The sequence below is a fragment of the Hesperophylax consimilis genome, chromosome 5, assembly GCF_061612785.1.
Source record: "Hesperophylax consimilis isolate HC1 chromosome 5, BYU_Hcon_1.0, whole genome shotgun sequence".
In the NCBI taxonomy this organism is placed as follows: domain Eukaryota; kingdom Metazoa; phylum Arthropoda; class Insecta; order Trichoptera; family Limnephilidae; genus Hesperophylax; species Hesperophylax consimilis.
In genome coordinates, this window is record NC_142840.1 from 13049430 (window position 1) to 13172674 (window position 123245).

A 123245-nucleotide genomic window follows, 5' to 3' on the forward strand; every position below is an offset into this window, starting at 1 on the left:
TTTTTAGCTTAAAATCTATGCGTCAAAAAACCATTTTCAAACGAAATTGTTTTTCTGTAGGCATCCAAAAAAGGTAATTGACAAAACGAATTGCTACACCAATGTATCTAATTGCTTATTATTACAAATATTGGCTGTGTGGAATCAATATATTTTTTTTTAACACTGGAACTAATTCAATGTTAAATTCTGTGTTAATAGCAAATATTCAGCAAAATAATATTCTTCGGTTGAAATTTAACATTTTTTGCCAAAGTAGCTATTTCATTAATTCTAATACAGATATTGGCTGTTGGTAATGAATGTTTTTGATTGCTAAAAATCTCACTCTAATATGAAATTTTGTGTAAACAGCCAATAAAATAATACAGAATATAATATATTTTTGTGTAATGTTTTCATCACATTGTGGCAACATTAATGATATTATAAGTGTGCCTAAAGAGGTAGGTACATATAATTTACCGCGGACTTCACTGTGAATATAAAATTGGCAAATGGAAATTATTGGCAAATGTAAATATTTCGCATGGAAATTTTCGCAAGCGATCAAATGTAGGTCTCGCTGATTGAATTCCCTTCCTAGGCGGGGAACAATATAATAATGTTTGATTCTGCAAATTCATCAAGCAATGGTTACTAAACAATATATCGCCATAAGGAGTGCAAACTATCGAGCAGGGGAGACCCGGGCAAAATGAGTAGGCCGGGCAAAGTGAATAGGCCGGGCAAAGTGAATAGGCCGGGCAAAGTGAATAGGCCGGGCAAAGTGAATAGGCCGGGCAAAGTGAATAGCTCGGGAAGATTGAATTTCAGAATTAGATGTGATGAAGATTGATGCTGTTTCAATAAACAACTCGAGGTCTAATGGAATCAGTCTGCTGCAGACTGCCGAGGTAGTTGAAGTTGCTTAATAATAATGTCTTTTGTGTGATGTTTTATGAAAAAAAAGCGATAAGTTGACGAACAATCTGCTTGAATCTTCCTAAATACGTACAAAAATAATTGAATACTTGTATAGTTAACCAGCGAATATCATTTTCACAGAACAGATCATTTTGTGGCAACGTGTTGTCGTAATTTGTTGCGTGATACAGTTGTTTTCCTAGAAATGAATGTATGATTTTTGTTATCAATTGTTACTTTAATTGACACGCCTCCTCGAAGCTACCTATGAGGTATATAAATACATGTTTTTAATATTCATATTGATGATAAAAATGTGAAAGTGTCCGCTAGAGCCCCTACCTAAAATATTGCTTCGTAATTGAAGAATTATCTTCACAACGTTCATGGGACAAACATGCTGGAAGATAAATTTGCCCTGTGCAGACCAACAAACAGTAAAAAGCCATGCTTCTTCCGATCTTTCGAATGCGAAATGATATTGCACTTTCTTTTTGATAATTTTGTTCTTACCTATATTTTTGGTTTCGGTGTTAATTTTAAGGTTCACACGCCCTGTCTAGACAATACTCGTTCGATGAAAAATGGATGGATTCGAATTCGAAAATTCGTAGGATTAATATTTACGAAATGAAAAAAAAGTACACTAGAGAGAACTTCGGAATATATATTATAATTTAATGAGCAGGGAGGAACGCCCGACATTTTATTCAGAAATCAATAGTGGCATACGTAATAAAAATAAAAGCAAAATTTTTTCTTATTATAATTACGTTTATGAAAATAATGACCAAACCAAGGTTTGATAATGCCTTCATAGGGGGAACAGCTATCAAACTTAATAATAATTACTCATCGGAACTTGTATATTAAGTACGCTGTTTTTATAAATTGAATACATAAAAGAAATTCGATAAAATAATCTTATTTTCTTTACTAAATTAATATTTACTTACTCGCTTTGTCCGGGTCTTCCCTCCTGTAAATAAATCGGCAGTACTTTTAACACGCGGTCTGTTCCATCACGTGATTCAACTAAAATCAATCATTTTTATTATTTTATTACAATTCAGCCTTCGGTAAATAAAGCGTCTTGCGGGGAAAATTAATTTCAATGAATTAATCGAGGTACTGTAGAAGTGGTCGCACGATTGGAAATTTATGGTAACTATCTATTTTTGTGTTCTTGCTCTAGTTACTATGAAAGTCCTTGTATATGATCAAGGATCATAAAATAAATTATCTACGCAATGCATGAAGGGGAGTGAATTAATTTATTAATTTGAGTATCTGCCAATTTATTTTTGCATTGGGTATTACATGCCGCTTAGGTACGTAGGTACCATATATATCCATGCATCCTGTTATACTTATATACTAATAAAGTGTGTAATAAAGTTTTAATTTTCTTTTAAAAGCCTAATAGGGCTTTAATAAAAAATAAATAAATAAAAGGATAGATGCGATGTAATAATAAGTCGTGGTGTAGTCCAAAAAAACTTCCTTATATAAATTTCATTCCCTCCCCCCCCCCCCTCTTCTCTCTTCCCTTTAGGGTCGAATCATCCCTTAGGATCGAACCGCCCATGTGAATACTATAATTACGCCACTGTACGTACCCACTCAATGTGTTTTCGGATTATTTCTAGCCGTGTTATTTATCAGAGAATAATATTATCAAACATAACAATTTCGGTTGTCTGTGCCGTGCACTTCAATTTGCTTTGAAATTAAGTAAAAATTTCAAAATTGGAACCGTTTGTGTGAAGAATTAATACTAGCAATAGAGTAGGTACCTACCAATATTTTAATATTTTAACAGAAAATTATATATTAAATCAAATAAACCATAAAAGTACTCCTCTAGCAGCTGACCGGGCTAACCGGACGGTCACAACGCCACTGGCATCGCTTCGAAACCATTATCTGCAATCTGCATGCAAATAATAGATTTCTAATGGATACCAACATTTTTTCGAAAGGTTGTCCATTCCTTCGCTAAATTTCTTCGTGAAATCCAATAATTCTCCCCCATCATTAGAGCAGTTTAAATTGTTAATATATGATCTATGTAGGTTATTTGAGTGAATACTTATGCCAATTGACTGCCTTTCATAACTGAGTTCTTCCTGCAACGATGGCTTCTCAATAAGGTGAATGATATGAACCTGCAATGATGCAATGCAATGGTCAACAGCCAGCAAAACAACTGAAGTCTGGGGCACAAAGGTCAGGGAAAGGTGGATAATGGCTAAAAGTTTTGCTGTCTAGAGTTCGGATTTCGGGTAATTATTACGTATTCGTAGGTCACGAGTCACTTGCATGGTGTTTTTTTAGCTGCAATTTTCTCGCAAAATCGGTGCATAAATAAAATTAAAATAGACATTAGTTAATTTTATTTCATAAAGGTGTGAGAGCCCTATTTTATATTACTGGCGCAGACCCGCGACAATTGCAGGATATTATAATGATTGCAGGGTTGAAAATTATTGCACATTGGCCATAAATATTCAAATTATGTTACCTAAAAATCATGAAATCTGACTTTTCTTGTCAAATTTCATCCTAAGAAATATAAACAAAATAAATGCACATTCACATATAGACACAATATATTTTTTTAGTTTTATTATATTATATTAAAGGTAGTTACTTAATCTTGTGAATTATTTACAGTCAGTTCCAAGTTTGAAAATGACACTGAAATTCAAAACAAATCCAAGTCCATAGAACCAGAGTAAAAAAAGAATATAATATACAGTTTCATCATTGTTGTAACTCAGGGGTCATCATTTAGTGATAGTTTACTTAGAACATTTATTTGGTGACAGATTACAATGAGCTCGGGTGAATTTATTAGCTGGCGGTAGTAATGATTCTGGGCCTCGACCCTGGGTTTGCAATCGTATTTATCTAAGTCTCAATCCCTGGATTATCGACAGCTATGTGCCGTCTATGGGTAACCTCTTTAACTACTGTCTAGGGATCACAATCATGATAATGTATTGGGTAGCAAAATCGTAAAGTGGTCAATAAAAATAGTGCTTTAACGCCTGTGTATGGTCAAAATCAATAGCACGATATTAAACATTCAAAACCACTTTAAAAAGAGATAAAATATGCAAGTCAATGTGAAAGGTCTCAAAGGAGGATGCAAGTTTATTATTTAAAATAATATCTTTAACATTAATAAGCCTTTGTAATTCTTTAATAAGTATAAGTTTCAAATGTTCATTATGTATTGCTAATTTTAATTATGTATCAAAATGTACTGTACCTCATAATGTAATACAATGCAATAGCTAACCTTTTATAATAAAAAGAACCAAAATGTTGTCGAGCCTCTCGTGAGTTTTTCAAAGTTTTATCTATGGACATTGGACATTATTCGAAAACTTTCGCCATTATTTGTCATGAGCTCGCTTTAACTCTTCAACTGACGTTTCGTTTTCCATAAAAATTGCAACTTTTTTTCAATTAAATTTCTAATCAGTCTAATTTATTTTGAGGTGGGATCAATTACCATTTTATATCAGGACGCTATCACAGCAATGACATGGATCTTCCAAACGATAATGTTTCCATCAAGACGGAACCAGGGTACCGGGAAGAAGACGCGGGTGGAATGTCGCATACGGAAATAGATTTCTGCCTTCCGGGTGTAAAGAAAGAATGTTTTCAGTATGCAGAGAGTGTTCAGTCAACTAGTGGTATTCCTGTCATCATCGAGGCAGTACCGGGACTCCAAGAAGAAGACGGAGGGAGAATTGCTTATGCGGAAATTGACATAAACTTCCCTGATATTAAAAAGGAATGCATGGAACACCTTGAAAAAATTACCCAGACAGCAGACTTAATAACTGACCCGAAGACGCGTCCAAGGGTAAAACAATTATCGTGTTCCCATTGTAACCACTCCTGCTCTTGCAAGTCAGCGTTAAAAATACACTTGCGCATACATAATGGAGAAAAACCTTATTTATGTTCTTTCTGCGGCTATGCATGTACACAAAAGGGAAATTTGAAAATCCATAAGTTGACTCACAGCAGGGTCAAACCATTTTCATGTTTTGACTGCAACTTTTCGTGTTCACAAAAAGGAAATTTAAAAAGTCACAACCTTACTCACAGTCGAGAAAAACCTTTCTCATGTTCCGAATGCGACTATTCGTGTTCTCAGAAAGGAAGTTTAAAAATCCACATGCGGAGTCATTTAAGATTTAAACCATTCTCATGTTCCTATTGTAAATACTCATGTTCACAACAATTTACCTTAACAAAACACATGTGGACTCATTCACGGGATGACCCTGCTGGTAACTAGTGACCTGCCAGTCTAAAGGAGTGTTTCACAGAAATTCACATGTAACGTCGTCATCGTATAGTCAATCGGCGCAAATTTTGTTTTGTTTTTTTTTTTTTTTTTTTTAATTTGATCAACGAAAAGGCATAATGTGGTGTATGGGTGACTTGAGTGAGAAGAACAAACTTTGAAATTTCCAGCGATATCGATGAAGAACTTTCAGAGATTTATATTATGAAATAACGAACATTAAAATTTTTATGTATATATGTATATATTTTTTTATTATTTTTTTATTGATACATTACTCTACAGTACTTCACATTTCAATTCAGCAACGTTGGCCTCACTGGGTTGTTCACCCGTGCTGAGGCCCCCATTTTAAAATATACGAATTTATACATTTAAACAAAAAACGACATTAAAGTAAAGATAAATTTAAATCAAAAATAAAGATTAGAAATCAAAATCCAATTCTCACACCAAAATAAAAACATTAGAAGAGAATGGAAATCGGCACTTACAATGTGCTTGTGCGTGCCGCTTGCCTTATTCATTTTTTTGTGTTGCGTGTATATGTTTTATTCTCTTATGTTATAGAATTTTGGAAATATTGTCTTTTTTGTTCTTTAATCCATTTTTTTATTTTGTGTTTGAATTTATTTTTATTTTCCTCAATTTTTGTTTCAAGTGGAAGACTGTTGAATGCTTTAATAGCGTGGTATTTATGGTGTCTTTGTCATATATAGATAGATTGTTCGTTCCCTAGAACAATGGACGATGTAAGAGTTAAAAAATATATATTTTTTAAATTGACAATTGATATTTTTTTAATCTACCGTAAATTTAAAAAAAATGTTAATTGTGATTTATTAGTTTATGACATAATTATAACACTTATGAATTCCTCGGGTTTAATTTTAGCTTATTTATTATAAAAACACTCTTAAAGTTATTATATAAGGTACCGCCCGAGTACCACTTATTGAATAACCAACACCTCTGCCATAGGTCACCCCAAATGGTTCACTATGTTTGATGACTTAGCAGGGGTGCCCGGTTTCATGGGGTGAGGTTTGTTAAGGTCTTGACGATGGACCAACTACAAAATAATGTTTACGAGCCCTGCACTGTTAGATCGCCGCGCGTGATCCGTGATCCGAATCTAGGCTAAACATCTCAATCCTAGAAGGGAAGGTAAAACCTAGAAGTGTAATGTTTACCAACCTGAAATAAAACCCATGTCACCGATTAACACCTTGAGACCTTTCGATTCCTACGCATCAGACAGCCCAAAGAAATTGATTATCTTTTGAAGAGTTTAGAAAGGCAGTTGAAAAGGTTTGTTCAATATCACTAGAAAGACATCTTGGGCTTATTTTGGTCGCACAGACACGCCCTCAACACACTTCTATCGGTTTATATTTGCATTGATGTCGGTAATATAGGTAAATACCTCCTTCTGTAGTAAGTGCAATCACTGTCAAGAGAATGATGCGAATTGCGAATAAACAGAGCAAATGTTACAGTTTAGATGAGTTTGCATAGGTCAAGAGTTGCATAAATAGTAAGCTATCTAAAAGTATGTGAAAATAAACTATCAGTTTAGGAGATAATAGGTAACCGTTTGTAATGTACCAATATAGCAATGAATTATATCAATATTAGATCATCAAAACTTCCGCCTGTGGCTGTGTTTTTGAAATAGAAAATTGAATAGAAAATGACAAGTCCATGTAAATCAATGTGGATATTACGACGTTTTAGTGGGTAAAATAAAGTATTGCATAGTTAGATATAGCTTGTCTCACTTACCTTGGCAGTTGGTGGCGTGACTAACGTGATTTATGGATGGATACAAAAAATGTGGATTACAAAAATGATTTTTTTGTTGTCTACTTAGTCGGTTCTTCCTTTGGCCGCCTGTAAATATAGTACAATGAGGTCAAACTGTAGTTCCAAATAAAAACTATGTGTAGGTTGATTTTCAATATTTGAATGCAATCAAAAAATGACAACCTATTTGTTTTACTAAGTGCATTTTTTCAACTTTGTACGTATCTACTTACACAGGGCCGGCCCTATGTGGGCGCAGTCCGCTCCAGGCGCCGAATTGGCAAGGCGCCAAGGCCCTGATAACACCATCGATCTTGAGAATATTTTTAATAAAATGGCCATACACAAACCTACAAATTATCAAAATATTATTGATTACAGAGATCACCTACCTAGACCTGACGTCTACTGGTTTTGGTTTGGTTCGGGACCGGCCTGTATTTAGGTGGTTTTTCTCTTCTTTTAATCCGCCATTTTTTCCCCAAATTGATACTTTTTCAGTGAATATTTGATTATTTAGTCACAAATTAATATTCTTGCCGTCATAAATATGGATATATTAAAAAAACGTTGCTCTAAGGTCTAAGCTGTTAAAGTATTCACAATTGAAACAAATTCTAACAATATGAATTTCATTTTGAGATAATTATTACGCTCAAAATGGGAGAATGCTTTAATTCAATGGGTCATTTGATATGTAATATTACCAAAATTATAGAACAGCGCTGTGTGTATTATTTTGAAAGAATTATCTATTAGAGTTGAATTAGAAGATATAGAGCTACACTTGCCGTAAGGACGTTATTTGGTGTTGTCATTCTTCGAAACTTCCCCAAAGTAAGTACTGATATCAATATTAAGTTTTCTATAAGTGGCAGCTCTTAACGTGAGTCATAATTTTGTCTATGGTTTTTAACTGACATTTTGGAAACACCTTGCTCTGTTTGTTTACTAGTGGTATATGAGTGGTATTAATATTCAGTAAATATGTTTTACAAAGCAACGTGCCTTTTGCTGTTAACATTAGTTAATTATGGTTGGTATTTTTACTCTTTTATAAAGTTATTACATTTCTATGATTACATAAATTGCTAAAAGTGGGCGTGGTTGTTATTCATCACTGTTAGAAATATAATTTGTTTACTAATTAAAAATATATACGAAGTACAAGGATTTTTTTTGTAATTTAAGTTCACTGTTTTCTAGTTTCTTAGATGCTTACGCGAGAAAAGTGCACCACAGTAATATTACCGATAAGTTTGTTTAAAACACGTGTCGTTCTTAATCAGATCGGTTGAATGAATTATGTCTGATTGTACAAGTTGTATAATCAAACATAATAATATATTTATACTGACCAATATGAATTATCATTCATTATTGTAAATCGTCTGACGATGTAATGAAGTCATTGATTTGAACATCGTTTAATAATGTTCGAAAATAAACCCTTTCAACACTCTGAAGATTCATATCAGTCCTGTCAAGTGCTGTAGAAACTTTTCTCATATTTAAGCTTTTCCGGTTTGTGAAATTCACCTGTTTCATCATTTCTGTTTATTGAATATTAAAAATAAAATAAAACCCGCCGTGCAGATTTTATATATTTTTACATCAATCAATGAATAAGTTGTCGCCATTTGTCAAGATGATTTGTGTGATTCACAGAGCCTTGTTTCTGTCTTAATGTTTAGAACCATCCAAGTTTAATCTGCCAATAAATTGCCTGAATCTCTTTGTTTGCCGTCAAGGAGCCAAGATGCTGAAATACCTAACACCTAATACAGCACCCTTGAGGTTTTCTAGCACCAGGCACCGTTTGGTTCAAGGCCGGCCCCGTATCCTTTTATATAAATAACAATGTTATGTTTTCGGTGTTTGTTGATTTAGATCTACTAACTCAAATGTGATGTGCATTGTATAACATTTATTATTTTCTTGCAGGATCTTCCCTGTATTGTTACCAGTGCTCCCCGGGGCTCCCCGGGTGCAACAGTCCCTTCAACTGGAGAGGGATGGGCTATTTGGGCACCGGATGCCCGGAAGCTAATGACATATGCGTAAAACTCATTGAGAAGAAAGGAGGTAATGTGGAAACATTGTATTCATAATGTAGAAAAATGCAAATTAATTGATAAATCATTATTATAACTCGTAATGCTTCTTGTAATGTAATGCTTCTACCATTAAATTAACTTCAATTTATTGTTATTGTCTTCGATAAGAAATTTGTAGTGCCTGTTTGATAGGCAAGGCATTTACTTTAGACATGTGAGATTCTCATAAGAATCCTGTATTTGTTGAACACATTGAAAACAGCTCCAAATTTCCAAAGATTATTAATGCAAAGATTTTTCATTTTTTTATTTGGTACAATATTTTTTACATTTTAAAGTTTTCCAGTAATGTTGTCCTCACTGGGTGGCTTGCCCGTACTGAGGCCTTAAATGATGCCATTGAATCAAAACCTTAACATATTGTGATAATCCATCGGTTTAGTGTTGCCAGATGCATGGTTTTTGAAGAAAAAAAAGTCAAAGAAGACATGGTTTTTTACCAGTCACCAAAAATATGTACTTTGAGTCTTGAGTGAGATTCGATTTTTTAGCATGGGGGAAATCTAGTTCTTGAACAGAATGCAGTTTACTCCAGTACGTGTTCACAATGTCTATTTACCTAATTATTATCTTTGTTATATAAAGTGAATATTTTAATTAAATTAAATTAATATAGCATGTAACTTTAAATGTATAAATTATTAATTAGAAGTTGTGGGAAAATTTCTTCTCATGGATCTGAAAAACTTATTGTTTTTTAGGTTATTTATATGTTAATATTATTATTTATTTTAAAACGGAGGTTTTCAAATTAACCTTATCAATGAAGTTTTAACCACTATAGAATTCCCTCAGGACATAGTCATGTTTCCATACTCAACTTCTACAATGTCTCTTCTCTGAGTAATTCTTAGTAACTCTTAACTCTCGATAACATAAATAATATTTACAAAATTAAAAAAAATTGTGTATATTTAGAAGCATTTTATCAGCGATTATAATCCTACCGATAAAGAAAAATTTAAATCCGTATTTAAAAAAAAGTGAATGTTTGTTTTTAGCTGATGAGCTCATAACAAGGGACTGCCTCAGCAATCTGCAGGCTTTCCGCACCGACATCCCCGCTGACCACTACGAGGGCTGCCGACCTGCTTCCATAGATCCTCGACTCTCTAATTATGTCAACAATACCATCAAGGAATATGACGTTAAAAGGTAAACACAGCTTCCACACAAATTCCGATACACAGTAGTACAAATATATTTCATTGGCTACAAATCAGTTGTGCTTCGGCTAGATTAAAATTGATACCACGGGATAGTTGGAACATCAGGGCCTGTAGGTCTAGACACTCCTCATTGGGTTTTGAGGTTGAAAAAATGAGGAAGAAGATGTTTGATAACAATGATCAGATCTTCCTCTTTCTCATCTCCTTCGTATCCCCACCACCTTCCGTATCACAACATATCCAAATTGAAGATGTATGTATGTGATTGCCACCAAAAGTTGATAGAATGAATTGTCATAGTCTATTTACCGACTTTCAACTCCGATCAAATGTCGGTTAAGATTTTGATTCATTGATTACAGAAAACAAAAGTGAAATTCAAATAGATGTATTTAAAAATAGGTCGGTAGTTTCCAATTTTGTAGAAACCTATATCTACATGACCACAAGATCCACCTTCCTCGAGGTCGTCAACTTTGGTACTGAACTGCGTAATTCCACATGGTTGCCGTCACCCTACCCTGCACCACCTTACATCTTGTTGAGTAACTTGAGGATACTGAGTGCCCCAGTGCAGGAAATTGCGATTTGGATTGCGCTTGGCTAAGGATTTACTAAATGTAGTTTACCAGAACGGCCAGATACTTCCCAACCTTGCTCTTATGCTTCTCCTCACAACATTCAACAGCACTATGCTGTTATACACCTACTAAAAAAAAAAAAAAAACCTTTTTACTTCCATTGTTTTACACATTAACTTGATGATTAGACCCTTTTCCACTATTTTACTATGTGAAATAAATTATAATTTTTTCTTACAGGAATTACTACGACCAGACAACCTGGTGCTTCTGTTTCCTCGACCATCGCTGCAACGGGAGCAGTACGATTACCATCTCGGCAATAGTCCTCTCCTTGTCAATCATCTGCAACTTCGTCATGAACAAGTTATAGTCAGCATAAAAATTGACATAACATGAGAAGTAGAATCTCGAAAAAGTTTTATGTTTGTGTTTTGCACTGCAAAAATACCGTCCATTCATGTTTTTTATACAATTTATAATTAAGTACATTAATATTTTTATCCTTAGATTTTTATACAAACAGCCGTCCACATTGTTTGTAAATTTTTAAAAGTGGTATCTTAAAGGCAGTTTACATAATATTTAGTGCCTTAATCGTTGTGAATTGAATCTCCACGATTTTTATTTATTTTTAAAATCGTAAAGCACAATCAAGTTATTATTTGTTTATATACTCTACTAGTTAAGTTTTCAGTTTATGTACTAATTAAAATTTAGTTGAATCTATTATAGTAATAATATAATATTATCTATGTACCATACATTTTATCATTGCATTCCATCAAACTTTTTTTTTTTACTAGAGCTATTCTAACATTAAAAAAATGTGCCTTCATTAGCAATGGTTCAATTTGAATTTGAAAAAAAAACACACTCATATTTTCAATGTTCGCATTAAGTGACTTGTAACATAAATATAGCCCCTTTCCGTCCAAGCCAAAGGTTCAGAATCATTCTTCGCGTACAAAGTCTTCCCTGAAGAATGAAATGTGTAGTAATAAAATGACAGATTTTTAAATAAAAGTGCATTGTTTAATTTAATTCACCATCCGTCTTAATCAGAGTAGATAATAAGAAGGGATAAGAATAAGTTAGTAGAAAACGTTACTCATATTCACGCACTGTGTACAAACTGAATATACCGGCCGTAGTACCGCAGTATTAGTGACTAACAGATTTTTAAACCGCCTGACCCCCAGGATTAAGGACTTACTACTTAATAATACAATTATTAAGAAGGAGATTGCGGACTTTATTAATAATATTGATTGATTTGACAAATATATAATGAAAATAACATGTAATACCCATCGGCAGCAATTTCAGAGGTAATTTTAAATCAAAATATCGATTTACCAAACCAAATACGGGAAGCATAATCAAATTGGCCAAATTTCGAATCAATTCAAAGCATACCAGTCAATGTCATCGGAAGAAACATGGTTAGCAACTAAACATGAAATACGAAAATGACCGTGTTTTTAAAGATTGGAACAAAGTGGCCCCAGTCTAAAATAATCTTGCATGAATATTATTATGAGTAAATATTTTAACGACCCTCTTCACCGTATAACTGTACCAGCGATGCAGCGGTGTATTAGAGAACGCTTTATAAGTAATACTGCATGAGTTTTAAGTTGACCAATCTTATATGCGTGGTAAATGAGTGCCACTCATTATGTTAATTTTTTTTACATATTTTGAAGGGTTCCACGACAAATCAACGCACCTTCGAAAAGTGATACATATAAAGTGATCAGAAAAAACCTAACTTAACCTAGTTTTATTTTTTAATTCTTTTTCATGACTTTTTAATCACTTTGAAAAGTGTGATGAATCATCAGGTTACCAATTTGAAGGACCATAATTATGTCTTATTTTATCAAAATCTTATGATGCGTTTGAGTATTTACATAAAGTAGGAGGCCATTCTTTTTTTAACATGCGACGAACCCTACTAAACGCCAACTCATTTTCTAGTAGTTGTGCTTTTTAGGCTGAAGGACTTTAAAATTTTATTTCTATCACTGGCATCAGAAGAGATAGACATGCCCTAATGCAAAACCTGGGTACATGACGGGGCATGAAGCTGGAAGTTTCATGCACAAGTAATTTTTATTGATTAATTTGTATTTCACAAATTATTCATTTAAGGCGATGCACTACGTCGTGTAATATTTTAAATTGAGCCGCTATCAATAACAACCCTTACGTAGATGGCGATAAGGTTTAAATTTCCGCTTAACATCATCCGCCTGTTTTGATTTATGCAAGAAAAAAACATGGCCAAAAAGTGCCTTTTATTTTTTTATTTTGTGGATGTTCAGGCATAAATATTTAATTTTTTTCCGATCATTTTATAAATAACTTAATTTGCCACATTATACAATAAAATCATAACCGAAAATGGGTTTGTAAGTAGGAGATTTTGAACTTTAAAGCAGTTTTCATAGGCCTATACATTATTTTTTTCTGGGCTTATAAAAAGACTTATATAAAAAATACTCGATTATTTCAAAGGTCAAGGTGTATTCTACTCGTAGTATTTAATTAGAGCATATGAAACAAATCTAGGCGACCAAATTTTCAAACCAAAAACACATGATTTTGCATTACTACAATAAACAATATTTATAGTATATTTGCAGCCCGTTCTAGAGTGGAAGATACTTAAGTAATACTAATTTATATAGTGCCGTTTTTGTGCAAAATCACCTCAAGGGCGCTATTCAGAATTGAAACGTTGCTTGAAATGGCTTTAGCCGTGTCTAGTGACCAGATCTGAATAGCCAGGTACTTCCCACCTTCTTCCCTCCCTACTACCTTCAGCATCACAACATACCCCAATTGGGGATGCCATATTCTCACTGGCTCCAGACGGTTGGGAGCAGTTTGGACTCTTGTGCAGTTTCACATTAAAAAAATAAATTTTATAATCATCCCGTGACATCCATACAAAAATCTTTTTGTCACCAGGAGGATTAGAGCATTTTTTAAATAAACTACAACATCATTTGTACGTTTACTGCTGGCGAGCGCTCTTCGAAATAACCAGACCCTAATACTTAAGAGTAAAGTAAGTGCATTGTGGGACTTTTCTGCGCAGGATCTGAATGTTATTTTCTAATTATTATGCAGCGAGGAATTCACGTGCCATTGTAAAAAGGATGAAGCAGATTTCATTTTTAAAGATTAAATTAGTGATACTTCAATGCGAGTGCATGTAGACTGACGGATTAATTCATCATCAAATCACTGAAAGCGACATGTCCATGGCGTTGGTTTGTTCCCCTCTCCATTATGGGCAGTTGTCTCTTACTTTGTGTTTATTTTGGTCAGAGAATAGTGGCTTATCATTTTATTGACAGCTTCTGTAGAATAATGCTCGACACATTTTAAAACTGGAGGACGATGGTTTAATTCCCATCCACATCGCAACGTCGATTGTTTCATTTTTAATGGAACTTGACTGCTGTCGTTAAGAACTTCGATAAATAAATAATGTAGTACATAATAACTATATAACGATTTAAAAAATATATTAACCATTTTTACTAACAATAATATTATACTACATTGATTCATATCATTAAATCTAAACAGAATGTATCGATATGATTTACAAAAATAAATATTTAACAAATCTCTGTAATGTGTAAATGGCCCTCAATAGGCAAACTTGGCTTCGTCTTTGTAGCCTATTTTATCCAAGTTGGGTAAACAAGCATAGTTTATCATGGGCGGAGGACCGCACATGAGGACCAGAACATCGGGACCCGGGGGGAACATGTGCTTCCGTAACATCTCTTCGCTTATGTGTCCAGAGCTGTATTCCCAATCTGAAATTAAAAAAATATTAGTAATGTTTCAAAATTATCACTATTAGCCTTTGCAATGCTGGCCTTTTCAATACATTCCACATCTCGCGGCACATTTTGAAACAATGTGTGTTTTATTGTGAAACTTCATAGATCACATAGGCCCGTAATACCTCAAATTTGAAAAAGTAATATTCTTTCACATTGGAAGTATTACGGACCCAGCGACGATATGCAACATCTGCTTATGGGTATAGCTTATGAAATAAAGAAGAAAATTACGAGTCCCTTCCGTACAAATTTGAATGGAAACAAATATTCCATTTAGCCTAATAGCTCTGTCTCACTTACACTCGCCTGACATCGTAGATCTCCATCTCATTTGACTTTAGTAAAATCAGTTTTGTATTGGAAATTTAAATCCTGATTGGCAAATATTTGGATCACGAAACAAGACCACAAGTCATTTAATGTGTTCTTTATTCTATGCCACCAATGGATTACATATGAAACAGCCGCAAAGATAAGGTTAAAAAGCAAAAGTCTGTCTGTAAATTGTTGACATTAATTGAGAGATGGGTAAAGCATTTGTTACATAGCTATAAAAGAAAGGGATCGGATCTTTCCCTTGTCGGTTGTGCTGTTAGTTTTATTTATCTCCACAGTCTCAAGGTTGTCATGTATAACCCGGCTGAAAAAGCTCTAACCTCCTTCCCGTCCCCAAAACCACATATTCCAAATCCTAACAACTCAAGTGTCCTCTGATGCACCAGGACAGGAGTGCTACTACCTGGAGTCGTACATTCGTATTGTACCTCCACCGCAGTCTCACTTATTTATTTTCTTCTTCGTATTGTGATACAAACATTTTATGAAAGAAAGGCTAAGAAGGTAAACCTTCATTTGTCAAAGTATGTAAAAATAAATTATTAATATATTATTTCATGAAGTACCTTCTGGCGGCGTGTCTAATGTGTACCACAGCTTGAACTGCTGAGGATATTCCTTCTGCACGTCTTCCAATTCCTTCCTCACGAGGATGTCCTTTTGAGTTTGGTTGGCGAAGATCAGCTTCATTTCCGTATCATCAGATTTGTCTTTGCAAATGTGTCTAATTAACTGGAGCATTGGAGCTATTCCTGTGCCTCCTATAAAAAAGATAATCAGTCTATGAATAATAAAGAAATATATTTTTCATAAATTTTAATTGGCGGAACTAATCAAAGTCACAACTAGTTTTCACGATGTTATAATCAATAAATAACTAAATAAATTCATTGCTGTGATAACTTCGTACTTCAAAACATATGTCTTCTAAAATGTATTTATTTATTACATTGTTTGGGTTCTGAGGCGTGTTTCAGCCTTGCATTCTATTACATTGTTTGAGTTCTGAGGCGCGTTTCACCTCTGCATGGGTAGCTTTGCAGTGCCCATCATCACTGCAGATGATGATGGACCCTGCAAAGTTGCCCAACACATTGGTTCAGGAAAGAGGAAGCGCAACACATCTCAATGCCTAAAAGTCAAAGAACCCAATAAATGCTATTGGCTATTAGAATCTAAAATCATATTTCCCACATCAATCCATCAAAAAAAGTTGTGGTGGAGTCGAGATCAATGTCAAATGATCTACCAATTTAGCGCATCTGCATACATGTCATCAGCTAAATTAGCAAATAAACAATATAATAATCATTAATTATATTTCTCGCCCGTCATAGGCTCCATTAGTTCCATTCAAAAAAATTAAATTATGCTCGTTCAAGAAATTAACACCTGCCCAGCAAAAAAAAGCAAAGTCCAAGAATTTTACATAATACTACAACATCCAGAAATAGCAGTCAAATATAACTGGCATGCAATAATCACACATTGTCAAGTAAAAATAGAAAACAAGTTATATCTCTACGCAAGAGCTTTGAATCTATTAATATGCTAACCTGCTATCATATTGAGCTTTTTAGCCACAACTTTCGTAGGTGGGTCTTTCCTCAACTTCTTGATTGCAAATTTTCCTTTTCCATTGTACACCAATCTGCCAGAAGGCCCGCGAACATCGATTGTGTCTCCTATCTTCAGACTATCGAGGTGTTGAGTCAATTTGCCCCCATCAGGGAATCGGGGGTGCACATTTTTGTAATAAACCTGGAAATAATATGATATTCATTATTATTTTTGTGATTGAAACACTCAAAACAGATAAGCGGTCCAGAAAATAGATTACAGAATCAAAATAAACCAAAATGTTGAGAATCTGAACATGAGCATTGAGCCCAATGAAACCATTGCAAGACTGTAGGGCCCGAAGACACAATACTATGTGATAGGACACTGAAAATCATGGCCAAGTGCTAAGTTAGACGGATCGCATAGCAGAATATTGGGGCAGTATAGGGAGGTCGAGGATGATAGGCGAGTGGCTAGGGATCGCAGTCTATGCAATTGGGTTGGCAGTATTATGTATAGTTATAGCACCATTAACGAATTTCAAAGAAGCCAGAAGTGCATGCAAGACGGCAGATGATTGTATGTAGTTTCCATTATATGAGTTTAGTAGGTTAGTCATCTTTTGTCTTCTTGCCATAATCCATTGCTAAAATATTATTTTTCTAACTGGCATGTGTTAACAGCAAACATCACAATATTGTATTTATGTATGTTGGCTGTACTCCAAAGAATTCTGACATAATTTTCACAGACAAATTTTTAAACTGTCAAGAATATGAGCGTCATACCTTAACTACTAAGTCAACAAATCCTTGGTCTTCGTCGCTAGAAACGGGGGTGTATGATCTGATCACCAAATCATCATCGATTTTCGCAGATAGATGAATATGTTGACCGATTGGTAGACCTGAAAAGATAAAAATATTTAAAAAAATAAAATATAGCCAGGGCCTGCTATGGACGGAGGCCACTGAAATAGTGCACGACAGGGAAGCCTGGAGGGGCCTTGTCAATGCGAAGGGTCCCCTGACCCAATCAGGACAAGGAAAAGAAGATGTATGTATATATGCCCAATGAATATATTTGTAATGTTATATGTTACCAACCTAGAATATGTTCTGCTGTTGGTAGGCCAAATCTAAACCGCCTTGTATCGTGACTTAACTCCTCTCTCTCGATGAGTGGTAGGGCGTACTTAATGGAGGAGTCTACCAGAGTGATCTTCTTCTTCTTCTTTCCGCAGAAGGGGATAAAGAATGAGGCCATTATAATGGTTGCTATAACACAACCGATGCCTACTGCCAATTGGACATTCTGGAAAAAAATTATAGAATTTCATGTATACATTGATTATCAAATGGTTTAATTTTTTAGTAAAGCGGAAAAGTTTTTAACATACTATTAAAAATACTGATTTCGGTTGTGATTCTATCTGTAACTCCAGTTCAATGAACTCTAGTCTAGAAGATTTGTCGAGAATTCATACTATCTGTGATTTTTCACCGTCAGTCTGCGCTAGGTATAAATAAAAAACATGTGCATCTCTACAGGAACAAAATACAAGAAGCACAGAAATCTCCTAAGGTAATCTGTGTTGATTTCCAGTGGCGCAATAATAATAATATGATTTGTATAGCGCCGTTTTTGTGAAAAATCACCTCAAGGGCACTGAGGGCAATAATTATATAAATATCACAATTGTATTAAAAAAATATACAAAATAATAATAAAAGTCAAAACGTGACCCTGCCGACAAGGTCAAAATACAAGGAACACAGAAATTTGATTGGGTATCTATCTCCACATAGTTATTATTATAAACGTTTGTTGCTCAGTGACAATAGTTATTAAAAATCACTATGAAGAAAAACATTTATAATAAAATAAAATATAAATGTTTTTCTTCATAGTGATTTTTAATAACTACTTCGAATAAAATAAAATATAAATTATATTATATTTTATAAAATATAATTTTAAAATACATTTTTTTATTTCCCTTGATTATTATGTATTAAGCTAGTTATTAGTTAGGAATCCGCTTACTGTTATTCTTGCAGATGCACTAACCTCTTGTGTATGAAGCAAAACAGATTAAAATAATGTTACGGCCTTACTAATAAATGTGTTTAAAGAATGCATTTGCCGTCTGGGGAAAAATGACGTCTCTGCCCCTCAAATTTAGAAAACAGTTCATTTTTGGATTTGTTTCAATATTTCAGATCAGCTATAGTGTTGTTCGTTTATTAAAAATCTTAAATCTCCAAAAGTTCTTCACCGGTTGCTTTGAAATTTTGACACAACTTTACATTCAAATAAAATTATTAAGCCTCTGGAAACCTAGGATGGGTTGTTTAACAGAATTTGGCCAATTCATCAAATTTGAACGTTCATTTCCGGGTTCTGTGAAAGTCCTATTCAAGTTCTGTTATTATATCACAATAAGTCTGTTCTTTGACAGAACTGAAATAATTTGAATAGTAACAGAACTTGAAAATAACTTTCACAGAACTTGAAAATTAACTTTGAAATTTGTAGAATGTTTCAAATTCTCTGAAACGACCCGTCCCTGGTGTTCTTAGGGGGCTATTCTCTAAAAAAAAAACTCGTTTTAATTTTTAGAACTTGTATAAAACTTTTAGAAAAATGAGCATTGCTGGTTTATTAAAATCTATTTTAAAAGAATAAATTGTGAAAAGACTTATTCGAAATAAAAAAAAAATTATATTTTGACTTGAACCAACATAGATGGTAAAATTTTTGCACAAAGTCTCCAGACGTTTTTTTGCTCAATATTTTATTAAGAAAAACTGGTGTCTATCACGAATAACATGAAAACAAAACTGTATGTATTGGTGAAAAATTATATATTTAGCAAATACACTGAATTGCGTCATTTTTTTTAAACTATAATTAAATTACCGTCTCGGAAACTAACTGGAATTGATGAATTGTCAAGAAATATTGTTTAAAATTGAGCACCCTTTTATTTTCTTTAAATATTTTTAACGACCAGTTACTTACAAATAAACTAGACGAACTGTCACAAAAAAGTGAATTCCAATACTTAACACCAGTCTTATCAAACGAATTATGATAAAATGAGATAATCTTCAATGTACAAGGAACGTGACTCGAATCACAAGTGATAAATATTTTATTAATTGAGATAATAGGTTAAATCACAATACGAATTATAATCAGGTATTATTATAAGTTTGTATCCTGATTAGTTGATTGCAATTTTACCACCAGAGAGGCGGACGAAAAATCGAGAAAAAAACCAAAAAGACAATTTTAATAAGATTTTTTTTTTATTAACCAATATACATATAATACATAATTAACCAATATATATATATAATATAATATTAGTGGTAACAATACCTCCCTAATCAAGCATTTATTTTATTTAAGTCTTTTTATAAGCCAAGAAAAAAATAGAGTATCAAGCCTGTAAAAATGCTTTTAATGTCGAAATCTCCTACTTATGAACCCATTTTCAGTTATGATTTTATTAAACAATATTGTAAAATAAGTTCTTTAGAAAATTATCTTAAAACATGTAAATATTTGTGCCTGAACATTGCAAAATAAAATAAAAGACCCTTTTTGGCTGTTTTTTTTCTTGAAAAAATCATAACGGGCCGCTGGCGTAAAGCGGGAATTTTAACCTTATCGTCATCTACATAAGGAGTGTTATTGTTAACGGCCCGATTCCAAATGTTATTGCCTTTCACATACAAATCTTTTTAATAAAAAAATATTATAACTTTTGTGGGAATCCAACATCTCAATTTTCATCGTATTATAGTCAATGTGATGAGTTTTCTAGACTGCATCTCACAAAACAAGCAGAAACAAAGTTAGGGATGGGGAATATTGGAACAAACTGGCTATTCAGATTTGGTTACACAGCTAAGCCACTTTCAAGCAATGTTTCAATATTGAGAGGTAACTCTTTTTTTTGCTGCATTTAAATAATTTTATTAATCTCATACTAGGACATATTTCATATTCACAATATTTTAGTTTTCAAGAAGTTATTTCAATTATAAATAGTGGTAGGCAAATTAAGCAACATGTTTTTGGACTGTACAATCTATCTTTCTATTGTCTCTTTTTAAACGTAGTAAATTCTTAATTAAAAAATTCTACAACTCTCTTAATCATATCTCAGGTAGGACATGCACCAATGATGAACAAATTTCACACAATTTAATATTTGGCAGAGCATCATAAAGATCTAGAGATTATACAACGACAAAAATGTGTTCAGATTAGAATATGATAATTGATTGTATTAACAGACATCACATTTGCCTTCAACTAGTTAAAATAATAATTGCTGAATCACAATCATTGCTACGCATCTGTTTATCTTGCTCATTGCTCCACTGTATTCAATAGTTGTTTTTCTAATTATACCACACATCGTCTCCCACTAGAGCAGCAATGGGAAGAAGAAGTGAATACTATAGAATAGTTATAATACCTCTAACTTCTGACATCTCCCGTACTTTCCAATGGCGGTATGCTACACTAGCGCCTCCTAGCGGCACTAGTTGTGAGGCTTGTTTTTCTTTAATACATTTGAATGGATTTTATGCATGATTATGCCATGCTACACTAACGCCTCTAGCGGCCAGAGTTGCCAACCAATACAAGTAAATACTGCCAACATTTTATTGGAGTTGGACGTATTACTAATATTCTAGGGTATTTGGAAGAAGCAAAAGTGTTATTATTAATTACTCCAAAGTGCGTGCATTATGTGGAAGTGAAGTGAAGTGACAACCTGGTTTTAGCCAATCCTGGCTATAGACAAACACACCTAGCAACTTACAACACATTAGCAGTCCCGGACACGTTTATCATGACATTGCTAGCTTACTCTGATTCCTTTATCCAATATCTAGTTCTTAAATGTCATTATAATATACATTGAATATAGAATAACCGAGGAAGTGCGCTAATAATACAGAGAGAGAAAAAAGATAATACCTCATTAGCATGCATTTGCATTGCACGAATGAACTCTTCTTTTAGCTTCGTTCATCCCTCGTTAAGGCCCCGTAGTAAGCGTTCAAAGTTGGTTTGAAAGGGAGATATATAAATACGAATGTTAGAGGGAGCGCACTAATATTAAGAAACGATAATAATTAAGCGAAAATGGTGGATATATTTAATAAAACACGACTCGTTTGAAGTAGAGCAAAAATCTCTTGACCAAAAAAGATATAAAATTAAATGTTTTAGTTGCATTTAAAGATATAATGTGATTTTTTTCATACCTATAACTTCTTACTTACTTACTTTGTGATTTTTTTCTATCGAGGGAATTTCATATATTTACCCTTTCGGTATTACAAATAGTAATAAGTATAGATATTATCTTAAAATTAACATTTTTTTAAGAGATAAAGAGAAATGTGTTATAAATCGGTAGATATTGGGAACAATGTCGATAGCACGCAAATTCATGCTTCACATTACAAAGCCAACATTCTTACCTCTGTCCAGTATTCCGCGAGTCGCCATCTTGCTATCTAATTATTCAAACTGTCAAACCGTTTTTTAAACCTGTATGCATATGATTTTTAATCAATAATTATTAGCCTGAAACACCTATACAAATTGAAAAAATCTTTCGAGAAAAAATTACATGCCGCCGCTGGGATATAAACCCGCAACCTTTCCAGAAAAAAAAATCATTAAAAACGGTAAAATAAAAATAATATGTCACTTCACGAATAAGTGGGGTTGATTTATATTAAAGAGTAAAAATAAATAAATGTTGCCATTGAAGCAACTGAATAATATCTATTAGTAACCATCAAATGTTAGTCAGCAGCACAGACATAGGAATTAATAGACGAGAAGATAATGGCGAGGGGTAAAATCAACTGTTGAAGAACGAAGGGAGTGAAGCTGACTGTGATTCGTCAATAAATCAATCTGACAGTAAATAGGCATCTCGCATTATAATATCACCATTTACTTCTTAAAAGTAAAATCTGCTTTTGAATGAATAGACATTTTTACATGGGAGCGCAAATTACTCGCCACGTTATGAACAAATTTGCGAAGTCCAAATTCGGCAAAAAAATTCGGTTCTATTTTTAGAGTCGAATATTTCGTTTAAGTATTTAGTTAAGACACTTTTATAAATGTTCATAATTTACTTCCCAGCAACCAACCAGCTTTGTGTTTCGCGTCCAGACGTTTCTCGATGTGATAGTAACAACTGATTCATATTATACGATGTGAATATGCTTAAAATAAAGTAAAATAATGCTTATATATGGAATGTAATACGACAATTGGGTTTATTCTCTTTTTCACATCTATTTTTACAAGTTTTCATAGTACAAGTCAACATTTTGCCGTGTTATTTCGTAAAATGAACCGATGATGCCTCGACCATAGTTCGCACAAGAATGATGACGTCACGTTTTCAAATTTCACTTGAGGCCATACGCGAGCACAGCCGGCTCCAATGGAACCGGTATGGGGAGTGGGGATAATACGCTTTTAATCACTTAGGGCAGGTCTACTAATATTCATATGTCTATGGTCAGCAGCCATTTTTGTACTATTGCTTGGACAGATTATTGGTATGCCAAGTCCTTAGGGTATTTTATTTAGTCATTGGTAATACATATTATATATCTCTAATAAACCGCCTTCTGAATAAGGGTAAGTCCAGGGCCATCCATGAACCAAACGGCGCCTGGCGCTAGTAAAGACCACAAGGGCGCTGTGTTAGGTTACTATCAGCACCTTGGCAAATCAGCGACTGAAACAGACTGCTCCAATTTCGTCTGCACAGGACCTGGGTTCTGTGTAAAACTTATTATTATACACATTCCTCATGCGCGTGATGAGCGTGGATGAGGAATGTTAGCACAAATCTGACGCTCCCCTTCTAGTAACCCAAGAATCACTATATTTAGCTTAGTCTTCGGGAGTTTCTCCCTTCTTCGTCAATACAGATTTCTTCATAAAAACTCTCAGTGAACTGGTTCTAGGGGGTAAGCGTTTGATCTGTTCGCTACCAGGCTAATTACAATGCATATTCATGATGAGACAGCCCTGTGATAGTGAGTTAAACTACCTTAGCTAACTTATTATTTTCAAAATGTGCATATAAATTTAATTATGTATTAACTTTTTACTTTTGTTTATTAGATCCGGCAATAGTGAGGAGAAATTATTTCAAAATGTTTTTATCTTTTTACGTACTGTATATTTATTATTGAGTGTAAATATGTATGTGTACTAACGAACACTGTATGCATATGCAGGTACACTGGAGCATCTGGTCGTTCATAATAATTAACTGTAGCTTCATTTTATCAAAACATTAGAGTCTTGACGCGTACGATGAAGGAGGTAAATAATCAGTTTCTTTATATGATTGTTGGGAAAGTGGTGGGGCACACCAAGTCTTCATACGCCATAATATAAGCTGTACACTACCTATCCCTTACTAATAAATATATTTTAAATTTTACACAACCAACAACCATTAATGTACGGTAAATTGATGTTTATCAGTTGTGTAAAATGTAAAACATGTTTATTAGTAAGGAGGTTAGGCTTTTATTTATGTGTAGGGTTTTTCACTATAAGCTTATTACATGTACGCTTAAAATTAGTCACTAGTAGTTAATTAACACAAAAAAAAATCACAAGTTGCGCAACATTACGAAGTATGTCAAAAAAATACAAATAAATAGTAGTATATCTGTGTGTAAGTATAGAATGGCCAACCTTGTGATTCCAGAGATAGCCTAATTTTTAATGTCAGTGCCATACAAATTTTTCTTAAAAAAATGATAACTCCTTCATTTGTACACGCAATTGCTTCGTACGAAATTTTATAGCATAGTAATGATCAGCAGAATCCATTTCTAGCCAAAAAAAATACCCTAGAAAATTCAAGTCTCTATGTCTATGAAAGGCAATTTTCAGCCCACTGTGCGGCGGGCAGACCTCAGGGCGTCCTGAGTTCGGGCACAATGTGCCTGGCAGGCACTAGTTTGAATATGGCCATTCTTAACTACCTATATTAATATCAGCCACCCAAAGGTAATCGCTGATCTTTATAGGGATGTATACAAAGAAAATAAGTAAAATTTGATTGAAAAAAGTTTAATGACATTACAGTTATAATATTACAGTTTAAATAATAAAACAAAAAGTAATCAATCAGAATCAGACGTCTCTTGTTCATTAGAATTGATAACTTAATGGATCAAGTACCTTAAAAAATATGACAAAATCCTGCCCAATTAGCCTAACAGAACACAGACGTCACGCACTACTCTCTACATTCTACATTGTCAGGTGAGAAACTGAGTAGGGGGGTTCAAAAGGGTGGAACCTGAAGCTACTCTGGCAGGGGGGGGGAGGAAGGGTAAGAAAAAATTCCGGCCTCTGCCTGTCAGATCAGGTGCACCAGACGGAGGGTTACAGAAGATTTGACCATGATCCTATTGCAAAAATAAAGTGATTTTAAACCAAGTTGACTCGTGGTTTTTTACATTTGATCCCACCATGTAATTGGTGGTTATAAATTGTAAAAAAACTATATGCTGCAGACAACATATATACACATATTATGTTGATAAAAAATATTTTGTGTTTATGTTGAAAATCTACATGCTTAGATAGGTACCATGTAAATAAAATATAAAAGCATCGAGTAATATACCTCAATGTATAAAAGTGAACATGAACATTAAAGTTTTTTCAACAAATAAGTCAATATCGTAAATATACGACCGGTCAGTGGTTGAGTGGGCATAGCGCTTGGGTCTCACCCGAGCGTCGCGTGTTCGATTCCTCGGCTGGCTAAGTCCTCCATCACAACACAAGCAACATTTTCGGCTTTCTGTCGTGGTAGTAGGAGATTTTCAAACATTGTTGGGTTATTAGTAACCTGGGAATGTTTGTCTTTCTTTTAAAAAAAAAAAAAATATATATATATATATATTTATTTACTTACTAACTCTGTTTATACGTCCATGGGACTTTTATATTAGGAACATTGAAAAGTTTACAATTTTGTACAATGGATGCATAAAATAATTTCTTACATTAGATTGGTTTACAATACGATAAAAAAAAATAAACTTAAATTATCAGAAATAATATCTTGACATAAAAAATATTACCCATGTATTATGACAAAATAATGGTCATCTCCTTTTTGGTAATTTTTTTAATCTCCAACTTGATAATTTTAATAATATCTTTTAGCGCGTGTACACGTTCGACCCAAATGCATTTGACCAATGTGCTGGCATGCGTTGGCCGCCAACATTGACCGGTCAACCCGATTATTGTCAGTTTTCATGCACACATCAAAGAATCTTGGAGCCAACCTGCAAAGGGTGTTCACATGTTGGCACTGTCCTCAGCAGAGGTGGTCGTGTTGATTATTGCGCGAATGATTATTTACATTTATGAATTACGATGATTAACAATTTAAGATGCTGTACAAATAAATTTCTGCAGATGTGATAACTTCCACATTCATATAGATATGATATCCTACTCTCAGCATCGCCCTGGTGTAAGATCACCATTCAGAATTGAAACGTTACTTGAAATGGCTTTAGACGTGTTTGGTGACTAGATCTGGCCAGGTACTCCTCCATCTTCCCCCCTCTCACTACCTTCAGCCTCACAACATACCCCAATCGGGGAAGCCGTAGTCTTACTGGCTCCAGACGGTTGGGAGCAGTTGGGACTCTTGTGCGGTATTCACATAAAAAGGAGGTGAAATGGCCAACGCAGAATAGGGTATTTGGATTGTTTTTTTTTTTATTCCCGAAAAAAAATTACGATAGTGAAGGTATATTTAGTTTATTTTTATGTTGACAAATAAATTTTCTATAACGATTTATAATGTGCTATTTTCGATTTGCCGCCTAAACAATATAACCGTTTTTAACCGGATAACGTTGGCGACGGCGTTCACACGTTGGCGCCAACATTAGCCCAATGCATTTTTATTTATTTATTTAGGAACTAATTTAAACCAACAGATTTTTGTACTTCTATAAATAATAAACTTATAAACAATACAAACAAAATCTAACGACAGATTTTTACATAAACAATTGGGCCAACGTGGACTGGGGGTTTGAGATGAAAACTCAAATATTTTGGTAGAGGGGGAACCTGTCAGTAGTGATGAGCATAATCGAGATATCGACTTTGAAATATTAATCAACCTGTCGAAACATTTGTAATGTTCAGCATCAGAGCAAAATGTGTGAAAAAAATAATCTGCAGTGGAAAGATTGTGTGGTTGAATACGGTTTTATCGATAACGATTTCGATGTATTATTGTTTCATTATTAATCTTAACCCTTCCCCTACCAGTGTCAAATTAAGTCGTAAAATTACGATTTTTTTCATCAGAAAGTGCTATAACTATAAAAAAAATGTGTCGTTGGCAACCCTGTGCTTACGCATATTTTCGTCGAATTGGCCATCAAACATCCAAAATGTTGTAAATCAATCCGTAGTGTTAAATTGTATCAATTTCGGTAAGTTTTAAGGAAAATATGCAAAAAAATCGCCACACCAATAAGGGCTAATTTCTAATAAAACGAAAAATATTAACAAGTGTCAACTTTTATTAACTATACAACAGTAGTGAGAGCACTTGTAATAACTTTAGAACTTCAACAGTAGTGACAGCACTTGAAATAGCACTTCATCTTAACGATATCGAGTTTAATCAGTTGAAACCAACTGTTATCGCAAAAAAAAAAATGTATATTTTCCCTGTAGCGGACCTTCCGTGTATTAAACTTTTTTAATAAACTGATTTACCGCGGCCCTCCTGCTCATCTACCCATTAAAAAAATTCACCGGTGTCTTTTTCGGCGTACGTAACATCAAGAATGTATAAACAACGTAGTTTTAGTCAAGTATATACCAGTCTGAAGATGATCATAATAGATTGAAAATGTTCCGATCTACCAATGAAAAGGGGAACAAAGTCAAAACACTGTTTGTTAAATATACAGAAAATAGGGACACGGTTAATATGCAATTTTAATTCAAAATACACTATCTATCAGTTAGATGAGAAGTAGTATTTCAGTTTCCGGAAATGGAAAAGAATGCATTATAATAAAATATAATATAATAGCTTTTACGGTAAAAAAAGATAATTACATTTTTTTAAATACTCTAGGCAAAAATGCTACTACGTGGTAACATAGAAAAAAAAAATAAGAACAAATAATACAATGATATGCATATATGTAGTAAAACTAATAATATTTATTAAAAAAATATTTTTTAATTAAATCCGAACAAATAACCTATATTAGGATAACAGATTCATATTTTGGGTTGAATGAGGGAAGAAAAAACAAACCTTAAAACATCAATAACAATGGCCGCCAAGTGGAAAATCGATTTTATTTTTAACTAAATAACTATTATAAGAAATGCATTATTCCATTTCCAAAAACAGATATACCTACTTACTTCTCATTATTATATAACTGATACAAAGATTTTTTTCTATTGAAAGTGTGTACTAACCGTATACCTATTTTCTGTACATGTATCTACTTATTGTATTGTTAATTCAAATAAGCAGGTACCAAATCAAAAGTATGACATCGGTATTAAGAGGAAGCTACAAGCCAAACATGCGTATATTCTTGGTATACCTTATATTGTAGGTAATAGGCATTAATCGCTTGACAAACGGAGTCTAGAAACGTTCGATTTCAAGCACAAAACTGGTTTTTAATTATAATTTACATAATTTTATAAGAAAGCAAAAAAGTTATCAAGTTAAACTGTCACAGATAATCTTAGCTATACTACTGTATTTTTGAAAAGTTATTTTCTTTACGCGTTCATACATTTCTATTGAAAATAATAATTTTTAGTAGTTTACATTTATATTTTTTATTTTCAAATTGATTTTTTATTTGTATTCTACTCAAGCGAAACGAAAGGAAAACATTCAATTTATCTAACGCATATTTTTTGGTATTCATAATATACAGCAATTAGTTACAAAGATTAATTAAAATAGTGATTTAGCATTAAGCTTCGCCTTAACATATTTTACAAGTTCGGCTACGATTCACGCAATAGAATAATCATAATCGCCACAACTCGCAACTGAAAATACGTACGAGCACACTTAAATCGTAATAAATAATATATATTTATTATGATATTGACAAAAACAAATAATTATGTGACGTTTATAAAATTATACAATAATAATTGCAAGATAGGGGATATTATATTACAAATTTTAAGACTTAATGACTTAAAAAATAATTATGTAACGCTGAAGATTATAGAATTCTCGAAGTAAAGTACTCGTAGGTACACCTCTCTCTTACCTCTGTAAAAAAAACCAAATTATGCAAGATTCCTGACGTTTGACGTTTGACCCAAGTCAACGCTTAAGAAATCGTAGGTTTTGACGGTCAACTTGACAAAAACAAAGCTGAATACAAAAAACATAATTTTTTCGTAGTAAATATAACTCTAAAATAATTAACTTACATAGTTTTCTGTTGAATCATCCATGTTTAATTTTAATTTGGTGTTTAAAACAGTTAAAAAACGCAATTTAAAACAGTTATCTCGCTAAGAACATGTATCAGTCCGTAAATTGAGGCAAACTGCACGTAGCGCGGAACACTCGCACGGATGGCTACTAAATAATAATAAATGATTGTTATCAACTGTCGGCCAGGCCTTGTTACAATATTATGTAAATAAATCCTACAACATTATAATCTTTAAAGAGTACACATTATAATCGTGTAAAAAAGTAAGTTTCCGTCGCTTATTCTGTTAAATTGTATTTTTTCATGTTGATATTCGATCATACTTTCAGGCAAGTTTCGCACTTTGCACTTAGTATTTTATAAATAAAATTAAAATAAGTATCGTCATTTGCATATTTAGTGAAAGTAAAACGTTGTATTTTCTTCATGTTATATTTTACAACAAATTGCAAACAAAATCATGAGTTCACGTTGGATCCAGATTTTTTTCAATACCTACCCAATTACGTTAAAGTAAGTAAGTACCTACTACAATAACCTGTTTTTGAAGCTGTGTGAGATGGTTCGAAATTGGGATAAGTAAAATCCTTTCAAGTTTTAACGGTAATTTTTATTGTTCTTCTGGTTTATTAAATTTATGGAGAATAAATTCTCTCTTCAAACGTAAGTAAAGACAAATTAAAAGGATTACATACGCGTTACTTCCACGATTAAAAGCAGCCAGAAGGTTGTGGGTAATAACGAAATCAACCCGTAAAAACTAGGTGTTTTTACTACTTCCGATTTTTTTTGTCCGGGTTAAATCTTCCCCATAGGAAAAACTAAACCCTTCCACTCACTTTTCCACAAATGATCATCTAGTCAATCAACGCTATGCAAGTGCATTATATAAGCAAAATAAATAAAAATAAAAAAAAACAATACAAGAACAACACGTCAACTCACCAGAGATCAAATGGGAAAATAATTCACCGACTCCAGATATTTTCATATCAGAGGGTTCGGCTCGGTAGAACTTCTAAGGGCCCGTTCCCACTTCCGTTTTCAAATCGGAGGCGGGTCCCGTTTTAAAAACGGATAGCCAATGGCCCTGTTCACACTTCCGTTTTAAAAACGGACAACGAAAAAAAATAATTTTCGATTCAACAAAAACATGTTATTTGCTCATTCTTCAGTAATGGTGCGCAATGGACGACGATGAAGCTCTTGTTGTCATGTGGTACTTATTAAAAAGAAGGAAAAAAGTGAAAAGAAAATTTTGGTTACACCCAATCATAGCCAAATGATTTTCTGTAGGAATTTTCCAAGTGTTAATTGGTGAGTTGAGAAGTGATGAACTAAAGTTCTTAAATTATTTTAGAATAATAATGATTGGATTATTTATATAGCGCCGTTTTCACCATGAGAAAATCACCTCAAGGGCGCTTAATGGCTTAAGAGAATGTCTATCACTTCCTTTAACCATCTACTGGAATGAGTTTCAGAGAGCTTAACATATCAAAATACAAAATTGAGAGAGTGCATTTGTCCTGAAGAAAGGCTATCCATATTTTAAAGTAAAGTAAGAAAACAATAAAAACTCAAATATTTTTTATTATGTGTTTATCAAACTAATACGCTCTTCCGTGCATCTTTAAAAAACGCTTTTTAAAGCTTTAAAATTTAAAAAATTTAAATTTAAATTTTATATACAAAAGTTGTGTACACCACGTGTTTTGTTTTTATTTAGTTAAAGATAAAATATTACTATACTCTTTCTTCGACCAGTGGTATTAAATTTTCGGGATTTATTTCCTTATCCATTATTGTAGTTTTGATTTATTTACTTAACAAAATAACCCAATACAAGCACGCAGCGTGCCTGCTTCCTTGCGACTGGGAGCTGGCGGGGAGGGGTCGGGGTGTGGCGGGGACTCTGCCGGAACAACTAGACGACAAGTGTGAACAGCTCCATACAACACTATGAGCGAGCGTGTTCCGACACGATTTGAAAACGGACGCGCTGCGTAGGCGAGCCATCCGACAAAAAATGTCGGATCCGTTTTCAAATCGTGTCGGACAAGTGTGAACAGCTCCATACATCCACTACAGCCACTAGGGCATCCGTTTTTAAAACGGGACCCGCCTCCGTTTTTAAAACGGAAGTGGGAACAGGCACTAACAGGGCCTATAAATCCTACTGATCCCTCAACATAAATATTTAAAAAAATCTATCGTTATCCTACATGTATTCAAAATGACCGACTTTTGCATCTTTATATATAAATTTTTTGATAGATCTAATACGTCTAAATTTTTAATGAGAGAGCTAGGTATAATGCCAGTAGCCGAAATAACGAATGGTAATATTTTTATAGTCTGAGAATGCCAAATTCTTTTTATTTCATTTCCTAAATCTGTGTATTTTCTTATTTTTTCATTAGAAGATTTTTTAATATTACAGGAATTTGGAACAGCGACATATTTTCATTTAAAAATGATTTGTATTTTTTGTTTGTTTGAGAGGGTTGAACCTTCTTCCCCAGAGACTGGCTCTTAACTGTAATAAACTTTTAAAATGTATTTAAAAACTGTAAAAAAAAATGGTTTGACTGAGGATTGAACCTTCCTCCCCAGATCAAAAAGGCTAACATTTAAGCCAAATTCCAATTTGTGTGTGTGTAAGTGAAAATAGTAGGTATTGCATTGTTTGAAGTGGTTTATTTTCCACTTCATTGAATTATTCATTCAATAAATAAACAAAATCGAAATTCAAATAGATTTATTTTAGTTTTCAGCCCCATTCAGAAAGCAGTAAAAAGTTATGAACGTAGCTCAAATGAATTAAAAGGGAAGATATGTTACTGAGACAACGCGCGTGGTTGCACTGAACTGAGTCCAATGGACAAACTGATGATTTAGTATCGCACACAAGGTTGGCGGTCAGACAAGATGTCACCGGCTGCCACAAACACGTCGTTCTAGGCTCGTTTTTGTGAAAAAAATGCCTTCCTTGCTTTGAGAGATGTGCACAAATCATTCTCGAGCAAAACCAAATCTGATGAAGTTTCTTTCAGTAAAAGCGGCCCACTGAAGGGCGAGCATGTGCGCGGCGAGCAGAGCATGACGTCGATACAAAAATGCTCGTCGCTCTGGTGTCGCGAGGAAGCAAGAGAAACGAGGGGAGTTCTTAATAATATAGCTGTTTCACCCGTAAACATATTCTTTGAGTAGCTATCTCTTTCTAATGCGTTCCTTTCATTTAGCTAAAAATGATGTTATTTGTGGCCATTCCATGTATTCACACAAATTTGTTGTGGCTATTCTTTTCTCGTGCGTTGCGTTATTCGATTTCAATCTGGAAATATGAACGTGCAATATTTTTTGTTCGATTAGTATGAACGTAACGCGTCTTTGTATTTAGTTGTAGTATTTCGTAGGGAAAAAAAGATAATAGTACCCGTAGATGACATTCCTGGAAAATACAACAATATTATTTGCACCATCTCTTTTTATCAATGTGTGTTGGCAAGTAGAGGTCCCAAAAGTCTATAAGCTACGCCACCAGTTCAGATTTTGTGGATACAAAATAGTTTGTTAGTTCCTCATTTGGCCCCCCCCCCCCAAAGTTGTCCAGACCAGAATTACCGGGTAATTCGATTTTTATCGTAATTTAGCACTATACGGTTTTTGCTGCAAGCACTCTCAAGCGCGGGTACCAAGTCTAGTATATCGCGCAGTTTATGCTTGGATAATTATTGGTTGAGTAATGGTTTCGACCCCTCTCAGGCCTCGCGTCTTATCAGCATGCGTAAAAATGACATTGCCTGATATATGCTTATATTTTATGACCTCGTCTCAAATAATTACACTAATTGGAATCCTCACATTCTGTAAGCATTTAATTACATTGCATGATAAAAAAAACATACAAAAACAACTTCAGCTATCTTATAAAGAACGTAATTATTATTTATACTTATTACTGATGATATCACAATTGATTTAATACACAAGTTGGCAACCATCCATGTGTAATGTGTATCGTTCATTTTCCTTTTCAAAGATCTGAAGAAATGAATCATCGCAGAAAAATATTTATCGTACGAGTAGGTATGTTACAGGACCCTTTCGAACTAAATAAAATTGAGATAGATTCATTTTACGTCCCCCGATTTGATGTTCCTGACTATATTATTTGTTTGGTAAGTGGTAGGTAGGTAGGTCAGGTAAGCGATACTTCATTGGTAGTTAACCATTTTCCAAAAGTAAGCTAAATTATCGGATATAGCAAACGGCTGCTATACAGAGAAAAAAGTATAAACTATTTTTTTCCTAACGTCAGTGTCCGAGTGATCACAGTAGTGTAACTATAGCATTCATGTTGGGGGGGACATTTTTTAGAAAGATTTCGAGACCTCTTCTCACTACAATTTATTATTAATTTACATCACATTGATATAGAGATGTGCAAATATTTTTTTTCTGGGATGCAATCCATAAGTACTTGCTATTGTTTTTCTACGGAATACTGAGGCCAGTGGGGGGGTTAACCTCAAACTCCTAACCCCCTCCCCCTTATATACGCCCCAATCGGTGCAGGTTATATTAGGTAAAACTAAAATCTTCTATCTAAAAAATGCTACAAACCGATCTACAACCGTTCTATCTCTACAGCCTCCGTGGTTAAACTTTGAGATGTGGACTTAGGCCATCCGCAGACGAGAAAGATAAATTTAAAAAAAAGTCTCTCGTGTGCGCATCTCCGTATACCGTAATACGGGTTCAGACGTTGCAATTTTAGCTGATCACCTCGACACTTAGAAAGCATATTGACAAGGTGTGAACCTTCTTTCAACCAAGTTGATCAAGTTTTTAGTTAGAAATCTCCAGAGATGTGCTTTATTTCAAATAAATCCATTTCAAATGGAAATGCAAAATGGGTATTTTCCATTTTGCATTTTAAATGCTTTTCTAAAAACCATTTTGCATTTTGCACTTTAAATGCTTTTCTCAATGCATTTTCCATTTTAAATGCTTTTTTGCAACATTCTTCCTACTATCTCCACTCATTTTTTTTCATAAGCCCCAAATATCAGTCCGTCCTCAACCTCGCTATGAGAGATAATTTACATTTGTCAAGTTGCTCCCTGGTAGGAGCCCTGGCAATTGAGTGATACCATTACAAAAAATACTGAACATGGAGCCATGAAGCTGTAATATTAAATGTTAGATAGCAGTTTCTATGTTTTTACGTTGGCAAAATTAGTCCCGCGCAAATTTTTTGTGGTTTCATAATCTGTAGTCGTGGTGTTTTTGGATTTACCATCATGTAATATGTTTGTTCTACATTGATGTCCATTATTAAATGACAAAATTGTTTAAAAAATCTGTAATTATTTTAATTGTTTAACCTGAGAAACCATTTTGCATTTTCAATGCATTTTGAAAATAGGTATTTTGCATTTTGCATTTGAAATGCTTTTCTAAAAACCATTTTGCATTTTCAAATGGAAAAGTTTTGACCCATTTCCATTTTGCATTTCAAATGGTTTTGGGTACCCATTTTGCACATCTCTGGAAATCTCGTTCAATAAAAGTTGATCAACTAAAACCAAAACGCGGCATACTGGATTTGTATGCCTGCAACCGCAACTACTAAAGCCTCTCGCCTGCGGGCTGTCTTAGTAAAGAATGATTATTCCATTTTATTATTGCTGGGGCGCTAATAAAATTAAATAATCTAACATTGAATTTTTCATTTCATATCACGCTATGATCGTGATAATGTTCATTTCATATCACGGTCATAGCGTGATATGAAATGTACATTATTATAAAAGGTTGTTGTGATATTTATTGTTATGATGCGTACCTATACATTTATGTAGCTGAGAGCCGAACCACGACTTATTACGAATAATTATTAATTTTTGTTCATTCATAATAATTCTATTATGCGGTTCGCGCCCTTTGCGGTTAGTTCGTTATTTTCCCATGGTTCCGCTCGCAAGTGTATACGCAGAAATAAAACTTGATAAATCTTGTAAGAATGGCTTTTCTAAATAGGACCTGTTATTTATTAGGTGGGTATCTAATTAAATTACGGACTAACTAACTAACTAACAAACCATCACGCCGTTTCACAGAGGGAGGCAGATAGGACTGACCGCCGAACAACTCGGTCTTGGCTCACACTCCTTGCTTCATTCTCATTCATACATGTTATTCTGACTCTTACATGGCCCGACTAAAGTATTTGATTCTCCTAATCGTGGTATGTCTTGCTTGGGCGTCCCCGACTTATTCTACATTTGTACGTAAAAATTATAAGATTATTGTGTTGTAGAACTACACTAAAGTACAGTCAAATTAATAAGGTGATAAGGTTCCATTGATATGCTTGGTGTAACTATAAGTGACCAGCTCAGGTACGGGGCTCCATCGAAGCCAGAGTAAAGTTGGCCTCTCGGAAGCTGGGCGTACTGTACAGGGCCCGCAGATACTTTAATAGTACACAACTGCTGACCCTGTACAAATCGCAAGTGCGCCCTACTGTCGAATTTGGCAGCCATCTCTGGTCCGGAGTTCCGGAGCCCCTAAATACCTGAAAAAAACCCTTGACTCTGTGCAGAAACGGGCGGTCCGTTTGATAGATTCTCCAATCTTAACAAACGGACCGCAATCTTTAGAGCACAGGCGTCAGGTAGGTATGCTGTCCTTGTTCTATCGGTATTACAATGGAAGATGCTCTGAGGAACTAGCGTCATTGATCCCTTCGGCACCGGTGAGTAGTCGGGATACACGCCAAACGCGCGTCCAACATTTGTACACGGTTGACATTTGTCACAGGAGAACGGGTCGCTTCTACGATTCATTCTTAAGTTCAACAGCTCGGCTGTGGAACGAACTGCCGGCCTCTGTGTTTCCTCCCTCCTACAACATGGGACTCTTCAAGACCCATGTTCACTCCTTCCTCTCCACAAAAAGACCTTCCACACAGCATCCCCAAAGATGACATAGACCCTGAGGGAAATTATTTTCTTCAGGGCCTCCTGTGTGGAGTTAATATAAAAAAAATAATAAATAAGGGTTCTTGGCGTTCTTAATGTCACCTACCTTTATGCTAAAAGAACTATTTATGGTATTGATTAACGATCGTGTTCCAAATTGTTATTTATAAACGACTAAACCTGCTCATGAAAACTAGCGCAAGGTCTTTTCTGCCTACAAATTGAACTTTTTTCGAGTTAGTTATGACTCTACCGAAGGACTAAATTAATGAAGTATATTAATGTTTTAGAACATTTTGCGGTTATGTATTCGTACGGTAGCGATAATATCGAAAAAGAATTAATCATAGGTCAATATGAATCTACAATAACGTCCAGCAACCTGTTTTCAATGCTTTCACTTTCAATTTATTTGTTTTCCGTTCGCCGATTATATTTTTTGCTAAGAAAATAATGTCGAAGGTGGGGGATGTACCTCACTACTTGTAATTTGGTAATATTTTCGTGATTTGGAAATAGTTATAATATTTTGAAAGTATTTTTAGCAGACGAACTCGTGTTGATCTGACAAAACGATTACCATTACACACAATGCTACTGTTAACCGGGATAGCGGTTACCTAATCGTTTCTAAAAGAGGATATTTACATTATTTTAAGCGGTAAACTTTTTTGTATTCTCCCGAGATAATTATGTATATTACTTCGTAGGAAAAACACCGCACACAACATACTACATAAAAACGTTATCATGAATGGAAGATGGCAATTATTTTGATAAAATGTTGAAAAATACTGATAATTTAAAAAAAACAGAAACTTTTTTGCATATATAGTTAGTATTTTGGTAGAAATGAGATCTATAAATATTGATACTTACAAGTGTCATTTTGGACATGCTGATATTCCAATTAGGAAATAACACTGAATGAAATAATTAATATGAAGTTTTAGAGTTTGTATTAAATTTTTGAACAGCGCACACCGTAAACTTTATTTTTGTGGCATTTTATCACAAACGCAAACGACCCCCTCCATAAAGAAAAAGTAACTACAAAATTACGCGATCTGACGGATCATGTCATAAATATACCACTCTCATGTAAAACGAAAATACATGCCGGAGTGAATAGTGATGGGAGTATTCAATCGACCCAATGAAACAAAATATATTCGCAAAGTGCACATTTTGCATTTCTCACTTTCGATTGTTTAAACATCTTCAGAGGCGTCTCTATTGAGGGATTGTTTAGGGGTTGAGGGTTGGTTTCTATTTGCAGATATATATATTTCATAATAAAAATTGCCGTAAAATATTGTACTTAATTTCAAGCAGAAGAATTAGATTTGCCAAAATAATGTTTTTTTTCCAGTTATTTTGTACCAATGTTCATTTTGGTTGGCTGGAACACTTCTTTGGGGTTAAAAGCCACTTAAAAATGTTATCTGCCGCTTTTTGGTTCGAAAAATGTTAACTTAAAGAATTACACAGGTTATTGCCACATTATTTAAAAAATATATCCTTTTTGCCATTATTTACAGGAATGAGCTTTTGTTAATTTTATAATACAGTTACCTTGTATTTACAAAAATATATATAGGAAAAAACTGAAAATAATTTTCCATAGACTACATAATTACGCTTCTGTTGTGATCGGTATATTAAGTTGGCACCAGTTGGCACGATATTTATGGTTGTGATTGTCAGTTGTCAATGGTTGTCGTGTGTCAAAAGATGGATGTTGTTAGCGTTTAATTGTCTTGAAAGTTCTTTATTTTATAAAATATGTGTACAATCAGTTATTTATAGTGCTCCTTAATGAGTTAGCAATGTGTTGATTTGTTTTTAATTAGTTTATTTTGCAATAAAGCACACAATACAGCGTCTATTTCTTCAATATGACCTTGGTTCATCAGCTGTCAATTCGCTACAGCGCCAATTTTGAACGTTTGGTTGAATTTGTGTTAAAAAGTAATAACGTTTAATAAAACGCAATAATTTAAAAGTTCCTAGAGCATGAAATTAAATATGCGCACCATTGAGGGAAGCTTACTGGCTGAAGAAAAAAATGTTTCCCATTACATTTCTCCTCATCACCCTGCCTCGGAGGTATATCTTTTGTTTTTACCTGTAAAACCTTAGAAATTATTCAGTATTAGTCCCTTGTCATTTTAAACTCCTTATGTTATTATTTTTTCAAATCAGGTCTCTTTCATTTTCTGGCTTGTAGCATAGTTTCAGCCCTCTGCCTATTGCAATCCGGAATCTAAATGAAAATAAACACAACATTATGAATTTGTCTACATTACATTTCAAATAAAGTAGACAGCCATGAACATACACGCGTCAATATTTTCTATGATCACATTCAACAAAGTATACATTTGCCAAGGAGGTATCTTCAAATGCCTTTCAAGTAGGTTTTATGCTCAATAAAAGTAATTAGACTGGGCATTGATAATTGGGTTTCTTATCTGTTTTGCTTTGTAGATGCAATAAGTAAAAAATTTGGATTCATTACCAGATATAACAACAAACATTTTAAACTTCATCTTAAAAACCACACTGAAAATATAAACTGAATACTTTTACATATAAATAAAAAAAAAACACATACCCCATACACACAAGCCTAACTTTATTATGGTGATACATGTTGTATAAAATGATTACTGTTTTTTTTGTAAATTATGTCACATTATTTCTTTAATAAACATGTAATATATCAGGTTGTCTCAGAAAATTAATAACCACCATAAAATTTTTCCAAGCTATTACTGGATAATATAGCTTAAAACATTAATAATGAGGGCGGCCAAGCATGCGATGGTGCTCTTCAACATTTCTTGTTTATGACATTTACAATCTTGTCACTAGAATCCGATATATATTTTCTATTGAAATGTATGTACAGTAAAACTTGGTTATAACGTGCATGAGGGGACTGAGTAAATTTGCTCCTTAGCCATAGCGTTAATCATTATATCCAAAATAGGTTTTTCAAAAGTCGTATGTACGTACCTACCTGCCTCTACTATCAATATATTCGCAAAAGTACAGTATATTTTCAAAATAGGAGTTGGTATTACTTATTAAAAAAATAATTAGAAAAATACACTTTTTACTCAAATTTATTATCAATGATTGTTTTAAAGATTTCGCATTCATGCTTCTCAATTTCCTCTTCAAAACAATCAACGCATTATAACTATCATCACCTGGTTCAAGATTTCCTAGAAAAATATCACTAAATTGTCTATCTTATTATCACCACCTTGTGCGTACTGTACCTGTACCGCTTGTAAAATCGTACTAGTCATAAATAACTAGCTTGCTGGATTGTTTTGGTTTTCAGCTGTCAAATATTGTTTATCACAAACCAGTGTTGCACAACCCGCGGCCCTATTATTGCAACCCGCATATCAATTTCATACGGCCCACTTGGCTATAGAAAAAAATCTAAGTAATAAATTTACTCTTTGCAGGTTTGTAGGTACTCGTAACTAGGTTCGTTTATAAACATACAATGAGTTGTAATATAAAAGAAGACGTAAAAAGGGAACAAATTTGCCAAGCTCAAATTTCCCATATTTTATGACAATTTTACATTGTGCCTGATGAATAGCAATGGTTCACTTATCCAACAATCTTACACAGGTAGTGCCATAAAAATATGTATCTCTCCCTAACAGGATAGAAAATTCATGAATAATAACTATTTTTTCAGACCCAAGGACACGTTCATGTATTCAGAAATTGTGTTGACTAAATTATTTGCTCATAATATCAGTGAATCAACCTCGTAATAACAGACAACCATTATATGAAGATAAGGCTGAACTAACATATTGTTCTGTAATATCTCATTATAGCCATGAACTCACTATAGCCGTGATCGTTATAACCAAGTTCGACTGCATTTTATTTTATTTTTATATATACATAAGTACATATATAAAAACCTCTGTTTTATTCTTAGCTTGCAAGACCATGCATATTTTCTGTACTTTCTAAATATATTGTGTTTTTTTTTTGTATAACACAAGTAAAAATATTAAACATGTTAATTTTGTCGGTGCATGCATGTGTCACGTTAAATATTCCTACCAGTGACGGTTCACGATTCCTACATATTTCTGCATAGTGCGTAAAATTTTTCCAGTTCAATGAACGTTTAGTTTTCCAAATTGAAACTGATAAATATTAAATCATATCAGACAAGCGATAAAGTATGTGCTAAAATAATTTTATTTTAATAATTAATAATAATAATTCTGTATTCGAAATGTGAATTTCTTTTTCTCACAGTTTTGACACATCTAAATAATGATTTTTAAAGTTAGTAACAACGTGTTCATTCAGATGGTAAATTTATGATTGTTTTTAATAATTTTGGTAAAGGTTACGAATTACGCTTCACGGTAAATATGGAATGTTTACTTTGAATTAATACTTGAATTTAGTTATATTATTACTAAAAGTTACTATAAATGTTGGGGAACCTTTAATAACGCCTGCTCGCGTCCCCTTTAGAGTTATATCCCAGTTTTCAAGTAGTTTGTGGGCTACGCTAGGTTTGTATAGACTGGTTTGTGATTTAATTCTAATACTATATTATGAATATAATCCAACTCTTGATATGAACATAGTCGCCGTCGGCTGCGGGCGCCGCATACTAATTGACATATCGCGTAAGTGACTTAATAAACGAAATTAAAATTAAAAGTGCGTATTTTTCTGTCTCCCCTGACATAATAAATCATGTTTTAAATTAATAAAGCTAAATCCATTTATTTGAAATTGAAATATTGCGTATTAAGAGTGAAGCGGAATAAGAGAAAAATAATATAATTTTTTCATAGGCAACTACGGCTCAACTTCACAAATCCTACAATTATACATATCAGAGTAGAAGATACTGACCTGGTGTAAGACCACCTTCCAGAATTGAAATGTTGCTTGAAATGGCTATGGCCATGTTTGGTGACTAGATCTGAATAGCCAGGTACTTCCCCTTCTTCTTCCCCATCTCCTTTCCCTCCCTACTACCTTCAGCCTCACAACATATCCCAATTGGGGATGCTATAGTCTCACTGGCTCCAGATGGTTGGGAGCAGTTGGAACCCTTGTGCGGTATCCCATGATTTATTACGGGTCTGTGCATAAATAAACATAATACCCATTTTAATATGTGGTGCTTGATCTAGCAATTTAAAGTGATGTCAAAACTCCTTGTCTTGTCTCTCAACCACTGAGAAAGGTTTGAAACTCTGCCTTACAAAACTGAATCAACATTATTATGTTTTGTTTTATTACAGGAAATGACTATCAATGGTGGAGCCTTACACACTAATAGCTACACAAATCAATCCCTGTGCAGGTAAGAATGTGTCATGTTATTGGTACAATATATTGTTGAATATCTCTAAATAGTACATATATACAAAACTCTCCTCGATTGTGCTAAATTATATCAGAGAGAACAAAAGTAACCATCGATGTTCATGAAGAAAAATTACCAAGCCATCTTAGGAAACAATGCCATTTGTGCCCAATTCACCTGAAAAAGAAGGCAGTTTATTTTTGGGATGACTGTAGGTAGAGACAAATAAAAGATGTTAATGTAGTAACTGGATGTAGATCTATGCTCGACGCCATGCGGGCGGAGGCTTCTGATGTTGGGGTCAGCTGGTGCTGAAGACCACAAGATGAAGATTGTCGTGGTTCACCAGTGAGATGCTCAATTCTCCAGACCGATGCTCAACACTGTGGATGGTGGAGATAAATGGTGATGAATTTGCTAGTGTAATGTAGTTGGTTCTCGACGCCATGCAAGCATGTTTGCTAGACTAAACTATGGTGCAGTGCGTTTATATAAACGCGCAACTTGGTGGAGCTTCCCAGGTGGTCCTATAAGCCGTGGTAAAGCTGGCGCGCTCTCGTCGCAAGTTCTCGAATGATCCCCGGCTGCGGTCGCTTGCATGCGGTCCATGTATGCCGCATGCATCTAAGATTCTAGGTTATTGTTGATGGCTCGTATAGTTATAGTAGCGTGTCGCTCCACATTTTTGTCACACGTACGAAGCCTGTTAGTTTGAGTTGTTCAAAAAAAAAGAGGTTAAAAATTCTAATGTAAAAAAGATACAATGTAAAGAAACAATAAATAAATGTTTCGATCACCATTAATAAATTTAAAAAAAACAGCCAGACTCCTGATGCCTATATGGATACTGATTACTGAAAGTTTTTATAATTTTTTTTTTTAATAATTTTTAGGCAGGTGAGTGTGAGCGAAGATGGCCAGCTGTGTGCATGGAGTCCGGAGCTGCTGGGTGGAGGAGAGGGAGGCAACGTGGGGGAGGGCGAGGGCCATGGGACAGAGCCCCCCACCGAGGATGACCGGAGACTGGCGGCTGCTTTAGTGGCCACACAGTTTGTGCATCAACACAGTCTAAGTGCCCGAATGCATGAACTAGGGAATATTGCAAAGGTAAATTAAATTAAACATTGCAAAGGTAAATGTCTCTTTTATTTCATAATTAATCAATTTTGTTTATGATGCGCTTATTTGTAAGGTTTATTGTTTTTTATTCAACATCACGGAAATTCTGTGAAATTCATCATTTTCTGATGAAATTATTTTCACCCCGCCCATGATTCACGACTTTGTCGTTCATTTCTCCACTACTTTTTTAAAAATACCTCGTTGCAAACATGTTGCAAGTGCAGTCGTAAAAGGTGAATTTTATAGGAAAGGACTAAAATAATATATTAAAGTCATGCTCGCTTTTGTACTATCTGTTTTACCATTTTGCATTATTTAATGATTGACTGCTGGCCGAAGATGTCCCGTTGAAACTGTAGTAACTAATATTTGATGGGTTTATTTAAGGGAGGCCACTAGGGTCCCTCATAAAATTTGCTAAGCTGAATGAAGTGACCCCCATTAAATTTTAACCTCAGGTATGTAAAGGTTAAGCATGTATTACTATTAAAACTTAGTTGTCCAGTTTCTGCTTTATGGCAAAAACATTTACATTATTTTTATTCTTCCATTTTCCTTATTTATTTGACATGTTACATAGTTAGTTTTGAGCACATTCTGTTAAAATAATTTATGCTTGTGTGTTCCCATTTAAGAGTCTGACCTACTCTATTCCAAATGCTTTACTTGAATATGTGCACAGAATTTAATAGAATAAGACAATACTATTGCTTCGTATTTTGCAATTTAATAGCCATTTACTTGGCGCATAAAACATTTGAATAATCCTTATATCAGCTACACAAAGATATTTTTTATGAAAATAATACCCCACTGCTAAATATTAGAATAAGGAATACTTCTGTTGGTGGACTAACTGTAATTTTTGTAGTAACTTCCTCTTATATATATTCTTGACTTCCTAATGTTTTATGTACATTCCATATACATTTCTTATTTTAATTACGAGTACCTTTATAATCTTAAAAAATATTATGTCAAAATCTCTCTTTGTCAAATAATGTTGATAATTTGTTTTAGATTGTGTGTGAGGGGAGACCAGTGGAATCATCCAGTGTTCTCTTGAACAGTTCTATTAGAGTTTATCATCACCACAATGGGGTAAGTAAATCACCAATCATCAAGAGTAAGGACGGGTTGATTCACAGAATTTGAACAATTCGTCAAATTTCAAAGTTGATTTTCAAGTTCTGTGAAGGTTCTATTCAAGTTCTGTTATTATTTCCCTAAACATAATATTTTTTGTAGGATGGACATGTAGAATTAAGAGAATCAGACTTAGTTGAGGTTCCCAATTTGTTGCCTCCATTACCTCCATTGAAAAGAGAGCAGGTCTCCCAATGGTACCAGGTCAACAAACCCAATGAGCAATATCACACCAAGAACTTCAAGGTGAGTCTTCCTATCTCTTACTATCAGGGTTAAGATTTTATGACATTATGCAACCTTATTTTTCTTCAAAAAATGTATAAAATGTGCAATGCTTTTGGTTTTTTCGATTATATATTATTATTTCGATACCACAATTTTTGCATTATTTATACAATGCTGAGATGGCAAAAGATTATACTGCCTTTGAAACAAAAAAGTATCGTTTTCAATCCACTTCAATCGTTTTAATTTATTTTTATTCTTATCAATTCTAATACCTTGTAACTTAAATACCAGTATATATTTTTTATTGTCGTAGTTAGTTTTAATAGTTAAAATGATTTTCAATGTTTTTATTTTACGGGGCTCCACAACACACCAATTCTGTAGTGTCTGTGTGACGTCACCGGTAACAAGGAGCCCACATTTTATTTCAATATGCACTATATTTTGTATGGTGGCTGCGAGAGTTGAGACTTTTTTTATTCTTACGTTTAACCGTTTAATATTGACGAACAATGTCAGCATCTCGTCACCACTGTTATTGTATTGTACAAAAGTGCAAAAATGCATCCGTGACCGTACCTGATGACGTACATGATTAGTGTTCTGAAACTTGCATTACTATGAAAAACTAACCAATAAGAAAAATGCTTCTTTAGTTGCGGGGATCATTTTGATGAAATTACAATAGTTTCATTTAGATGATCTAAAATGTTTTTATAAATTTAACCTGTGTATATATATATATATATTTTTTAATATTAACTCCACACAGGAGGCCCTGAAGAAAATAATTTCCCTCAGGGCCTATGTCATATTTGGGGATGCTGTGTGGAGGGTCTTTTTGTGGAGAGGAAGGAGTGAACATGGGTCTTGAAGAGTCCCAAGTTGTAGGAGGGAGGAAACACAGAGGCCGGCAGTTCGTTCCACAGCCGAGCTGTTGAACCTAAGAACGAATCGTAGAAGCGACCCGTTCTCATGTGACAAATGTCAACCGTGTATATATATATTGTATAAGTATATGTATTATATGATTTAAGATTTTTACTGCCAAATGTATTTTTGTTATTTGTTTTTGGGGTGTTATACCGTGTTGCGCTAACTCCTTCTTTAGCCAACGTTTCGGACAATGTTACAGTGTCCAGTACACATCTGCCCTGAGGATGGACACTGTAACGTTGTCTGAAACGTTGGCTAAATAAGGAGTTAGCGCAACATGGCATAACACCCCCAAAAACAAATAACAAAAATGTATATGTATTGTATTAGTTTGTTTACACTTTGGTGATTCAAGTCCATAATTTCTTTTTAAATTAGATAGATAGTTTCGATTATCATAGGTAATAATATAAATATTATTGTGTTTTGATGCCGCTCAACTAATTAACAACTTTGGGAAGATTGTTTGACTGTCCCTGAATGTAACCGATTTCTGTTATTTTCCGTCTGGATTTTAATTATTGAGGCCTAAATAATGTTTCAATTTCGTCAACACTGAAACAACAACAATGAAATTTTTTAAATACAAACAATACCTGAATTTCATTAGTTCTATCTCTATACAAAACAATATGAAATGTGGACATTGTGAACTGTTTCCAAGACCCGTGATGTCAGAATCAACAAATTCAGTCAGGCCAATTTTAATTTGATGATTATTAATTTTTAAATGATGATTTATAAATTCCACATATAATAAAACTTATATATTCAGAATCAGCGTTTATTGATCTATATGAATATTTTTTTTTTCACTCGAGTTCCTTATTTTAGAAGAGAGTAAAAACTCATACAAAAATATTTTTTTGGTACATTTATGTGTGTAAGAAATGTACGTCATAATCATAAGAACTACATCTATCGTTATTGCTCTCACAGACCTATTTAATGTTTATTTGCCTCCTAATGTTTATTTTCTTTTCCTCGCCTACGAATTTTTATTTTTGTCTGATGCTTTTTTATTTATACGCTAGTTGTTACTTGTGAAAAATCACGAAATGTAACTTGACTTGCATAGTTCCACTCTTAAACATATCCAGAAAAAGCAAGCACATCTATATCTATATAAATAAAAATGTTCGTTTGTTCAAAATCTTAAATCTCCAAAAGTCTTCACCAATTGCTTTGAAATTTTGAGACAATGTTGCGTTAGAATACGCATGTGTTTTTATCTACCTATATTACCTGTGACAGGTATAAACATGTTTTTTTTTAAAAAAACAGCATCATCTGTTGGATGTAAAAGCAACGCTATCGTTTCTCTATCTGCCTGGAAACGAAAAAATGCGTGGCGGGGTACAGTTAGTTTCAAATATAGAATTAAAATAATTTTCTGCTATAATTTAATCACATGTCTGGATTTGAAAATATTCTTTTTGATTTTGATCTCGACACTTCAATCGATTCCAATTTTGAAAAATCGCTCTTATGGACGTATTCACAAAGGAAATTATTATAATTTTACAGGCAATCGATGATCACGATCATGAGGACAATGAATCGCAGTTGAAATCTGATGATTGCGAAATCGACATGAACAATGCTTCGCTCGCCCACAATAAGCAGCAGCAGAATAGGAAAAGCTTGCCGCACAAGAAAAGAATCTCAAGAAAGTTAAAGAGAAGCAATATTAACATCGGTCAGAATATGAATGATGACGTTCAGCAGACTGTTGAGATTCTGCAGGAAGGAGTCAACGAGGAAGACCTTGCCGTGCCTGAACATCATTCCATGTCTTCCACTCAGATTGTTGATAATTCGTTACAAGGGGTAAGAATCTGATACTATTACTTATTTCTTCCCTTACCACAGATTAAAGAAACAACATACATATATACCATTAACGTTGAGGGGACCAACCTAACAGCGGGGCGGAGGACCTGTCAGTGATTTGCAAATATGTAAATATATCCGACAGTCTGAAGGCAACTCACATCGATGTCAAAGTATTTTAGTCTTCAATAATGAAATCTACTTACGAACAAGACATTCTTTTTTACAATGGTGTAAAAATTCTTCGTCATCCCTAGCTGTAACTAAAAATGTTAGGTTTTATTTTTGTATAAAATCTGAATAGTTTTTAAGAGCGTATAGTTTTCCCTTTTGCAATTATTGTATAATTTACTCACCGCACTAAACAATCACTTTATTATTCTTTGATAGTATGATTGTCTGTCGCTTACTGACATCTTAAGTTCATATTAAACTGAATATGCTTAAAATTAAGTATATAACTTTTTATACTTGATTTTTGATTACTCTTCTTACCATTTAAATATTTACACATTTTGAATGCACAGGAAACCGTATAATACTGATGTTCTGGAGCGTATTACGTTTATGTCCCAGATAACTTGAGCAGAGCTAGGCAGCACGGGCTTTTATTTTTCCAAGAGGGAGGACCAACCTACCAATGCTCATGCTTCTGGAGATAATCCTTCAGAGATAGACATGTTTCAGTCAAACCTCAATGATGCATCGCAACTGATTTAATAAATGTATATAATAGATTAATGTACTCGTAGGTATATGATTAATTGAAAATGTTGTGAAATGTTATTGGAATCATTGGTTCTCACAAATATACAATAAATAAATAATTGCAGAGTTATTATGCAAAATGTTCGCATAATAATATTTGGATGATTTGTATAGCGCTGTTTTTGTGCAAAATCACCTCAAGGTCATAAATAAAATGATGTGATCTAAACATCAAAATAAGAATGATATCGTATTTTATTCAATCAATATACTAACCCCGCTGGTGCCAAAATAGGTTGTCACGTGGTTGCCTGCAGGCCATCGAAGTGATATGCAAATTTGTGCTTTAGGTCTATTTATTCTGACATCAGTGACTTATGCTAACCTGGCTACTAGTTATATAATAACCTAGTTATGTTGCCAAAAATCGGTTACTCCCTGTGTGGTATCTTTTTTAATTAATATTTAACCATTTCATTACTAGCCTTCAATCTATCCCACCCAGTGGCATTTTTTTATGGGAGTATGTATATGTTAAAGTGAAACTTAGATAGTCGTCAATGGATCACATATGCAACAGCCGCGTAGATAAGGTTAATGATAATAATTTTGTTTTATTTTTTCAGGAGCGTGCTTTATTCATATGCCAGCTGTGTGGGGATTACTATGGCGAGGACCAATTACAATTCTTTCACCATCTTAAACAACATTATGAACCTCAAAACACAACTATTATTATAGGAAACCACATGGGCCAGATGCAACATGATAACAGTAACATATCAATGGAGAAGGTAATAAATTATTTAATTTAAACATCAAAATAAAAAACAATTACTTATTTTTTATGACATAGATTTAATTAGTTCAATCATTCATTACTTGTTCTCAAACAGCAAATGTCAACCATGTACATAATGCTGGGTGCTCAATGTTTGCCATGTCTCGTGGCTATGCACTAGTGCTAAAGGAATCAATTAAGCTAGTTCTTTGGAGCACCTTATATTATGCTACACGTTATTATCGAAACTCCCACCTGATGTCTATGTTCTAAAGATTGCAATTGTAATCAAATAGGTGACTCGTTTTTGCATTGAATCAATACTTTTCCAGTTATCTAGTGTCCTCAAATCGAAGGAGGTTAACCGCAGAGGTGGCTGCCAAAGCTGACAGCACGATGTACTTGCGATTTGTACATAGTCAGCAGCTGTGCAATATTATTCCAACTCGATGCCGGGACAACGTTACAGATTCCTTGCGATGCCTATCATTAGGACAGATGTGACTGATCATGGACACTTTGTGGCTATCTAAACGTGGGCTTAAGATTTAAAAAAAACAATGCTCAAAACCCCAAAGTGAACCAACAAATTGATCTGTAGAGGGTTTGGTAGGTGAATTATTTGTTATATTGTATGTTTCAGATAGCAGAAAGCATGGTGGGAAACTCACAATTACCTGAAGCGCTGGTGGAACTGTCCCTCGAGAGCACGGAGCCCGATAAGTCTTCCATGTACCACCCGCACAATAAGATGCCCGCCTATATCAACGCAGACAAATCCCTGTTTAGTACAAATGATAAAGAAGCCTTGTTTGCCACCGAGAAAGCCTTAATGTATGAGCAGACCCACAAACCTCCGCCCTTATACGCTGCCGTAGAGAAGCCTTACTCTTGCCACCACTGCCCCAAGACATTCAGAAGGCAGAAACAGCATGAAGCGCACATTAGAGAGACTCATGCTAAGGTTACAAATTTTGTCTAATTTAAACCTTCCTATATTCTGCAAAGAATCTTCTATCCGCCTTGTTTCTCACTGCCTCAATTTCTGGTACTCAATTAACAGAAAAAGGTGTTCCTCACTGGGCTTTATTTATGTGAGTGTTTCTTATGACAGTTGTAAAGTCACTTGATAAGGTCACAAATCCATGCCAAATAATTATTGTTTTGCGTTGAGAATCGAATCCATATCTTTTAAGTCTAAAGTGTAAACTCATAGTCATAACAAATGCATAACAAATTACACTGCAGATGCTGTTATTTAGTCAGACATTCCATTTGAATGAACTGCCCTTTCATGGGCTTATGATTCAAAATTTACATAGTCCTGCTGTTGAAAGATCTTCTGGAACCTCTCCCTCTTTCTCATAAATGATGATACAACAGAATCTCTATATTACATGTGTTGTTTATGAGAAAGAGTTAAATCATGTTTTTTTCTTCTACTTGTGCCCTATTCTATCAGTGGTTGGCTATCGTCAGGGTAATATTCACCTTGCAGGCTGCAGCCCTGAACATCTCAGGTTTATTATAATGATGATTGTATTTTATTTCAGATTGATGAAATGAGTGAATTCAGTGAGCCTGAAGACTTAATGGAAGGAATCCACGTGGTGGTAGAGCCTGATAACGAGGAATACCTTCGCGAGGACATGTCCAGCGACCATTCAAACCCCGTGTTCATTCAGGCCCCACTGGGCCCAAACGACCAGTACATACTACCTCATCTTACCATTGAAAATGGCCAAGTACACCAGTCACATGTTAATTCAAAAAATTGGTAAGTTCTATGCAGTGCAAAATCAACGTGAATTTCAATCAATTAATTTTTGTTAAGGTTTCGTCTGAGCCGAATAGATAGAATACGAAGTATAAGATGTCTATAAAAAACTGTTTGTGTCATTTACCTGAAGACCAGATGTATTTTATTTGTATCTATGTAGAATGTTGGTACTACGAAGTGTAGAAAATCATATGTCTTCATTTAAGAAATGCATGCAAATCGAGGCCTATTATATGTCTCATTCTGGTACAAATGCTGTTGACCATCCTAGGTACTGATAGTTCTTCACCGTATTAGCTTCCAACACTGGTGTAAGACAGAATGTAGGTTTGAATTGATCTATTTAACTGACCTGGAGCTGCTATAGGCAAACTCAAATCGCCTTGATAAATCAATGGTCTACTGATCTACGCGATTGTTCCATATGCGATCCATCAGCGTCTCTCACCGTACACGGATGTTGCATCACGACTAAACTACCAAAACCTCCTAACTCGATTTGTTTAAGATTTAACTTTTTGAATACCATCATACCTTTGTCCTAAATATTTAAATATTTTTTATTGAAATACATGACTGCTGAGTTAAAGTTAAATGATTATATAATTCCTAACTTCAGTATGATAGTCTATTTTTTGCATGAAACATGTTGCAACCGGTGTTGAATGAGGAGGTTTTTTCTTCCTCTGAAAAATTAACATTTATGAAGATAGGAGATATTAGCGGGAATTTTCACTAAAACTCATTCATTGAATCAAAACGTGCCACGTCATACATTGCCTTGAAAAGGTTAGCATTGTAAAGGTTAAATTGTTATTCCAGGTACCTGAAACACGAGTTAGAAGTAGACCCAGAGAAGAACTGCGGCCAGAGCATGATGTCGGAGGGCTTGAGCTCGGAGGATGTGGCGGGGGACAGCCTGGGGGCTCCCGAGGGGGAGGAGGACATGGGGGAGCAGGTGGAGTGCCCCCTGTGCGGGGAGATCTTCTCCTGCAGGAAACACTACTCCGAACACGCGCAGCAGTGTCACTTGCAGCTTAAAGGTAAATTATTAATACAATTACACATATGATGTTGTTGGTTTTTTTCTTTAGGTATGCTCCCTATTATTTATAGGGTAGAACAGAGGTTCCCAAAGTGGTCTATATGGACCCCCAGGGGTCGATATCGGCTTGCTGGGGGTCTATGTCAGCGAGAAAAAAATTTGGGGGTCCACGAGATTCAAATAGGGGTACATACAAGCGGACTCCCATTTACCTCAACTCAATATTTAGGAGTTCCATAAATAATAATAATAATAATATCTTTATTCAATAAATTTGCAACTATGAGCATGTAAATATCTAGAATACATAAAAAATTACAAAAAGTTGAGGGTTCTTATTATAAAGTAAATAATAGAAATGTTAATGTTTATCATAGCCCGCCTCACTAGGCTTAGCCTGTGTTGAGGCAGCTATCTACCAAGTTTATTTATAGTACTATAACGTACCTACAAATATATAAAAATACGAACACTCAATAGTTAGGTAGCATCAATATCAATACATCATTTACCAAGTTCGTTTATAGTCGTAATAATATACCTACAATTATATGAAAATACATACAGTAAAACTCGCTTAAGAAGTTCCCACTTAAGAAGTTTTCACGCTTAAGAAGTTTTGATTTTTGGTCCCTTGAAAATTCCATACAAAAAACACGATTTTTTCCCACATAAGAAGTTTTAGAGCTAAAACTGCTTCCCGCTTAAGAGGTTTTAGAAATCCGGCGGTAAAATCAACACAAACGAAATATTGTGTCGCAAAATATCTAAAATGAACCTTTTTCCAAGTCATAAATTGAAAGACGTTGACTGAAACCCATACCTAGTACCTGAGACCATAAAACCCTTTGTCGGCCGCCGGGCCGTAAGCCGTAACCTGCCGTAACCAATAAACATCCAATAAATAAACCAAATACCCCGTCTCCTAATCCCCTAACTAGGTAAAATAGCAATGGAACGAATAAACAATGCGGAATTATGTAACAAATATGCAAGCGTCTTTAAGGCCGAAATAACATGAAAGATTATATTAAACTCAACCTTAATGACAACGTGGGCTAGATCTACATTTGCATACATTTGACGCCTCCTTCAATAATCTTCTCTTTGATAATGAACATAGAGATGTTTCGTAATATTATTGTATAAAATTTTTATTCCATCGAATTTGTAAAACACGAAAAACTTTTGATAATCTATCGGATCACGGTTAATACGGAATATTTCACCTTTAAATACATAACAACATGATTATATGGCGGGGGAGATGGTAAAATATGCATTATAATTACGTTTTTTTCATTCAAACATCAAAAATTGCCGTGCATCATGTTTCATCTGACATTTGTCGTAAATTAAGTTTGAAGGTTAGGAAATACATATGCATAAATTTAAAATGTAGATTGAAACGAAACTTCGCAAATGATTTTTCTAGTTTTTGGATGCGTTCACAGATTATACATAATTCCAGCGTCAAACAGCTCGTATGATATAACTTTCTGATTCAAGCATCAAGCCATTTATTTATGTGCGAAATCGTAGCTATTCGATGTCTGCTAGTTAGGTAGGACCATAAATGAACCTACAGGTACATAATATTGAGCTGCGCATTTTATTTTCATAAGGAATTTCTAGAAAAGGATTAAAATATCTTTAAAAATATACGATAGTCGACTGTGCCTGGCGAAAATACATCATAACAATAGTCTCTCAAATGCCATTGAAGCAAGCAGCAAGCGTGCAAAAATGTTAAAGTCCGCCAACTAATAAGCAGTTTGCCGCGTAGACTTTGTGAGATTTTTCTGTGCAGTGCCATGGCAGGGTTGCAGTACGCAAACGGTTCTGAGGCAAAGAACCCGCTATCATTAGTTTGCGGTTAGCAAAATTACTTGCGGTTAGCAAAATTACTTGCGGTGTCCTTTTATCAAACCGCTTGGTAAAATTAACCACAACAAGTCTTTCTTTCTCCCTCAGTTCATATAGTAAACGAAAGCGTAAAAAAGAGACGGCGTATATCCACAGCTCTGTCTTCAACTGTCAAGTTAAGAGTGGGTAATCACTAACAAGTAAATATGTATAATCCATTGCCTTTACACCAATTTAAAATAAGATCAACAGTATGAACCTTTTGGAATGCTGCAACTTTTACTATCCGAATTCGAGTGGCTTTTTCGAGGGATGTACTTTAACAGTTTTAAAATTGTGTTTACTTTGTCCATGGGATGGTTTTGTTTTGATTTGTAATGTTTAGTCAAAATTTTACAACAAAAGAATTCAATAATAGAGTTAAGCAATCTACTATAGATAAATACTTCGAAAAAAAAAAAAAAATTATATGTAGGTATGTAAATAAACTTTTTATAATCAACTATGTTCTACCATTTTTCATTTATTTCACATTCCCACCTTTTTCTAAATACATATGTAATACTAATTACCATGATAACTAGAAGATGTATATATATATATTTTTTTTTTTGACCGCTTGGATCATATGAGCTTGTTTTCACGACAATTTAACATAGGTAGACATAGGAATGACGTATGCCCCGGACTCGAGTTATTAAATGGCTAAAATTGAATCCCACTTAAGAAGTTTTCCCACTTAAGAAGTTTTTTTTCCCCGGTCCCTTGGAAAACTTCTTAAGAGAGTTTCACTGTACAATAATTAGGTTACATCAAAAACTGCGAATTTGGATGAGTGCGCCGGTAAAGGCCCTTTCATTACTTTTGATCCAAATTTTTACGCTATCCTTGAAATTTTTTTGTGAATGACATGTTTTAATTTTATCAGGAAGAATGTTGTAAAGTCTTGTCGCAAGATATCTAAAATTCCGTTGACCAAAAGTAGTATGCGTTACAGGAATTTGAAGTAAGTCTTTGTTATTGCTTCGAGTACAGCGAGTATGAGATCTTTTTTCATAGTATGTATGTATATTTGTGTATAGGTGAGTGAGTATTGTTTTTGCGTATGTCTGCCGAACATCAAAAACATTCAAAATTTTAAAGATTAAGTTCGAGTCAGTTATTAGAGGAAGCCTAAGAATTATTTTTATAATAGTTTTCTGTGCCTTTATGATTGGGTCTAGTGCAGATGAAGTTCCACCTCCCCACGCTATGATACCATACTCAATAATAGATTGACAGAGTGCAAAATAAACCATTTTCAAGTATTGTGAGTTGAGGAAGTTTTGTATCGTTCTGAAGAAGTGCATGGTTTTTCTTATCTTGGTTGCAATTATTTGAGTGTGAAGATTCCATTTGAGGTATGGATCAATGGTGAGGCCGAGGTACTTTATCTGAGCAGTGCGCTCAATGTAGGGACACTGACAACATTCTTTAGAATTCAAACATGTGTGTATTCTAATAGAGGCATCGTCACGAGGTTGACCTGTAATATTAATGCTTGATGTGATGTACTTGGTTTTCTCGGCATTCAATGTGAGCGAATTTGTATCCAACCACTTTTTTACAATGCTTATGTCCGTTTCAGCTTTTTTGTAGACAGCTGGCCAAGTGTCAGCTTCAAACAGAAGAACAGTGTCATCGGCAAAACTAACAATTTTCCCCTGAATATTAATATTACATAGGTCGTTAATATACACCAGGAACAAAATCGGTCCCAATATGCTTCCTTGTGGTATACCATAATTAGTTGAGCAGGTGTTGCTTAGTATGTTATTTATTTTAACCTGTTGCTTACGTCCATTAAGGTAGCTTTTAAAGAATTTAAGTTCGTTGTCCGCAATACCGATTTTTTCAAGTTTATTTGTTAATTTACTGTGCGATATTGTATCGAAGGCTTTAGAAAGGTCTAAGAAGATTGAGATACATTTTTTGCTTTTATCAAGGTTTTTAACAATGAAATCAGTGACAGCAGCAATAGCGTCTGAGGTACTCTTGTTTTCTTGAAACCCGTATTGATTTTCTGAGATCAGTTTATGGCTCACGAGAAATTTTACCAACTGTGCATTGATAACCTTTTCAAATACTTTAGATAGACTAGTTAGTAGAGTTATTGGTCTGTAGTTAAATGACACAATACACCTAACACAAATAACACAGTTTACGTAATACTAATAATAGACTGAGAAATTACTTTACTATAGAGTCTACGTTCCTTTTCTCGTCAGAATTAATATATTGAACAAAAACATTGCACGTTGGAAGCCGCGTATTTTCCTAGTTCCCCAACTTATTTTTGAAAAATGTCCAGGGTAATAATGACGTTCAACATTTAGATGTACTTCACACAGACTTCAAAACTAAGTTTGAGGACATTTTGACTGTGGAAATGGAATGTTGAAGAATCGCATATCATATGACAAGAAGAACAGATCGGAATAAGCGCTAACAAAGAACTAAAGGGGCGGTTCTGTAGGGCCAGCTACAGAAAGAAATTCCCGTTGCTTATCCTGCTCCATTTTCATTTGGTGTAATCTCACAAGGGCGCCCCTGTCTGCACAATGCAAAAACAGAGGAACTATATCGCCACCCGGTTGTAGAGCAGGCAAGGGAAGGGAATCTTTTTACGAAAAATGTTGGTAGTTCTTATTCGAAGTATGATACAGTTAAAAGTGACCGAGGGGGATAGGGTCCCATTAGCTCAGTTGGTAGAGCGGTGTCCCGGAAAGACAAGGGTCCTGGGTTCGAGTCCTAGATGTGACCGTATCCTTTTCTGATTTTTCTGTTTCAGATTTTCGTTTAGAAATCGCTAATATTGTCTTCAATAATTAAATATTACAATTTGAGGTTTTACTCAATAAAGTTATTCCGAAAAATAAATATTATTATGCGCTTAGTAAAAATTAATAATACGTTGATTAACATCAATGCTACTGGAGAACTGGGACGATAAAGGGAGAGTGAGCAGATTCTGCCGTATATAAACCGTATACTGTTGCTGTTTTCACTCTAATACCGCTGAAGTCAATTTTTACAATTTAATTATCCCACATCCCTGCCGCTGAGAACTCGGTTATTATAAACTCTCTATCTATTAAATACATTGTTTATAAAAATGTGGGAGAGGTTACATTGAAGATAATAGCCTTTAACCTCTGGTATGCAGGCATATCCTATCAGGAATACATGAGATTTGTACCCATTGTGTGCAGTGTATCCTAAAGGCTACAGCATATACACATTAGAGTCATTAATAACTTAATTGACAGCCCTGCCATCGTCTCCACTGTAAAATTCCATGTACCGACTAGGAACACAAGACAAAATGTAACATTCTTCCGTAATACATACACAACCAACTATCAGACACTCACTAACCAATAGGATGCATGATCTAGGCAATAAGTTTGGGGGTACTACAGTAGAACCTCGTTAATTCGAAATCCACGGGACATCAAAAATCAAATTTCGAATTAACGAATTCCCACGTAATTCGAAATTTTAAGAAAAAAAAAAAAAAAAAAAACGCCGAAAATCGATTTTCTCGGCCGCCTCTTCAAATCCGGGTGGTATTTTAGTTGTAAATTCGTATTAATACCAATTATTTCTTTATTTTCGCAGCCGATTACCGTAGCGGCGGGCCCTAAATTCAGATATTCGAAATAAATTCGCAAAAATTCTATGTATTTCCGTGTAAATCAAGAATGCGCGGCCGATTTCCGTCGCGGCCGATTTCCGTCGCGGCCGACCCTCTAAATTCAGATATTTGATGTAAATTCGTAAAAATATGAAATATTTCCGCGTAAATCGAATTTTATCGGCACTTTTTTGTCGCGGCCGGCCTTTTAAGTTCAGATATTTGAAGTAAATTCGTAAAAATATGGCATATTTCGGCGGATTTTCGTTGCGCCGTATTTTTTAACTCGGATATTCGAAGTAAATTTAGTAAAAATACGATATATTTGCGCGTAAATTGAAATTTCGCGTCCGATTTCCGTCGCGGCGGGCCCTTTAAAATTCAGATATTCGAAATAAATTCGTAAATATAAGATACATTTACGCGTAAATCGAAATTTCGCGGCCGAGTTTCATCGGCCGACCCTTTAAATTCAAATATTTGGTGTAAACTCGTAAAACTACGACATATATCCGCGTAAAACGTATTTTCTCGGCCCTTCAAACTCGGATATTCAAAATAAATTTGAAAAAGTACTACATTCCAGTGTAAATCGATTCAGATTTACAAAATAATAATACTAATTAGGACGATGTATAACCACGTAAAAATACATTTTTCGGTGTTTTACCGCCACGGCTGACTTTTAGATTATGATTAAATTTATTTTCGCAAAAATCAAATTTTTTCGAATTACATGAACAAATTTTCGTGCGCAGACAAAAATAAATTTCGAATTACGAATGAACGAATTTCGAATTAAAAAAAATTTTGTATGAAAAAATTTTTCTGCGGAAATTTTTTTGGCGAAAATTTCGAAATTACGCGTTTTTTCGAATTAACGGGGTTCTACTGTATTGATATATTTAATGACATCATTTATAGATTTAAGCCTAATCTACACCAGCACTTTTTGAATCCTACAAATTATATTAGGATGGTTAATATAGTTTTAGTGATTTGTCTTATACGTAGTGTAGTTCTAGTTTCTATTTTATTTTAGGTTACTATTACATTTTACTAATAGTATTTATAATAACATAACATACGCATTACTATTTCAAAACGGTGATTTAGGAACGGCACCGAAAAATAACAATCTTGATTCGAATTGAAATTCACTTTCACTTGTTATTTTTAATTTTAGGACTTCGTTAAAACTTTAAATAAGCAGAGAATTCAATAACAAATACATTGATATACAATACATAACAAAATTTGAGTAAAATAAATATTCACGGGAATTTTTATTGCGACGACAAATGGAATTTCAAATTTTTTTCGAAACTAAAATATATTGTTTTTATTAGAGCACTGTATAGAGATGGGAGACATTTATTGAAAAATAGAGAAATCATTTGCTGAATGAAATGATTATGTCAGCGAATATCGTATAGTTACGAAGACGTGGGAACTTTTGAAATATACCTTAAATTTTTTTTTTAATACTCTTAAATCGCTCACATTTTGGGCAGTGTAACCTCGCAGGTTTTTGCAAACTGACCAAAATGTGAGCAAATAAGGTCCAGTGGTTATGTGTGGGTTTTACTCTATTAGTTAGCAGCATTATACATTAGAGTTGATATTTCAGAGGAAGTGTTACAACAGATGATGGAAGCCGAAGTGGATGTGGACAGCGAGGTGGTTGTGGGGGAGATCATCAACGACAGCGACCTCGTGGTGGGGGAGATGGAGGAGGCGGAGTCCATCCAGTCCAGAGACGGGCCCGAAGAGGCAGCCGTGATCAAGAAGAACTCCAAGGGCATGCTGCCGTGCACCAAGTGCGGGAAGGTGTTCAGGCACCGCAACTCCCTGGTCTATCACATGCTGTCCCATGAGGGGACCCGGCCTTATCCCTGTGATATTTGTAAGAAGAGATTCTTCTCCGTCAGTGCCCTAAAAGTAAGAAATCATTTAGGAATATTTTCAACTACGTATAATACATATTATTTGAGCAATGAAAGAATCTTCAGTATCTTAAGTCAGTGTTATTTCTGAAATTGTATAGTTAATGACAACTGGCCTGCCATACTTGGATCACCATTAAACAGTTAAGACTTTATTTAGTTTAATAATACTTCAAAAAATATATTTATTTTATTGACACACTTCAAACGGGAAAGGTATTTCTACCTGTTCGGTCGATTGTTGTTTAAGAACGGGAAGGGTATTTTCACCTTTTGCGCCGGCTTCATTTCAATGCAGAAAAGAATAAATTATTCAATGTTTTTATTTGAATGTTATATGCCAATCTCTTTCTAAAGGTCCCAACTATATGAACATAATCATCAAATCGCAATACAATTTTTCTTTTTATATTTATATTCGAGTCTTTCATGTACATCGGTATTTCAACAAAGGGACCTTTTATTATTGAATAACTGTCACTTGATAAGCAATGCGTTTGAAGATTAACGAAATAAGTCATTTTATAGCTTGGTTGGGTATGCTGAGTTAGTATGTAGAAATTTTTATTCAAATATTTTCATTATTTTCGAAGATATAGCGATTTAAAACAAATTAAAATAATTCACGCAGGACCTTTATTTTCGCCCGTCGCCAGCGGTCCGTCGGCGCAAAAGATAACCGCCTGAAGTGTGTTAATAAATATTAATAATTTGGTGTCTATTGTGGAATGACTTTGAAAACTGAAAATAATTGTGTTGACAAAAATATTACAGACAAGGAAAACTTACGATTTTCATAATGCCAGGGTTCACAATTTTTACTGCTTTATAGTTAGATTAATAATTTCACAATTGTGTTTCAGGTTCACACAAGACTACACAGTGGCATTAAACCCTACAAGTGTATGGAATGTGGAAGAATGTTCCGCCAGTGGGGAGATCTGAAGTATCATTCTATATCTATTCATTCTAATGAGGTTTGTGATACACTTAAAAACCAAAAAAAAATCTTTCTTTTCAAAACCTGTTTCGAGTATCTTATCTGATATGAGATAAGTACATCATTTATCTCATGAACGTCAGCGTATCCTCAAGGATACGTTTAAAAAATTATTTCTCTGAATATAATTTATGTCTTTTACTATGTAAAAGCCGAAAGGCATTAATGATTCAAATAAATAAATGCCTAGGTTCATATATAATCTACATACAGTAGATTATATAATATTTTTATAAATATATTAACCAATTATCTGTTCAGACTGTACAGTTTACAAAAATATCATTTTGCCAAAAAACAAGTAAGTTATGACTAAAGTTGTATAAGATGGTGCACGGAAAAAATTTTGTCAGAAAAAAAAACGTCTAACAGATGGCGCAGCTTAAAAAATGTTTAACCCGTCACAGGTAGCATCTATATAATATAGGTATATAAATAGACACGCTTATTCGGATGCAACGTTAACGTGTCAAAATTTCCAGAACTTTCGGTGATTTAGATTTTGAACAAACAAACATTTATATAGTTTTTGAAAAACTTATACCTTGATTGTGCGTTAACCCAAAGAAGTATTTAAAATGAGTACTTGCAAATTATTTTTTAAAGTGTGTTTAATATTAAACCTTGGTCAATTATTTATTAAAAATTACTAATATGGACGTTTCACAGAATTTGAACAAATCATCAAATTTCAAAGTTAAAATTCAAGCTCTGTTATCATTTTACTTATGTGAAACAACTGGCCAATAATGTTATAGTAACTTGAATAGAACCTTTACAGAATGTGTTACGTTATGTGAAACAACCAGCCAATAACTATAATATAATAACATAACTTGAATAGAACCTTTACAGAATACGTTACGTTATGTGAAACAACTGGCCAATAATTATATAATAACAGAACTTGAATAGAACCTTTACAGAACTTGAATTTTAACTTTTCAATTTGACGATTGGTTCATATTCTGTGAAACAAATGGCCCTAATAGTTATTAATAATTATCCAAAAACATCTTCTCCGAGTGCTGTATTTTGTCCAACTTTGATGGCAACAAGGTAGACTCTTGGAACTAAAATAAATTTTTTGTGGTCGGTTTTGCCTAACGGTAAAATAAGACATTTTTAATGAGTACTTGAAGAAATATCGGCGATTTCTTCATCAAATTCTCAGAACCCTGCAAGCTGACTGTTGGTTTTTCGCAATGTCAGCATAGTATGGGTTAAATATGTCCTAATTCAACTGAAATTAAGCCACTGAGATTGACAAATTTAACTAATTGTGTTTCCATTATTCACATACATAATTATTTTGCAGAAACAACACCAATGTGAGTACTGTGGGAAGGATTTTGCTCGGAAGTATTCGCTGATAGTCCACCGCCGGATTCACACCGGGGAGAAAAACTACAAGTGCGACTTCTGCGACAAGAAGTTCCGGGCCAGCTCTTACCTGCAGAACCATCGGAGAATTCACACCGGTAAGTTGAAACTATTAGATAAACATAATGTCTATATGATATGTTTATGATTTGTATCTCTGATGGTGATGGACACTGCAAGGCTGTTTGAAACGTTGATTGAAGAAGTAGGAGGAAGTGCAATATGGCGTAATATACTAAAAGTAAAACAACATAATGTTATGTAATGATGCTGTTGGAGAGTGACCAGATCGTGGTCCTTATGATTTCATTTTATCAATTATCAATCAATTGTAAACATTGAATTCATTTCATAACACAGACTGGTATTTATTGTAAATATGTAGATACTTATTTACAATAAATAAAATAATAAACTTTGTTTGTCACCACTATTTAATAAAAATTATCAACATGTTTCAAACCCAATGGTTTCTTTATCAGGATGCAAAGTATACTTTCATGTACTGTGAACAAAGTTTGTTATTTTATTTTATTAAAATGTAGCCACAAAATGATTTTACTATTATTATTGAAGAAAATAAATTTGTTTTATTAAAATGACACCACAAAATGATTTTGCCAATATTATTGAAGAAAAAATATTATTATGTTAATATTTTGAATAGGGCTGTTTTATTCGTTAGGTACTTTGGCAGTGATGGCTCGTGACTTTTTTGTGTTGGTATTTTTGATAAAATGATGTATAGTGATGATAGGATCAAAACTTGTGGCCAAAACCACCACAATTATGCATAATACAAACAATGCCAAATAGATAATTCGTTGTACTAAACATATCTGTGAGAAATGACAATAAAATAAAAAATAGTCTTGCTTCTAATTTGATTGGTAGTCTGCTCATGGCATTCGGGATCTAGTGTCGGTCTCAATAATTATTATTGTATAGTTATCTATAAGATAGTAGTCCATTTGTTTATGTGACCAGTCAGTTGCTGAGTTGGTAAGGCATCAGGTTCCCACCCAGGTGACTTAAATTCTTTGGCTGGTTAAGTCCTCCATCATGTCACAAGCAACATTTCCGTTTAGTTTGATGGTAGTAGGAGATTTTCAAATACATGCTGTCAGGTTATTCATAACCCAAGAATGTATATCTTTCTTTTAAAAATATGTAATAAGGAATAATATTTTTGTAGGAGAAAAACCACACACCTGCGAAACATGTGGAAAGGCATTCAGAATGAAAGGAGACATGAAGCGCCACCTCAACACACATGCCAAAGAGAAACAGAAGTTCGATGACAAGGAAAAGGACAAATCATTAGAAATGGAAGAGAAGGTAGTCACTTCTCAGGCAACGGCTAAAAGATCCAAAACCAAGTCTGGAAATCCTTCCGGGAAGATAGTTCAAGTTAAAGAATTGAAGATTGAAAAACAGGAGATTGATTTGAAAGACAATGGCGACAGTAATGGCGAAGGTAAAGATGCAACTGTCTCTAATGATGGAATTATGTCCTCCTCTTCGAATGATGCAGTTCTTCAAGATGATACACGCTTAGGATCCAACTTCCCCCTGGAGAGCAGCGGGCCCATGTTTAACTGGCCTGTCTTTATTGCCTAGCACTGACGGTTATGGTGTTCTCTAAGAATTAATCTTAGATTTCTTTATTCTTGACCCTAATTGGCTAATTTCTATAGACTTCAAAATAACATGGATCAATTATTATTATTCTACGGGCATATTCTGGAAAATTTGTAATGCAGTGGGATTGAGGTATAAAAATTTAAGAACTTTAATTTCTTAACCTAAATAAATTATTATTTACCTACACATAAATTCTCATAAAATGATGTTTATATAATGAATCAGGCCAAAATTCCAAATCAATAAATACATACCACACCTGACAGTAAGGAGATGAACTGATTCAATAATAAACAACTTAAAGTAAAAATAAATCACATCATCAAATTTTCATTGATTGTGTGCAGCTATTTGTAAATATATAGTGCTAATGTTTACAACAGAAAATTTATTATAAATTATGTATAATACCTTCTTTGTTATTATAATTAGTAATTAGGTTTGAATCTTTAACAAATCTCCATTTATTTCTACTTTATTCTTCTTGAATGCTTCACAAAATGGCGCCAAAGGTCATCATCCTTTTACTATTATTTCTATCTTTCTCTTTAAAACTAGCTTTTACTTAAATTGGCTTACAACAGACAATAATATCATGTATTATATCATAATTCCATTTGTCTAGTATCTGGTTGGTCTGGTGTCTGGTCCATTGAATGTAAGTATTTCACATTTGTTCATTATTAACTCGAATGCCAACAGTCACATACTTTTATTTTATGATTGTATACATTTTAAATTGATTACCTAACAATAAATATTATATGCATTATTTATTGACCAATGATGAGGAAATCAGTTATATTATGTAACGACTCTGCTGTTTTGATTATAAAAGAAAAATATATTGTAGATTTAATCTTCAAAATTTAACATTTTTTCATCTCCCATGACCTTAGTATTATACGTATAAGTGAATAATCCCTTTTCTTGAATTTTATAAAAGGACGATGGAACAACAGGAAAATGTTGAGCTAAAAATATAAATCATGAAAAGTACCTTGTACCTTGGGGGTCTAACTGTTAAACTATGCCAGTGGACAGAAGCAAATTAAGTTGATTGAAAACTCCCGGTGGTAAAAATTTGGAGGCCCTTAGACCAGCGGCTCCTAAAATTTTTGCGACCACGGTAACCCATAAATAAACCACTCACTAGATCGATAACTTCAGGCTTTTTGTATGAAACAAACTGGTCCTAAAAAACCATAGATATGCCAATATATAGACAGAAAAATTCTAATTCGGAGCCTACTTACTATTCTTTACACCAATGAAAAACTCTGAAAGTTTATTCAGAGTTTTTCATTGGTGGATATAGTTAGGCAATCATGTGACGTTACAATATTTCGGTTCCAATTTTTGATCGGAGTTATGTATACCTCACAGCGGTAACCTAAACAGCCACTTAGATGTTGATGGAACTGGAGTTCCATCAACATCATTTTACTGGGGATTTTGAATGTACAATCTTTCTGATACCCCTCCCTAATAAAAGAAACGCATTCATTTAATATCGCTGGAAATTTGTTAGATTTTGACGATATTAAACATTTTTTTAACTGTGTTTTCTGCACATTAGCCCCAATTTTCAGGAGCCGATGGGACTACGGCATCCCCAAACACGATATGTAACGAGGCTGAAGGGAGTTGTAAATTTTTGACTAACATTCAGGCAGGCTCGGAAGGAAGCTTCGCAGACAAAAAACATTTGTAGCCCGCAAGGTCAAACCAATAAATGATATCGATTTTCATGTTAGGGAAAGTCCGTTTCCAGAAAATCTTCAATTTAAAAAAAAAATGCATTTAACCCTTAGAAGACGGCTAATATTTTGTAAATATCTCAAAGCCAAATATAATATTGAAAATTATATTTGAAATAATTAACAGGCATCAATGTCAACTTTTTACTAAGGAATTTTCATGGACAATATAATATGAGTTCCAAACTTCTAAAACCTAGCTCTATACACTGTACATTGCAGTGCACCTGAAGGTAGTCATGATTTCACTGAACTGCTATTATAGTTGGTCGTATCCTAAGGATTAAAATGGACGTTCTCATGCACTACAGGCAATGACTTTTGTAACTATGTAATTTTAGGCACAAATAAATTATATCAAAAGATTGTTAACCCTTTCGCCTCCTACCATAAGATTTGATGAAACTAATTATGACAAAGTAGCGGCATTTGCCTTGTTTTCCATACATTATATGAATTTTTATACTTGTTTTGCAGCTTTGTATTTCGTTCTTAGCATTCATTCAAAATGAAATTTAACAGTGGAAAAAAGATAAATCTATCGTTAACTAAGCTTGTATTTAATAATAATTACGTATTTTCTTAGTTGTTAAAAAAGAGAGTTTGATTTAAAGAAATCAGTATGAAATTTTTTCCCCTAAAACTTAAATCTATTTTTATAATTTATTTTGTAGAACAAATAAGTTAAGGTGTAAATTTATGATAAATTAATGCAATTTATTTTCTAATTTTGGCTAAATGACTGAAATTATTTACCAAAATATTGACTTACGTACAGGGTTACCAATGCATAATATGTTCTAAAATAGCCACAATAGATCTTCAAAATTGGTGAAAATAAAATAACAATTCTCATTTTTAATTTTAAATATTATTTTTCAATATGGTTGGAAATTCAAGAAATGCTATTTTATTCTGTATTAGTTTATGTCAGATCTCATATAGTAGAATGCCCACATTTTCTCCAAATCAAGGTTCTCCCCACAAAATACCCAATCGGTTTAAATTCTTATAAATTCCCCGCATTTGGGGAATTCCCCACGATTTGGCAACCTTGCTTATGTATTACTAAGTTAAAATGGCTGTCATTTTAAATCAATTAGCAAGAACAACAAAAATTTGATATTGAAAACAAAACAAACTTTTCTGAAACCAAGTTGTGACACAAAGAATAGGTAGGTACTGATTCTTGCCAGTTTACTGTTAATTTGCTGCTTATTTTATTATGTTGCTATATTTGAACAAATTAATACTGTTTATAATAACGTCTTCCGTGTTATATTTTAAATTTTAACTCAATGTCCCACCTTCATGCCAAATAATTTTTCTTATTTCATGTCGTCTAACAAAGCCAACTGCGGGAAAGTTGGCTCTATTTCTGCTGCTATTAATATTGATTAATATTTTCCGGATGTATGGTGCCCAAATGTAATTTTATTCCATGCATTACCCTGGTACTGTACTGAGACTGATTTTGTACAATGGTTATGTAAATAATAAAAATGAAATAATGTAAAAACTTGTGTTTTATTTTCAAATACATACATTCGTTCCTCTTTGTGTGCACGTTAGAGGTGAGTAAAATAATGTGAAACAGTTTTTTCGTAACCGTTCAAGTTCAGAAACGTTTGACAAAGTTTTGTGGATTTTGGATGAACCGTTTAAAAAATAATGTAACTAGGCCTGAAATAAACCCGCGCGAAATGATTCCAATAGAGCACAATATGATTGGAAAGAAACAGTTACCCGTTAAACGCTTTCACTTTAAATGCTTATCCGCCTGTAAACCTATGTAAAGAAATGCTTTCTCGTTAAACCATTATCCGCCCGTCCTTGATTGCCCGCCTGTAAACCGTTCAAAGAAACGCTTCCACCCGCCCGTAAACCGATGCAAAGAAACGCTTTCGCGTTAAACGGTTACCAGCCCGTCCGCCATTGGCCGCCCGTAACGTAAACTGAAGCAAAGAAAAGCTTTGATGTTAAGGCTTTCACCAATAAATTAAAAAATGTAATCTAACAGAAGGGTTCCCAACTTTTTTGAGTTTGGGTCTTACATTTTACCTTAATTTTCATGGGGATTGAGTTATAATAAGAATTTTTAGCACTCAACCGATTAATTCAGATAAGCATGAATCTAGCAAAACCGATTTGTCCTACAACCAGGATTTTATGTGCATCACCCTCGTAAGTAAATTTGAAATGTGAAAATAATAATTATTTTAAAAATTCACATTCGTAACTTATTGAGATAGACATTGATTGAGTACCTAATCCTCGAAAACGCAAAAATGTTGAATAGAAGTGAGTTGACATAATATTGTTTAAAGTCATTTTTACTCCTCTTTGTTATGTCAGTATCTTGTTCATTCACTATTGTGAAATATCAACCAATTTGACTGATGTTCTGCAAAAAGTTTTATCCAGAGACGCATAAAATACACGGCATTTTTTTAAGTGTTTTTTTTTTACATAACGCCGCACAGGAGGCCCTTTGTAAAATAATTTCCCTTAGGGCCTATCATATTTTTTAAAATCCTAAATAATGGTCTGGACTCACCAGATTCAATTTAATAAATCTTCATATTCCGTCTAGATCAACCCGACAATCTGATTTATTTTATCTACCCTCGTGTAGAACAAACATTCGAAAAAATTCCCCAATTCCTCGTATATGCGCACAATATAATACAAAATTTTACAGCATTGATATTTTTGGTAATAACCTAAAGAAATATCAATATGAAGTAATGCGTACGATCGATTATTAATATGAGAGTATGGAATGTATCGGGAGCATCTCCTATCCTCTTCCTATTTTCCTCTTCCTCTCCCCTTCCTTTAACACCAAATTAATTTTAAGATATTAAAACTTCATTTCCAATGAACTTTAGCATAAGAAACTTCTGTGGCTTTTCTTCAGTTAACTTGTATATCTATCATAGTAAATTATGTAAAAGCTGTTTGTTTCTTACAAATAAATAAATAAATCTTTGGGGATGATATGTGGGAAACATTTTTAACGAGAGAAAGTTTTGGGAAGGAAAGAAGTATGAGGGGTGGGTAGGAATTTAGAGATCAGTGTGTCCAGCGATGGGTCAAGAGACCAGTTGGAGAGGTCAAAGGGTCTCCCCAAACCAGCCTCTTCCGATCTGGCACGCTACGCAGCTGGTGGAGGCGCATCCTGAACACACCTCACCCAATGAACTCGGGCGCCCCTGCTTAATCACCAAATGTAGCTCGGCACTTAGTGTTGGTTATCCAATAAATGGTTCCCAGGGCAGCGGTACCCAAACCCGCCTCCCAAATTGGCATAAAAATATAAAAAAGCAGAATAATATCTGCCTAGACTAGAAGAATCTAGAGGCTTTGGTCTAGATTCTAGAAGAAACAAAATTAGTGTAATGTATACAAATGGTAGACCCACCAGTGATTACAAAAAGATACTAAACATAGTTCCTTTTGACGTGATCTATTTTCCTTTCTAAGGTTTTGGTTGAGTGAAATCGTGGTGAATTATAACTTGTGAAACAAAAAGAACTTATTTTTACTACGTATCTTTACGCTGGTAATTCAAGCTTGTAGATTTATTTTATGACTCCTCTCAAGTCTCAAATAAGGTAATAATAATAAAATGTCACTGATAATCATTATATCTTCAAAAAGGGTTCAATCAATTTGGTTATACAAATTTACCACAGTGGAAACAAAAAGGCTTTTCGTTTGTTCAACACTACATTGAGAATAATGGATACACAAGAACAATAATTGCTTTAAGAATTATTATTGGTAAGTGCGATCATTCTGGAAGATTAATTTTTAATATGTACCAGTCATAAAGAATATTATTGTTTGAGGGGATTTAATATTTCAGTGTTTTGTGAAGATTTTTCTTAACGTGAAAATTAGCCAGTGTCCTCGTTCCGTATTATAATGTTGTCGCCATTATTATTATTATAATCATGAATATATACTCTATCATGTCGTTGAATAAAACCAGGAGTAGTTTCTAAACTGCTCCAGTTGCCTGAAGGATGTATCTTGGTTAACTATGCAGACGATAAATTATATTTGGTCTCTGGGGATAGCAGAAAAGAAGTTGAGAGCAAAGCAGAAGAAGGTTTGCGTGAAATCTTAGAAAGGGGCAAGAGAAACAGTTTGAACTTTGCCCCTCACAAGACTATGAGACTTTTAATGAAGGGAATCCGATAATTAAAATGGGAGATTCCTCAATTCGATTTGTTGAAAATGCAAGATATCTAAGCGTTATCTGAGATAGATTTTCTTTCCTAATGCATGATAAGAGTGTTTCTAGTAGGGCCCGGGCTCTGTTCTTTTAACTGAGAAGGCTTTCAATGGCAGAGTGGGGAGTATGAACTCCGGCTCTTCGCCTCCTGTATAGGTGTGTAAACGTTGCGCAAGTATCATATGCTGACTCTGTGTGGGAGCATCGCCTAGATAATAAATTGATCCACTTGGCCCTCAAACTGTGATAGTGAGTTAAACTGCCCTATCTATCTTCTTATTATTTTCAAAATGTACATATCTCTAAATAGAATAAAACAAGGTCGTTATCCGCGTCTGTCTGTTTGTGCGCTTAGTAAGGTTTTCACTATCGTTTAGAAAATTTCTTCCGGAAGGTTTATGTATATAATTATGGAATGTAGAGAAAAGTCGATTTTTTGTAATCAAATCATAAAACAGATATTTTCGTGCGCTTACTTTGCTAATGCTGGCCAAATCTTATGGAATACATCAAAATAATGTACTACAGAATTGTATATCTGAAAAAGATCTACAGAAAAGTCCACCATAGTATATGTCTATCACCCAAGGACAACCCAGCAACGTCGTGTACATATAAACTTTTTACTTTTGTTTTTTCTTCAGATCCGGTAATAATGGGGAGAAATTATTTCAAATTGTTTTTATATTTTATGTATTGTTTATTTTTTATTGATGGTAAATATGTATAAATACTAACAAACGCTGTATGCGGAGACACTGGAGGGCCTAAAGTCGTTCGTAATGGAAAAAAATATTCTTTGGGGATGCTGTGTGGGGTTTTTTTAGGGAAATGAATGAGAGGAAGTTCTTTTTTTTTATATTAACTCCACATAGGCCCTGAAGAAAATAATTTCCCTCAGGGCCTATGTCATCTTTGGGGATGCTGTGTGGAGGGTCTTTTTGTGGAGAGGAAGGAGTGAACATGGGTCTTGAAGAGTCCCATGTTGTAGGAGGGAGGAAACACAGAGGCCGGCAGTTCGTTCCACAGCCGAGCTGTTGAACTTAAGAACGAATCGTAGAAGCGACCCGTTCTCATGTGACAGTTCTGGGGAAAAAAAGAGGAGGGTAGGAATATGGGGGTCAGTGTGTCCAGGAGTGACGGATTTATGAATCCATCCCTCCCACTGTGTCATGTTGGTATTCAACAAATACGGCTAAAGCCAATTATACCTGAGTTTTTTGTTGTAATGTATTATTTTATTTTCAAATAGTTTCTAGGGAGCTTTTATTTTAGGAAAGTGAATGCCTTTTTTTAAAAAATGAAAATGAAACGCCCACCTCTAGCGCACATACAATTTTTGCTTTGAGCAATAAATCGATGATATTGTTAAAATTATCAAAACTGAAAACCAAAAAAAATTGATGGACTGTAAGTCCCCGTTTGATGCCATCAATTTTATCCCCAACGTAATAACTGACTTCCAGATGAACATTTTAACTTCCCCTAATAAATTTCAAAATGTTGAGGAACATTTTAAAAACATTATCTCTTCAAAGTTTCCTGGATTTTCCCTCTTATACACAGATGGTTCCAAATCTGATCACAAAGAATGTGGCGCATCGGTGTATATTCCTGAATTCAATGTAAATCTGTCTTATAATTTGCCTAAAGAAATTTCCATATTTACTGCAGAATGCTTCACCATTGAACAAGCTTTAATTGTAATCCAGCTCCTCAATATTTGTTGAGTCGAGTCTTACTGTGGACTGACTCTGAAGTGCAGTATAAAAAATTTCCTCTTATATCATTAGTTTTCCAGGAGACTATGTTATTTGTAATATTAAAAACATCCTTAATTCTTTAAACCAATCTAAGTTTGAGACAATATTGGTTTAGGTGCCTGCCATCTAGGAATTGAAAATAACGAGAAAGCTGATTGATGCTTTCGCTAAACTTGGAATAGTCTCTGGTTCTATTCCTTTAGATTTTTAAATTCTTGTCTCTGACGTCTTCTCTATTCTTAAATCCAACACGTCTCGTTCCTGGGAAGAAAATTGGACAAGTACGAAAAATCGAACTTGATCTTTCTACGCAGGAATACAAAAACATATTCCAAGTAAACCCTGGTTCCACGGCAAAAGAAAATCCAAGACTTATTTCCTGTCTTGAGAATGAGAATTGGCCACTGCTCTATTGCAGCTCATTTGTTTAAAATTTGGGTACGCAAGAAGAGTTCATTATGCCAGTGCGGTTTGGAGGATTAGACTCTTGAACATGTCTTCTTCAATTTTAAAAACCGTTCTTCTTTCAAAGACATGTATCGTTTTCTTTTAAAATCACCCACCAGTTTCCCCTTAGTATTCCATATTTGCTGTCCCTCAACAACTCTTGCGTATATTCAATTCTATATAATAGTGATTTGTTTTTGGGGTATTATGCCTTGTTGCGCTACCTCTTTCTTTAGCCAACGTTTCGGACAGCATTGCAGTGTCCATCATCAGGGCAGATGTGTAATATTTATACCGTGGATATTAAATAAACAAAGGAATTTTTTTACTTGCTGACAACTTAGTTCTATTCTCTGCCCACCCCTGCATGTTTAGTTACCCACGCTCATTCACGCCCGATGGTTTTAAGCTCATTCGAAGATGTCTCAACGTGTACCTTCTTGCTCTATGCTTTTTTGTTTGATGTCAAGCCAATGTTTCGATGCGAAAAAGATTTAAGGACCGTAATTCTTGCTCCAATTTACGATTTGACAGAACATCTTGATGGTATACCTGGTGTCTTGTGTCTAGCTGCGAGCGTGTGGACGCAATGACGAGCGTGGTACCAAGTCAACATATTCAATTTAGCCAAATCGTCGAGCATGAACATAGCATTAGAGTCAATACAAAATGGTCATGGGAATAAACAGGGATGGACAAAGCTATAGTAAATAATAATACATTTTTTAAAGGATGAATTGTTTATTGGCAGGTAATATTACAGTACCTCACTTTAATAATAAATCATTTTGGAATGTAAGGCATGCCTAAGTATTTGGTGACTTCATTGAATAGTGAATCTTTGGAACACTACATTGTAAATAATTATAAGAAAACTCAATGTTACAGTCAAAATAAATTTGGTATTTCCGTCACCGATTTTCAGTATTAATTTTTAATATATTCACACCATACAATGCAATAAGGTAGGCCACAAAGACACCTACCTGAGAATGTTATGTGATTTTATTGTAAATGAACTTTAAAGTTTGTGGTTAGTTATGTGTTTCAACATCTAATGCTTTATCAATACTTAAGATATTGCTGTACCTACTTATAATATAAACAAGACTAGTCCACTGTGTTCGAAACACAGAATTAATAATTTTATCTCAACAAATAGTAAAAGGATTTACTCCGACAAGATAAATAGAGAGATACAAGATTCCATATAAATATATATGTACTGTTATTTTCGCAACCATTTTTTTAACGACGTACCAAAAAAGTTGATCACAAAATCCAACAAAACAATAGTGTTTTATTATTTAATAAACTCGTATTAAAATTATTATAAGAGCCTTGAAGCCACGAGATAAAATATTATGTATAACCACAATTGAAAACAAAACCAGTTGAAAATTACAACATATTACTATAGGTATTTTTTAGTTTGCCTCTTCGTTAGGCATCCACAGCAGTAGTGGAAGCGAGCTTCTGAATCAGCCAATGTAAGACATACACCTGCGGGATTCAGATAGTGTTTACATGTTCTGGAACTGTCCGTCCTTGTCCAGCATGAGGATGTTGGGATTTTCCTTCTCAAACTCGGTTGGCTCCCTGTTGCGGTCACTGTGGAGCCACTCTCCGGCACCACCCACCCCCCACTCCCCCAAGGGCTCCCCCATCACATCAGGCATCCCCTTCGCCGACAGCTGCTCCGTCTGAAACACATATACATTCCTTATACTACACTGAAAATGTGTTGACAAAAGAAAGTAAAAACAAACAACTAAATAATACAGTAGAATCTCACTAATACAGTATTACATAAAAAAAATGCTACTGGATTACTGAAATGTATGAAAACTGGAAAATTTGTACTATTGTTTAAGATAATACATATTTCATATAAATGAAATAAAAAAACAGGTAGCCTCAACTCAGGTAATTAGTAATGGATTAGTAAGATTTTACAGTATTAGCATTTTTGAATTTATTTATTTATTGCATCTCTCACTATACATAATTCACGTTTTTTCTCATAAAAATTAACCTCACTCATTGAAGAAAACATAAAGTAATACTACATACAAACACTAAATATTTCAAAAAAAAAAAAAAAAAAATTGATGAGTTACCAGATGTAATTTTACAGTATTTTGTAATTTTAACAGATTCGATTAGTAAAAGGGATCAAATTGCGACTGTTCAAACAATGAGGACTTTAAAAAATTAATTCTTTCCCAGCGGAAAATTTAGCCCATACTTGGGGCCATTATTAAAAACATGCCTTAAATTGATAAAAACAAGGAAAATATTAGTATTCCAACCTGTGGTTACCTCTCTATCCCTTTGAGCGAATTTCTCAAACATGTTGACATAGATCTTCTTTTCCTTCTCGGCCTGTTTTCTGATCTCCGTCTTGCAAATTGAGATCTGGTTGGCAGCCGCCTGGAAACAACAAATATTTGTGATATTACTAGTAATAAAACATTGCACTTTAAAGCTGAAAATCGAATTTGCGATTTTGGTGGCAACATAATCGCTGTATCCACGACAACAGCTATAGTTCGACCGAAAAAATACTGTTCCCCAGTGTCGTCCCGAATCAAGGCGGGAAGTGCGGGAGGTGCGTGCGGCGTAGCAAGCTTCCAACGTGAGCTAGAGAACCACTAATAAATCACGCCCTTTCCGGGTATGGCGAGAGACGTGCTTCTGCCCACACTAGAAAATTAAATTAACAGACAAGCAGTTTTCGGTGCTTTTGAAAATTAAATTAGTCAACAAAATATTTACCTTATTTTCTGGTTCTACTTCAATGACTTTCTGGAAGGCTAGCACCGCTCTCTCGAGGTCTCCAATTTCCTGCAATGCCTGACCTTTTCTAAACAGACCTTTGACGTTCTTAGGGTCTAAGTCTAGGGCTTTTTGGGCATTGTCCTTTGACTCCAGCGGAAGGATGGGTTTACATTTTAGATAGCAAATGGAAAGATTTAAATATGCTGATAAAAGGATTTCATTGCGTTCTTTTAATCCTTCACCTTCATATCCTAGAAAAACAAAAACAATTATTTAATAGACTCGACAAAATAAATAACTGTTTACAGAGAATGAAAACCATAATATTTAATCTTTCATTATATCGTCACCTTACTGTAAGTTTCTGTTCGATCAAAATTTTCAGGAAAAATAAGAATACAAAATAAACAAGGTTATCATATTTGTATTCTTATCTCAAAAAAAGTTTTTTAAGACATTTTTATCTTCCCCTCAATATTTTTTCTTAGAAAAGTCTACTCAAGTCTCAACACTTTTGGCTTCAGTCATTTCAGTAAAAAAAGCTAGGTGCAAATATTAAAAAAAAAAAATTTACTTACCAAAATCAGAAATTAAAAACTCCACCGTCTTCTTATACATCCTAATAGCTAGCACGTACTTGGCCGCCTTAAAGTAATTAGTGCCCTTTTCCTTAAAGATCTTGGCCTGCACTGTTCTCTCATCACTGTCCAGCGACCAGCTGTCCTTGGCCTTCTCAAAACTCTTAAGGGTGACTGTGTACTCCACCACTGAGTTGGCGGGCACACCCAGGTCTTTGTTGCCCTCCGATTTGAAGGCGTACTTGGGCTGGATGACGAGACGGGAGGTCTCGCCGGATTTGAACTTCTCCAGACCCTTTTCGATGCCGTCGCACACTCCGACCTCGCTGCCCTCGCCGAGGTTAAACTGCAGCGACTCGGTTTCAAACGGAATATCAGTACCGGGTAATCGGCCGACGTATTCCACTATAAAAAACAAAAGATTCAAGAATCAACAAAACAGCCAAAGTTAACCAGTTTTACCGGCTTCACTAATAACACTCTCCATATTATGCTAGTCACACACAAGCACTATATTATCAATGGGAATGTATGGCGAGTGATATGGTGAGAAATAGGCCAAGCCATGAGTGTATAGCGCGTGTGTGAGACTAGCTTTAATAAGAAAAAAAAATGGTTTGTCTATTTACTTATTGACAGTTAAATTAATATTTCAAAGTTCATGAAGTTGCAAGCTGAAAACAGTTGCATTGAACAAATTGGACATTGCTGACAGAATAAGATGTGAAAATTTGATATTCACTGTTTGAAAGTTTTTTGCTGCATCAGCTCACAGATATATATCATATTATGTAGTATTTTTAATTGATAGTATTGTATGACAGGGGGTATAACTCCAATCGAAAATTTGAACCGAAATATTGTGACGTCATATGATTACCTAACTATATCCACCAATAAAAACTCTGAAAGTTTATGGAATATAAATTTTCCAAGTTTTTCATTGGTGTATAGTATGATAAGTAGGCTCCAAATGAGAATTTTACTGTCTATATATTGGAATATCTATGGTTTTTTAGGTCCAATTTGTTTCATACAAAAATCCCGAAGTTATCAATTTATAGAAGTTGATTTATGTTGTATGTTCCACTAAACCAAATGGAAAAAGAGATGGCGGGAATTCATTTACAAGGGTAAACAATCAGACAGTAACGTGCATATTATGCACATTTCTTCCGTAAGTTCCACAAGTTTCCGGAAATGGAAAATAATGCATTGGAATAGTTATTTCGTTCAAATTAAAATTGATTGTTCACTTGGTGGCCACTGTTATTGATGCCAAAGTTTTAAGGTTGTTTTTTTTCTCCTTTGTTCAAACCGAGATATGAACCTATGATCCTAAAATAGGTTTTTAAGTTGTTAGTTTGGCTTTAAAAAATTAAACTTGCATAAAGAACTATATTATTATGTATGTTAAAACATGACATAAAGAAAAGAAGTAATTATTTTAAATGAAATTATAGTTTTTTTTACGAAACAGCTACTAAAATGCAACATTTTCAATTTCTTAAACTGAAACACTTACTTACTTCTAATATTTATTTCTCATTGTTATCTAAGTGATATAAAGTGTTTTTTTTCTATTAAAAGTACATATTAACTGTCTCCATTTTCTGTTTAACTAAAAAAATATTACCTGCCGAAATTTTTACCACTTTTATAATATTTGGAGGAGCTAACCGATTTGATGTCCACTATTACAGCTTTCAATTTTGTTGTGTGCTGGTTTGGGATAACGATTAACCAGGACAGAGGAACAAAAACCAAAATGAACGGACTTAGATTATAATAATAATATTTGGTTGATTTGTATAGCGCCGTTTTTGTGCAAAATCACTTAATCTACAAATTAGAATAAAAGATATTGAATAAAATAGTATTATACCATCAACATAGGCTCCCTCGGTAGGGTTGTCTGAACCAGTTCCCTCCGTAACATTGTATCGTAGAATGCCCTTGTTCTTTTTGGGGCTCAGGTCTTCGCCCTCCCAACTGATCATCTCAATCTAAAAACGAAAATAAATAATATAGCATTATAACAAATTAATTATAATTAGATGTTGTTTGAGGAAGTTCTAGAACTATAATCTCTTATTTCTTTGCTTCACCTCAATATAGTGTTATATTCTGCCCAATAAAAAACCATATATAGCAATAAGTTCTTTGAAAATTACCTCAAAGAGCAATATGGTGTCAGGGGGGATTGAGCCGGAACCATTTTTTCCATAAGCATATTCAGGGGCGCAAGTAATGATGCAGACTTCGCCAATTTTCATAGTAGCTACAGCAATATCCCATGCTTTGATCACAGACCCTGAAATAAAATTTAAAAATGGGTGTGTCAAGCCTACGCAAGACAGAAGTGAAACTTCTAGTATTCTTCTCTCTCTCTCTTTTCATTTCATTCTCTCTTTTTTTCTGTCTATTGACATATTTATAAGTAGCATGTGATAAAAAAAATTAAAAGTTATAAAAAAAGAAAAAAAAAATTAGTTAAAGCGGGGATCGAACCTCGGTTCTTCACGACCACAGTCGTGCGCTCTGCCTGTAGACAGCGAAGATGAGTTAGGAGAGTGAGTTAAACTAGGTATATAATATTTACACCTTGCTAATGTTTTCAGTATTATTAGGGCTTTTTTATACTAATTTTCATATATTTATTGGCAGGTAGAGTAGAAATTAATATTGTTTAGCGTTTGCCAACGACCATACCATGTTGAACACACCGGTTCTCGTCCGATCACCGAAGTTAAGCAACATTGGGCGCGGTCAGTACTTGGATGGGTGACCGCTTGGGAACACCGCGTGCCGTTGGCCTATTTTTTATTTTAATTTCATGTTTTTTTTATTTTTTTATCATTACTATAATTAATAATATCATAAAATTCTTTAACTTTTCAAGTATGCTACAGGCCTAAAATATTACTTAGTGGATTGATATTATGGTCAACCATTGAAAAAAAAAATTCCTACAAACTTATTAATGTAATTACGATCTTTTTCAAGCGCGTATGTAATGATTATTTTTATCAACCTCGCACACACCTTGCTAATTTTTTCAATATTATTAGGGCTTTTTTATACTAATTTTCATATATTTATTGGCAGGTAGAATAGAAATTAATATTGTTTAACTTTTGCCAACGACCATACCATTTTGAACACACCGGTTCTCGTCCGATCACCGAAGTTAAGCAACATTGGGCGCGGTCAGTACTTGGATGGGTGACCGCTTGGGAACACCGCGTGCCGTTGGCCCATTTTTTATTTTAATTTTATGTTTTTTTTCATTTTTTTATCGTTAACATCATAAAAAATTTTATATCATTCTTTAACTTTTCAATTATGCTACAGGCCTAAAATATTACTTAGTGGATTGATATTATGGTCAACCATTAAAAAAAAAAAATTCCTTAAAAACAAAAAAATAATATTCCATGGCCGAGAATCGAACTCGGATCAACTGCTTCGAAAGCAACTATGCTGACCATTACACCACCAACGCCAGTTGTCGAGATGAGCTAAGAAGCATTTATATTTTACTTCAAAACTTTTACTACATCAAATGAACTTTAATCGGTCCCGCATTTTCGTTTCGGTCATGAGTTGGTTTTACTCCTCGAAATTGCATGACGCGCGTAAAGAAGTTTCACTTCAAAAAATCATATATTTTTGCAGGTATAAAAACTAATTTACTATCTGAATTTGACAGTTAGAAATCGCTCAATGTCTTAACTTTAGTTTTATCAATTGTGAAGAATGGGAGGTTAGAGTACATCATGGATAATTTAATAATGCACAATAAACGAGATATTTTAAATAATCACCTTTTCCGAGATCGAATTCGAATGGAGAGTTTCTATCTTTGCTAGAGTCGAACTTCTTTCCATCTTCAAATGTGCCGGTGTAGTGGACGGTAACTTTGCAGCCTGGGGAAGGAAGTTCAGTTCCTTGTCCTTCTTTAATTATTGTCTTAAGCACTCCATTATCTCTCGCAGGAGTAATATCGATGCCTTCGCCTTCAATGCCATCGCTTATTATGCTGTCATTCGACATTATTATTCCCTCAAGAAAGATTACTAATAATTAGTGAATTATTCAAGAACAAAAGTATTGTTGGTTTGGTCAGTCGACAAGCGAAGGACAACTGTGATGACTGAAAACGTAAAAATACGCACTCCGGTATTATATATCTGGTATTATCAGATATTTAACCGCAAAATAATCGTCCATAAACAGCAAAAAAACATGTAAACAGGAAGAAACTTCAATACACCGAAATGCCTTCGAAATGTAAGGAAAATTTGCCTGTCAGCGGACGCCGTAGATCATAAATATACCACTCTCTAGATCGATATCTTCCGGCTTTTTGTATCCAACAGAATTATACAGTACTTAACCACAGATATACAAGCAGTACCTACCGTGCGGAGCAGAGCAGTAGACAAGGTAGAGGAAACTCAAGGCCATTTAAAAAAAGATGCGACCATAGACAACATAATTGCTCTCAGCCTACTCTATTCATTCACTAGCCCAAAAAAACTATTATAAAAATAAAAATGTCCTTGAAGCAGAAAAATGTCGAAATGTTTTCCAAGGGCAAGGTTCATCTGACTAAGAAAATAAACTTTTACAGTGCATTTCCTTAAGATGAAACTTGTTAATCTGAGAAGTAGAAACCCAAAATGACAAGAAATTTGCAAAAACACTGAAGAAAATTTCCAAAACATCGACAGTACGACGAAAAATTCCGACATTTTTCAGCCTCATGAACTCATGGTTACATTTACATATGTTTAAAAATCTTTAATTTCACCAAAACAATAAGATAATACAGGATAACACTAATCAATAACATGAATAAGTTTATCGATGTAATAAATAACATTTATACGTTGTGGAGGAAGACATAATGTCAAGTATGAAGCATTGTTCAAAAAACCGAACGAATAACCTAAAACTGTTAATTCACTTTAAACTTGAACTTACGTAGGTAGGTTGAATATAATATGTTTGTAACTCGCTAACACTATACTGGCTTATATTGTATTTTTATCACGAACAACTTTAACACGCAATATTTTCGACGGAAATGATAGTATTTCGGCAGAAAATGACAACCCGCGTGTATAAATAAACCACTGTCATTTTGTTTGAATGATTTGAAACCGTGAAACGTCAAAATTCCGTCATCTCTTTCTGTTACACGAGTCATTATGGTAGAGAGCGAGAGATCAAACCAATCCTTCTGTTCTCACCAATGAGATCTGAGCTTTTAGCCATATTATTCGTTTTCTATAAGAATTTTGAGGTGGGCGTGGCGGTTTCAAATGAGTTTCGAGGCCAAAGCTTAGTTAAATGCCCCTGCCGTAGATATTTTTTGTTTCGGAGCACATGTATCTAGAGATGGAACTATCCATGAACTATCAATCGTTATTCTGGAACATTCTCTCATGAAAAATCGGGGCAGGTTGTGATTCGTACTTGATGTGATTGGTAACCTTGATAATTCACCAAAATGACAATTTAACACGCCTTTAAAAAGTGATGTAATGGCTTTATATCACTTTTTATAGGTGTGTTGAAATGACAATTCAACCGCCACCTCGTTGTATACATTGTGAACCATTTTAAATACCACAAAAAAAAATCGCGAAAAAAGTTATAAGTCAAAATCAACTCTAAATATGATGCTGATTCTCCAGTTTCCTGCTTGTACTGCTATGAGTTTCCAGACACTGTATAATGCCATATTTCTTCCAATAATCAATATCTATCTATAATAAATCTATTTATGTAAAGAAGAGTGTATACATTGTGAACCATTTTAAATACCACAAAAAAAAATTCGCGAAAAAAGTTATAAGTCAAAATCAACTCTAAATATGATGCAGATTCTTCAGTTTCCTGCTTGTACTGCTATGAGTTTCCAGACACTGTATAATGCCATATTTCTTCCAATAATCAATATCTATCTATAATAAATCTATTTATGTAAAGAAGAGTGTCTGTGACGAAAGGCGGGTGGAGAGTGGTTTACTTATGGGTGGAGTGGTCTTAATTTCTACACAAATCTAGTTTTATTCACAGATTGATGAAATTTCGTATATTTGACATTCAAAACAAAAGGATGGTCAATGTCTATGTGAGATTCCGACAAACCTCCCCTCACCTCCCCTGTCCCCTCTTCAAACTCCTAAGCAGAATTTAGATACTTCTTAATAGAATTTTGCACGCTTGAAATTCAAAATAACAGAAAAGTCTGCGTAAAGCCCAGGTAATGCCGGGGACTTGAATAAGTTGCATAATATGTTTCTAATAGAAACCCAGTAACTTTCTACGCTTTTTAAAGCACGTATTGACACTCTTATCTCTGTAGGCTACCGAAAAAGAAATTAACAAAAAATATTATCTCGATTTATTACATGTTACAACAGTAACTTCAGAAATCAGGTAAGATTACTGTCTTCCTCTAGTTTTTTGTGTATACATAATATTATTGTAATCATACAAAAAATATCTTTTATTTGGGAGGTGGGTATGGGTACCTCCGCCCCGGGAACCATTTATTGCATAACCAACACCTCTGCCATAGGTCACCAGAAGTGGTTCACTACATTTGGTGACTTAGCAGGGGTGCCCGGGTTCATCGGGTGAGGTGTGTTCAGGATGCACCTGCCCACTAGCTGCGTGCAGCGCCAGATCGAGAGAGACTGGTTTGGGGAGACCCTTTGCCTTCTCCAACAGGTCTCTCGACCCATTGCCTTGCGCCGCAGTGGTAGGGATATATTCAAATGTCCGTCACTCCTGTACACACTAATCCCCAGATTCCTATCCAATTATAACTTTTACCTTCCCAGAACTTCCTTTCCTTAAAAAAGACCCCTCACACAGCATCCCAAATTATTTTCCTCCGGTGTGGGGTTAATGTAAAAAAAATATATATACAGGGTGTATCGGCAAGTACCCGACAAACTTTAACCAGCTATTCCTCAGCACATTTGGAGTAAAAAATGTTATGGGCGCTTTGCTGTCCGGTAACATTTTTTTTCCATTAAAAACAAAAAATAAATAAAAAAATCCACACTCCGTCACTGTCATTTGCATTGTTTCTCGTGTTCAACAGCTGTTATTAGCAAGTGTGTCAAAAAGTGTCCTCACTCTTTCGTACACACTAAATAATAATATTCAAAAATGAGACTAATGGTGCAGTGCCATTTCGTTGTGATTGTAAAAGCGCGCCAACGTAGATACGTACGTACATTATTCAACGTAACTCGAACAAAATATTGCCAGACGGGTTTTCAAACTTTGACAAAGGATAAAACAGTGGTGACATGTGGTGAAAATTTGAATAGTAATTTTTTTATCAAAAAAAAATGTTACCGGACAGCAAAGTGCCCATAACATTTTTTACTCCACATGTGCTAAGGAATAGCTGGTTAAAGTTTGTTGGGTACGTGCCGATACACCCTGTATACATATAAAACTTTTTCCAGAGGTTTTGTTTTGAATTAACTGCAACATTCTTTTTTGTTGTACACCCTCTTGCAATATGGTCATCGACCAAATAAAGAATAGAATGGGCGTATCGGCCTGAAAATTGACTGCTAAACCAATTTCAATTTGGTTGTAATGCATATTTATGAAAGAGCGTGCGCATTGTATCGCAGAATTTAGATCGCATTGTGCATTGCGTTTTACCTTTTGTTGGTCTACGATGGAGCTAATTAGCCTCAGCCATGCTGAGGGAGTTTATTTTTTTCAATCACAAACGTAATCCACTTCCTAATATTTTAAATTAGGATTAAAGAAATTAGGTTACCAGAGGGCTAATCTATTGCTATCATATATCGATGGAAATGGATACTATTTGTATGATAAATATCAACACAATAGTATATCTGGCAACCCACAATAATTAATAATTAAACAAGATATACTTTGAAGGAAAGGGATACAATAAAAAACAAAAATGCTTTAAAATGTTACCTTTATTTCACGCATTGTATACTAAAACTGAAACTTTTGTAAAAAAAAAATTCAATTTTTTATTATTTCGTGTAACAATATGTACAAATCAGCATGAATTTTGTGTTAATCGAATAAAACATATCTTTCTTTAATGAACACAGTTTATTTGAAGTACAAAAAAGTGACATGTACCATGTAATCAGTCAACAATAACTTATAAATAAATTGAATATATTATTATCATTATTACATCATTTTTGTTAACCTAACTCGTTTGTGATCAAAATATATATTTCAAACACATTTCAATATAATATATGCAGAAAAAATAAAATGTACCTATGTGACAAAAAAAATAACATTTCGATAATGATAATTTTAAAATATTAATGTTCATTTATTGGGTTCATGGATTTAGGACAAGTAGTCTGCATTCTGGAATGCATAGAAAGTTTAGCTTTATAAATGAGATTACAGAAACATAAATGATCTGGGTTCAATAGTATTAAAAACAAATAAAAAATTCACATTTCAAAATAGTACGTTTAAAATGCTTTTTTCATTCAGTATGAGAGAATAGGAAAACTTAACCTATGATATTTGAATTTAAATTCAACCCAAGTATGTTTCAAATAATTTAGACAAAGCCAGAATTGAAATACACTCGAATTAAATATTATAGTATGTAATAAATAATATTGTTAGTTCAAAGGTAAAACTCATTATGTGAAATATAAGTACATATTATGAGAATAAGGAACTCCAGTCCATTCTGATTTTCTTTTATCAACAATGGACTTTCTAACTCAAATACGAACAAGTATTTTTTTATTATTCTAGATAGTTTTAATCGAATTATTTTTTCAGGTATCCCAAAATCATGGATCACCAACTATGGATATGGGATGTTATGTCACGAGTCTCAAAAAGCCTACTTTCTTTGTGTATGGGGGGGGGGGGTAAGCGTTTTTATTCTTAAGATTACCCGCTTATAACATTGAAGAACACTAGGAGAAATTTAGTATCTCGTCACTAATGTTATTGTTTTGAACCAAAGTGCATAAATACATCCATGATCGCACATGATAAACAATTTACCGGTGTTTAAAAACCTGCATTACTACGAAAGAAAAAGGCATTGTAGACCATAGATGTATTACTCACGTAGACCGGTTGGCATTACCAACCAAATGGTGTGATTTAATGTGAAGGTGTTTTGTTTTTAAATGACGTTTTATACATTCTACATATAATAAAATTTATATATTCAGAATCAGTGTTTATTGATCTATATTAATATATATTTTTTAAGCTATAAAATTTTTTGTGGAGTTCCTTATTAATGGGTTTTACTGCTGTTCTGACAATATTATGTATGCTGGTTACAAATATATACATATATAAATTAAGAGAACAATTCATACCACTCGGACAAATAGAACTAAATATTGATGGCTTTACTTTCATTACCAATCTTGTGTTCAATGATTTGTAATCTTTTTTTAGTATGTGTACACACAAACAACAAGCATTGGCCAAAAATCAACAATACAAATCATTATCATTACAAACATTTTTTCTGTGAAAATAATAAGCCAAATAAAATGCACTCAATGAAGTAACACTACCATAAAAGAAAGCATTAGGTAAGGAAGTTATAATATGATGAAAATATTTCATATTATTAGAATTAAATATGGAAAAATGCAGCTGCCAAACCTCAAATAAATAATATGTATTCGCAAGAAAAACAATTTAGAAAATAAAGTATATTTTGCAATCAGGTTTTGGTAGAGTTACTAAATACTAAACGATCTCCCAAGCACAGATGAACTTGTCAAGCTGTAGATAGGGTGTTAACATACAACATTATTATTAGTAAATATTCTATATTAACTTCTATCTATCTACAACTAATAGTACAAGTTTTATTTCACAAACTATTTACAGTGGTGAAATAATATCAATAGTTGTGTTGAAGAGAGTGATACGATATAATCTTACTTACATTGCTGTCCGTAACCTAAAATTTCTAAATAATTATACTAACTAATTAGTAGGTGTAGAAAATCCAAACAGAAATTAAAGCAAACAATCAAAAATGTTAAATCCATAGACAGCAAGATAAGTTTTTAAAGTACGATGAAAACAAAAATAATACATTTCTCGCATTTCTTTTTGGTGAAAAATGGTATGATGATGAATGCGAAAAGACTAGTAGTGGGTGTTGGCGGGCGGCGAATCACTCCTTGCGCGGCTTCCTCTTGCGTAGGTTGTCACCGGCTCCCTCGGCGGGCTCTGATTCAGCCTGAGGAGGAATTACATACACCAGTCAGTTATTTACATTACACCATGACAAACATGCATTTTCCATTAGGCATTCACCTTTTCACTGCGTTCCTGATGTACATATAGACGGTAATATGTAGCATTTTTGTGACATTCATACATTTTCTCTGAAACATGCATGTATGTATGTGCACAGCGCTATTAATTCAGGCATACATGTATGCACCTAGCAGCGTACAGGTTAATAAAGAACTTGAAATGTTTACATAAAACATAAGGAAAGAAATTTTATATATTAGATCAGCAATGCACACTTTTAGTTTTCAGTAATTCTTTAGCACTCGAGTGCCGCCATAGAGGCGGCATGGGTGGTTTGCCGTATTGCCCGAGTGCCGCCGCTATGGCGGCAAGAAAATAATGTCTTATTCCTCAATATTTACATATATATATATATTTTTACTTTTAAATTTAATTTAACCAAAAACATTAATACAATTAAATAGTAATAAGTTACGGAATTTGATTGAGAAACAAGTGATAAGTCATTAAAATCCAATATATCGTTTTAGTATCAGAGTGATTTTGCCAGTAAATATATTTATACAGGGTTTTCCAATAAGAGGTGTTATTTTGGATAGCCCGCTATTTCGGTAGATGTTACTTTTGAAGCTGTCATTTTTTGACATTTGACAAGTAGAAACTAAGCCATTAATAAAAATGGAACGATACACGTTTCAACAACGCATTGAAATTATTAAAATTCATTTGAGTGAATCAAATGCAAATCATCTTGAGTGATGAGGCCCATTTTCACCTCGGTGGCTTCGTCAACAAGCAAAATTGTCGCATCTGGGGCTCGGAAAACCCAAGAGTTATTGTTGAAAAGCCTCTCTATCCTCAACGTGTGACTGTTTGCCGTATTGATTCCGGTGTTAGTAGTTGGTTGTCCTCTTGTTAGCGCAAGCAAATTATTGGTCAATCAATTAGTGGGAGATTATCGAAGAGGTACTCGATTTGGACGACACCCTGCTACTCTACAGAAGACCGACTTATAAATAAATTGCACATTCTACATTCTGGAACTAAGAAGGACTGTGCAGTATGTTCCAATAGAAAAGTTCAGGGCGGAAGAAAAAAACGTGATTGTAATGCAGAAAATGTTACTTGTGCAGTGATGTAGGTAGTAGAGGAACTGAACCCACATCACTTGGGCGGGAACCCGCCGCATTTGCCCACTCCGCTATTAACCGGTTAAAAATATTGAAGATTTATGTATGTTTGACTGTCTACACTACGCACAGCATCAATATCATAAAAAATATTAGGAGATTAACAAACAGCCCTACATCACACGACAATATTGATCCCAAGTGTTTTCTTACCTTGGTTTCTGGTAGTGGCTCCTCGAGATCCTGCTTTGTACTTGGCTGGGAGTCTTCCTCTTCATCCTGAGACGCTTCCTCGTTCTCCACATTGGAGTCTTCTTCAACCTCTCCCTCAACTTCTCCCTCTCCTTCCACTCCCTCGCGGGCCTCCTCTGTTACTTCATCAGTCTTCTTCTTCTCGGCTGCCTTCTCTAGTTCTTCTTTTTCCTATTACACATATTGATACAGTTAAAAATTGAAACTATTTTTTTGGTAAATACACCTAAATTAATGAATACGATTTTAAATTTTCACTGCCAATTTTCTTGATAACTCAAAATTAGGCAAGAGTAAAAAGATTTGATGCAGTCATTTATTTGATGTGATAGTTGGCGCTCCGCCATTTATCACCCAAGAATTCCAACTGCCCAGAGCCTGTAGTACTATGGTACTCCTAATATAGAAATATAGCGAGAACCACAGGCGGCATGTGGAAGGTCAATCGAAAAAAAAATGAATATGAAATGTTAATACATATTGCTAATGCGTAATTAATTTTATAAAAATGCCGATGTACGTAATTCATTTGCCGGTACCCACCTATTCTCAAGCCGGTAGTACAAAATTGTTTAATATAAGATTATTTATTTACACATACAACTAATTAACGTTTCTTTTTTTCTTTTAAAGGTCTTTTCATATTAAAAGTTTTAATTTTCATTTGTATTAATTCCTAACTCTCCATTGTTTATCAGTAGACTTAAAAAGTAAACAATGAAAACAAAATTACCTATACATTTGCATCCGCTAATGCACTGATAACTTTTGGTTTTAACCTCTTTATTTTTTCTCTCTTGCAACATTAACTAATTATAACTTTATTTGAATACGTTTGTCATAATTCAATGCTTTGCAATTTCTTTCGATATGATATCCACAGAATTTGACATTTTAAATTATTCCATGCAAATTACGTCAACAATCGATAAACAATTTCACAACCTAATATTCAAAGTACAAGATGGCTATCAATTATAATACAAAAAACTACTGACATTTTTTCAGATCCCCCTCTAATACCTTAATAATCTTAGGTCGTAGATACATATCTGTATCTCACCGCGGTCATGTCCGAAAATCCCGTTAAAATAAATTTTGTATGATACTAAGCATACGTCAGACATAATAGTGTTTACCTCCTTTGTCTGTGTAGCAAAGAGAAAGAAAGGAGATAGCTTGGGGACAAAACTTGATGTGACCCACGCTAGGTAGCTTCTCATTTGGACGCTAGATGGCACTAGAAGTCGCTATTAAAAATAAATTAATAATCGGTTAATTTGTTAAATACTTTTTAATATTAATACTATTGCAGCATATTTTGGGAGGTCATTGACAAAAAGACCTACGTAGACGAGCCACCACTGGCGAGAACCAGGTAATATTGATGTAAATATAGTCAATGAACAAGCCTAATTTAATACCATATTTATTATTGCCAAATCACAGAGTATCATTGATAACTCCATTGTGACCTCTCCCTTTCCCGTAAACGACAAATGTAACAGAGAGGTTATAACGGAGTTCTCAGTGGCAGTATCTAGCTAGAGTATTATTATGTTACCTGTGATGGGAAACAGCACATAAAGATGAACAAGCCGGTGAGCAGGGCGATAACAAGCACGTACACGGCCCACAGCCACGGGTTCTGGTCGGTGGTCTTCACTAGCCAAGTCCAAGCACTATCCTACGTAGGCAGAACACACCACAAATAATAGTTAAGGGGACTAGCCATATTCACACATCTAAATACACAATGATTACAAGGATCTTTGTAGCGTAACCATATGAGAAACAATACATAATAAATCTTAAATATTTATATATATATATTGGAAAACATCTAGGGACGTCGATAGCTGCAGTGATTACATTGTTATTTCTTTCTCTGATATGTAATTTAACAAATAACGGTAGGATTGCGGCAAAAAGTCAAACTTTTTTTTAATGTGAAACTGCATAAGAGTCGTTAATTTATTACCAACTGCTCCCAACCGTCTGGAGCCATGGTGAGATTATGGCATCCCCAATTGGGGTATGTTGTGAGGCTGAAGGTAGTGGGAAGAGGAAGGTGGGGAAGTATCTGGCTATTCAGATCTGGTCACTAAACACAGCCAAAGCTATTTCAAGCAACATTTCAATTCTGAATGGTGGTCTTATACTAGGGTGATACTGAGAGTATCTTCTATATGTTTTTTTTATGTATGTATGCTGTGGCGGCTCTTGAATTTGATTGAGCTAGATTGGCAAAATTGAAAAATACAAGTTGTTGGAGCTGAAAATGTTTTTCTTTGGGCACTGCCCACGTAACTGAAAAATTGAATTTAAAAAAAAAACCTTTTAGGCTACATCTAGATCACTCAAGTCTGTCACAGTATTTATGTAATCTTTTGGTCCAGGTGTTTGAACTCATGATTTATTAGCCGATTCTCAAACCGTGTCAGTGTTTGATCAGCATTACAGCATGACCGTTATGCTTGACTGCTGTTGCAAAATGTGGAACAATATGAAATGTGATGAGGATCCTAAATAACTAAAGACGAGTTGTTTTGCAGAATTTGAACAATTCATCAAATTTCAATGTTAATTTTCCAGTTCTGTGAATGTCCTATTCAAGTTTTGTTATTATATCATGATGAGTGAGATGCTTCACAGAACTAAAATAACAAAATAATTGGAATAAAACTTTCACTGAACTCGAAAATTAACTTTGAAATTTGATGAATTCTTCGAATTTCTTGCACCAACTCGTCGTAAGTAATTTTCGTAATTTATCTCACTGTAAGAAATCATCAATTATCATTTTGAAGGCTGCATTTTTTTCCACAACAAATTTAAACAATTTATAATTTAATAGGACAATTGTAACATGTAATTGTGGGGATTACTCAGTTACCCCTTGTGGTTGTAGAATAGTTAAGTGTTGGATGGTTAGTTGGTTTTGTTGGTGAATTTTCGAAGCAAGAGATGCAAACTTACAAAAGGAAAAAATTACAAATATTGATCTACATATCACAATATCAAAAATACAGGCTGTTCAAAATATTACTAGATCAAATTTCTAATCCTCTCAACTCTGGCTACAAAGGTATTACGGGGTGAATGGGTCACACGAATAGCGTGTATGTTATTGAACCTCCTTGACGCGTTTGCGCAGGTACCACACATAGAAGGACAGTGGCACGGAGCAGTACACCAGGTAAATAGCCCACCAGCCCGGCTTATAGTTTAGCTGTTTCATTAGGCGTCCCCACAGAGATATCTGATGATGATAATTGATTCATTATGATGGTAAATATGATGCAACATACTGCGTCTATGGAATATAATTATCTCTAGAAAGAAATATAAATATGGCAATTGATATCAAAACCAACTTTTAATTTCAGTTACATAGAAGTATATTTTTGTAGATCCTTTTTTTGGCGATGAATGCATGTTTCTTCAAAAAAATCTTTACAGATGTACAAACTTATCCTTGCAGTCAGGTGTTGTTACTGTAGATATTAGGGTTACAAGTGAAAAAATATAAGTTGAATCATTAGTTCTCAAAAGCTGAGGGGAATGTGATATCAAATTAAAAATAATACATACGGATTCCTTGTCGAGCTTGCTAACTTTCAAGTCAAAGGTTTGGGAAGCCCAGATGCGGGCCTGTTCCACACTGTCTGTGATTACAATGTTGTCAAACAGAATTGATGAAGACATTGACCAGAGCTCGAAACCAACAGCAGCCTGCAAAGAGAAAGAAACAGATTAAAATTGGCAAATGATATTAAATATCGACAATGTAGTTCATATATCTGCGTAAAGCCAGAAGAGACCATTTTGTAAAAGGGAGGAAACACAAAAGCTGGTAAGTTATTCGCTGAGTTGTAAAAAGGATCAATTCCCTGAAACTCAGAAATGTGAACCTCAATGATCTGTAAATTCCTAATAATTACAAAGTTTAAGATGAGTAACTTTAAATTTCCATATGGCAACACTACCTAATACAATGATGGCTGACTTACAATGGGGGTCATCTTGAATGGGTGTTCATCGTGGAAGAAATGTGGGTTGGGGATCTTCTTGGGTGCCCATTTGCCTTGGTACTGTGGGTTCGGTATCAGGGGCGCCCTCCACACTCCCTGAAAGCAAATAGACAATGAATAATAACGGTTGTGATGACTTTTCAAGTTTGATGGACCAGAAAAAATGCTTTTACTAATTTCATAATGTTATAACCGTCTAAAAAAAACATAGTAATAAAAAATTATGTAATTTTGATTATGTAAGGAAAATATAATTATTACTGTCCAAGAAAGAATATGACTTTCTAACAATTATATGAAAAAAAAAATTGGTCTTGGTTTAAACATATTCAACATTAACTGTCAGTATGAAACAAGGGCCCATTGTTAAAGGTTATATCTCGCTACTATCTACAAAGCAGAAAATCTGTAGACATGAAGTAAGTTTGAGGTTATGTATGTTGAAATCCTGAGTTCAGGGGCCGAGGAATGGTTGCAAGTCTTACCTTGTAATCGGGGTTGGAAATGAGTGGTGCACTCCACTTGCCACAACCGGGGGCATTGGCGCACAGAGGGTTCTCAATCAGGGGGGCCTCCCACTCTCCGTCCATATCCACGTCCCAGTCTTCTGGTTTCTCTCCGGTTGAATCTGATCAAATAAAATATAAACAATGTTACTATTTACACCAAATTAAATACAGTACAGAATCTGTTGACATACTAGGATATTTTATATCACAGTCCAAATAAAAATTAACACAAACGTAGAAACATTTTTCGCTATGGTAAAACTGATGAGGGAGGTGAATATTATACAATAGTACAAAATTGACAAGAGAACTACATATTTGTAAACAAGTAGAATGGTTTTCGTGGCATATACACTTGAATTGAAATTGGCAGGGAACTTTCATAAGAGACATTGAAAAATTCTACCTCATAGGGTACTAGAAACAATGCGAGTAGGCAAAAGTGAAGGTTTGGGCAGTATTACTGGGATGTTTGAATGATATTTACCTGGGATCATCTCTGGTTCATCATCCAGCCAGCCATCGGGTTTGTTGGCCTGCGGGTCTGGCACCTGAGGGGGAGCTGATTCGTCCCACTCCTCGGGCTTGCTCGCTGTTGGGTCCGGAATCTACGGAATACAATGCAATATTTAAATAAATACAAAAATATTCAAGGAACAAATATTTGAAGATTTCATAAAGAAAAAAAGAACACCTAATAGAATATCCAAAAGAATAAAATTATTTGAAAGAACGGCTCCATTTAATACCATGCAAGAGTTTTACAGTCCAGAGCCAGGAGTTCAATACACAAGGACGGGAGGGGGAATTAGAGAAGCATATGGTTTTAAGTAACTAAATATAATATATGCAAATCATTCGACGAGAAAGTTATATTTGGCCACTTTCCAAGAGTGACAAAAAAATCTGATAAAAATATATGCACAGAAAAGTTACAGAAATAATATCTTTGCATTTTTATCTGACCACGTATTTAAAAAAAGATTTTAATTTCACAGTATGCAACATATTCATGCGGTGAAGGATTTGCAGAGGGAATATGATTTTCTGAAAGGAGTAAAGAACTTGATTCAATTCAATATTAGTGGAAACTTACCCTTTCCCTGTCATCCCAGTCGGATGGTTTCTTGTCACTGGGATCATCAATTTCTTCTGGGGGGTTGACTGCAGGGGTGAAATCCTCCAGCAGAGATCCTGAATTGACTTCCTTACTGTCCAGCAGCACTGAGAAGGAGTTATCGGGCTTCAGGATCAGAGTGTACAGATGGGGGCGCTTGTCCTTGAACGGCTCTTCCATTCGATCACTGAAAACAGCACAACATTAATACATATAATAATAATCTACCAACAAACTATATTGTGAGGCATGTAATACACAATCCGTCACATCAAGTAAATATGCGTAGGCCAAGTTATCTGTTATTATCATAAGATTTATCAATTGTAAGCAAAAAAGAAAGTCATCTAGTGTTAAATAAATATTATATTAAAATATTTTTTTTATTTTTTTTTTTTTTTTTATTTATTCTTTAATATATTTGTTAAACAATGGTATAGTATATTGTCCTCCACGCTAGGAGTTCACCTGTGTTGTTAACAAGTTAATAACATAACCTCACAGAAAGGTTTTATAAACAAATATTATCTTATTCGACTGTTACACAACTTTACGATCACCAAGTCAAATACAGTTGCATCGTTAATTGATCATAAACTACGGAGGAAATTGCAACCGATTTAATGACATGTAGAAATGTGGACTAAAAGGAGCTATTACATACATATTACGTAATGCAATAACAAAAGAAGCCAGTAATGACTTTTTTATGGATGGACAGAACAGTGACTAATGATTAATCATTTTGTTTATGCTTACTTTGGCTTCTTGCAGTGTTTCTCTTCGAGGGTTCCATTCTTAGGATTCCTATGTCTGAAGATAAAGTGGAGTTTGTGATCATTTCCGCACTTGTCCGGGCCGAACATGATTGTGTACGGAGTCTTGTCGTTGAACTGTTTCAGATCTGTTGATTCTTTTCCAGATGAAATAAGCTTAATGTATGATCCACCACATTCTTGACCTTCCTAAAAACATAAACGTAGACGTAATAAATTATGCATATTTTATATATTAAATCTTCCTTAAGTGAACAAACTAACACTAACTCCGTTAATGATGCAATAATTAACTTCAATATGACTAACCAGCATTCACAATGTTTATATTTTACAAAATGAGGACAATATTATATAATTCAGTCAGAAGTGGGAGTAAAATCATAAGGTTTCTCTAAAACATAAAGCATTAACAAAATATATCAAGTAATGCGTAATTAGCATATGAATGTATTGAACAAACCTGTAAGGTAACTTCATATTGAACTACGAATGGCTTATCACTAAATACGAAAGGCCTGTTGAGACGAGCTGATATGGCTGCGTGCTTCACTTTGCTTTTCAATACTAATCCTAAATCACCTTTTAAAATTGGTCTCGAGGGTTGCTCCACCTGGAAAAGAACAAGAAAGCGTTACCGATAATTCATTTTATAAGCGTGCAATAAATTCTGTAATCTTGGTTTAAGATTACACAAGTACACAATAATAATTACTGGACGGCAGCAAATTTTACATGGAAAGAAACTGGCCAATTTTTTACCAATTATTTGAAAATGCAAGAATGGTCAATTGATTGTATGAAAACTAGTGATCATGGTTGAAAGCCAAATCGCGCTAACTGGTGTTTCAACTTATTCTACTTCTATTGCCTCCCTGTCCAATAAGAGGCCGGCTTTACCCTGTGGGCCGCAACTGACAATGCGATAGAACCATAGATATATAATAATAGATTGGCCCTCTCACACGAAATTTCAATCTAAAAATAACATCATATAAGAGTAATTTCAAAATACAACTAACTCCCCATCTCGATGTAAACTTTTGTACAATCTTCTAAAAATGTACGTAAAAACAGGGAAGAAAAGTGTTATTGTAATTTGTTGCATGTCTCAGTTAATTTGCTAGAAAGAAATGTAAGATTTTTTTTATCATTGCGCCACCTTGGAGCCATCCATGAGGTACATGCATATATTTTTTAATATTCATATGGCTGATTAAATTGTTAATAAAGTCCGCGAGAGCCCCAACCTAAAATATTTATAACTCTATTTCGTGTTTGAAAAATGATCTTCACACTAATCCAATGAGCGTTGGAACGAGCTTGGTGGGAGACAAATTTGCTCCATTCGAACCAACAAAAAAAAGTAGAAAGCAATGATTCTTACGATCGTTCGACTGTGAGATAATGCACTTTCTTTTTGACACATGTTTTCTTAATCCAATATATTTGGTTTCAGTGTTAATTTTAAGCTTCACAAGCCCTATCTAGATAATACTTGGTCAATATTGATCATATCAATTATGTAGGTTTCAAGTAATGAGGTGCGGCATGGCACATCTTCCACCAATCATTCCATGGATTATCAGTCGGGTAACCTTGTATTTGTCACTCTTCATGACATCGTAGTTTACTTCTTTTTTACATCTACATAGTACACATTTTAGTCATTTAAGGATGCGCCTAGGTATCAACGTTTAAATTGCTTCCATCTTCCATGGTTGGTTTAGTGTCCACGTTTCCATGCCATAAAGAAGAACAGAGTTTTTCTATCTTAATGGTTATTATAAATTTACAAATAAGATAAATTGATGGTTTATTTACCTGCCACTCTCCGTCGTACTTGGCGATCTGTTCATCAGCACCATCTTTTTTGGCCGTGGACACAATCCACCTGGCTTTCACCTTGTCGGCATCGTCAAAGTGTTCAGCGAAATAGTATTTGGACGGAGTCACCACTGGACTCGTGTAGTCTAGTGGTTCGGCTTCCACCGCTTCCACTTCCTGAGAAAAAAAAGATCATTATGTCAGAAAACAAAATATTATCCTAGTCATATATATTTTATCTAGAATGGTCGACTAAAGTTTGCACAAACTAAAGTAAATTGAAGAGAGTTTGGAATGCATACACGGCTACAACTAATACCAGCATGTTTTTGATCTTGTGTACCCGTATTCCTTTAGGTAGGCGACACATTACGCTATACGCACCATGGCTTGCACGCAAATATAGCGCGCTTATAGCGTGGTCTGTAACAGGCTCAATGTTTAAAATAAAAAAATTGCTAAATCTGTGGTTGCTTTAGAATTGGTTACTTGCAGAGTAAGTAAAATAAATATCATCATTAAAACAATGGTTGAAGGTGTCTTGGTTATACAAAACTTCATGATACTGCAGTTCAGAAATTTAAATAAGACTACACTTTCTATGTTATCGGGCTGGTATCAGTTTCCTGCCTTTTTTGACAAAATCAGAGAGAATTATTGGAAAAAAAATTAGTGAAACTTACTTCGGAGACTACACCATCATCAAAGTCATCATCGTCCTGTGCATTCACATTGTGTACGGCAAGGATAGACACCAGGAAAAGGCTTATTACACCTAACAATAGGTAGTTAGGGTTCATCTGGAAAAATGTAGATAAGTTTGTTGTATTGGTAGGTTTTAATTATCATTTGAAAGCCAAAGTCTAAAGTTCAATACATAGATTAGACTGAACATTGGACTAAGAAGGCTTTAACATTCTAATTCGAAATCAACAGCAAATCGTGTCTAAAGAAATATGAAAACATAACTATATAGCACATTGGCACAAATATCAAATAGAATGGGAAAAAAATGTTAAAATAAAAATGATTTTATGTGTGGTTCATTATTATAAATAACTTAAGTTTTATTTCTAACAAAATAAATTCACATTTTAAACTTTAACTACAATTTTTTTTTCTAGAATACTATAGAAGTTGGGTGTTTTACTTTCGAGTTGGAGGGTAAATGAAATCTCGGTCGATCGTGTTAAGGTGTAGACTTATTTGAGTGATGAAACTAATAATTTAAAATGTAATGCACATCCTGCTTTCGTTCGTCTAATACCTTAATTGAATTAGAGTACCGTGAAACCCAACCTTGCCGGCAAAACGTGTGGAGTTGACGATGAAGAACATTAAGTTGAATGAACAATATAGTTCAGATTTGTACAAAAATTAGGATGTTCGTAGACAAATCGAAATGTAAGGTCCAAAAGTAAATATTTTATTGGTATTTTCTAGTTTATAATAACGAAAAAGTGAAACTTCCCAAATTGACAAATGTACGGAAATCTTATGAAAGCCACATCACTATGTATAATTGTAAGATTACTTTGATAGTAAATTAAGGTTTTACGAACAAAATAACCAATAAAACGAATATTCATGCAAATTGTCATACCTTCACTCCTGTATCCGGCCTACGATTTTTTCTGAAGCGATCAAAAATTTCACCCAATCATCAACAAACAGTTGTCATAGAAGTATTGCCATACCAAAAATAATATTGTTAGGTTGTTCAATCTGAATATTTTCTCAAACAATAATTAAATATTTGAATATATTTTGCTGTATGCATGTAAATCCACGAATAAAAGTGACTTAAGTCAATAATTTTAATGCATTAAATCAATTTGAAAGTAATTATAAACCGTTTTAATGTAGCCAAAAATACATGAAAGAAGTATACACAACCTTCCCCGGCATTCGAGTTACTTCAGGAATATCAACATTTCCTGATGTACGTAATCGATTGTGATTGGTTGTTCGTGTCACAGATGAAAAATATAATAGATGAATAATTTACCGCCAGATTTAAAAAACAATGTGATTCGTGTTAGTGGTTAGTTCGTAATTGTGGTTTGGCCAAATGCCATTTAATTCGATTGACGTACGCAGACTAAGAATTTATTAAAATATTGTGTTTTGTGCGTAGCAATAAAATTTTGCAAACAATACAATATAATATAAACAATATAAATTTGGATAAATATTTAAATAATTTGGGCATTATTGATGAATGTCAGTATGGCTTCCAAAAACAAAAAAGCTGTGATAAACTGCTCGAAAAATTTTCCAATTATATAAATTCAGAGCTTAACTCAAAAAAACATGTACTAGTATTATTTATTGATTTCTCAAAAGCTTTCGATACACTCAGCCATACACAATTAATCAAGGTACTCGAAATCATAGGAATCCGTGGTAAACTCCTATCATTTTTCAAAAACTATTTAACAAATAGAAAAATGTATGTAAACATTTTGAATGTAATGAGTAATTTTAGATTTATTAAATCAGGGGTGCCACAAGGGTCAATTTTAGGACCAAAATTATACATTATATATGTAATTGCCATGTCTAAACTTTTTAAAATAGCCCGTAGATTTATTTTTGCTGATGATACTGCACTAGTTGTCTCTAATGAAAACCCTGAAATAGCTATTCAAGAATTACAAATTGACTTTAACGAGCTACTTAAATGGTCTCATGATGTAGGATTAATTATTAATGTCAAAAAAACTAAATGCATGTATATAAGATCACCGAGCTTGAAAATATGGAACTTACCTAAAATAACTGCACATAATTTTGATTGTATACATAAAAAAATGGATAATATTTGCTGCTGTGAAAAAATTGATTTTGCAAACGAATATACTTACCTTGGCATAATCGTAGACAATAACTTTAAATGGGACAAAAGTGTGATCAAAATTTGTAACCAGCTCCGATGTTTGGCGAGTAATTTTTATAAATTAATATTTGTATTGCCTCGATGTACTCTCAAACTTATATATCATTCTATGGTCGAATCAATACTTAGATATGGAATTCGAACTTGGGGACACTCGAGTAATATTAATATTAAATACATTCAAAATCTACAAACTGCTATAATTAAAAAAAATGTTAAACCTAGCATTTACAAACAAAGAAACAACTTAAAATTACTGTATGGTTCTGAGGGCCTACTCCCAATTAAAGGGCTTCTCTGGTTTATTATAATTATGGATAATGCGGGAGAAAATGCGTACAAAAAGCCATTGGTGCATAGTCACAAAACAAGATTTACTGAAAAAAAAGGCCTAAAAATTCCACTAATATCAAATAAGTATGGTAGCAGAACACTTGACTATTTGATACCTGTGATTTATAACAAATTTAACGAAAACTTTAACTTGAAAAATAATGAGGAACCTTGCCCTAAACTGACAAAAAAGTGGTTAATAAATGAACAAAACGTTTACCTATCCTAAACATTATATTTGGTATTAATATTTAAACTTAAGCTAATGTATATTATGTTATAACATTAAATGGTAGAACCTACAGACAAGCTGATTGTCACAGCTTTGTGGGACTACCCATATCTTATATTGTATTAAATGTAATTATATTAAATTTAATAAATAAAAAAAAAAATAAAAAAAAAAATAAAAAAAAAAAAAAAAAAAAAAAAAATGCGTTTTGCTTTTTAAATAAAAAAGTAAAATTACGTGCGGTCTCTTTTGGGCCACATTATAGGGTAAAATTTAAGGGTATTTTCCTAAATTCCCGAAAAAAACAGATATCCATAAATTTTATACGTTTAACAAAATAGTTTACAATCCACATGCCGTTTATCTTTGAAGTTATTATAAATTTGGTACCTACTTAAATACCAACAAAATACTTTTTGTGATTTAGTTCAGTTATAATAGATCATTTTATACCAAAAAAATATTTTCTTGCACCACTTTGTATAATATATATTTAAGTAGGTTATTATAACCACAATTTCTTAATGTATTAACTATTTTAATATTGGCCGGTTAACTTTCAAAGGATGTTAGCATAATATAATATATTCTTGGCCACGGCTGTATTGATGAAATGAAGTAACATATAAGTTGCGTGCTATATTCTATTAACTTTTATCAGAGATAAAAGCCTTGTTTATAGCGATGGAAAAAATGTATCCGATGATGAAGTTCATTGTTTTCATCTGTATGATATAATTTTTTTGTAGATTAATTTGCTTACAATGTCAAAATCAGTACGTACCTAGGTCGTAGGTAAATATAGTTTATAAATACGCATTTTCTGTGGTTGTGATAGGTGCCTACTAACTCTCACCACCTACCAATCTAATCTCTGGTTCCAATATGCCAATGAGTTATTCCCCGCGGAGGGATAAAAGATCACCCGATACGTTCAGATAATCAGATGCTGGCTACGAAATATGCCATCAACCACGTATAAATTATATGATTGCGGCATTTATGGCATACTTCGCGGAATAAAATTGCGACAAACCTACGGCTAATTTAGATAACGCTGGATAAGACTCGTTCTTGAACATTCTAAACTAGATATTTCCCATTTTAATTACCTAAGTAGTTACTTGAGATTCATTCAGTTATATATTTGACGTGAACAAAAGTCATGCCTACAAACTACAATGTTTAAATAAATCCCTCATTTTACGGTACATAATATTTTATAAATGTGATAAAATTGTTATTTCTGAGTACGAATAAACCGTCTTGACAAAAACATCTTGTTATATTCTCTCTCTCTCTGGTTTCAATCCTGGGATTGGTTTGCAGCAATTTCATCTAATCTCCTCTTCCATTCTTCCCTGTCTTGTGCGGCTCTTTTGACTTCTGCATATGATGAGCAGCGCACGTCCACCAGCAGGTCCTCCAGGTACTCTCGGCGTGGGCGTCCCCTAGAGTTGGTCCCCTTGGTCATACCCTCCATTATGACATGCAAGAGGCCTTCTTGTCGTATAACATGGCCGATCCATCTTGCACGCCTTTCGGACAAGGTCCTGAGCAGGTGCCTTCCTCCTTCCTCCTGTTTAAATAATGTATACAATATTATAAGACCCTTCGACCACGGATGTCGTCAAAGGAGGCCGCGATAATTTATTTGGACAGCACGTTTATTTATTAATCATCGTAATTCGTAAACGTAAATAATCACTCACGCAATTATCAACACGCCTGTCTCCACTGAACGCGTATTCCGAATTTGATTGGCGCCAATATTCTTTGATGTATGCACGAAAACCGACAATAATCGGGTTGACCGGCCATAAGTCTAATCAGGCCTACAAGTCGTCTGATACAAGTTGTGTCAGCGCATTGGGCCAATGCGTATGCATATGTTTCTAATTTTCTCTTATTTAATAAATTAAAATCAAAATTTCCCCTGAAATCGTTAGATTTAAAATTAGGTTATTAAATGCCAACCTACTTCATTATAAACCTTATAATATTGTATACATTATTTAAAAAAAAATCAAATAAGAAATTACAACATGTATAAAGAAACTTCAATATCGCAATGTCAATTCTTTTTTCAAATTTTATTCAGGCGGTTACCCACGTACCATAATAGATGCAGTCAGTGACATAAATAGCCAAGAAGTAACTAGAAGAGACTAAAACAGACTAGGAGAGATGAAGTGATTTTGCACAAGAGCAGCGCTGTATAAATATTATTATTATTATTAATAGAGACTAGATATGATGGACTCGCCGAACGTCACAACGGTGCTGCCAAGGTCTGTAATCTATGTGAGGATATTATGTCAGCGCTTTATTAGCAGCAGATAGTGCTGGCACTGTTGGTGGACGCGTTGGACTATCCCTGCAGCAGCTGGTCCAGTTTCTTCACCACCTAGGATTCTTGCTGCAGAATCTCTATATTCAATCTTCATGTCACCTGTTCCTGTTCCTCAGTTTACTTCACTTCATCTTTGTAATATTTATATTTTTTGTAATACCTGCATCAACTGTAAAGCGCCCCTGAGGTGATATCTCACAAAAGCGGCGCTATACAAATTGTCCAAATATTATTATTATTATTAAAAAACTCAGTCAGAGTTAGCAAATAAGAGTATTTGAAGCCATCTAGTCATAGTAAGGCTTGCTTGAATGATAAGGTGGATGCTGCAGATTTTCGAAAACTCAAATCAGAACTACTTATTAGTCAAAGTTAGCCAGCCACCCAGTCAAAGTTGCCATCTAATCAAAGCAAGGATTTTTTGAATAATAAAGTGGACTTACAAACAAATTTTCACACATGAAATGCCAAGCGGTCGACTTAAAACAGGACTTCGCAAAGCTCAGTCAATCATATTATGGCTTCCTGTTTTATTATGTGATAATTATTTTAATATTTCGTAGCTACATAGCTCATGATAGAAATGACGCGACTGAAAATAATTGTGCTGAGCCTAAAATTCTAGAAAAAAATTGTCTTCCATTCCAAAAATTGTCGCCAATATCTTCACGCCAGAACTCACCGTTTAAAGGTTTAATATTTTGTGTATTAAGGCAATGCACTACGTCGTGTAATATTTTAAATTAAGCCTCTATCAATAACAACCCTTACTAGTCCAGTCAGTGGGGGATAAAAAAGGGCTCCACCTTGCAAAAGGTTAGGTAGTAGCGATTTTCACATATGTTGTTAAGATTGGGACTTTAAAGAAAAAAAAAAGTTTTTGACCTTGGGAGGGTCGAGCTCGATCCGCCATCTTGGATTGAAGGTGCCAAAATTTGTTTTTTTCAAAATAATTATGAAGTGGTTGATTTTACAACCAAATTAATGAATGAAAACTTAAAGACAACTAAATTACCTACATTTTTAATTGAAAGTTTTTTTTTGTAAGTCTAATAGGTAACGAGTTAGAGCGGTTGAAAGAAGAAAATTTTGACAAAAAATTGTAAAACTCCAGTTTTCTTGATAAATTTTTTACTAACATACTACACAATATCATTTTAACGTATTTCTACGTTACAATATACTTATATAGCATCATCCGTGTGCTCGATGACGTTGATTTGTTATAGTGGGATCCTAGTCTACAGCTGACTTGGCAACACTGATTGAGTCCTGGTTACGATCGAAGAAGCACATGTCTGCAGATGTTCTTTTCGATGAAACAATGCCAGTTCAAGTTTCACAAGAACGATTTTTAGCCAATGAAAATAACAAAGTCCGTCTGATTTCAATGCTTACAAAGCAATTTATACAGGATGATTTTACAGTTAAGCAGGCTGAAGAAGATGCTGATGAGTTGATTATCAATACTGCGATTTCCTTGTGTTCATCATATGATGCTGTTATCATTATTGGCGAAGACGTTGATCTCCTAGTTCTGCTGACAGCATTAGCACCACCCAAAAGTAGTATATATCTTCGCAAACCCGGGAGAGGCAAAACTTTTGAAAGACTGTATTCCGCGAATAGTGTGAAATACAAAGAGGCGGCTGAGAATATTCTGTTTCTTCATGCCTTTAGCGGCTGCGATACAACATCGTCCTTCTTCAACCAAGGAAAAACAAAATTTTGTTCGCTTGTGCAAAACGACACAAGACTCAATACCATGATAAGAATCTTCAAACAACATGATGCAACACCAGAAGACATAGCAGTTGCAGGAACACGCTTTCTTGTTGCTTTGTACGGGGGTGACATGTATAAGGAAACCTTGGAAAAAGTCCGCTACAAACGTTTCGCAAAGTCGACAACAAAAAGCAAATTCAATCTTGCCTCTTTGCCACCAACGAACGACGCTGCACGGTACCATGCATTTAGAACGTACCATCAAGTCCAAAAATGGTATGGAATCCAAAAAAATCCAGAAAACTGGGGCTGGAAACGTGACACCAACGGGCTTGTTCCAGTAAGAATGACAAAGAAACCAGCACCCGAGACTTTATTAAAATTTATTTCATGCAATTGCAAAAAAAAGATGCGGCGTTGCATGTACCTGCAGGAAAGCTGGATTAAAGTGTTCTATTGTATGTGGGTGCTGTAATGGTCAAACATGCCGAAATTCGCCAGAGGTTCACATCGATGTAGTGGGCGAAGAAGAAGAGATTTTGTCAGTGGAAGCCCAGAATCTCAGTATCACAGGCAATGAGTTAGATGATGACATTGATGACGAAGACTGTTATTAAGTAACATAATTTATAGTAACATAATTCATAGTAATGTAACATTTAATGTTTTAATCAACCCTTACTGACATTTTTTGCGTCATATTTAAAAGATAGAAGTCAGTATGTAAATATAAATGGATACGACTCTCATAAGTTCGCAGCTCTGTCAGGAATTCCTCAAGGATCGAATCTCGGTCCCATGTTATTCCTTATTCTGATAGATGACATTCAGGATTGCATACGTCACAGCTCATGTCTACTATTCGCGGATGACATGAAACTGATGAAGGAAATCGAATCAGATTATGATTATTCGAAACTGCAGGCCGACCTCGATTCAATCATGATATGGTCGGTAGAAAATAAACTTAACTTCAATATTAAAAAATGCGTTGTTATGACTTATAGTCGTTCACAAAATCCGCTATTCTGCCAGTATAGAATGAATGGTGAAGTACTTACACGCGTAAACATCATCAAGGACCTTGGGGTGATCTTTGATCCCAAGCTGACATTTTCAAACCACATAGTCCAGCTTACCTCGGCTTGCTCCAAAACTCTTGGTTTTGTAATTAGAACTTGCAAACAATTCAATAACATAGAAGCAATGACCGCCATGTTCAACGGAGTGGTTAGAAGCAAGCTGGAGTACGCCAGTACTGTCTGGATACCTCATCAACTTAAATACATAAATATGATTGAAAAAATTCAAAAAAAATTCCTAAGGTATGTTTACATGCGATCATACGGAATATATCCGAAATTCATGCATCACGTGGAACTGCTAAAGGAGACAAATTACCAAAGCCCGGAGACTAGGCGTAATGCCGGACTCATGGTATTTGAATTAAAGTTACTAAAAAACCTTATCGATTGCCCATATCTCCTGTCATGCTGTGGCTTATTCGTTCCTGATAAATACTGTCGAAATCGTAGCCACGACCTATTCTGTATACCGCAGGGACGGACAGATGTCATTGCCCAACATAGCATGACAAGAGGTATGACCTTGCTAAATGCCCTACCAGCGGATATAGATGTGTTTAATATCACTATACCATGTTTTAAAAAAAATATGTACATGTATTGTTAGTTTTAATAAAATTGTACCATAATTGGACTAACCTGTCGGTCGTACAATAAAAAAAAATAAAAAAACATAATTTCGAAATCTACCATCGCTGGTATATCTGTGGAGTAGACCTACTGGGGATACCACAATAAAAAATGCGCCATGTTCTCTACCTCATGGTGGTGTGGAAATGAGTTAACAAAATTATTATAATTATATAATGAATAACCCGAAAAAATTACAAAGTTGGGAATTTCATCATTTTTTAGAAAAATATTCACATTTCCGCCACTGTCACTCGTTACCTATTAGACTTACAAAAAAAAACTTTCAATTAAAAATGTAGGTAATTTAGTTGTCTTTAAGTTTGCCTTCATCAATTTGGTTGTAAAAACGACCACTTCACAATTATTTTGAAAAAAACAAATTTTGGCACCTTCAATCCAAGATGGCGGGTCGAGCTCGACCCTCCCAAGGTCGAAAACTTTTTTTTTTCCTAAGAGTCCCAATCTTAACAACATATATCAAAATCTCTACTACCTAACCTTTTGCAAGGTAAAACTCCCCACTGACTGGACTATACGTAGATGGCGATAAGGTTTAAATATCCTCTTAACACCATCCGCCTGTTTTGATTTATGCAAGAAAAAAACATGGCTAAAAAGTGCCTTTTATTTTATTTTGTGGATGTTCAGGCATAAATATTTATTTTTTTCAGATTATTTTATAAATAACTTAATATGCCACATTATACAATAAAATCATAACCAAAAATCGGTTAGTAAGTAGGAGATTTTGAACTTTAAAGCAGTTTTCATAGGCCTATACATTATTTTTTTCTGGGCTTATAAAAAGACTTATCTAAAATATACTCGATTATTTCAAAGGTCAAGATGTATTCTACTCGCAGTATTTAATTAAAGCATCTGAAACATTTCTAGGCGATCAAATTTTCAAACAAAAAACACATGATTTTGCATTACTACGTATGGCGTCGCCTTAAATACATACATTTACCTGTTCTCAGCCTGGCGTGCTTTCGTGATAATGAAATAAATTCGTTAAAAAAGAAGTTAGTGCTTTATATTACCAACATTATAAAATCGATATTTCGATCGATACTGGCATCAATTAATGAAATGTGTTGTACATATCTACATGTACTTTCAGGGAATGCGTGTTAGATTTTATCTTTGATACTTCTAAAGTAGGTAGGTACTTGCAATAAAAAATTATCACAATGCATTCTTGATATTATATTAAAGCAGTTAGCAGTGCATTATTGTTTACTCGTTCAAGTAGCCTAGTGCTTCCATAATATTTACTCGTAGGTCGTGGAAAAATAAAATAGGTCATTCGTGGAATAGTAAAGTAGGTACCCGAGGTATTTATGATATTATAGTATGATCCTGTGTAAATACAAGCTTTCACTACCAGATGCTATGAAAGCTTTGAATAACAAAATAAGTATAAAAAATGGAATACCTATATCATCTAAATTTCTCAATAAATTAACCCCCCCTCCCCCTTAAATTAACAGGTGTAACAACCTTTTTTATTTTTAAACGTTTTTTTCATATCTTTTCATACCCTACTGAAAGTAACAATCAAACCTAGTGAATTAGAACCACGTTTTTTTCGATTGTCGCGACATTTTATTAAAAAATCTTTTTCCATATTTTCAGATGGTAAAAATTGGACTTGTGAAGTACCTACATACTAATTTGTACCACCCAAACTCATACTTATATCGATGAGTCGTACATGAACGATCCGCACAATTGAGCTCTAGCTCTTTTAGACAATTATTGAACTATTGCTCTTTTTTATCAGGACAAATTTTAGAAAAATAGAATTAATATAATTTTGATTGTTATTATATACTTACAGACGTGAACGGCTCCTGACAGTCCGACATCTGGACTTGTACATGTGCACCTACACCTACTAACTACTTAGCATCTTATTTTTCTCGTGGCGGCGTACCGGTACCAAGAGTCAAACGATGAAACGATCATTCATTCGCTTGCGCTGGGAGCTGGGAGCCGTATCGGGGGAGCCGTATCGGGCGAGGGCAGTATTCTAATCGCTCATACGCTTTGAGCTTAAGGCTCCCGTTAAATTGAGCCTTCGTTCAATTGAGCCGTCGTTCAATTGAGCCGTCATTCAATTGAGCCGTCGTTCAATTGAGCCGTAGTTCAACTGAGCCGTCGTTAAATTGAGCCGTCGTTCTAAAATATTAAACGGGTACCGTGGCTCCCGCTCTATTACTATGAAGTACCAACAAAAAACTCCCCAGTTAAAAAAATAATACACATTTATTTTATTTACAAAATATATTTTTTTATGAAATTAAAATTTTTTTTTGAAAATCGTGCTGAAATGATTAGTATATTATACCTACTGATTTAATGCTAGGCGCAGTGAGATTATTGTGAATTATTTCTTGTAGCTTTTTTGGTGTGGCAATTCTAAAAGCTAATCCTGCAATCCTTTAAAGTTCCTACCCAACTACCAGCGTAAATCCACTCAAAAAAGAAGATACTGAAAAAACATATTTTTATTATTTTATGGTCGTTTTCCTGCCCTACCTGTCGTAGCAAAATCATCTCGACCCAAAACCATGGCTTCCTGCTATTTACATAGGGTATTCATACAGGGTGTTCATGTTCAGTGACGTATTTGACTAACTATAACCAGTGATTCTTGAGTTTATTTGGTGTGAAAAATGAACATTGCATTTTGGTCTCCGGTGAATTTAAAAAAAATATATTTTTCAAAAAAGTTTAAAAGTCAGTGGGTATTTAACAGTTACGGTCGGGAGGGGTATCGACGTGGGGGACGACATGTGAAAGAATTTTTATTTTGTTTGAATTTGAGAAAAAAATAATAAAATTAGGTAATATTTTACCAAAGATTTCATTTTAGACCTTTAACTTCAAATAAGGTCTGGAATCGATGGTTACTGTTTGTCAGGTACGTTCCTTAACACCCTTTGTATAATCATTTTACTAGCCATTCTATCTAATAGTATCTACAATTATCATATTTTTTGAACAAAATATTATTACTTAAAATATAAATATAATATGTACAGCGGAAAAAACATAATTGGTTTTATTTTGGCTATATACTATACATCTACAAACGGAATAATGATAACTGTCGATTTCCAGAAATGAATAAATAAATAAGTTTTTAAAACGTCACTGGTTATTCATAATATCAACAATTTTTGTAAAACTGAATGTTTTAACGAACAAAAAAATGTAGAATGTCTTATATCATTATGTAATTTTATAGGGGAATTTTCTAATCTATTTAAATTTATATAAAGTGTGATTTTTATACAAATTTACAGTTTGACATGGTTACAGATTTTCATGGCCTGAAGAATTATCGTGATTTATTTTTGGGATATTATGTCGTTTTGCGCTACTTTCATAAGCACTCACTTCACCACAATTGTGTGCTTACATATACGATTACACATCAGTCCTGAAGTTGGACACTGTAACGCTGTCCGAAACGTTTGTTAAAGAAGGAGATAGCGCAACACGGCATAATACCCCAAAAATAAATCACGATAAAATCTACAGTTTTTTCGAATTGAATTTCGAATTTTGCACACTTGAACTTCAAAAGGAGAGATTGAAACCCCCCCCCCCCGAACTCCTTTTTCCACCCCTAAAAGTAGAATTTTGATGAAATTGATTTAAAAAAAATATTTTTTTGCGCACTTGAAATTCAAAGTAATACGGATATTACATAAATAAATTGCAGGCCAATTTAATTCAGTGTCCTGGCCGAGGTTGAGGTGGTATTGGTCGTAGCTGGCAATGGCGTATTCCCAGAGCAGAGCACGACAGGAAGTGTTGTGTGGTTGTTATGAACGCAATTATGTTTTAGCGAAATAATCATCAAATCCGTTTCGCCATTGTTCCTCAATGGAGATGGCCTCGGCGACAGACTGGTTCAGAAGTCGCCGAACGAAATTAAATAATATCAATCGTTAGGTAAGAAGAAATTATTTAGACATTGCTGAATTATTTGGAATGGAGAAGAATTTATTTAGTGCCAACAATCTTTCTAAGATTTGTTTTAAGTACTTACGTAAAACTTGAAATATGTTTTCATATGTTTGCAATGGCAACATTTTTGGAATCACTTCAAAGATTTTTTCCCTTTTCAGTGGTTGTCGTTTACGGCGATGCACTACGTCGTGTAACATTTGGGATATAGCCGCGAACAATAACACTCCTTATTTAGATGGCGATAAGGTTTAGATCACCTCTTAACATCAGCCGCCTGTTTTGATTTAAGGGTGTTTTGTTTTTTTTTTTAGAAGTTCAGGCACAAATATTTAAATGTTTTACGATAATTTTCTAATGAACTAAATTAACCGCATTACACTATAAAAATATAAACGACAATGTGTTCGTAATGACGATCATTTGAACTGTAAAGCAGTTTTCATAGGCCTGATGCTTTAATTTTTCTGGACTTGTAAAAAGATTTCTCAAAAAAACCCTCGATCATTTCAAAGGTTTAAGTGTGTTCTACTCGCAGTGTTTAATTAAAGCATCTAAAAATATTTCTAAGCGATCAAACCAAACATAGCTAACTTCTTAACTATATTGCCTACACACTCTATAACTCTCTTTCAGATTAATATTTTTTTTTAAAAGAAAGACAAACATTCCCGGGTTACGAATAGCCTGACAATATTTGAAAATCTCCTACTACCACCACAGAAAGCTTAAAATGTTGCTTGTGTTGTGATGGAGGACTTAGCCAGCCGAGGAATTGAACACACTACGCCTGGGTGTGACCCAAACGCGATGTCAACTCGGCCACCGACCGGTCAGATATGTATAAAAACAGCCAGCACATACAAAAAACCCTTTTGTACCGTACCGTGTATATCTCTGTCAGTTTCATTTTTTTGTTGTTTTTTCTTGTTTGTTTTACTTAACCTCCCTTTTTCTATTTTTATACTATTTTGTATGTGAAACTAATAATTTTGATGTCAAAATAGCAATGTAAAATTGTTACTATTAACTCCCACCTATGAATTGTAAGTTCCTCCCGTCCTACAATGAGTTTTGTAACTCATCAGGATTGCTCTTGCAAGAAATATAAATAATAAAAAAACTCCATATATATCTAACTATACTGCATTAAAATAAGTATAAGGATAAGTTTATTGCCAGGTTTCAATTTCTAACAACTAATACTGCTTATGTGATATTTTGGGCTTATGAATATAATTTTAAAAAAATATATATTTGAACGTGTTCCAGTTTTTTTTACTGCACAATAATAAAAGCACAGGAGTTGGTTTTGAAAGATGGGAAATAGTATTACATTGTGGCATCACATAATAAATGTATTTTTAAGGGTAGCTACCTATCAATTTTATTGAAGTCAGAAAAGATTTTGATTGTAATAAAACATGTTTACCGAAACCACACACCAATATTAGATATATGTCCTAATATAATCTTATGTACATATTATTTTACATTCTATGTAATAAATAAAACTGACTAACTTACTAACTAACAATCACGCCGTTTACTCGCAGGGGTAGGCACGTAGGACGGACCGCCAAACAACTCGGTGTTGGTGTACACTTCTTGCTTCATTCACATTTATACATCGTCTCATACACATTCGGTACGTTCATACGTATCTGGTTCACTTGATCGTGCCATGTTTTCTTTGGGCGCCCCAACTTCTCAAATCAAATTTGAGTCAAATATTGTCATTACACTCCGTTCTTCGTTACATGCCCAAACCATTTGAAAGTCCCTTTATTAATTTTATTTATTAATCTTATATCCGCCTAGCATTCTTTGCGGATCTCCACATTTCTCACCCGATCATATATGGTTTTGCCGCTAATACGCCTCAGGGATCTCATTTCTACATAATTCAGGTTACTTTCATCACTCCTCTGCCAGTTCCATGCCTTACTGGCATACATCAGGATAGGTACTAGCACTCCGTTGTGGACTGCTAGCTTCGCTTCTTTGGACATTTTTTTGTCAGCGCCAACCGCGTTCAGTCCTCCATTAATGAAGTTACCTGCATTTACCCTTCTTTCAATATCTTATCTTATCAAATAAAACTGAAAAATGTTTTTTAAAAACAAAATACTACAACCATTGCGAGAGACGACGGTTTGAGGTCAGAAGATATTTTGAATAAAAGTCATCCGCAAACTTGGGGCTAATAAAATTTGCTAAAAGTTTTGAAAACACGTAAATAAATTTGCAGAAATACACCAAATTTGTGGTTTATTTTTCTTCTTATGATGCAACAGAACAATGATAAAATAGAAAACTGATAAATTAGAACAATTATAGAACAAATCAATGTTAATAAACAGTGAAAATAATAGAAAAGTGTTAATAAATTAATTAACTCCTTCGTAGATAGACACTCAACCCAATTATAACAAATTATTATAAGCATTAATTACTCGCCTGAAATAATATTTGACAAGTAAAATAATATTTCACCAACAAATGTAGATATAATATATCTCGACGCCATATTGTGGGAAATTCGGCACTAACAAAGCCTTTCCTACAAAAAATATAATAATCAGTAATTCCCGTCGGCGGCATTTATTTTTACTCGGGAGATGTTTTCAATTTGTATGGATATTTCAGGCGAGTGATTAATGCTTATAATAATTTGTTATCCTTTGTGCTATGCATAAAAACCTTGTCTTATAAACATTAGTTTATCATTAAAAAATAACAACCCAATAAAGTAGTTTCCGTTCCAAAAAAAGTAATATAAATCATTCCATAAATAATATCCCATCTATTATCTCCGCGATGAGGCGAGCGGGGGTATCTCGTTTCTTCAGCTGGTTTCTTTGGCTAGCTATTCATTTTAAATTTTCACGGTCGCAATGAAGAACCTTAAAAATGTATTATTTTTAAGGAATCCTCATATTTCCCTTTCTTTAACCAAGATACTCTGAATTAGTGATGAGCAACCCGCGGCCCGCGAGCCTTTTCGTACTCCCCACTTAGCAAAACATAATATCAAAAAATTTGGCCGTAAACAATATTTAATGGTTTCTGTTTTAAAAAGGTTGAGCAGTCTTTATAATAAGATTTTTCTTACATATTTTTGTACAGCATTTTCGCAGCGCAGCGCTTTTCTTGTTGAAATACACGTTTGATGTATTTTAAAGGTTTCTGTTTTATCAAATACCAAAGTTTTCTTGACTAAACTTCCCGAATGAAAAAATCGTCGGTTGTCTAAAACTGCAAGTTGATTTTTTTTATAGGTTCTTTCGGAATGATAAAAATGGGTAGCACTTATTGGTTTGGCCTTGGAGATATAAAATTTCGTAAGTACTTCAAAACAATAAACCATTCTTCACAATTTTATGCCCCTACTTATCTAATAGTTCTCTTTTTAAAAAAATTCGTACTAATAAAACATTGGACGCAACCTTCCATGATCCTTTAAATCCATAAAAAAAAACATTTAAGCTCGTGTGAAATTCGAAAATTATCTTAATTCGTTCGTATAAAAACAATCTTCATATTTCACTAAGTTCCTATACTTACTAGAAGGACCTATTATTCTGTTTATTCGCTGCAGCTGCAGAGTTTTAATTATTTTAACTAATTTGGCAGCCATTAAGAGGACGATTAGACCAATCTTTAATTACATCTAATAAAAAATTTAGAGACCTACACACGTATTGCATTTTAATTACCACGCTATCAGTTGGTAGGTACTATATATATATATACCATGGTAGGTCCTATTCTTTTTTGCTAATGCGAATGATCGCCTCTATTATTTACTTGAAATCATAATATTCTTCCAAGGCATAAACCATAGACCAAAAAAGGAAGCATAAATAAATTCAAAATCAAATATCGATCTTATCTTAAACCATAGATTATTTATGTTTTATTGAATACGCTCTTCACGAATTTAAATACAGGAAACATAAATATGGAACAATAGTCGGCGAAAAAATAAATATGAATTTTAGTAGCGATTACAAGAACGATTCCACTTTTTTATGCGTATCCTTCGTAAATTATTTCTTGGCATAAGAAAATACCCGCGTATTATTATTGAAAAATTATTTTGTGTCTAGGTTTTGCTAACATGGCATGTCAGCGAAATATTATTTTCGTAGACCAATGTACATTACTTGTATGTATACCAAGGAAAGCTTCATACATGCGTAAACCACTTACACAATATTATGAGGTGTAATATTGTATTATAAGAGAAGTGTGATATATTTACCGACTTAAAGGTAAACTGATATCGTTAATTTACATAAAATCTTTAGGCTCCTAGACTCCAGACAAGCATATAATATTGATCATATGTTCAAGAAAGAATATATATATTTGAGAAAGTTTGATGAATTTCGCCCGAAGTAAAGAAAAATTGAACTTATTTCGGACACACCTGACACGCCCACAACACACTTTTATCGCTTTATATCTTCAGTGGTATAAAATGTATCTGGAAACTGTCTTTTAACAACTCCAAAAGTTCTTTCAACAACATTTCTGGTACTGATCTGACTTTCATTATATAAATGTTGTTCTCGATAAACGGGATTCCTTAAGGGTGTTAGTAAATATGGCTTTATCCCATAACCACCATTTCCCACAATCACTTTATTTCCAAACTCACCGCATTCCAACCTTCCTTTGATGCTGCTACTATTAAAAATATGGCTATCGTGGGTACCTCCAGGCCACCTGGCTACTATATTGGTCGACAAGAGAAACAAACTTGTACATTTTCAATATTTTTACCAGTTTTTACGTCATTTTCAATCACTGAAACCAACAATATAAAAACGAATTTCGACAATATTATGTGTAGAAAAGGTATCTAAACTTCTTCCCACAAAACCGTTAACTTCATAAATTTGAATCATTCGGTTTTTTTTGCGTTATTTGGCAAAATAGTCGGGTCGTTATCACCAGTAATCGGTACATCGTAGTCATACAATCTATGTCAATCGCAATTGTGACGTTTGCACATGCGTCATTCTTTAAAAAAATGGATTATCGCGTTAACCGGCCGATTTCGGGTGATCACATTTTCATGAATGTTTCGTTGAATTTTCTCTTGACGGACGATGAAACAACCCAATTTATGGAAAATTGAGTCGATTGACGTTGTGATGACTTTCTCACACGTGATTTTTTCCGAAACAACTGGCCCTAAGTAAGTAGGTAGGTACTTATAACATATTTATGTTAGTTCATATTTTCATACGGTGTTTTATCGATATAATTATCACTTTGCGCACGTCTTTCAGATATATCTTATTTTATTTCAAATAAAAAACATGACCTTTTCAAATACAATGAATGGTGGAAAACATTAGCAGAAGAATAAAATTAAAATTAAAATTCTTTTACGAATTTTCTTCGTAGAAGAAAATTCCTTAGCGTAATTTACTCTACCTGATGTAAACACAAGACACTGCAAGACCTCGTTAACCCTAACAATTATCTGTAATCGTTGGTTTATTGAACTCTCATGGCATTCCATTGTGCCATAAATGGAACCAAAGATAATAGAATATATGGGTGGAACATTATGTTTTGAATTGTTAATTCATCTGCGGCTCGGAAATCTCTAGATTTTTGGCCCGTTTTGTTATATAGTAAATTAATCAAAGTAAAGGATTTTATTCAGTTCCTACCGTAATGGGAACGATACAAATTTGTGAAATGTATTGAAGAAGAATATAATACTAATTAATATAAACGAAACATATAAACCATGTTCAATCAGTTCAAAATTCACTAGTTACATTATTAGCTCATAAAAGTTTATACGAACAAAGGCATAATGTTCCATACCTTTATCAGAATCTTAAAATTTTCTCAGTAAGATCAATTCTGTGGTATAAAATTATATTTCAGCATATGAATGGCCCTATATACATAAATAGACTGGACCACACTTACAATACCCGTTTTACGTTAAATGAAGGACTAATTGTACCTAAGCATTTAAACAAATATGGACAAAGAACACTGGACTACATGATACCTAGTTGCTTAAATATGTTACCTGCTGAAATAAAAAAATGTACAAATGTTAAAACTAATATTATGTTGAAAAATTAGCTCGCTGAAAGAAATAGTTTGTATTAGAGTCTAATACAAACTATTGGTAGATACTATCACTGTTGGGTATATGTTTTTATATTTTAAAACAAATTTTTATTTTTTATTGTTATCACTGTTGTCATTAAGTAAAATAAGTTTTATCTTTTTTTAAAATATTTTTTATGTGAAAAGTTGCCATCGACAAACTACTGAAAAGTAGTTTATTGGAATTTTTCTGTTTTTTTTCTGTATTTTACCTTATTATTTACTGTAATATATAATTTTGTCTTGCTTTCTTTAAATAAATAAAAAAAAACATGAAACAGATCAAGACACAGACAAATAAAAAGGTAACGATCTTAACTGGGAATCAAACCCAGGAACAAGTCTTACCGGAATAACGCCTAACCATTGGGACTTATAATGCTACGTACAGAGATGTGCTTTATTTCAAATAAATCCATTTCAAATGGAAATGCAAAATGCAAAATGGGTATTTTCCATTTTGCATTTTAAATGCTTTTCTAGAAACCATTTTGCATTTTAAATGCTTTTCTCAATGCATTTTCCATTTTAAATGCTTTTTTGCAACATTCTTCCTACTATCTCCACTCATCTTTTTTTCATAAGCCCCAAATATCAGTCGGTCCTCAACCTCGCTATGAGAAATAATTTACATTTGTCAAGTTGCTCCCTGGTTGGAGCCCTGACAATTGAGTGATACCATTACAAAAAATACTGAACATGGGGCCATGACGCTGTAATATTAAATGTTAGATAGCAGTTTCTATGTTTTTACGTTGACAACGTTAGTCCCGCGCAATTTTTTTGTGGTTTCATAATCTATAGTCGTGGTGTTTTTCATGTAATATGTTTGTTCTACATTGATGTCCATTATTAAATGACAAAATTGTTTAAAAATTCTATAATTATTTTAGTTGTTTGACCTGAAAAACCATTTTGCATTTTCAATGCATTTTGAAAATAGGTATTTTGCATTTTGCATTTCAAATGCTTTTCTGAAAACCATTTTGCATTTTGCATTTTCAAATGGAAAAGTTTTGACCCATTTCCATTTTGCATTTTAAATGGTTTTGTGTACCCATTTTGCACATCTCTGGCTACGTATACATACGCGAGCCGAACTGCCTAACTGAAGCTCAACTTATGGGTAATGGCGCGAAATAGTTGCAGCGCTTGCAGTTGCTTCGTTCTAGTAGTTCTCGGTAGTGGCTCGGTTCGCGTTTAAGTTCGCAAATGTGTACGTACCATTATACGTCACTTTTGTCGACCTCGTATTTCAAATTCAGAATTGACACTATTATCTTGCAAATAATTATTCTTATACATATATAGGTTTGTAACCTAGACAGTGCGTCGGATAAACATATCCAATTTTTACATAATTTTTATTGTATTTTATTCTGTTTCATGTTTATTTTAGATTTATTAGTATTATCTTCTTCTTCAATAATGTATTACATTGCTACGTATAACCTTCAATATAAAAGTTGAAAGAAAAGTTTTCAAATAAAAATTGTTATTTACTTGAAGGTAAAGAACCATCATCTAATCATAGAGTCTCAAGGGGTTGCCACATCACTTTTCACTTTTTTAATTGCCTACTCGGGCGATGCAGAAAAAAATAAATGAGCTCACGAACACGCAGGCATCTACATAATATAAATGGGTGCATTCACCTCTGGGGGTAGCGCAAGAACTGCCAATGATTATATTTATTATTAATTCATTTGCACGTTTTCAGAGTGTTATAAATTAACAATTAGTTTAAATTAATTAGCTTTACTACCCGGCTACACCCGAGTTTTGGAAACAAACAATATGATGTCTAATCTTAAGCCGGGAATACACATGCCTGTAGCTGGCACACTTGCATGCAAGCTCCTTGCACATGCCAGCTACTATCATGTGTATACGCTAACTTGCATGCCTGTACCTGCCTTGCAAGTAGATTGCACAACATTTGATTTACTGGCATGCAAGTTGAGGGAGGGGACGAGGGGGGCTATGAAACCGGCATGTGTGAACGTCGCGACAGGTACGGGCATGCCAGTAGCCCAGTCTCTGATTAAATTAGCCACACATTGTACTACCAATTGCAATACGATGATATTTAATTCACTTCGAATGTTTTCCATTGCCAAAAAGCTTGAGACTACTCAGTCTCAGAGTGATTTGAGACACGTACTGTCTAGTGACTGGCATGTGTATACGTCTTGCAAATACAGGCATGCAAGGACGCAACTTGCATGCAAGTTTAACTTGCATGTGTATTCTCATTGCGCCAGTAACTTGTACATGCCATTAACATGCATGCAAGCTACTGTTCCATTTTACAGGCATGTGTATCGCCGCCTTTACTTCCTTAATAAGATAAATTAATATTTCTCAATAACTCATAATGAAAATGACGTAGCAAGCTGGATTTTTTTTCTCTCCTTTCCATTCCCACTTCCTTCAGCCTCACAAATACCCTATTTGAGGATGCCAGTCTCAGACTTTCTCTAAAGTTTACATTAAAGCGATGCCATACGTAGTAATGAAAAATCATTTGTTTTTGGTTTGAAAATTTGGTCGCCTAGAAATGTTTCAGATGCTTTAATTAAATAATGCGAGTAGAATACATTTTGACCTTTGAAATAATAGAGTATTTTTTATATAAGTATTTTTATAAGCCCAGAAAAAAATAATGTAAAGGCCTATGAAAACTGTTTTAAAGTTCAAAATCTCCTAATTGCGAACCTATTTTAGGTTAGGATTTTATTGTATAATGTGACAAATTAAGTTATTTATAAAATTATCGGAAAAAATTAAATATTTATGGCTGAACATCCACAAAATAAAATAAAAGGCAATTTTTGGCAATGTTTTTTTCTTGCATAAATCAAAACAGACGGATGGTGTTAAGCGGGAATTTAAACCTTATCGCCATCTACGTAAGGGTTGTTATTGATAGCGGCTCAATTTAAAATATTGCACGACGTAGTGCATCGCCTTAAATAACTACATTTCTTTCGGAAGTTGTAAATTAGTTCCTTTTTCAAATTTGCTTCTAAAGAAAATGTTGAACGCAAAGCTAAGACCATGGGTACCAACTTAATATTAATAATAATAAAATTTTAATAAATAGGTACCTAATACCTCAAATTAGCGGCTTATATTATTTATTCATTATAATATCCAGTGTATCGCAGTATGGTTAATCGTTTTCTTATTAAATTTATTGAATTCTTCTCCCTGAAAGTAAATTATAAATTTCTTCCCGTGCTCCACGTAGGAAGACATTATTTATTTTTACCGAGTATCGCCGGATGTCAGAGTAAAGTAATAAAAGTATATAATATATATTGTGTAGTGGTGTTGGTTCAATGATGTCGCTCCCGACAACGATCATTTATATCGAGCGAGGCAACAGAGAAAAAATACAGGGTCCGTTGATTTGCACCCATTATGATTGATGGTAGAAGTAATTGAGGTAGTAAGAATTCGTCGCAGACTTTATTCATTCGCGAAAATAGTATCGAAAGCGGGAAAGGGATAATTAATTAAATTAAAATTTATCAACTAATATCTTCGTCTGGTAAATAAGCCCAAAATAAAGAGTATAAAATCAATTCTGACTTCTATTATGTATTCAGGCTTCCCATCAATGTTCAAGTATTTATGATCTAACTTGCTAATTTAGTAATAAAAGCCGATGACGTTTTTTTTAAATATGTAATACCGCCCAAGAGTCCCAACTGCTCGCAACCGTCCGTGAGGCTAAAGGTAGTGGGGAGGGTAGGGTGATGGGGAGGGGAAGGGGATGGGGTGAGGATGGAGATGGGGAGTAGAAAGGTAGGGAATTAGCTGGCTATTTCAACGCTAAAAAATGTTTCAATTCTGAATTGTGCGATACCAGGGCGATACTGAGAGTGTCTTTTACTCTGGAACATGCGGCAAATATACTTTATATGGACATCTCTTTTTCAAAGAAGACTTCTTTCACTTAACTGATAATCCCAGGAAGTGTGATCTTTAACGATTTTAAAGGGAACTGGTGTGGCCAGTCACCTTTCGACTCCCAGACCGGCCAATACAATTGTTTATCTCTGGTCACGAATGAATTTTTAAAATTTGAAAACGTTTGGCCAAATTTTCCTAAAGTAAGCTAAACTTGACCTTACTACCGACGAGCCCACAACACACGTATTATCAATTCAGTGTATAAAAAAGAAAAACGTTTAATTTAACTTCAACTAATATGTACTTTAGTACATAGAAAAGATCTGAGGAAAATTATTTCCCTCAGGGCTTAGGTATGTAATCTTTGGGGATGCTGTGAAGCGGGATTTTTAGGAAAGGAAGGAGAGGAAAATCTGGGAAGGTAGAAGGTATGATGATTGGATAGGAATCTGGGGATCAGTGTAACCAGGAGTGACCGACATATGAATATATCTCTCCCACTGCAGTGCAAGGCGATGGCAATGGGTCGAGAGAGTCCTGCTGGAGAGGTAAAAAAAAAGGGATGCTGTGAAGCGGGATTTTTAGGAAAGGAAGGAGAGGAAGATCTGGGAAGGTAGAAGGTATGATGATTGGATAGGAATCTGGGGATCAGTGTTACCAGGAGTGAACGACATATGAATATATCTCTTTCACTGCAGTGCAAGGCGATGGCGATGGGTCAAGAGAGTTCTGCTGGAGAGGTACAAAGATCTCCCTCAATCAAATCCAGCATACCACAATCCAAACCTGGCGAACCACTTGCGGTGATCTAAGACAAAGGTGTTGGTTTGTTCCCTAATCGAACACAAAAAATACACTGTAGAAGCCATAGTACAAGCAGTTCGCATTGGCCCTTATTTATAGGTGGGGCCAACACATCAATTCAATTGTTGAAAATTGATTTTTTTTTCACAATAAATACCCGGCGTTCCTGGGAATTAATCTTAGGAGATAGACATATACCGCCGCTGACTTTTCTGTATGCCTTTTTAAGATATACAATTCTGTAGTACATTATGCGACTTGATTTCAAAACATCGAATTTGCTTTACTTTCTATAAATGCAAAATGCATGTATTATATATATTTAACCGGAAGAAATTCTCTAAATGATAGTGAAAACTTTAACAAAATCCGTTGTGTAGTTAAGAAGAACTATGCGCACAAACAGACAGACGCAGAAAGCGAATTTATTTTATACTATTTAGAAATAATGAACTTTTTTTTTTCATTTCTCATTTATTTAATACTTTCCATCAACCCCCAATCATCGTGTATGCCCGCACGTGGAGAATCATTAATCAAATAACTTTTAGTTCAAAATGCTACATTCACCTTTGGGAATGCGGTTATTTCAAATTTACATAAAATAGCTGTTAACTGGGAAGTTTCAACTCTTAAATCATTTTGGAATTATTCTCAACCTAGAGAACTTAGTTCAAGGTAAACGCAATACTTGAAAATGTTTTAAATGGTTCCTGTAAACGTTTGACTAGTAAATGTCTACCAAAAGCAATAATTCAAAAGGAAAATCATTTTTCAAATTTACGTGTTTTACAAGTGAAATTTATTTTTGACGGCCTCCGTGGTCGGGGGGTAAGTCTGTTGATTATAATCCGGGGGTCAGGTTGGTTCAAATCCCAGCAGTCGCAAGTTAAAGTTTAGAAATTTGTGTTATTTCATAATAAATTCATAAAAATTGAGTCATTCCAGGGTGGAAGATACTCCCAGTATCGCACTCGTAAAAGATCACAAAGCAAAATTGATTGCTTGAAATGGCATCAGCCATGTTCTGAATAGCCAAATACTTCCCCACCTTCCTCTCACTCATCTCCTTCACCTCTCCACTACCTTCAGCTTCACAATATACCTAAACTGAGGATGCCATAGTCTCACCGGCTTTGGAAGCAGTGCGGTATTCACATTAAAAAAAATTGTACTGAATTTTTTAAATATATATTTTTAATATATTGACAAAGCATTAAGGTTTTACACAAATTTCTGATGGACTTAATTTAATATTTTTATTTTTTCTTAAACTTTTTATGGGGTAAGACACAATAGATGAAACGGACTTGGTTCGGAAGCTTCCGTCGTTTTCCGGTCGAAAGCAGCTCTTACGACGGCAACGCGGCGATTGTTTGAACTTCCAACCACTACAAACTATTAGGCAATCTTAACACGTTGAACGCCATTTTGGAAATGAAGAAAAATTAAAATTTTAAATTTGAAAAAAAAAATACTCAGTTGGCATCGGCGACCATCAAAACGTATTCCTTATTTTTTTGACCAAATTTTCCCTGAAAATCAAGAAAATTAACTGCGGTCACCGGTGAAAAATGAAGATTTTCGTTAACGCACGCCAAGAGGTCATGATGCCGGTCACGTACATTTCATGCGTCTCCCCAGTCGAGTTTTATCACTGCGCGGAGTGACAGTGATAAAAGTTGTAAACGTTTACATCATGTATCGTGAAACTACGAAAAATAAAATTTCGATAGTGGAATTCAGAAGATTGTTAGTAAAGTATCTCACCACCTCAAAAAAAGACGTAGTAAAAGAAGTAGTGGATAAAAGACCAAAAAGACTAGAACTAAAAAAGAAACCAGGAAAGGTTCTATCATCAAGACGTTTTTGTACAAGTTGCTACAAAGAATGCGTAAAAAAATTAATGTTTGAATAAAAATTGTTATTTGCAAATTTTATAGTTTTATTTTTCCCCTCGAAAAATTTCAAAGTACTGAAATATCAAAGTCCCACATGAGAGTATTGTTCTAGAGCGCCGCTCCGGTAGTTCTAGTACTACTAATACATGCAAATTGTACGGATCGGCGCTTAGGAGAGTGTTGAATACATCTCTGACAGGAGGTCACCGGTGACCTAAGTGGCGTTCAACGTGTTAAGAAGACTGTTTATAATATATTTATATAATAATATATGCACGAGACAACGCTGAGTGGCACCGCGGCCGGTTGATTTTTATTATCATTGTAACATTTTTTTAAAAACTTGGCAAAAAAATTTTTAAACACACTTTGAAATAAAGATAATAATAAAGAAAGCGAAAATAATTCAATACAATACACACAAAAACTTTTTTCATTTACTAACCATTCCCGTTCCTGTACCTTATGACTTATTTTTACGGAAAAATTCGTTCACTATTTCCATGACTGCGCGGAACCCTCCAAAAGGTGCACCGGCAACTTGAATGTTTATTCTCACTACAGAGTTGTTTCATCTGTGTACTCGATGCCGTATGGTTTGTTGTATCGGTATCCTAGGCTATAAAGAATGATCTGAACTGCGCCAACTTGCAAAAGGATCTTATATGGTAAGGCGCACTTGAAGTGAAATAACACAAAACTGCGCTATATAAATGTTATTGTTATACCAGCATTGTTAGGATTTGGCAATGTTCCGGGCTGCAGTTTGCATATTATTATTGCCCTTGTGATAACCCGAATGGGCAACTACATGATATAATATCATTTAGAGTTATTATCTTTATTTATTGCCACTGGATATCAAATGATAATCCACCTTCAAATAACACTCTTTATTGCATGACTTAATTGACAGTTGGCTGAAGTAAGATAAACAAGAATTTATTATTGCCAATATATTGACAGTAAACTTTCAATGTATTCTGTCTCCGTAATCCATATATTCATAACCACGCGGTAAAAGCCAATTTCTTACAAGATAGGAGAAAAATAAATTTCTTCACACTAACGACAATATTCTAGTACCGAGGATTTATTTTATTTGATTTTTTTATATTACACCTCACTAGAGTGCTCCTGTCTGTACGGTGTAAAGGCATTGCACCTTTATCGCAACCCGATTGGGAAGCATTGTGAGGCGGGTTGAGGGATGTCTGCCAAAAAATCGTGCATGCTTCATTTGCGATCTTGCAGCAGGTCGTCCGGACAGTGAGCACACTCCTTAAACATTTGTCTGGTTTCTAAAGTTTCTTTTATTTTTGATTAAGAGTATGCGCACACTTACACCTGTAAATTAAGAAATGTTAAGAAGCATATGCCCATATTTTTTAATTTACTTTATATTTTTATAAAATAAATGAAAATTAAAAACACACTTACACTACGGTGTGCGTATACTTACCCCGCTTTTAATTAAACTTTTTGATTTAAGAACCGCACGACGTTTTGTGTGTGTTTAATCAATAATATTGATAAACAGAGAAGCGTATATATGTACATATACAGGGTGTATCGGCACTAAACCGATAAACTTTAACCAGCTATTCCTTATCACATTTGGAGTAAAAAAAAAATGGGCACTTTGCTGTCCGGTAACATTTTTTTTCAATTAAAAACAAAAATAATAAAATATCCACACTAGATCCCTGTCATTGGCATTGCTTTTCGTGTTCAACAGCTGTTATAAGCAAGTATGTCGAAAAGCGTCTTCGCTCTTTCGCACACACTAAATAATAATAGTTAAAAATGAGACGAATGGTGCCGTGCCATTTCGTTGTGATTGTAAAAATGAGCCAATATAGGTACACACGTGCATTATTCAACGGAATTCGAATAAAATATTGCCAGATGGGTTTTCAAACTTTGACAAAGGATAAAACAGTGGTGACATGTGGTGAAAATATGAATAGTAAATTTTTTATTAAAAAAAACGTTACCGAACAGCAAAGTGCACATAATTTTTTTTACTCCAAATATGCTAAGGCAATAGCTGGTTAAAGTTTGTCGGGTACGTGCCGATACACCCTGTATACATCGTTTTTATAAAAAATAAAAAAAATTAAAGTAAAATTGAGTACGGTTACCTTACGTGACTCTAGGTTTATAATATGTTCTTCTTCCTGAATCGTTACATCATTGCTGAAGGCCATGACTTCCACTAGAACTGCCCTGATGAACCAAAGTCATCCACTCCTCGTGGTCCTGCTTTGCTTGGAGAGCTGAATAATCTTCCTCTTCTCTCTTCAGTTTCTCCAGGCTCCATAGTGTTTAGCTTGCCGAGCCATGTGTCCCAGTTAGTTCTTGTTAGTGTATCAGAGCTTTATTTGCGTTTTACAACTTATATATTTTATTGAATAATAAATTTCGCAATACCCAGTACAAGCACTTATTCTCTAGATGATAAAATACAAATTAAAACATTGCTCTTAAAATTTTCGATAGTTGAAAAATTACAAAAACACTGCCCAGATGGTAGTGCTTGAGGTAAACGCCGGAGGTCCTTGTCAAGGCATTAATCAAATTAAATTTTGACTAGTTTTTTATTTTATTTTTTTTATTTTTTATTTTTTTTATGTGACACCTCACAAGAGTGTCCCTGCCTGTGCAGTGCACAGACAGGGGAACTATGTCACCACCCGGTTGGGCGGCGTTGTGAGGCGGAGTAAGGTAGGGGCTGTAGGAAGGGATTTGTTAATGCGGGCCTTGAAGAGGCTCGGATTATAGGAGGGAGGAAAAACAGATGCCGGTAGCTCGTTCCACATACGAGCCGACTTACACAAAAACGAGTCGTAAAAACGGCCCGTTCTCATGAAGCCAACGTCAACCGTGAACGGGTGTTCAGTTCGTGTCCGTCGAGTTTCGCGCACGTGCACCGGTGCATCAGGAATCAATGCTGCTAGCTCCTTGGAGCAGGCT

General features: G+C 34.2%; 5 protein-coding genes and 2 non-coding genes across 10 annotated transcripts; 4 read left to right on the forward strand and 3 right to left on the reverse strand.

Annotated features, from left to right (window-relative positions):
- The first annotated feature begins 7941 nt into the window (after positions 1 to 7941).
- crim (QVR superfamily protein crim) lies at positions 7942 to 12023 on the forward strand. The gene is made up of 4 exons (XM_089632001.1): positions 7942 to 8081; positions 8990 to 9130; positions 10164 to 10317; positions 11153 to 12023. The coding sequence occupies exons 1-4, from the start codon at positions 8033 to 8035 to the stop codon at positions 11283 to 11285; spliced, it is 477 nt and encodes a 158-aa protein (XP_089488127.1). The 5' UTR covers positions 7942 to 8032; the 3' UTR covers positions 11286 to 12023.
- Positions 12024 to 14425: 2402 nt separating this feature from the next.
- Positions 14426 to 37321, reverse strand: LOC149423555 (NADH-cytochrome b5 reductase 2-like). 3 transcript variants are annotated; one of them, XM_089632002.1, is made up of 6 exons: positions 29251 to 29391; positions 17790 to 17997; positions 17472 to 17590; positions 16677 to 16881; positions 15687 to 15881; positions 14426 to 14754 (listed from the first exon to the last, which is right to left on the reverse strand). In XM_089632002.1, the coding sequence occupies exons 1-6, from the start codon at positions 29272 to 29274 to the stop codon at positions 14582 to 14584; spliced, it is 924 nt and encodes a 307-aa protein (XP_089488128.1). In that variant the 5' UTR covers positions 29275 to 29391; the 3' UTR covers positions 14426 to 14581. The 3 variants fall into 3 exon arrangements, with proteins under 3 accessions (XP_089488128.1, XP_089488130.1, XP_089488129.1); XM_089632004.1 differs by lacking the exon at positions 29251 to 29391 and adding an exon at positions 19606 to 19706; XM_089632003.1 differs by lacking the exon at positions 29251 to 29391 and adding an exon at positions 37130 to 37321 and having other exon boundaries at positions 14427 to 14754.
- Positions 37322 to 37969: 648 nt separating this feature from the next.
- Positions 37970 to 65968, forward strand: LOC149423556 (uncharacterized). The gene is made up of 14 exons (XM_089631642.1): positions 37970 to 38359; positions 41569 to 41630; positions 42527 to 42740; positions 43776 to 43856; positions 44004 to 44147; positions 46596 to 46898; positions 48236 to 48403; positions 49034 to 49354; positions 49944 to 50167; positions 50993 to 51213; positions 58388 to 58698; positions 59567 to 59680; positions 61022 to 61184; positions 62282 to 65968. The coding sequence occupies exons 1-14, from the start codon at positions 38267 to 38269 to the stop codon at positions 62704 to 62706; spliced, it is 2844 nt and encodes a 947-aa protein (XP_089487768.1). The 5' UTR covers positions 37970 to 38266; the 3' UTR covers positions 62707 to 65968.
- Positions 65969 to 71679: 5711 nt separating this feature from the next.
- Fkbp59 (FK506-binding protein 59kD) lies at positions 71680 to 79034 on the reverse strand. Of its 2 annotated transcripts, none has more exons than XM_089632006.1 (7): positions 78130 to 79034; positions 76477 to 76616; positions 76188 to 76308; positions 74303 to 74707; positions 73722 to 73975; positions 73266 to 73376; positions 71680 to 72646 (listed from the first exon to the last, which is right to left on the reverse strand). In XM_089632006.1, exons 1-7 carry the CDS (start codon positions 78356 to 78358, stop codon positions 72467 to 72469), a joined length of 1440 nt encoding a protein of 479 aa, XP_089488132.1. In that variant the 5' UTR covers positions 78359 to 79034; the 3' UTR covers positions 71680 to 72466. The 2 variants fall into 2 exon arrangements, with proteins under 2 accessions (XP_089488132.1, XP_089488133.1); XM_089632007.1 differs by having other exon boundaries at positions 72559 to 72646; positions 73256 to 73376; positions 78130 to 79033.
- Positions 77001 to 77119, forward strand: LOC149423558 (5S ribosomal RNA). The gene has a single exon (XR_016302243.1). It is a non-coding gene; the product is annotated as a 5S ribosomal RNA (ribosomal RNA).
- Positions 77442 to 77560, forward strand: LOC149423559 (5S ribosomal RNA). The gene has a single exon (XR_016302267.1). It is a non-coding gene; the product is annotated as a 5S ribosomal RNA (ribosomal RNA).
- Positions 79035 to 83225: 4191 nt separating the features above from the next.
- Positions 83226 to 95940, reverse strand: Cnx99A (Calnexin 99A). The gene is made up of 13 exons (XM_089631643.1): positions 95853 to 95940; positions 94933 to 95049; positions 94247 to 94426; positions 92886 to 93035; positions 92406 to 92611; positions 91626 to 91833; positions 91017 to 91137; positions 90506 to 90648; positions 90000 to 90116; positions 89581 to 89721; positions 87551 to 87673; positions 85948 to 86157; positions 83226 to 84584 (listed from the first exon to the last, which is right to left on the reverse strand). The coding sequence occupies exons 2-13, from the start codon at positions 95047 to 95049 to the stop codon at positions 84519 to 84521; spliced, it is 1782 nt and encodes a 593-aa protein (XP_089487769.1). The 5' UTR covers positions 95853 to 95940; the 3' UTR covers positions 83226 to 84518.
- Between the last annotated feature and the right edge of the window lie 27305 nt (positions 95941 to 123245).

What these genes read in the sequence shown, in the direction of transcription:
- crim (XM_089632001.1), top strand. Translation starts at nt 8,033, where the DNA reads ATGTTTTACAAAGCAACGTGCCTTTTGCTGTTAACATTAGTTAATTAT. An exon ending in GTTAACATTAGTTAATTATG is followed by an intron (nt 8,082 to 8,989) that starts GTTGGTATTTTT and finishes ATTTTCTTGCAG; the next exon opens with GATCTTCCCTGTATTGTTAC. An exon ending in AAGGAATATGACGTTAAAAG is followed by an intron (nt 10,318 to 11,152) that starts GTAAACACAGCT and finishes TTTTTCTTACAG; the next exon opens with GAATTACTACGACCAGACAA.
- Fkbp59 (XM_089632006.1), bottom strand. Translation starts at nt 78,358, where the DNA reads ATGTCGAATGACAGCATAATAAGCGATGGCATTGAAGGCGAAGGCATC. An exon ending in GTTTTTAATTTCTGATTTTG is followed by an intron (nt 73,976 to 74,302) that starts GTAAGTAAATTT and finishes TTGTTTTTCTAG; the next exon opens with GATATGAAGGTGAAGGATTA. An exon ending in TCGCTCAAAGGGATAGAGAG is followed by an intron (nt 72,647 to 73,265) that starts GTAACCACAGGT and finishes TATGTGTTTCAG; the next exon opens with ACGGAGCAGCTGTCGGCGAA.
- LOC149423555 (XM_089632002.1), bottom strand. Translation starts at nt 29,274, where the DNA reads ATGGATGATTCAACAGAAAACTAT. An exon ending in AACAGCAGAACATATTCTAG is followed by an intron (nt 17,591 to 17,789) that starts GTTGGTAACATA and finishes TTATCTTTTCAG; the next exon opens with GTCTACCAATCGGTCAACAT. An exon ending in AAAGCTCAATATGATAGCAG is followed by an intron (nt 15,882 to 16,676) that starts GTTAGCATATTA and finishes TCTTTTTTATAG; the next exon opens with GAGGCACAGGAATAGCTCCA.
- Cnx99A (XM_089631643.1), bottom strand. Translation starts at nt 95,049, where the DNA reads ATGAACCCTAACTACCTATTGTTAGGTGTAATAAGCCTTTTCCTGGTG. An exon ending in AGTACGACGGAGAGTGGCAG is followed by an intron (nt 93,036 to 94,246) that starts GTAAATAAACCA and finishes GTTCTTTTCCAG; the next exon opens with GTGGAGCAACCCTCGAGACC. An exon ending in GCAAGCTCGACAAGGAATCC is followed by an intron (nt 87,674 to 89,580) that starts GTATGTATTATT and finishes CTGCCTACGTAG; the next exon opens with GATAGTGCTTGGACTTGGCT.
- LOC149423556 (XM_089631642.1), top strand. Translation starts at nt 38,267, where the DNA reads ATGAAATTAAATATGCGCACCATTGAGGGAAGCTTACTGGCTGAAGAA. An exon ending in AACTAGGGAATATTGCAAAG is followed by an intron (nt 42,741 to 43,775) that starts GTAAATTAAATT and finishes AATTTGTTTTAG; the next exon opens with ATTGTGTGTGAGGGGAGACC. An exon ending in CATGTTAATTCAAAAAATTG is followed by an intron (nt 50,168 to 50,992) that starts GTAAGTTCTATG and finishes TTGTTATTCCAG; the next exon opens with GTACCTGAAACACGAGTTAG.